This window comes from Vidua chalybeata, chromosome 5 (genome assembly GCF_026979565.1).
Source record: "Vidua chalybeata isolate OUT-0048 chromosome 5, bVidCha1 merged haplotype, whole genome shotgun sequence".
In the NCBI taxonomy this organism is placed as follows: Eukaryota; Metazoa; Chordata; class Aves; order Passeriformes; family Viduidae; genus Vidua; species Vidua chalybeata.
In genome coordinates this window covers 25,715,088-25,833,255 of record NC_071534.1, presented here as the reverse complement: position 1 = coordinate 25,833,255, position 118,168 = coordinate 25,715,088, and the positions used below count along the sequence as shown (strand labels likewise).

Sequence of the window (118,168 nt, the reverse complement as noted above, 5' to 3'; positions counted from 1 at the left end):
GCAAGGAAGTCACTAAGAAATATGATCTTCAAGGAGAAGCAAACTGCTTTGATCTCTGTCCTTCTGGTTGAGCTCCTCTGTGTGAGCTCAGAGCTGATTTCCAGCAAAGCACGAGCACAAGTCAGCCGGCATAGAAAAGCTGCGGTGTGGCTGCTGTCAGTAGTAACTCTCCTGAGCAGCAAATACTGTAAGGAGGTGCGCCGTTCTTGGACATGAGGAATAAGTGGCAGAGAGATGTGGCTGAACCTGTGGATGTAAATGTTTAGATTTTTGCTAAAAGCACTAGTAGGGAAATTGAAACAGACCCTTGATTAGTATGAACTTCTAGATTCAGAACAACACCACTGCAACGATGTGAACACAGAGGACAGAGCAAAGGCAGTCCTTGCTAAATGACATCAAAATTCACAATACATATTCATTGCAGGAAATACTTTTCATCCGTCCTTGATTACATATTGGCTATGGATTCGATGGCTTTGGATTTCTTTAACATGCCCTTGGGCTTTCAAGTATGCTAGGATGCATTGTAATGTAGATGCAGGGTGTCTGGCACTTCTTACTGAATGAGGCTTCAAAGGGAAGTTTGAATCAGACTCTAATTACATTTGTAATAATGCCAAAGGCATTTTGACAAAGGGATTACCTGCTGTTCATGGACAAATTTTGTCCAGAGCACTTGAAACCCGTGGGGTTGGTTTACGCTTCCACTGGTATTGGTAGACATGGGATTACCTGATTTTTGGTAACTGAGATAAAGGCAGGCAATATTTGTGACTAGGCTTTGAACACAACGGTGTTACTCAGGTAGATGTGACAGCTTGAATATCTTCTCTGGAAGCTTTCCCAGTGCCAGAGATCATCTAACTGGGAGCACAGACCACTGACACAGCTGTGCCTGAACCCCTGCCACTGCAGACAATATTGCTGTGGGCATGTGGCCCAAGCAGCTTGCCAGGATCCCCTCATGCCTTTCTCCTTGCCACAATATGTACCTTTGAAGCTCTGGTGCTTTAAAAAGAAGCACACGCCTTTTCCTCATGCTTTATGTGGGCAGCTGTATTATGTTGTAAGACTCTTCTACCTTCTCAGGTCTTCCCCAAACAGACAGTTTGGAAAGGACTGGGGTCCTGGAGCACTGAAAACAGAGGAGTTGGAGTTTAGAGGCAGGGAAACAAAACACCTTCAGCAGAGAGCAGAAATTAGTTTGAAATGAAGAACAGAGGTTTGCTGTCCTCACTGAATGCCTGCCTCATCTCAGGCCTGGTGTGAAAGGCATCTGTCAGCAGAAATGGTGGTGGGACTTTTGGCTGGAGGGACTCAGCATAGGGGCTGCTGCCCTGTAGAGGTGCATCTGCCTCCTGGTGCATCGGGCTGGCCTGGGGAACAATAGAGCTTTGTGCCTGGCAGATGTTCAGGCAGTGTTTGCTTTCTTTTCCTGAGGGCAGTTGAAACACAGTGACCTGATTTGCACAAGGGCTTCTGCAAGTCAGGCTACAAGCAATTTGGCCAAGGTCATGCAGCGAGTGAGTGATGCTGTCAGAGATAGATGGACACCTCAGTGTGCTGTTTTAGCTTGATAGTCCCAGCACAACACTTCCATTAGTGCATGACATGCTAGTGATTTATCCAAGCAGTACTTTGCTCATTAGGTTTTATCTCACTAGCAGTGGGCACAGTCTGTGTGTCTTCTACATCCAAAGAGCAGGAAGTGTACCTTACTCTGAGCAAAATAAGGTCTTTGACCCAAGGATCTGGTTAGCAGTGAACCATACAAAAAGGAATGGTTACATATGATCTTTCTCCTGACTTCATGCAGTGAGGGACTGGAGCAAGCCCTCACCTGCTTGGCAGGAGAAGGTGCTCAGTACAGAATCACAGGCAGAAGTGGAGGAAAATGGCAGGAATCACCACAGATTTTTGTCATACTGTACCACTAAACACAGGGAGAGGAAAGAGCAGGGTGGTGAAGGACACAAACCTCCAGAAACCAGGTTTGGCAACTGCAGGACTTGCCTAGGAGTGGTTTCCAAGGCAGTGTTAAGTCTCACCTCTGTGTGCCCTATGTGCCTGGGGGGTTGCTGTCACGTCCCCCCTCCAAGACTAAACCCTTGAGGGGATTCAGGATGGGGGGAGGTCTGAAAGGCCAGAGAGGCCAGCCCTGAAGCAAAGCTGCCTCCTCAGCAGAGGGATGAGCTGCATGCTGAGAAGCCTGGCTTGCAGCATGATGATGATGTGAATGAAAACGGACAACACAGTTCCATCCCTGCCTGTGTTTTGGGATCTGTTTGCTGATGGTGAACTGGATGCACTCAGGAGAGGCAGATAAGGCTACAGATTTGTTTGTGAAGGAAGCAGTGGGAACACAGAGCCAGTCCCATGAAGGAGAGGGGAAGAAGGTGCAATAAACTATTGCATAATTTCAGTTGCCTCATGAAACCTCTCCCTCAAGGATCCTCTCAGAAAGCAGATAACAGTGGAATGAACCTATATGTGTTTGCAATGCAAAGGCATGTGTATGACAAATGTACATAAAACTAATAAAATGCAGTGGGCTACAATAAGGAATTAGAGATTTAAAACCTTCACATTTTAAATCACCGGAGCTTCAGAGGTCCTATGGCAGAGGTCCTGGAAAGTAATCATCTTTTACTTTATCTGTAAGTCTGCTGGATGAATAATAATTACACAATGTGGCAGAGGAAAACCATGTGCCTTTATTTAAGTTTAATCTTTATAGATATGAGGCAGGTATAGAAAGTGAGTTACTTGCTTTAATGGTATTATAATTTGATTAGATGTTAGAATATGTACCTGCAGTATCTGCTTTCTAAGCAATGATGGATTGGGCTGGAGGAAGTGTTCTTTGCTTTTTGCCTTATGGTTTAATTGGGATTAGACCCTGAGGCAGCCAACACTTCTCCCATGCTCTAAGCAGTCTTCCTGCATAAGCTCAGAGAATGAAAATTGCATTCTTTATGAACCTCTCTATAAAATCTTCTGCTGTTGTTTTTTTCCAACTTCTGCTATAGACTCTTCTGCACTTTGTGCCAGAATGACTTGGATTTCAGTCTTACAGTCCATCCTTAACTGATCCTTATCCCATGACTATTCATATCCAGCTCCTCGTGAAGGGGCTGACAACACTGCTCCACTGAAAGTCAGCCAAGGGTTGAAATTTTCTGAGCATTACAAACGTTCGTTTTGCATCTTAGTGGTTTTCCTTCCTTCCACCCTACAGGATCTCATGACCCAATAGATGCTAGAGCAAAACAGGAGAGGCTTTCAATGGAAAATCAATGTGGCTTGGCAGCTTGTGAAAGATCTTAGAGAGGTAACTGTGGAGCTGTGTGGAGGAGTGAGCAATCCATCACAGCAGCATGATTTCCAATTCATGGAAGAATGATGAAGAAAATAGAAAGTGAAGCAACAATGTCGCAGCAAGGGGAAGGGACATAACCTTTAAATAGCAGGTTTTTCCACCTCTCTGAAGCACTGGGCATTGGCTTCTTGCAGAAGTAGGCCAAAGAGCTTGATGGTCTGATCTTTTATGGCAGATCCTAAGGGCATGGGGAGCTGACACGCTTGTTAGCATTTGACCCAGTTTAAACTAACAAGTTCTGGGGAACAAAGACTAACTGAGAGGTTATGGAGAGGGAAGCCTGAACCAAACTGACATTGAGAGAAATATTCATGGCAACTAGAGATACAAATACCTAAGGAAGAAGAACAAATCTGCCAAGCCAAAAACCTTCCCTTGCTTTGCTGTACCAGTGGCAATTCAGCAGGTGAAGGAACAAAGCTGCTGCCATGAGAGAGCAGATCAAAGTGAAAGGTCACAGGCAGATCTGGTCTATGCCAGTAGTTTTTTTGTGCCTGTCCAGTCTGAAATTCTCACTCCTACCTTATCCCTGTTCTTTGGAGCAATACATAAGAAGTTCTGACACTGCTTTGTGCTCTGCTGTGCCAGGGACAAACCTCATGTCCCTGGGGTAATTGTTAATATGATTTGAATAGAGGACACCCATCCTGTTCAAATCTCTTGTGGAATTTTAACACTTTTTGTTGGTGAAAGGAAAAAATACTCATGATCCCACCCAGTTATCTCTGATCATCTCAGATGTGTCTCATGGCACAATCCTATCAGACACTGCTGCTTCCCAAGCTGTACAAATGTTTTCTCATGGTATTTGCCTGATTAATTAGTATGTGCAGCACTTTGTGATGCTTTTAAGTCTCATCTCTGTTTTTCTCTCACTCTTGCAAGAAGCTCCACAGCATCTTTGTGGATCTGCTGTGACTTCTGTAAAATTTAAGCACTCGATGTTGCAAGTAGAGCAGAAGTACTGAAAGCAGGGCAGCCTTTTTAAGGAGGCACAGGTGATCAGTGCAGGGTGGTTTTGGATGGTGAAAAAACAACCAAAATGCCTAGATTCTGCTCAAATGTCTTAAAAGTTACAGATTCCTTGGCATGAGAGCGAGGATGGAGGGGGGAAAAATCCCATGAGAGTGAAGAAGAGTTACCCAAAGATAGTGTGCAGTATCTAAAGCTAGATCAGCTTGGAGGGAAATATTAGATCAACTTAGATGGAGGGGTTTAGGTGAGAAAATCCAGGCCCAGAGACATAACATGGCTTAACAGAGCCCAGGCAAGCTGGGTCTGCTGGCACAGCTTGCAAAAGATCTGGGTAGCCTCATTAGGATGACTTTTGTGCCCAGAAGATCAGTTGTCATAGGAGAAGAAATCAGTGCCCCACAAAAAAAAGTGTCTGTGGCAGCTGGACGTATAGAAGTGGGATCTCAACCTCACAGGTAACTCAGGAAGAATGAGTTTATTAATTTTACACCTCCAATCCCATGTGTTGTGCTTTTTCCTCTTGTTTAATGCTATATACATTACTGATTTAATTGAGATTGAGGTGTCTGTGCATTGAGTTTAATTCAAGAAAAAAAATGTTGCCCTGTACAGAAAACAGCTAAACCAAAGCAACGTAGAACCAGCTAGCAGCTGTTTTTTACTTCAGGTAAAAAGGTCAGAACCTTGTGTTAATTTTTGGGTTATTTTTAGAAGCAGTCTTAATTCATATATCCTTTAGAGAGGCTGATGAAGCCTCTGTCTTGGACTTCCTGGAGACATCCATGCCATTGGGCCACAAAAAAAAAAAAAAAAAAAAAAAAAAAAAAAAAAAGATAGCTACAATATCTACAATATAAGCACTTGGTTTTGAATGAGAGTCACAGATTGACTTGTCAAGCTCTTACCATCTGACCTAAAGCTGAATAAGCAAATACATACAAGTTAATAAACAAACCAAACTAAATAAAACAACCTAGCTCTGGTGCAAAGTCGAGAATTACTAGTCTCACAGAAAATTTCTCTGCAGCTCCAGAAAGGTTCAGGTTGTTACTGAGTGCTGCAACTACAAGAATTGGGGATTGTGAGAGGATTCATCTTCTTTTAAATTAAAAAAAAAATATTATTGGAGATTGGGGTTATTGGGAAGGGAAAAAATATTAGTTTAGATCTTGTCTGATTTCATTAGAACACTAGAGGAAGCTAAGAAATAAAAGGGCATAAAATCTGTTAATTTGACAGGATGAAGAGAGAGAGAGAGATGCTGACCTAGGTGGCTTCCAGGTCAGACAGTTACTCCATGTACCTCCATAAAATGACACAAGGTGGATGAATTATCAAGTTCCTTGTAGGCATTTTCTTATCATAGGCACTTGTTGAACAAGGACATGTAAACCATAAAAAGAAAAGATGTGATTCACACTGCTAATAAGTAAAATAAAGGGGTCATAGGAGTCCACAGTAAGAAAATTACAATACTGTAATTATTACAGGCAGCATGTTCCAGGACTAATAAACAGATAAAACACAAAAGGATAGAAGTGAAAATACTGAATGATTTGATATCCAGAATACTGGATAATACTTGAATACTGGAAAATACTGAATGATACGATATCCTTATGATATCCAGATGTCAGAATTATCGACATGTGGGGGGGATCTCATCACTTTGGAGCAGAAAAAGTTACAACTTCAAAATAATCATCTCTGCCTCTTTAAAAGTAGGTGCCGCTCCCGGATAGAGCTGCCAGTATTTTGGCATCGGGTGATCCTAACGAGAAGGATTTTAGCAGCGCGGGTAAAATAATGCTGACTTATTTCTGGACACGGTAGAATGGCTAGTAAATCTTAAATAAACTAGAAACGAAGCAACATTTTAGATTTTTGCTTGGAAACGGGATGCGGGTAGCCAAGAAATAGCTCTCCCGTAACGTGGTACGTGTGCCATCCATCACGGCGCGGGGATGGAGACCGCACAAAAGCCATCCGCCGCGGGTGGTGGCTGTTGCTTCCACGTTCGGGGGAGGAGAAGAAGCCGTTTCCCCCGGCAGGATTCCCGCAGGAAGCGCTCAGCGCAGCCCGGGCGCCGGGCGGGGCTCGGCCCGTTCCGGCAGCGAGGCTCCGGGAGCTCCTCCTGGGGCGTGGGGGGGAAGAGACATTCCCGATAGGAAGTGGCACCGTCTCCTGCTTTATTCAAATAAAGCCAACCTCTCCTGCTCACACGCGGGGGAGCTTTAGGCTTCAATCGCGTATCCCAAGGATCGCGGACACAACGGGTGACAAAGCCGCCCGCGGCTCCCCTGACACGCCGGGAACGCCCGACCAAGGCGCGGGGCGGGGGCGGCCGCGCAGGGTTTAAATGCCCCGCGGGGGCGGTCCGGCAGCGCGGCGTGTCCCGCCCGTCCCCGCCCCGCTCAGCTGACAGCGGGGCCGCGGCTGCCGCCCGCCGCTGCCGCTCGGTGCCCGCCTGCGCGGTCCCGCCGGGGATGGGGGGCGGCGCGCCGTGACCGGCCCGCGGGCGCGCCCGAGCCGCGCTGCTGCCGCACGGAGCCGCCGCCGGGAGCCGCCGGCGGGATGAGCGGGAGCGGCAACCCCGGGCCCGGCGCGGCGCCCTGCCGCTTCGCCCACTACTTTGTGCTGTGCGGCATCGACGCGGAGAGCGGGCTGGAGCCCGACGAGCTGGCAGGTGAGCGGCGCCGCCGGAGGCCTTGCCCGCACCGCTGCGGCTCGGCGGGCGTTTGGGATGCGCTGCCTCAAAATGTCTGCTCCCCCCGAGCAGGGGAGGAGGAGGGGTCGCCGCGTCGGTGGGAGCCGCAGGAAGGGAACGACTTTAGAGGATAAAGCATCCTCCGGAGGGGCTGGTGGAGCATCCCCCCGAGAGCAGCTCCTGCCGGGCAGTGGGGAGCGTTTGGCGGCCGGGATGCGCCGTCCCCCGCAGGCCGGGCTCCGCTGACCCCGCTGGCCGGGTCCCTGACGGTGGCGGGAACCGGCAGCCCCCGGCGGGTGGGCGCAGCGGCCCGGCCACGGCCAGCGGGGTGCCACTGGCAGGAGAAGGAACCCAGGGTTACGGAATTGGAGGGAGCCGAATGACCGAGCTTTCTGCCGGGGCAGATGCATTTTCTTCAGTCTCTGCACTGGAAAGGAGGGGGAGGGATCTGGGAAGAACTGAATATATTAATGGACTCGCATCTTTATTATGTTTATTCGCACCTTATGTCTATTCAGAAATAGTCTTCCTGCATCCTTCTTTCCCCCTCCACCCCAAAAACGTTACAGAAAAAAAAGGAACAAAACTATTGCTTAGGCTCTAACACATTTTCTAAAATGTTTATTTTTGGTGGGCTCATGACTGGATATGAGCTGATTACACTGGCTTAAGGCAGCAGTTCTTCCTCAATGTCACTTTTGTTTATGCAAAAAAATCTATTTAACTCCGGTTTTTACATATAAAATTTGATCAGCTTCAGGCTTAATAACAGGGCTTAATTGCATGGAAGCTAAGCATTTCCTCATGGAGTTATGAGTTTGGAAGTGTTTAAGTGCCAATGTTTGCCCATTCCCGTGCCTTCACACTGCAGGCAAAGGAGCTGTGCGTGGCTGAAGTTGAAGTCAGCTGTGAGCCCCTCTGCCTGGCGATGGGATCCTGAGGATGGGATCCTAATGAGGTCTCTGCAGCTATTGCATCAGGAAGTACCTTGCCTTCTGGTTGTGTAAGAGAAAGACATGATGATCTATATCAGTGGTCAATGTGCGCTGGTTGAAGTTCATGTTTTTGTCACCAGTAAAAGGGGTGGATGCACGTATGTTTCCAAGGAACAACTTTCCAAGGAACCGTATCTTAAGGCAGGGTTATTTAGTCTCTATCCTTGGCAGTGAGCACACACTACTATATGGAGGTAGCTCTGGGGTTTCCAAGTTGAAGCATTAGCTAAATGTACTTTCATCTCTTTGTTTATTCACATGTACTTGTGACCACAAAAAACTTTGTTTTCAGTTTTGCTGCTCTTAGTAGAAAACTCCTGACTCCCAGAAGCCACCTCCCAGCTGACGGCATACAGGATTTGATTTGCATGGTGTGACCTATTGGGGTTTCAGCTACCTAAATTTTGAGTCATGAGAAACTATTTTTAAAGCTCTGTTGGCTGGTAGGCTGTGCCTTCCCTGATGTACCCAGACTTTCGAAGTTGTCTTTTGCTGATTTCCCAGGGAGGTGCACAATTGTGTTCTTGCACTGCTCAAGGACAGCCTGAGTGTGGTGGGTTTGTGCAAATGTGGTGCCTCGACTACAGGGCTCCTCTTCCATGGTCATTCAGTAGGTTTGGCTGAATTGCTCCAGCAACACTAAGCAGATTTCAAAGCTAAATTAATCTCCCTCTTCATTTTTCAGTGAAAGAAAGTAATTTTGGCACATATAGGACATATTTATAAAATTCAGTGCAGTTGTGAATAATTTCAAAGAGAAATTAACAAAAGTAGTAATTTTTGAAGCAATGTCTTTGCAACCAGCTTAAACTAGGCAAGGTCCAGCAATATGGTTTGGACATACAAGCACTTCTGGTAATGCCAGTTCAGAAGGCATTCTTAATACCTTAGGAGGGTTGGGATGTGACAGAGGAAGAAGTGGAGTAACAGAAATATGGTGGGACTTAACATTGCCACTGAGCAATGCTATATTTTTAGGGACTCGTGACACGAGCTTTCTGCTATCAGCTGGGAGCTCAGCAGTGGGAAATGCTGGGGAGGAACAGGGAGTGCTGTGAGCCACAAATATAATACAGCCATGGTAAAATTAACTCTGGTTTGAGATGTAGCTGAGAAAACATTTCTGTTAAAGCTTGGGGAGTACTAATGCTGCTGTAGGCAGGCAGTACTGAGAGCCCATCTAGAAATCTGTGTTACAGGTTTCAAAAACCAAGGTACTACAATTGAATTCTCTGCTGTAATGGGTGAAGAGAAAGATGCTTGAGGGAACAGAAAGTCTGTTCTATCACAGCAAACCCACAAATGGCTATTCTTTCTAAAAATGTTCTTAAAATTATTTGTAGAAGTAAATGACCCTGTTCTTTCATGTAATGTAGCTGTGATAGCTACATCTTGCTGTCCTTGTGCTTAAAGAGCTTGTTGAGGTAAGTCACAAGGCATCAATGAAAAGTTGCTGTGACTTAAGCTGCTACACAGATCATCCCCAGTTTAGCAAAAAAAAAAAAAAAAAAAAAAAAAAAAAATCAAAAACCTGCTTATCTCCAAACCCATGAATCCCTTGGCAGCCAGTGTTCACAGAGCACCCTGCTCACCCCAGGTCTGACTGATGGAGATGCCTTGGGGCTGAGCAATGAGCAGGAGAAGGGACAAGAGGAGCTCTGCTGCTGCTCTGGAGGCCCAGGGCCTCTCCTGTGAAGAGAGAAGCAGGAGTTAGAAAACCTTTGAGGATTTGAGATGGACTCGGTGGTGGTGATCTGTAGGCAGCTCACCATGGTGCATGGTGTGCTGAGGAGCTGCCTGTGAGTCAGCTCTGGCAGCATCTGGAGCTCCCTGACCTGTGCTCTGCCTTGGCTGGGACAGCCCAGGACTTTCCCCAGTGTGGGGGCACTTTTGGAGCTCCCTGACATGTGCCCTGCCTTGGCTGGGGATAGCCCAGGACTCTCCCCCGTGTGGAGGCTTTCCTTGCCTTAAGCCCAATATCTCTTTCCACAAAAATTCTCTTCAATTAAAAACAAAAAAAAGCACAAAAAAACCAAAAACAAACAAAAAAAAAAAAGCACAAAACAAAAAACAAAAAACAAACCTCATCTACTGCATAAGGCCTGAAGTGAAATATTTCAGTGTTACTCGTGAAAGCTGGGCAAAGAACTGCTTTTATGATTCTTGTAGTGTTGATAGGTCTGTTCAGAAAATGAAATAAAATCAACATTTATGGTTGTATAACATTTTGACATGCTTTTAGGGATGAGTATTTTGTTTTATAGTTCTTGTTCCACAGAATGGATGCTCAGGGCTTAAAATAAGCTTGGTAGATCAGAATTTTCCACCAAGCAAAGGGTTCATTTTGCTTAGATTATTTTTTGTCTTTTGCATGTATGATGTTTTCTGGTACAGAATTTTTCTTTTTTTTTTTTTTTTTTTTTGAGTGAGTGAGTTGCTCCACAGCTGGCTCTTCAGATGGCTGATTTGGAGTTTTTATGTGAACTAATTTTGAACAGCTAAAAGCTGTTTACCTATTGCTCAACTTGGTAGTGTATCCAGGCACACAACAAAATTGTGTGTAGATTATGATGTTGTCAAAACACTTGTGGCCCTTATCACAAAGCTCTCACTCAAGGATGGAGGGAAAAAAACTTTTTTTTCCCAGGCTCTTTCCAGGGACTTGAAGGAGGAAAGGAAAGTAAGAGTTTCTTGGCGTTTAATATTTGGAGAGATCATAAAAGAAAGGCAGGGTATTTGATGTGAAATATCTTGAAAAGCATGAAAATTTCAGTATTGGTTTCAGTGCCCTGTTGAACTCCACTAAAGTAGGGTGAAAGGAGCTCTTCTGTCATATTTAGGGCTTATGGAAAATAAATTTCAGTTCACTTTCCTCTTCATGCCTGCTTCTTTCAGGTAAAGCCATTTTGAGACTCTCAGCCTTGGAATTGTATGTGCTCAAATGAATTTGTTATAGTAAATATTTAACATTGCTTTAACCAAAAGGACCAAAAGAAAATGAAATATACTTCATTGGGGAAGTCATTTAGTGCTCTGGAGGAAAGTTGGGAGAGAATTAGGGGTGGGTGTTTTGTTCTGAAGTGGAAGGACTGGTCTCCATTGAGGGTGCAGTTTGGGGAAAGAGAAGATGCAGTAAGCCAGTGTGGGAACTGGAACTTGAAGGACCGTCCTGGATGGTGCCTTCCCTGTTTTAGACATGAATATTGGTGGAGTTATGGTAGCCTGCTTGCTGTGTGAAAAGATTTTTAAGGTTTTTATAGAGTTTTTTTTTTCCCACACATGAACTGTAAATGTTACCTTGCACTGTCTAGTTTTGGCCATTGTGTAAAGATTCAATGTCTTACTGTCCTATTCAGTGTATGCTTGAAAATTGTAGAGAGCTTCATTACTCTACTTTTAAGATCAAATTCTTTATTTTAATGGCCAGCAAATCAGAGAGCAGATATTGGTCATGCTCACTGAAAATGCTGAATGTCTTGGGGAAAATGTACATTTCTTCTACCTTATGCTGTTTCCCTACAAATATCCATATACTTGAAATTAATTTCCCTTCAATGAAATGTTAAAATCCAAACAGGGCATGCTGCAGTCTGGCTAACCGTGCTTCTTATCTAGTAGGCTCTTATTTTTAGAAAGCGAAAAGACTTTTTTGTCCTTGTGTGTGCTTGGCACCTGCGTGCTCACGCCTTGCAGAGCCTCCCCACCGCCTGCGCCGCTCTCCTCCGCGCTTCCTCCGTGCCAAGTCTGTGCGCCAAGTGCGCTGCCAGAAAACTTGGTGGCATTACTACAGTCATACAACTTCTTGTGTGCATGGCTTTTCTGAAAATAGGCAATTGGATTTTTTCCTAGTTTGCTGGAAATAGACTAAGTTTTCCTTTACCGAGGAATATCTGATCAGTTGCGATTCCTGTTCATGACTTACGCAACTGACACAAATGAAAAGCAGGCTACAGAAGTTTTGCTTTTCACTTTTAAGTGCAGTCTAGATTTGCACAAAGCATTTTGGAGGCATTGTCCAGATTAAGTAACCTAGATGTGAATGAGAATGGTGCAAGTAGAGGCAGAGATAGCTTATTTTGTTAGCTGTTCAAGTTAACTAAGCTTAACTTGCTCATCAGAAGCAGTTGAGGTCAATTGCTTAGGATTTCTCATCTTTGCAGGGCTTGTGGGAGGAATGGAATTCAAGCATTTCTCCAGCCCCCCTTAAGAAGTGATGCTCAAATGCAGCACTAAATCTTCTGACATTATAGCTGGAAAAAACCAAGTCTCATGGATTAGGGATTGGATGGACTAGCTGGCTTATTGAAGTAACTGTCATTTTTTGTGAGCTGTCATAATAATAGGGAAATACTGTGTATTCATTTGGGAAACCTGTTTGATAAAAATCTGAGCTGGATTAATATTTTGTTCATGTGAAACCAGATCTTATTCTGCATATATAAAGTGTTGCCTTTCTAGTTAAAGGAGTGTGGAGATAATCCCTGCTTTTGGGAAACCAAAATTGGATGCTGAAACAGAAACGTTGGTGGCACGGATAATTGCTGTAATGGTTCTTTTTTGTTGTTGTTTTTTTGCTATTGGAGGAAACCAGAATTCCATTGTATTACCACAAAGATTTTAATTTTATTAAAAAAAAAATCTGAATTATGCATTAAAGACTTAGTTCCTATAGGAGGATTTCTGTAGCCAAAGGAAACAGTGCTTGTTATAAAGAGCTGTCAATATTATTGACAAGTATGATCTCCAGTTACAATAACCTTTAAAAAGGAGTAACTCTCTTGCTGTCTTGGATAACACACCATTTGTGGAACTGCTGATGGCTGTGATGTATTGCTGTGTTTCAGCAAAAGCACTTTATTCTCTATCTCTATATATGCCAGAGAAATACTGGCATTAAATGCTTGCCCAGCCCTGGTGTGATTATTCTGTTATACATTTGCCTTCATCTAAGTTTTTTATACTGTATTCCTTTGAAAATAAGGTACAGATTGGGTGTGAAAAACATCATTATTCCTATCAATAGCACTGACTCACTAATGCTAAACCAAAGAGAATTACTTGTACTTTGCTTGCCAGATAAGCTGCTGTTTTGATTTCCACTTAGAAAGACTAAAACCTCTTGCACTCTTGGAGGCTGCTTGGCTGCCAGTGGCTGCTGCAATAGCAGAGAAGAAGAAGATGTGACAGTGCACATGAGGGGGCTTTTTCAGGGAGGATGCCAGGAACTGCTCTGTTAATATTGCAGGAGGCAGCCCTTTTCCTTCTCACACTGCAATTGCAGTAGTAATCAAAGCAATGCCAGGCAGAATGGCTGAGCTGCTGTCCTTTATAAGAACGACCTAAATCCAGCCCTAATCTTGTTCCTGCGCCTGCAGTCACTGCTGGCCCATCCTGGCAGCTTAGTGGTGCAGTAGCTGTGGAGAGACGGGGTCCCAGGCCCACCGCCGCCTGCCTGGGGCACAGAGCCCTGGCAGACAAGCGTGGCACGTCCCGGGGAGCGCGGCAGTGCCGGGTCGGGCTCGGCATGGCCCTGTGTCGGTGAGGAGGGTATGGATGTGGTGGTGTGAGCCTGAGGTCAAGGTCCTGTTGCCAGGGCAGAGGCTCCACCCTGGTCCTCAGGGTGCTGGAGGATGGTGGCATTGGGGGAAGGCGATGCCCAGCGCTCTGTACATGGAAGAGCAGTAACCATAAATATGTCAGAATTGCTCAGGGCAGTGCGTGACTGTAATATTGATTTCTCTGCTCAGCTGTTTTCCCCATGTCCTCGCCAGAGCCATTTCCCAGTGCTATAGGAGCTGTGCCAGTGCCCTGACACCCTTCCCACAGCTCGCCTGTGCCAATGCAGACCTCCATGTAGGAATAACTCCAAATTGAGCTGCTTCAGGAGAGGCTGCACGTAAGCCAGGAGGGTGAGGGTGGCAGGGCTCTCTTGCCTGCCTTTTTCACCTGCTTGTCATGGACTAATCAAGTTGTCCTTAATTCCAGCTTGTCCCTAAAACATGCTGGCAAGTGTACAGCCCACAAAGCCTCTGCGTGGGCTGGCACTGGATATGTGGCTGGCACACTGCTCCTGCTGCAGTTCTGGTCTGTTGCAATGAGGGCTGGAGTCAAGGAGAAATGTGAATGAAGGGGAAAAAAAACAAACAGTGCGTGCACCTCGATGCAGTTAATGCTGTGATCTTTTGCTGGTGCTGTTTGAGATCATGTAGGACCACTTATATATGTGGAAAGAGTTTCTTCTTGAGCCAGCTCTGGTGTGCATGTAGAGGAACGCTGTGCAATATGTGAATGTCTATATAGATCATGACTGTAAATAGCCTCCCATTTTTTCCTTCTCTTTTTTTTTTTTCCATTGTCTATCTCTTAACCAACAAATAGCAAAAATATATACAGTAGGAAAAATTGCATTGAGGAAAACCAAATTTGATCAGGAAACAGTAGGATTTCACTGTGGTTTTTTTGATCACATTAGCCATATTGATAATCCCAAAAGTAATTAGGGAAGAAATGGTGATGGGTCATCATAGTTAAAGAAACATTCTGGGGAGATGACTAATGTGTGATAGACTGCTGAGGTGTTAGATGTAGGCATGGCTGGAAGAAATTTCTGTTATATTACAAGTATGAAAATATGAACAACTCCATTTGTGCTTCTTGCTTGGAGTCAAAGATCATTTTTAATCAGCTGTCTGATCATTGTATCTCATTTGAAGGTTCTCTCATTGGGTGTCCTAGGCTTGGTGGAAGTGCCTGGTTGAAAACATGAAGCCACTCTCCTTTGGGGTCTGCAGTTCTGCTTCTACCCCCATGACTACTCAAGCCATGAAAAATAACATCAAAACATCCAAGCAAATTCTTGAAGAGTGAAATGGGAAGAGTATTCCATGGGAAAGAGGAATGGGAAGAGTCCTTCTGTGGTTTGAAGTACTTTGCCAGATTTCAGTGACTTGCTTCAAGGGATAGTACAAAAATTAACTTTTAGTAGAATATGATATTGGAGTGAGGGGTCTGTTTTTGGTGAATCTGTAAAGAAATCTGGTTCTCTCACTGGAGAACAGTCTTCACAATTTCATACAAACATGTCAGCTGTTCTTGGTTTGTATTCAGAGGCAATGTTTAAATATGTCAGTCTTGTAGAGTGAGCACCCTCTCACCCTGGAGCATGAATTTGAGTTTGCTTTACAGTTGTTTTAAGCATCAAATTGCAATAATAATTCTGGGATCTAGTAGCACTTAAAAAAAACCTAGCAAGCTTTATATCAAGTTTGATATAGAGTCAAGTCATGCTTTGAATCTGTGTGAGTGGTAAGTTGCACAGCATGAAAGCCAGAAGTATCCTCTGTCCACCGCCTTCTTGGTATTCTCTTGTCATGTTAAAGACTAACATGTGGAAGGGTAAGGGGGCTTAATCTGAAACACCATTCTGTGTAAACAATGACAGGATTAAACAAAAAAAAAAAAAGCCAAGCTCAACCGTCATGGGTGTGTAGTGGCTGCTGCTTTTCACGGATGACTGAAATTATTTGTATAAATTTGCATTTTCCCCTCAGCATCTCTATAAAGCTCTGCTCATTTCCATGCAGAGCTATTTTCACGTACAAGCGGATTGGCATGCGGTGGCACGCGATGCGATGTGATGTCATGTCACCTGTGGGAGCAGGAACTAGAGCTACAAGGGAAAATCAAGCATCACCACGTCTGCTCCTTACACGAGGCTGCCCAGGTGTCAGAGGTGCTTTGAGTCCCTTGTGACTGAAACACAAGAGGGCTGAGCTCTTAGTAATGAAACTATGAAACCCAGAACTCACTTATCTGGTAATTCCTCAATGAAATATTGATCAGATGGGCGAAGCAGCCTGCTTTGGACTGAATGCTTCCAGCATCTGGAATCAGCTGGAGCCTTCTGGACAGCATGCTGCTGTCATGGTCCAAATAGGCATTGCTTACACTGGCTTCAGGTGTCTGACAGGTTCTGCAGAATGTGTTCTCATTGACCTGGAGCCTGCCTAGAGGGTCCAAATCATTTGTTTAGGAGACCCCTCTCCTGCTTTTTCTCCAGATTGCTGCTGAGATTAATCCAGTCAGATGGTGTAAATACCTTCTGCTGGGCTCTCTGGTCTCCCCTGAGATGCTCAGGAAAGAGAATTGAGATTTGTTGTTTTAAATTCAAATTATGAAGTATTTGAGCAAAGAATGCAATATGCAATTGAATAAATATTTGGCTTTTCATTGTTGAGAGAGGGGAGGATTTGCTGATGAGTTAGTTATTCACACAATACTATTTTTTTATCAGCATTCCCACTTGGTATTCTTGTTTGTTTTATGCTGTGCAATACTCTGACATGAATTTAAAATGAAGAACAATTTTATGCTTAAAAACAAAACACTAGCTCTGTTAACACAGACTTTCAGCTGTAAAGCTGGCTGGTGTGGAAAAGATAAAGGGCTGCTGCGCTGTTTCTAAAATGGGAGTTTTTGGAATGTAGATTTTGGGCTTTCTCACTTTTATTCTTCCAGTATAGCTATACAAAAATGCACAGCACCAAGTATTTGAGGACGAATTTCCACTTTTTGTTTGAAAAAACGTGAAAACCAAAGAACCCAAACGAAACTAACAGAAACACTGAAAACACCCAACCCCCTAAAATTTTGTGAGGATATGAAGATTAAATGTTGGTCATGATTCACATTGCTTGAAAACTGCCAGGTGCTTTATAAAATGACTGATGGTAGAAGCTATAAAGGGTGTATTTTGCCATACATGATGCCTTGTAAGCACTGCAGAAATATCAAGGCCAGGAAGAATGGTATTACAGTGTCTTTAATGCACCCCTTTTGGGGTTGTCAGGCTTTGTCTGTGACTACTATTGCTATGAATCTATGAAGGGAGAACATTTATCTCTGGAAATCAGGATAGCAGCTATTCAGCATGGATGGATTAGGTGTTTAGCTGTTTCCCAAGATGATGCTGTTCAAGATAGGTTTCTCTTACAACATATTTGCAAATATATTGACTCTTTCTGGCTTTAATGAGTGTGACAGCAGATGTTGTTTGACTCTCTTAATTCAAACAGGGATGTGTTGTCTAGTGTTTGTGTCTGAAATTGGGGAATGACTAAGAATTAAAGAATCCTGGTGTAGGGAATGCTATTAAGTAATCACTTTTTTCCTGTATAAATATGAACATCTGCATGGGGTGAGGCAGCTGTAACCGTGGTCTGCTATTGCACTTAACAAAAGGGGAATGGTGATGGGAGATGTTAACTTTCACAATAGCAGTTCTGGGCAACAACTTATTGTCAATTCTATGCCCATGTCTTTGTTTCTCTCTACTTGGAGCTGCCCACAGGGTGGTGAGTTGAGTGGGGAAAGAAAGAGCCCTGTTGAAATTTGCTCAGCGTAACACACTGTTAAAAAAAAAACCAACAACCAAAACCAAAAGAAAAAAAATCCCTCCAGCCTTATGTGGGCTGAACTTCCCATGAAAACAGTGCCTTAATGAGCTCAGGCCCCTCAGCCCTGTTTTGTCCCTGTCAGCAGGTGAGAAAGAGCCGAGGTCCCTGGCGCGGGTGCCCTGGCTGTGACCCAGGAGCTCGGGGCCCCGATTAGTTCAGCTCTTGTGCTTTCAGCGGGAATAAGAATGACAAAACATCTTGTCTGGGGGCCTGGATGTATCCATGCTCCTCGCCTTCAGGTCCATGCTGGCACTGGAAGAACCATTTGTCCAGGAACTGGGGAGAAAAGGCACAGATTGAGGTTTGTCCCAGAGCTGGGAGTGCATTGCTCAGAGCAGCCGTTGCAGCGATGTGTCCAAGATACAGATCGTATATGATGGTGATAATTATCTGAAAGCTATCTGCAATTCAAAATCGGTATTGGGTTTCAGTTATTGGTTAATATTTTGTCAGCACTTTGTGACAATGACTTCTGACCCTGTCCCAGTATTTCTTGTGATGCACTGAATAACTCAAAAGGGATGCTGATGCTAACTAAGCAGGAGACCATCTGTGTTGTTAGTAGTTCACTGTTATCACACTCAATACTCAGCTTGAGTGATTGATCACATGATCACACTAGGCTTGTTTCCTTTTTATTAAAAAAAGGTCAAAATACCAACCCCCCCAAGCCAATCTTATCCTCCCCCCAGTCTTATCTACCAACTTCAACTAATTTTGTCAGAGATGGAATGGAAAAGAAAGAGGATTTTTTTGGTGAAGTCCCTGGAGCTAGAGCAGAGATCCTAATTAACCTTCCAATAGTGTAGGCACTCAGTTTGTGGTAACTGGGAGTGGGGCTGCAGCCGAGCCTCATCCCCAGTGGGTACAGCTGTGAAAAGCAGGTGAGCAGTAGTGAAGGTAATGAGCCATGGAGTGCCCAGATGCACTGACCAATCACCAGAGGGAACAGAGGGCACACAGGTGCAGTGCACGAACATGAGGGGTATAAAAGGTTGGGCTAAAGAACAAGAAGGGCAGATGCCTGCAGCCTTCTGAAGTGGCATGATGTTACTCTGTATGGGCTGATGTCTGAAGCCTTCTGATGAGGTATGGTGTTACTCTGTTTGGGCAAATGCTTAAAGCCATCTGAAATTGTGTGTTATGGCCGTCTCAACTGTGACATATGCTGCAACACAATAGCACAAAGGCTGCAGGAAAAGCAACAGCACTTTCTAAAACAAGGGAGGCCCCTCCACGAGGGTATCCTGGAAGGCTAATTGGCAACCCCAGAGCTGGGCTCCAAGCAGAGTGCATGCTGCCTCCTGCCCATCTGGTGGGGTGAAGAGCAAAGGTAACTCCTGGTATTGAGGGGGAAGGAAGGACTATTGGAGCTAGCAGGCCTTTGTGAGCAAAAGGAGCTGCAGATGAGAGAACTGTGATTTCTGTCCTGCCATCCTGTTGCATAATTCCTAGTGCTATTCACCCATACCTGTGAAAACCTACAGCTGTGCTAAAGCTATCATTCTTAGTATTTCTTGCCCAGTCTCAGGTCCTACAGTGTGATAACAGGCAGTGGGAACAAAGCTATGTTTGGCAGTAAATAGCAGTTCTCAGATGGCTGTTTGCAGGGGCCAAGTCCTTCCTCAAGCTTCATGAAAGGATGTAGGAGCTTGACTATGTTGGTACTATTGCATCCAGAGATGTGTCTATGGAAAAATACTAACGTATTTTTTCGAAATATACTGAATGGGAGATACAGAAGCAGAATATACTGGGGAAGAGAGCTCTTTACTATCTGTTTTTGTATCTTCCCCCTTCCTACATTCAAGAACAAACCAGCTCATCCTCATGCTTTATTGTTCTAAAATACTATTCTGACCTTTCTGATGATATTGTTAAGAACAAAAATCTGTAGTCTGATGTATTGAAGTGCTAATGATGCATTAGGAGTCATAAAACTGTATTAAGTGCATTAAATTTTGAGTAACTCCAGTAAAAGACTCTGCAAGGGATGGCTAATCACTTTACATTTATGAGTTGTCTTGGAAGTAAATGACAATATCCAGCTGAATCTGCCTGCTGAAATAGCCTAGAAGGAGATGGCATTGCCTTGCAGTGGAAGGTTGGCAATGTGTGCTTGATTAATCTGCTCACACCAAAGTGGCATGGCTCCATGCTTCCAGCAAGCTTGTAACAGATGAATGCATTAATGAGCCCCTGGGTAACTGAGATGACCCCTGGGGGCCAGGGGATGTGGGGAAGGATAAGCACTGCTGACTCAGTTTCTTGCTCTTATAGTACATATTTTTTTTCCGAACTGTGCCTAAGTGATTCCTTGTTAAAGTGAGACTATTTAAGTGCCTTGCTGCGTCGCTGACAGTAGCAGAGCTATTTGTGTGGGTTTGACTGGCTGAGTTACTTAGGCCTTTTTGTTTCCCTGACTTTTCTTGACTTGAAAAAATGTTATTATCTTCAGATGTGGAACACTGACTCTTGGTTAGTTGCTGCTAGACCATGCTGAGTCTTTGTATGTTAGAGAGAGGCTGGGATCAAACCTCCCTTGGGGCCAGCCAAGTGATCCGCTGAGCCATCATCATCCTCTGTGTGTATTCAATTAACTGGCTGGTAAAAGTGTGTAGAGACCTCTGAGGGCTGATGACAATATGTGTTCTGGAAAGTTTGGAAATTATTCTAGCTAGAAGAGAAACAGTTTCAGGAGGCTACTTAGCTTTTGCAGACTTGATTATCTTTAATTTTCACCATCTGAATAGGTTTAATAAGAAAGGAATTGCAGTTAAATTTAAGCAGGCTTTTGTGTTCAGGAATTAAATTTCTGGTTTTCTTTCTTGTAGTGGCTTACTGACAGTTGTCTTGCTAATGCATTTAAATTTTGCTCCTTAAAAATGTATTAAGTGGTTTATTTGTAGGAGGTCATCAGTTTCACAATATTGTATAAAACTGAAACCAAATCCTCCTGTCTGCAGCTGCAGTGTTAAATAGAGCATCATTGTCATGTGGTGAGCATGGCTGTCAAAACACTTTGGTTGAAGTGGGTAACATGAACAGTTCTTCTACATTAAATATTTATAGAAGAAAATGCAAACTCAGAGGGCTGCCAGCAGACAGACATACTGCTTAAATACATTGTTGTGGTGGCGAGGGCACGAATCTTTGTGCTGCAGCTTTAGGAAGAAGACAGCAACCTGTTTCTCCTTGCTCATGGCCTCGAGGGTGTGCTTTTTCTGCATATGCACATGTATGAAAAGGAACTGGAAATTTAAAACTTTGAAAGGAAAACAGTAGCTCTGCACAAGTGATTTGGCTGCCAGCATTCCCCAAAATGGTTTGTTCTGCTACAACAGCCACAGAAGAGCACAGCACAAGCTTCTCTTGCGTGCCTGGCCTCAAGGGCAGTACCTCCTTATTTTAGGTCCACTGGTGCAAACAGGTGGTGAACTACAAGTGGCGAGATGCTGAGGAGAAAACCACGTAATTAAATCTGGCACTGTAGTATAATAAATCTCCGTTGTGTTCTTTAGCTTTCTAGAGGCCTTTCGAGCAGTACACAATGGCTGTGATTAATGACTGTTGTATTGTCTTAAATAATAAGCTTGAGCCTTTGGATAGGTGACATAATTTAGCCGTAATGAGCGTCAGCTTCATGTGTTTGATCTCAATGCTTTGAATTTCAGTGTCATTGTTGCCATGTCCTTGAGAGATTGTTTTATGCTGAAGAAAACCAGTAAAGCAGGGGGATGGGCAGCAATTTTTATGAGGGTGTGAAGAATCCAACCGAACTGTTGCTCTGAGGATGCTGACTTTCTTGTTGTCTCTCATTTTTTGATATGTGAGATGAAAGTGATTTGAATTGTTTATAAACTGGACCCACTGCTATTGAGAGAGATATTTTCTTTGATAAAAGTACTCCTTGCTGGGAGGTGTCTGCTGAGAGTACCAGTGATGGATGTTTCCTTTTTTGTGTCAAGATGCACCAAATAGCCATAGCAGGGAAAAGGATTTTCGATCCTTTCCACACCATTGCCTCATCCATCACCACCTCGGCAGGCTTCTCTGTTGTTTTCTCTCTTGACTGAAGGCAGCAGTTCTTTGATATGAGCTCGTGTGTCTTCACTTTGCCTGGATTCAGCTGGCAGACGAGAAAAAACATTATATTTTCTTCCCCGCAGTACCTGTGAAGAGCTTTCCCCATCTCTATGCTGTGTATCTGCTCAGCACTTCAGCAGGGCTGGAAAGGGAGGGCTGCGAAACTACAAAGCACATCAGACCTAATTATTCAGCCAGCATAAGGGCCTTTCTTTCCTGCTTGGGCTACTCACTTTTGCTTGTGTGGGTAGTTTGACTGACAGAGCGTGCTGATCCCAAAGCCATTGCACTGTGTCATAGAAATGCTCCAACCCCAAATCCATCCTCCTTGGGGCAACCTGGCCCAAGGGGGCAGCTCTCATAGCAGGGTTCATCAGTGGAGGGTCAATGCAGACTCCCCCCTTTGTCTTTATTTTTGCAGGGATGGTGGGGAAAGGGATTTACAATCCCTCACCCTTTCTTAGTAAGTCTGACTCATTCTGTTTGGTTTAGCGTTGTGGTAGAAAGAAACATAATGGATTTGTTAGGGTCAGTGCTTCACAATGCAACGGTTGACTTTGATGGGCAATAGGGCCTAGTTTGCCACTCCAGACAAAGGATTTGTAGGTCTTGCAGGCTGCCATCTGTTTCTAAAAGCAAGTTTTTGTGGAGAAGTGATGCAGCTTGCATGCTGAAAAAGTTGGGGTCTTTTTCTTGAAAACTGCTGTGCCCTTATATTTGAGCTTTAAATTTCAAAACTAAACACAGTTTATTAATAGTAGGACTTCCTTTTGCCCTCCCTCAGGCAAGCTGAACATCCAAATAACATTAGTGATGTGTTGACATCATCTAAAATATTTGTATTTTAGAATGCACACATTGATCCCTAGAGTGGGTTCTATTCTTTTCTTCAGCCCCCACCCAAACTCTGAAATGTAACATCTGGTTGTATTCAGGTTGTTTGCCTTTATTCTGCTACATAAGCATATAAGGCACAGATTGGAGAAGAAATAATGTGCAGCTTTCATTTGATTTTTCTTTTGTGCTGAAGTTTTGTCCTCCCTTAAAAACAGCTGAAAAACAGTTGATCATATTCTGCCCCTATAATCCAGAGTGGAAATTCCTGCTTTCCTGCAGTGAGTCTGCTGCAGAGTCTCTTAAATAAAGTGGCCAGCTGACCTGCAGGGCTTAGACGTGCTGACAAATACTGTCTATTTATGTGCTGTGCGTTAACCTGTTAATGGATTGTTTCTATGTATAACTACTGGAGGAAGCACGGAGCTGCACAATCCAGGTCTGGATGGCAGGAAGACCTGCTGCAGGACTTAGCAAATGTAACTAGTAAAGCCTCTGCAGTTCTCTTGTTTACAGCTGGAGATGAACAGGACCTCCAGCACTATAAAGAGATCCTGGATTCTGGTCCTGCCCATTTGTTTAGCCCTTTGCTCTCATGGTGCAGTCCTTCCTAACACCCTTACTGTGCTTTTTCCTTTTTTCATTAAGGGCAGTGACTGGTGTGGCTGCTGTAGCTGTGCAGGTACACAGGAGCATCACTAAAAATGGGGCTGAAAGTGCTGTGCTGTGACAAGTGAGCTAATATGCTGCTGCTGCTGAATGTTATATTAAGACTGTGGTGGCAGCCAAAGGAAGCTGGCACCTTCCCTTTGCCCCCAAACACAGCAGCCCAAGGTGTGCCTCCACAGACATCCCAGGCATCTTGTCACTCTCCTGCAAACCACTGTTTGCCAGCCACTAGCAGAGAACTGGCAGGCTGCACTGGGACTCATGCTCTCACTGCTGTGTTTCTGGCTGTTCCTGGAATTAACCTGTTCTCCAGACTTGCTCCCAGCCCTGGCAAGTGGCTCGGTGCTGGGGGCTGGTGTGGGAGAGTGGGCTTGCTGGCTTCCCTGCCCTGCTGGGCAGAAGGAAACCCAGTCATCAGCTGGTGAGCAGCAAGACCAGTTCTGCTTCCCTGCCCTGGGTTTCCTCATAGCACTGTGCCTGAGCCAGTGCTGTGCAGACAGCAGTGAAAAGAGGATTTTTTTTTTTTTTTTTTTTTTTTAGGGAATTAAAGGAGTAAAATGACTGCCTTTTGATGTGGTAGCCTGGTTCTGTACTGAGCTTTCTGCCACAAGAGCTGATAGCCTGTCCCTCTGCCAGATTTTCCTCTGAAGGGTGGACAAGGCTACTGACAAAGACCTGAGGCCCAGAAAAATGGTGTTCCTGGTCAATAGGATTAATTTAAATGAGGGGGTACCCAGCTCTTACATGAAGATGAGAGCAGATCCATAGTAGGCAGTCTAAACACAAGCTGCTTCTACTGATTCAGGCTCCCAGGTCCTCTACCTGGCTATTTTGTGGAATTTAAATAGTTTGCCAAGGAAGGGCTTGTCATGTCTGGGTATGTAATCTAGACAGCTTTGGATAGCTGATGCTGATGATTTTCTTTGGAGATGTGACAAGGATTCAATCATCAAATACATGTCCCAGGAGTGAGCCTATCCAGCTACCTCTAAACTCCTTTCAAGCAGCAGAAAAACTTCTGTCTCCCTTTAGGTGCAGCAGTGCCATGGTGTCAAGTCCCAACGCCTATATGGGACCCTTGGAAATACGCTTGAGGAAGCCCATCATTTTCATGCAGTAAATTTTAAACTTCCAAAGCTGAGACTTTCTTGATTCTCTTTCACTAAAATACAGAGTGACACAGAAGCTTCACAGAAGTGCAGTTATTAGCTTAAGAGGCTCAGATAAAAATTGAAAGGGTTTTGTTTAAGAAAAATTTGCATCAAGTACTTCTAGGTAGCTGTGTTATGATTATGTCTAAAATGAGTATTGAGTTTGAGAAGCCAGCAAGTTCTTCATAGTCCATTTGTGGACTCCAGGTTTTTGGCAATGTGTATATACTGCAGCTTTGGAGCTATCAAATTTATTGAAGTGGTAGGTGTATGACCCTCTGTATCTTTTTTGTGTAGCCTTTGTATTTTCTAGACCTTAAAAAAAAAAAAGATAAAAAGGGAGAGTTACAGAGAATAAACTTCTGAAGAGTGAGGGCAAAAATGGTGAGATTGTCATTTGTAGAAACAGCAGTTGATTTAGTCAGTTTAGCCAAAGAATCTTTGGCTCTATCAGAGAAGAACTTTTTCTGCTGTACTTAATTGAATTTGCCAAGCTGGAACAAGCCCTGGCATAGCAGTTTCAACCCCTGCCTTTGCTAGTCAGCAGCATACAGAGCTGCAGAGAAGTGATGAAAAACGCTGAGCAAATGCTGTGTGAACTGGAAAGTCAGCACTGAAATGCCTTCTTGACCTGGTGGTGATTGTCATGTCCTCCTCCTGAGTCAATTTGGGACATTTGGCATGTGTCCAACACACAAAAATGAATTGTGTTCTACAGGAATTCTCTTCCCTGCAGAGGTCCAGGCGGGTGCCTGTGCAAGACAAGCTGTGCTCTGGAGAATGCATCTGATCAAGCGTCTATGGAGGAGGAAAACTCAGATTAGTTGGGAGCTGCAAGAGGAAAGGAGGAGTTCTTACATATTATTGCAAAGGAGCATTACTTTTGTCTGGAGGCATAAGGGTTATAGTGGAGAAGCCTAAATCCTAAATTTCAGTCCTGATGTGGCATTGACTGTAGGTCCTGAGGAGCTTAATGTTCTGTCATTCCTGCAGTCTACTGGAAAAAAATGTTATTTGAACAGGCAATGAAAGCATTGGCTATGGAAGCTGCAGTCATTTGCACACACAACTGGATGGTTCTGAATCAGTTCAGTGATGAGCAGTCCCAGCCTGCCTAGTGAGATAGTGGGGAGCTAACATCCTACCAAATTAGTTGTTACTTGAGTTGGGAAGGAGAGGAGTGGTGTGCAAATGAATGCCTTCCATTTGAGTTCATTTGGATGTAGGAGCTGCTGTTTTTGTTTGATAAACTTGATAAACCTCATCGGCTGTAACAGTGATTTCAATTGGAGGAAGATAAATTGAGGTGGAGAAGGAAATTGGAGGGCACAGACTCAAGCCTGAGCAGGAAGGTTGTTTTAATAACCTTGTCAAATGTATGCTGCTCTGGTTCAGGGTAAATGCCAATTCTTCAGAGTCCTTAAGGTAAAAAAGGCGGAGAGCTCAGTTTTTCAGGTATATTTGAATATAATATTCAAATATATTTGAGATGCATCTGAAAAGCAAGCTCAGTTTCCACCAAATGAGCAAGACAGAAGACTGTGTCATTTCCTTGAGAAAACAGACAGACTCTCTGCTGGGTTTGTTTTCCCAGTGCTGGAATGAGAGCTTTTTCTTTGTGCTATCCAAAATGCTGATTAGTAAGATGTCCTAACAAAAAGGAGGGAAGAGGAAGAGTGATGTAGTTTATCTGTGGTTGTGGGTGTGCCCCTATGGGTGTGTGGTATTTTTGCCCTGGATTAAGGGTGCTGGTGTGTGCTTCTGTTGGACCTAGAGGAAATGACTTTCAAGTGAATTGAATAGTATTGGGGGTGTGTGTGTGAGAAGAATAGAAGGCAACGAGCAGAAGCCTTTTTCTAACTTAAGGTAAGTTTCACTTCTATTTGGTGCACTGGACTAAAATAGCACAGATACAAAGCTTGAGCTTAAAACACACACTAAAGCTGGAATACGGACTACTGTCTGGAGTAGCTAAGTTGCAGAAATTTGTAGAGAACATGGAGTCTGTAGCTTAGGACATAAGCAAAACCAGTAAGAGATCTGATAGCTTTTTTTTAGGTTATAAGGCAAGAAGGATTATTATGCAGAAGTAGTTAGAGTTAGGGGTGCTGAAAGTCAAAGCAAAGATACACAGTGCCTGGGAAGCTGAGGGTGGTGGTGGCTGGTCTTTCTCCAGATCAGTGGGGGACTCTGTGTGTGTGTGTACAGATGCATGTGCAGACCAAGTTACTCTTTCCCATCACAGAAGAACCCCAGGTAACCTGGTTTGTTAGAAGAGGGAGTTTCTGCAGGCTCACAGCTCTCCGAGACCCTTTTCCACTCACTAATGGCAATTCACTGGATATTTCTGACTGTCCTAAATGAGAGACAATGACCTCGATGACCAATAGGGACAGCTTCAAGAAGAATCCTGGAAACCTGATGGCTTCTTGTGTGCATTTTTTCTGCACCAGATCAGAGAACTGTAGTAATCTTTTGCATAAAGTGTCCAGTCAGTGATCTGAGTGAAGGACCTTGCTTCATTTGGTGCCAGGGCCCTTGCACATGAAGCATATGCAGTGGCACTTTTTTGTTTTTTTTTTTAATAACAACCAATTCTAATGCTTGTTGAAGAGCCTCATTATTCCACAAGTCCTAATGTTCTACCAGGAGTGATCTTATACATCTCTTCAAACTTTTCACTTATGCTAACAGGAGAAATTTTGACATCTTTTTGCCTGACTCTGTCCCTCGATCCACTAACAGAAGGTTGTGGAAATGTGAAACAAGAAATCAGTCTTTTTGTGTGTGTCTGTTTGTTTCTATGTATGTTCATGATAAGTCAAGATAATATTCTTAACTTTCTTAAGGCTCTGAGTATAAAATCCATATTTCAAAATCTATGAGGTAAGAAGTAAAAAGACATAAATGGGGAGTCCTTTGAATAAATGTTTAAGAGGATTTGAGACAGATGACATATAGGGATTACCTCATACATATATATGTATATTTGTACTACAGGATGAACTAATGCTAAACCTCTGACAGACAAAATCACAGTATTTCTTAAATGGGTATAGCATTTATATTTTTCTCAAGATACGGCCCTGATGTGGAGTAATTTCCCCAAGCTTCTTCAGAAAGCTGTGGAAGCATGAGCTTGGTTGCATTCAAGTTCTGTAAAACATTCAGTGAAATTGTGGCTGACAGCAGTGCTTTTTCCTTTCTCTTTGAAGCTTCCAAGCAGGTAGAGTCTTGTCAGCCAAGGTGGTGGTTTTCAGGGCTGCATCATCTTTGTCCTTGCATTGCAGATACCACACAGTTCTGCAGGGTGATGGATGGCTTCTGAAACAGGCTGCACAAGCTGTCCTGCTGCTGGAGCAGGAGTGAGTGAGGACTGAGTTGGCAGTGGTGATGGTTACTGCAGCACTGACAGGCACTGGCTGCAGGAACAGGAGAGCTGCAACTGTTCATGAAAAATTCTAGGGAGATATATGACTTGATTGTGACTGTCCTATCTGGGGATATTTAACTGCAAAAAAAAGACTTAGCCAAACTAGCATGCTGAAAATATCACAGGGAGCATGGAGCAGATTTTGACAGTTTTCAAAATCTTTGTCCATTCATTGGTGTCTGAAATTCTTTCCTTCAAAAACAATTTTCAAAAGAATTTTTCCTGTCCTCCAATCTTTGGCTCTTGTATTGGAGTATTAACAAAAAAGGAGGTGTTTATCTCAGGGTCTCTGAGCCTGTTTTGCAAGGAGAGGTGTGGTGCAAGAGGCTTCCAAGGACTTGCTCTGACAGTAGATACCTTTCAGAAGAGAACTTCTGTGTGAAATTCATCTTCACAATACTTACCTGAGAAAGATCTTGCCAGTCTCTTTGCCTTCTCTTTTACCTTGCTGCATCTCTGAAGAAAAGTACTTTCCTTTTTGAGACATACCAATTTCATACAAGACAACTAATTGTAGTTGTGGCCATATGTTGTATCACTGGGCTAAATTCTGTTGGAAGGCTGAATTAAAAACTAAGATGTCTTATTCAAGCAATCCCACATGTTTATTAAGTAGCTTCAGCTACAGATGCTGTTCTGTGCTGCATATCAGTGTCTGTGTAGAGTGCTTAAAGGGTCAGCCTAATGCCAGAGATGGTTCAAAGTGCTCTCTGTCATCCCCTAATGGTGGTTAACTCCTGTGTGGGAATTCCCGTCCTGGTCAGGTGTGTTGTCCGTCTTGTTTACCAGCTGGTATATGCTGTTGCTGTGGAGTGTGATTCAGGGACTGTGTTATGAAATAACTTTGCTGCAGGGAACACATCTTCATGGCAACCCTTTGGAAAGGTTGATTTCCATACTGAAATAGTTGGGAGTTGATGCGTGTGTGCATGTGCATCCTCCTGCTGAGCTCAGTCTGTGACAGCAGACATGGGCAATGGCTTTTCATTCTCTACTGATACTGGTTAGGTTTTGTTTTGCTGTCCTCTATGAGTTCTTCTCTTTATGATCATCCCCAGCATGTGAAATAATTCAGCTGATGGCTGTATAACTTTGTTCTGTTTGATGGAGGAGATTTAGCCCCATTGCTGTATGACCTCTCTACTGCAACTTGTAACTTTATTTTAGAAAGTGGTTTAGTCAGTTTGGAGGGGGAGGGAAACAACAGAACTTGTGATGATATTTTTGGAAGTGAGAGAGAGGAGAATGTAGTTTATTTAGATTACTTCCTTGAGGCTGCCAGATTAACTTTCTGAAGACTCCCAAAGCAGGCAGATTTGGCATTTTTGAAGAATATGCTTGCTGCTCTTTTACACAATATTAGGAAACTGTTCCAGCTCAGGAAGATGCCAGACCTCTCCAGTAGTCTAATAAACTGCAGCAGCAGTTGTGGATTGCCCCAAAAGGGTGTTGGTGTACCCTGCCCTCTTGGAAACCTGTCTCAAGTGGTACAGCAGTTTCTCAGTGCGTGGTTACTCATGCTTAACAAGCCATGGTCCTTCAAACAGAGGCAAGTGTCGTGGTTTGACATGGAAGTGAATTTTTTTCCAGGAAGTTGGGTCAAACCAATCAGTGGTCAGGTTTGGATATTGGCACCTGGAGTGACCACTGAAAGTATGGACACGCCTCTGAGAACACAGGGGGTTAAAAGCAAGAACTCCCAGGAGAACTGTCTCTTTGGTTCCGGTCGTCAGAGAGTGCAGACTCCCCCCTGCCCAGCCTCAGGCTGGGAGGGGGAGGGGAAGCCACGCGGCCTTGTCCAGGTAGGCCGAGGGGCTGAAGGTCTGGAACTGAGCCAGCTCCTGCGGGCAGAAGGGTGGAGAGAAGCAGAGATGCCTTTGTGTCCCCCCCTCAGAGAGAAAGAGACCGAGAACGTGATGGCACCTGGAGATTTGCCGTCAGAGGAGATGCAGAAAGGGGGGGGATGATGCCCAGCGTGGGAGACGGGAATGCTGAGCAGAGATTTCAGCTGTCCAGGGAGTCTGAACCTTTAACCCTTTCTGGGAAATGAGGGCTTTGTAAAATATTACTCCTTCTCAATTTGTAGTGGAAGAGAGACAGTCCAGGACCTGAGATGTTAGAAGAAGAAATATTTAGGTGGGAGGAGATAATGAAGTAGCTTTTGGCTGGACTTTTCTTGTTAGCCATAGACTGAACCAAATTCTCCTGCAATAGAGACTGCATTCTAGGGGGATGCAGTGGTGACCCAAGGAGACCTGCTTCAGCTGCTAACAGCACAGGAATGGCAAGAACAGAGGAAAGCTGAGGAGAGAATGGTGATGCCCTCTGTCTTCAGGAAGAATATGATCTCTGTTCCTGGACCCTTGGCCCCAGGGGAAAATGGGGGGGACTGTAGTCCCAAGATGAGAAGCTGAACTGTTGTATCTTTGGGTCCGTGGCAAAGCATCCTTAAAGGAGCCCTATGGGCAGTCTGTCCATGCACGGTGGTGAGAGCACTGTGACATGGAAAGGAGAGTGTCACACTGGCAGATTTTTTCCGGGCGGTTGCCATCTGTGACATGGAAACACAGGAGGTGGCAGCTGTGTTTCCTGGGGGGTCTGTGGTGCAAGAGAGACTTCTCTCTCCCTTGATAGACTGAGTATTGATTATCTGAAGGGTGGTAATTTGATCAGGAATCCCAGGTGATGTTTCATGGTGGATGTTTTGGAAATTGGGAGGAGGAAGGGGTGTGTTTTAAAAGGTCTTCATCCTGGATTTAGTCCATGTGTCTTGTGTAGTAGTAGTTTAATAAAGTTTTTTTTTCCTTTTTTATTAAGCTTGGGCCTACTCTGCTCTGTTCCTGATACCATCTCACAGCATTTATTTGGGAAGGTGTATTTTCATGGGGGTGCTGGCATTGCGCCAGTGTCAAACCATGACAGCAAGAATATGAAGAAATAAAATATCAAGCAGATTGAAGTTCAGTGCAATCATTGCTTTAATCAAAGCTGCCCTCCTCCACAAAACCAGCTGAAACAAAGTGGTGGACTCATCAGTATGGATTAATTCATTTCCAGATGAGTCCATCAATATGGTGATCTTTGATGTATTCATTTTATCCAGTTCATTTGTTATGCAGCTTTTCTTACCAGACAGTCTCAGTCTTACAGGAAGCAGCTTGGTATGGCAAAACTTAATTTTTATCCGTGTTTTTTGCATGTCTGCCAATGAAGTATACACGTGGTTGTTTATAGGCCTCTAATTTGGGCTTGTCTATAGAAAATTCCTCATCGGATCCCCAGAATCCTTCTAGGAAGAGCTAAAAGAGCCTCTAGGTCCCATTTTAATTTGTGGGTTTGTGTTATGATTGGCTGAGGGTTCAGCAGATCTTCACCTCTGAGCACCTAGGAAGAGTGGCACAGGCTGACAAAGATTTGGCAGGGCTCCCCTCCAGAGTCCTGTTCCCAGGCTGTGTGCTCTTTCCTGCTCTTCCCTTCTGCTTTCTAGGCAGCATTCCTGAGCTGCCCCTCACGAGGAGTAGTGCTACGTAAAACACTGCCTCCGCATCAGAATTGGTGCGCAGTATCTGTGGGACTGAGGAGGCAGAAAGTCCTCTTGCCAAAATTCTCCTCACAAAGGAGATATGAAGTAATTAGGCTATTTATGGGAAGTTTAAGGTCCCGCTGTTTGTGATGGTTGCCTACAGCAAGTCTCTTGTGGAAGAAAAGAGGTGGGTGGGAAATCTCTGTGGAAGTTGTGTGAGCACGTGGTGTGGCTGGGTCTAGATGCCGTGTATGATTTCTGAGTAGCAGCTACTGATTTCTGGCCCAGTTGTCACTGATTAAAACATTAAATATCCTTACAGTGTAAAACATAAGTTGATGTGTCTTTTCAATGTCATCCTGTAGTTAGTTTTCCAAGGCTTCAGTTTACAAGGACAAATCTTTTGGTTGTAATGTAAGGCCAGTAGTGGCTCTAAGGGGCTGTGTGAAGGAGTGCATTCTCCTAGGGCAGGAGACAGGTCACTGCTTTGCTGTGGCTTGGAGAGCTGCAGTATCTTGCTGAACAGAAGGCTTTTGGAAGTTGTATAAAGTATTTGGTACGGCATAGCACAAGGTAATGCAGCATGTTGTGAAATATTAATGTAGAACTTAAAATCTTGCTTTAAAAACTTGTTAAACTTTAATTACAACAAACACGGCCGAGCCACCACATTAAAATGTTAGAATTTGATGTTCAGTGTGTGAGTTCAGGCAGGCAAAGATCATCCTGAAATATACATGTGAACAGGATTTCCCCTGCCTTTCCTCTTTAGACTAGTAGGGAGGAAGCACCAGAAAGTGAAGTGTGACGTCAGCAGTGCCAGTTACAGCAACACGCATGGATTTAAGTCATTAGGTTCATATCCAGAAAAGGGCTTGCCCCCAGGAAGTAAAAAGCAATTGTTCATTGCCTTCTTAATGGGGCTCATGAATCTGTGTAATCTAAGGAAAGCTGCAGAGTTCGAGAGGAACTTTAATTCTGTAATGCAGGTACAGGTTCAACATGAGATTCAAGTCCCTGTCCACACTTCCAGGATTTGTCCCCATGTTTTACCCAGCTGAGGATTGGGCCAGGTATTTCACCTGGCAATGCTGAGCTCATCCCAGTGAGATGGGTGGTATCACCAGGGGCTTGTGGAGGTACAGTCACCTTACAGGTCTTGTCTGTGGCCATTTTACAAGCTTTCTGGCTTAGCCAGGATGTTTTTCCTTTACTAAAGTGTTGTCAAAGGCATGGCATCATTTGAAGCACTGCTTAATCCTTAATGAAGGACTGTGAGTAGTGGATTGTCTTGGCAACGCTTTGAAGCACCCTGTTTGCAGCTCGGTGATCCATACAGAGAACTCAAGCACTGTTCATTCATCTCCAAGAGGGCCTTTTGCTTTTGGTTGCAGCAATTATTCAATAATGAATGATTAAAAAAAAAAAAAAAGAAAATGTTCCTAGCTTGTCACAGGGATGGCTGCTCTAAAGCAGTGAAGAGCCTCAGGCTCTTCAGGTGCAGGTTTCTCTCCCTGTAGTAGTTGTCTTGGTATAAATTATAAAAGCAGTTATGTCCAATAACAGCATATGACTGGACTGCCTTTGCAGTGTGTGTTGGGGGTGGGGGGGAAATGAGCAGTATGTTCCTAAGAGGGAGTTGCTGGCTACACAATTCCTCCTTCATAAGCCAGCTTTTGGTAAGGTAGCTATGGGAACATTTTTCAAAAAGAGATAATTAAATATTTTTCACCATTCCACATTTCAGGTTGGTTTGCACTTATTTCATTCTTACCTTCCTTTCCTCTGTGTCCTAGCAGTTTTCTTTCACAAGTTTGGGGCTTCAAGTTCTATAGAGCATTAGGTGTCTTTTGTTTCCACTTTTTGAACCAGAACTCATTGAAATCCTTTTTCCTTTAAAGAAAATTTCCATGCTTGAGAAACTTAAAACTTTTTTTTGCCTGCAAAAGCAGAGACAGTTTCCCTGAACTGTTTAAAGCTGGTGTTGCTTTCTTTATTTTCTTTATACCCTCCCTATCCTCCAGGTGTCTTTTTAACAGAAGAGGTTGAAAATACCTCCGAGGCATCACAGTCTCCCATAGAACCCATTGGAGCTTGTGGAAATTTTTATATCGTAATTAACATGCAGATGTTTAACATGAAAATTTTATCTGTGGGTCTGAACATAGCATAATTTATCATGTGTAAATAAAGCAGGCACAGATCTTTGCAATAATAATGAGATTTGTTAATAAAAACTAGAAGTGAAAACCTGGAACAGAAATGTCCAAGTTTTTGTGGCACTCATAACAAAGTGAATTGACTCAGCTGCACAGGTGTTTAGAACAAGGACACAGGAAATAGAAAATGTTGGTTTCTCTCTTAAAATAAAGCCAAAATTAACAAGCACAGCTTGTGGTACCTTTTTATAGCCAATACAAACCTTCTTGGTAGAACACCTGTAGTCTCCTGACTGCAGTCTGGCCAGTAAAGGCTGCTAGCTCTGGGTTAGGTGTGAAAAACTCCCAGTGACATGTGTATGTCTTGTTCAGTTTCTCTAGTGCTACAAAGGTCATAGTTCTGAAGCTCTGATTAGAGATGGCCAATATTATACAAGAGAACATAAAAATACTGGAAGTTTTCCACGTTATTTACCACATCAGCCATACTTTTGCAGGGATCCATGTGATCCCAAACCCTCCTGAAAATCTGATAGGCAAAGCAGAGTGTGGCCTGTAGGAGCACAGTATCAGCATTAGTTAAAAGTGAATATGTGCAAGACAGACTGAAGAGTGTGTTTGAGCAGCAGCAATAGACAGAAAATTGTGAAGAAGCCAGTGAAATGGTAATGAGTAAAGTTATAAGAAAAATTATCTGGATGGGTTTGATCCTCGCTAAATACTTGACAAGAGATGGTAAGACAGCCCTGAGAAGAGAATATTCATCTCTTCCTGCCTCTTCCCCAGTCAGAGCCTGTGGAGCAGGTGCAAGGATAAGAAATTAAGCAGAAGATTGCAGCCACTTTAAGGACAGCACATCTTGTTGCCTCAAATGAAGCTTCAGTACCCTCTACATCTGTTTTGTAACTGCTTGAAAAATGCCAATACTCTAAGTTGAGGCAGTAAATTAAACAGATAAGTACCAAAAGATTAGTTACTTTTTCTTTAAATTATGGACATGATGATAATTTAAAAGTTACTGTATTCACTAGTCTATGAAAAATGGATATTATGCCTTCCCATAATGTACAGGTCTGTCCCTTGTAGTGAATACAACATGAACATGTTCCCATCTGTTTTTTTGTTCAGTTGTTTATTGTGATAGTGTTTTAAACAGCTGTTGCTGAATAATTGAATGTGTCTCCAACTCTGTTTTCAGATGAGTCTTACTGCTAGTGTGTGAAAAGTAACAGATGCTTCAGGATAGTGGCTATCTAAAGTCTGCTAGGAAAAAGATCGAAGTGTATAGATACCAGGTGCCAAGGTAGACTTCTTTGGTTCATAATTTATTTATTTTACCTATGTTCCCTTATTTGTGTTCCATTTAACATTCCTATGTCCTTGGGCTGTGCATTTGGTTGGCTTGGTTCCTGTGGCTTTCTTCTAAGGTAGCTGACTTGTGTTTTTTCATATTTCCCAAAGGAAAGATGATGTGCCAGAACTCTGTAATTTTTTACTTTGAAAGATTAAGTAAAATTTAGAATATTTAATTCACACGTTTGGATGAATGTTGCAATAAAGTTGTCGTGTTACTGAGGACTGCCATTGTTTATCCAGTTGTTTTGCTATGGTCTGTTACACAAAAAAAAAAAAAAAAACAACAAAACCCAGCTACAGGAAACATATGGTGTCAGTTTCAGTGTGTTAATTCATGATTTGTAATCTTAACCTGTTTATTTGGCCTGATTTTTAGTAACCTCCATCAGTAGGGTTGGTTTGTTCTATTTATTGGTGGGGCACTGTGTCTGTTTACAACACAGATGTCTGCCTCCTGCAATAAAATTGAGCTTTTTTTAGAGCCATTTGAATGTTTTTAATACTCAAGCCCACTGCAGTCTCATAACTTAACCCAGCAGCTGAAGTGAAGGCTTTCAAATGAGACTCTTCACTGCTGTTCCTATGGTTACCCTGGAACAGACACCTGCTAAGTAGGAGCCAGAAGGGCAGACAAAATCTACTAGCAGTTGCTGTCATTATTGCAAGCTTATAATTTCCAACTTATTTCATTTTCTGTGCAGCATTTTCTTTTTACGTGGAAGTGTATCTTTCTGAGGATTAGTGACTGGTAGTGTTGGAAAACATTAGCTAGAAGATGGAGACACACCCCTTGGAAACAGGTTTTTGTTCTGCTTGCAAGGGGGTTTATATTTTCCCCCTTTACCAGTTAACTTAAATTGCAGAGCACTCTTTGTGTGCAGTTTTAAAAACAGATCCTGTGTTATTGGTGGATGACTTGCATGGGAACTGTGAGCCAGCATCAATGTACCCCTTCCTATCAGATGCTGGGACTAATAAGTGGTGTGTTAACTGCTATTGTGTGGAAATACTACATATTTAAAGCAAACAACCATCAGCTCCTTGAGTGCTGGAACAAATGGAGCCCAGGTCTCCTGTGGATTTGCTTTGTGCATGATTGATTTTTGCCATCTGAGAATGAGCACAAGCATTTCTTCACAGCTGGGACATTTTGTGGAGTTTCCCTTGTGTCACATCTCCTGGGGGAAAGCACACACAGCACTGCTGGTGGGAGCTATGGTATCGTCCTCCCTCTCTCATCCCCAACCCTACACCCACCTTTGGGCTGCAGCAGAGTGGTCTTCCCAATTTCACTTTCTGTTCAAAAGCTTTGCCCTTGTGAAAACATCCTCAAGCCTGTGGCATGAGTGCAGGCCAAGTCAGCTTTTGTATTACAAAAAAACCCAGGGTAATTAGACATTCATATAAATAGCAGTTGAAGACGCATTAAAACAGAACAATGTTTATTCCAGCTTCTTTCTGGATACCTGAGTTTGCCTTGCTTTTTACATTACTGTAAATGGTGGATAGAAGATCATTGCAAACAAGGAGCAAAAAAATCGGACTATAATCACATAATGCAAGGTTTCCTGCTCTCTTTAATGCTGTTTGTGACTCATGCTACTTGTGAGTAAAGAAACATGGAGATTGTTTAGGAGGGACTGAAGGGAAAGCAGCAGGACTACAAATTGGGAATTGGGGCTCTGCTTCCTGTTCTGAATAATTTCAAGCTGTATCCCACGGTGTGGTGCCTACTGAGGCAATCCATGCTTTTGTATCACTGGTAATGTGTCAGGAACACCTGGGGCTGTGGGGTTATTGGGAGGGAATGCAGCAGAGCCACAGACTGTAGCAATACACACCTATCTGGCAATCAGGCTTTGTGATGCATTAATTGCTTTTGTTGTGGACTCTGCCCTCTGAGTCAGCTGCTTGGCTCTGGCCTGTGTTATTACCTGACACCAGGGTTGGGGTTCTCTCACCCCTGCCCTATGTGTGCCCTCCTGTGTCCTGCCTTGCACAGCCTGGGGACAGCCACCTCAAGGTGTGCTGGTTTCTCCATAATATCCAGAGGATAGAGGGTTTCATATAGTGATGGTGCTCTGGTGCTGTCATTTCTGGGATAACCACCCCAAAGAAAGATGGTATCTTATGTCCAGCATTTGACCTGAAACCTTTTCCAATGGGAAGCAGCTTGAGGTTAACATAGAAGATATTTTGTTTTAAATTTATTTTATTAAACAAATCACGGTGTTGAAATGCAGACAATACAGTTGTAAAGTTGAGAAAAACAGGTGAACAGGGATGAAAGGAAAACTAGCTTGTTGGACACCTTCTGCTTAGCCAAACAGCTGACTATACCTCCCTGCTTTGGATATTCTTGTATCCCTCTAACCCATCTCCCCAAGAACCAGCCAGCTGTGTGCTGCTCTGGTACCTGGCTAAGCCTTATGTCCTAAAGGGCTGATGGCAAATCACTAGTCTTCCATAGCAAATCTTTTAAACCTGGGGTGTAACAGCAGTCAATGCACCTTGCATGCTTTGAGGTTTCACTCAAGACCAGCACAGGCTCTAATATGTCACTTCAGGTGATGGTCCATTTAGAGGTAACTTGTGCAGCTTGGTCACAGGGAATAGTGTAGCAAAGGGATTATTACCACAGACTCACTCTGGTGCCTGCTCTCTGAGGGATGATGGGTGATGGATGAAGGCACTGCTTGTCCTTTGCTGGATCTGAGACTTCTGCAAAGCTTCATCTGTAATAATGCTTTTAGCACAAGTGACTTCTCAACACCTGTGCAGTAAATAACTCTGCCACAGTAAATTTATTGAGCTGTTTATTGACGGTTGCTGACTGCTCAGAGACCTTTCTGCCCGGTCTGCTACTTTCAGGGAATTGAAACTACTGTTCCAGAAACTGGTGGTTTATTGGTGCTCATCTTCAGATGCTTAAAATCTTCAGTCTTTGATACAGTTATATTTATGCAAACACAGCAGGTCTTGGTGGTAAAATGGGGAACTTCAGAAAGACAGTTAAGTGCATGAATAAATTCTGAATTTAAAATAAGTAACGCTTCTGTTATGTTGATATATAGACATACAGAAGTTCGCTTTGTACCTCCCCTCCCTTTTTATGTCCATTTTTCTTTGAAGAAAGTTTCCTTTTTTTCTTTTCAAATCATCAGTAAGACTGGCTTTTGCCTCTGTGTAAAAGCTATTGATCAGCTGGTAAGGAAAGAAAGGTGTTTAGATGGCGACCCAGGGCTGCTTTCTGCATGGCCAGGTCCTTCTGCACAGTTCCCCAAATGCGAGTTCCTTTGGTCTCCACCACCTCTGTTATTTTGTGTTGGCTTTTTTTAAAAATTTTATTAAACAAAAGATAGTGTATTGCTCTTTTGGAGTGTTGTAGGTGACATATGAAGTAAACATAAAATGAGGAATATCTTTCTTTAGATGCCTTTAGTTGCTGGGATCTCCTTTGATGGCCAGACACTACTTGAGAGATACCACACAGAGCCTTCTGTTAAATGAGGACTGGTTAGGAGGATCCCGGTGCATGTGAAGCTGGGCAGGGAGCAGACCCCAAATGTATTCATGGACTAACTGAAAATACAGCTGGGTAATGGCTGGGATTCTTCTTGCATGTCTTCTTTCAATGTACTGAAGATGTGTTTCTTCTGTTGTGCAGTAAGCTGTTTTTTGTTGATATCACCTCTTTTGGGAAGCAGGAGAGGGAAATTTAGATGCAGTCTCTCCTCACTCCAGCAAGCAGAAAATTGAACACATTTTTCATGCCTGAAGGCATGTGTTCTACCTCTTATTTGGTGTTAGAGCAGCCCCTTAGAAAGAAGTTTGTTATGGCTTAGCCCCAGCCAGCAACTCAGCTCTACACAGCTGCTCACTCACTTTCCCCTGGTGGGATGGGGGAGAAAATTGGAAGAGTAAAAATGAGAAAATAAGTGTTGAGATAGACAGTTTAGTGGGTAAACTAAAAACAGCCTGTGCAAGCAAAGCCAAAAAAATGGAATTCATTCACTGCCTCCCATGGGCAGGCAGGTGTTCAGCCATCCCCAGGACAGCAGGGCTCCAGCACGTGTGACGGTGACTTGGGAAGACAAATCCAAGCCATAGCTCGCTACTGTGAGGAAAATTAACTCTACCCCAGGCAAAACCATCACAAAGCTATAGCTGCATTTTGTGAGGATGCTTGTAAAACACTTGAAGCTCTTTTGCTTGCTGGATCAGGCTATGCAGGGACTGGAAACCAGGGAAAGTGGAGCCTCAGCTGTAGCTGACATGGGCAGGAGCCTTGTTTCTGGTGGCTGAGGGAGGAAAAGTGATGGGAAGGAGCATCCTGCAGAGCTGAGGTGCCCAGGCCAAACGAGGAGTTATTTAACAAATCCATAAACCCCCAATCAGTGAGCAGCCAACCCTGCAAGTGCCAAAAGCCAGGGTTTTCTTAAAAATAGAAGGAAAAACCTATGGTGCTGTATCCAATTTTGGATATGGGTTTAAAGACTTTTCAAAGACCAGAAAGCTCAGCAGTGTTACTTTTCTATTTTGTAAAAGCCTGAGTAATACCAGCCTTGCTGACAATAAGTTTGTGCAAGCAGGTCACATGCAGCTTTTGCCTCTGTGCGTGTGCTGGCTCCGGGAAGATGTTGGATTCTGTAACTCATGTCAAGAGATCTGTGTGCAGTTCTGCAAACATGTGATACCCCAGATCAAATCAATAGATCATTCCTGAGCAGGAAACCTTCCTAACAGGATACCCCTCTGCATTTTAGAAACAAGGGCAGTGTGAGGATAGTGGGGTTTGTGAAGGCTGGAGGCTTTTCTCTTAGGGCTAGAGGAAAAAGAGATGGGGGGAAAAATATGCTCCAAGAAAACATGCACTGACTGTTTCTCTGTCTCTGAAAAAAATCTGGGGGCATTCTGCTTGTAATCTTACCCACAAAATACTTTTAAAACTGCAGCTCTTCCCTCGATTAGGGGTTTGCTTAACACAAAGCGGATACTTCCCATGTGTCTTCCTTGAGCCCAAGTGATGGGGCCTGACCAAGTTTCATCTCACACCTTCAGAGCCAGGTTGGCATCGCTGGCTTTTAGGATTTGCTCTGTCCTTCTGTCTCATGCTGGGCTAATTTAGCCTCATCTTGGTAAACAAGAAAAGGGTCCTTATTCAAGAGATTTGAGCTGGAGTGACTGCAGCTGTCGTCTGGTCTGTGTGCAAACCAATTTTGTTCATTCCCTTGCCTGGCAGGAAGCCTGAACCAGAATTGTGTCGGGACTAATCAGCATTAAACCAATGTCAGAGGGGCTGCAGCAGGCTGCTCTGTGGCAAGGCAGGAGCAACAGGGCTGTTTGGGGGGGATTAGCCTAAGTCCTGTTTGGGATGCAGCTGTGCTAAGAAAGGCACTGAAACTGTGCAGTGTATTTTTCTTGGGCTTTCACAACAAGCAGCAAACTGCCAAAAAAAAGTGGCTTCCCAGTGAGAAATCAGCATGATTTACTCTGTGACTGTGGATAAAAAAGCTAGGAGAAGGTGCAGTGTCCACAGAGCTGTAGTATCCAGGAGATACAAATGATGCCTTTGAGCATGCTGGGCTTTCCTCTCCTGGAGAGGCAAGGCAGTAGACAATGAAATGAGTTCAGTGTATGGTCTCCAGCCAAGAGATGACGTTAGTGATGCTGCTGCTGTTATGTTATGCCATAATAGATGTGTTAATACTAAACAACATGAAGACTAGGAGGTGAAATATTTTGAAGAGAAGACCAGAGGTTTGTCAAGGGCTGATTCATAGCTTAAGTGCCTCATGGACTCTGTTTTGCTGCCTGGCATTTAACTTGCAGGTTCACAAGAGCCTCCTGGTTTGCACTGCAAGCATTAAGTTGGAGAACCTGCCTTACACTGTTTTCTCCAAAGATGCTGAAATATTGATGTCTTACTTTGCTCTCTTCTCCTTACAGCTATTGAATTGTCCTTGCAGTTTTTGCAAGACAAATTATTTTTGTCTTGCTCCTGAGCACCGTGATTTGGCTTTGAAGTCAGCCCTGCTTTAAACAGGGACATGGACCAGAAAACTTCTAGATCTGCTTATAACCTTTCTGATCTGGTTATTCTGATCCCCCTGCTTATACCTGTACATATTTTGGGTGATTCTACAGCTGAAATTCTTCAGCTTCCTCTCAGGGGTCTGTTTGTGTAGGTCCTCAGTACTAGTCATCCCTTCTCTGACTGCAGCTATGAGAGTTCCTTGGAAACAACCTGGAGCGGGCTCATGTGTTATCCACAGCAGGCACAGCCATGCTCTGAATACCTTCTAGGCCTCCTGAACCTCTGCTAAATATGAGTCTGCCTGAATTAACATGTCAAAGCAAACAGCCATGAGAGCTGTACAGAGCTAAGCCCAAATGAACTTTGGAACCATATCCCTGCCACATGCTAAGCATGTTTTTGTTGTTTCAAAAGCTCATTTAAGGGGAGCAAGCAGACCTTCTGGTCTGGGGTGCCCCATTTAATTGTAAGCTACACAACATAAGAAATCCTGCTTCTTAGGGAAAAATCTTCAGAGGCAAACCTGTCTGACATGAGTGAACTGAGTGAGGCACAGGAACAGAGCAGCTTTCTGAATGCTTTCATCACTAGAAAACTCCCTCAGGTCTTAGTGAAGAAAAAAGGACCAAAGGCCCAGCCTTGCCTTGTACTTACTAATAGATGGTATGGTCTCCTCCAGCAGTGTCTGATGGCCTGGAACATTTAGTGGGTGTGAGATTATTCATTAGGCAGAAGAGTATTAGCTACCAGCAGTGCCTTCCGACACACCATTTTCCTAGAGGGAGGTGAAATGTTTGGGGCATACTCTTAAGTGGGACTAATAGGTTAAAAAAATACCCAGCTAAACAAAAAGACCACAATTTTTCTGAAAACATACCATCCAGCCATGTCCTAACTGAGCTGGATGGGCTTTGGAAGGAGCCTTCAATGCACATTCTCAAATAGCCACTGAAATGGCTGAAAAATATGTATGAACCTCTCCAATTCTGGTAGTGGTTTGTTTTGTTGGTTTTGGTGTTTTTTTCGTTTGTTTTTTTTTTTTTTTTTTTTTTTTTTTTGTTTTTTTTTTTTTTGTTTTGTTTTTTTGTTGATTTTTGGTTTTGTTGGGTGTTTTGGTTTTGGTTTTTTGCTTTTGTTGGGGTTTTTGTGGGTTTTGGGTTTTTTCTTTGGTTGGGTTGGTTGTGGTTTTTTGTTTTTTTCTTTGGTTGGGTTGGTTGTGGTTCTTTGTGGGTTGGTTGGGTTTTTTTCATAGTTCTGGCTGAGAACATCCTGGCTTGCCTGAGGGCTGGGCTGTGTAAATGAGGTAAGGCCGGTAACAAAAACTAGATTTGCTGTAACCCAAAGCCCTTTCTATCTTCTGTCCTTCAAGACTGGTATTTTTTCCTAAACAACTTATGACTTTGAGTTTCAGAGGATTTCTCTTAGTGTGTGGATATTCAAAAATTACTTTCCCCAATGCAGTTGTTACACTTGGATTCTGCAGGAATGTATTTTTCATGCTTAATTATAGGCAGTGTGCTCTGTGGTGGCCAGCGGCTTCAGGCTGTTATCCTGAAATTGCCACCTCTTGCCGTTTCTAATGTAAGAGGGTTGGTTTTTTTGTTTTGTTTTGTTTTTGGTTTTTTTTTTTTTTTTTGGTTTTTTGTTTTTTTTTTTAATTCAGGGTATTTGACAAGTTTGGGCCCCCTCCTTGTGAGAGCACAGATGGCAGCTAAAGGGATGCTGGAATGATTTCACTCCTACCTTGGTGATGACAAACTGGGTTTCAGGAGAGAGTGGCAAGACTCTGCAAATCTGTTTGAACATATCCTGTGTCTCTGACAAATGTGGAAAGGATTTCATGCTCCTGTGATGGCCAGTGCTGAGGTCAGAGGTCCTACTTGCTTACCTACACTCTCCTAATTGATCATTATGTCCCGGGCTCCCCTCCTGTCCAGACTTCAGTGTTGGGCTTTCTGCCTCTTCTGCCTCAGGGCATCCTTTGAGAAGTGCAGAGCTGTTCTTCTTGTCAGGGAATTTATTCTTCATCTTCACATAGAAGGGCCCTTCAGGAAAACTCATACAATGGTTTGGAAGGGATCCTAAAGACCATCTGATTCCAACCCCCATGCTATGGGCAGGGACACCTTTCACTAGAACAGGTTGCTCAGAGCTCCTTCCAACCTGGCCTTGAACACTTCCAGGGATGGGGCATTCACAGGTTCTCTGGGCAACCTGTGCCAGTGCCTCACCACCCTCACAGTAAATTTGAGCTGGTGCAGCTCCTTTCTCCATCTTAAAGACCACCTGTTGTTTCAAGTTTTGTATGTGCCCAGCCTGCATAGCCCAGGGATTTGAAGAAAAGGACAGCTCAGACTTGAAATGTCTGGCAGTGCAGCAATTTCAGAGTTCATGATCTGACTTCGGAGTTCTGTTTTCTCTTGAGGATCTTTGCAAAGCTTTGTGTTACTTTTTGTTTGGCATACACAGTACTGTAGTTTCCTTACTGAACTTTCTTAAAAGAGCACAATTTCCAAAATATTAAATAAAAGAAAGGTTAGGGAAAGGGAAAAACTGACCTTGGGTCAGAACAGAAGTTGCTTTTGCATCTACAGGTTAACACATGGTTGCAATTAAATGCCTTTTCAAAGCAGAAGACAAAGACTTGGGAAACATCAGTTATTTTAGGTAATATTGATTTCATGGCTGCTTTGACATGCCCTGACAATTCAGGGAGATGCAGCAGTGTTGATGTTTGTCTAAGAAAGTGCAAACCTCTGTCACAGAGTCCACCTGGATGACTGTTGCATGTGAGTGAGTGTGTTATCATTTGGGTAAGGCAATTGCACTTTGATCTAACAGGAGAGGAGCTGTACCTGTGTGGGGCTCGGGTTTTGCTGCCATTAACTCAGCTGCTCAAGATCTCCTCCTGTGGACTGCATCAAAATCCACCAGCTCTTGAGGCAGGGAGAAAGCAGTGGAGAGGTGGAAGGTGGATATGGATTAGTGCCTTCATTGCAGTAATGTTACATCTTCCCCCTTCACTGTAACATCAAAGTGTTCCTGACCTGAATGAAATAGGGCTTGCTGCTTAACCTAAAGCAGCTTTGTTGGGATGCACCAGTGTAAGAAAAGAAGCAGGAATGGTGGGGAAGATCTCTGGATAAACACACCAAAAAGTTGAGATCTCCAGGATAGGAGGCAGAAGGATGTTTCTTTAGGGAGGCAGTAATTTGGGAAGGCGTTAACCAGAAGCACCACCAGAACACTCAGTTCCTCAGGCTGTTTATAAATGGATACTCTGATGCTACAAAATACAGATTCAGGTTGAAGTTTCATATTTCTGCATTAAAATAAGTCACATTCAGGCTGTCATATCAGTACAAACAGAGAATAAACCTTGCTGAATTCAAAGCCTGGGGTGAAGTCCTACTTTAGCAAGCAGCCTTTTTCAGAGGCAAGGAAGCATTTCTGGAAGCTTTGTTGTTTTGCCTCACAAATAAGTTTAGCTAGAAGTTTCAGTGGTTTGAAATTCTTTCATGACCCTTGAATTTGCAGCTGTAGGATGTATGTGAGTGCTCAGATTCCTTTAATCTCATACATACATCATGGTTTTGATTTTAAAGGGGAATTCTTTTCCCCACATGCACTGCCCGTTCTTGTGACAACTTGGAGACTGGCGCCACTGGACGGATTGCCTGTATACATGTGAAATATTCATTATAGTCTGTGGTACTCCAATATTAGTGAATCATCTTACAGTCCTTAACAAGAAAGTATTTTTTCATTCTGGTAGTAAAACTACTGAGTTTATTTTAGAAAATAGTCAGTAATGTGCTCAGGTATCCCCTGCTTAGCTTATTGCAACTGCTGAGATCTGTATCATATGTTGTCACAAATTTTTTTTAGCTTGAATCTTTCCTCTTGTGTGTGCTTCCCATTTAAATATTTTTTTTAATTGTTTCCTTAATGAAAATATTTAATGTAATTCACACAGACCTGTTAACCTTTGCATTGAAGAGGCATCCATCAGGGATGCTCTTGGTGTGTATTCTGCAAGTTGCAGAATAAATCACCACAAACCTGTCAAACCCTGAAGAGGTATGCAAATGCCTGTGTGTCTTTAATCTGACATGTGTGTATGCTGCCTGATTTGAGATGCGAATTTTAATCCCACAGGAGCAAAGCAGGAGCTCCTGATGCTACTGCATCACTGTGTGGAATTAGGAGCCAGCTGGTGTCCAGGTTTGGGGACTGTCTCTATTATTGCTCAGGCCATTTTGTGGAAGACCCCAGGTGCAGGGGCAGCTTTTATCCTGGAGTAGAGTGTTCCTGCCATTCCCCTCCCTTTGAGGGAAGAGGGAGTGTGCACATGTATGTGGCTGTGAATATATTGCATGTGTGCTCTTTCTTACACAGAGATATGATCTTGAGTTGGTGGGCTTGTTTTATAGGGAATATTGAGTGGGGACTATTGAAACCCATCCTTAAACACCCAAAATTACTCTCTTCTGCCTTGATTTGAAGGAATAACAACATTTTCAAAGCAAAATGATAATATTCTTGGTTTTTTTGCAACAAGATATTCAGATTTAGTTCTCCTACATTGTCACGCCAAGACACCAGTTTGTGTTGCTACACCCATACTTTGTGTTTATTCTCTCTCCTTTTGCATGTACTTCTTTGCATTTATTAGCCTTTCCAGACCTTTGTACAGTCACAGAAACCACAGGTACTAAAGTGTGTTCAGCTATGGTCTGTGGCTAATCCAGCCTTGATCTGCTCAGTGTGAAATGCTCCTTTTCTAATGTGTAATGTAGTAACAGCTACCGAGGCTCCAAAACAGCATGGCATGGTTTGCCTCATTAGGTGAAGCATTTTATTTAACTCCATAAAATTCCCCTTTATGCCAAAGGAAGGTGTAAAATACTATAACATATGTCATGTAGAAATAACAGGAATTGTGTGCAATGGCCAGGAGGGTTCTGGTGTCTGATTGAGGTGGCTCTAAAAGCCTTGGTTTTCAAGTAGATCTGTAGTTGGTGACAGCTTATGCTTATGTAAAAATTAGAGCAGCAATTATGTGCCCTCTACCTATGTATTTTAGCATGCTAATCAACCTGGGATCCAGGCACCAAAAGATTAGTGGTGAAGAGGAAACATTTGCTTAAATGCTGAGTAATTTTAGGTTTATTTAGACCTCTGCTGCTTTCATCTCTGCTAAGAGGGCACTGAATAATGGGCAAGACATGCACTTAGGTTGAAAGTGGGCTTGAATTTCTTATTCTCCTTTTCTGTGCATCTCTCCTTGTTCAGAGTCCTACTGGCTCTCTTCAACCCGGTTGCAGGCCAGGAATTGTTCCCCATTCCCTTTTGTGGCTCTCATGAGTCTTTTTACCTTTAGGGTTTAAAAACATTCCTGAAGGATATGCCACTCTTAAATGGATATCTACTGATAGAGGGATCTTCACTGGAGTGGTTGTAGAAATGTGAGGGGAGAACGGAAGAGACACTGGTTTTCATTGCTGGGCTTTGGCAACGGTGGTACCTGTAAGATAAAGAGCCTTTTGCACTTTTCTTTTTTGTTCTTTAAGAGCTCTTGTTGATGGCAGTGAAAGGTGTATAATGGGGTTTAAAGCTGCTTTGCTGGGAGAGCAAGCAACCCCAAAATACCTCTGAGAGAAAATCTGGTAGAAGCATTGAAACTGTTTTTGAGGCACAAGGTCAGGGCTGCACTTGCAGAACTTCCTTCATTTCCAGCTGTCTGTGGGGACAAGTGGGACAAGGGAAGAAAGGATCAGAGGCACATGGGCATTTGTGAACTGTACCCAGAGACAATTACTTTTCTGGCCTTTTCAAGTGAGATCCTTCTTTCCACAGATGCTTTGGCACCTAATGCTCCCCAAGGCATTAAGGGAAGCCAAAGGATTTTGGTTCTGGCAGCCTTTGTAGGGATCTGAGCTAAATCTAGAGGCATGGTAGAAATGATGCTGCACTTTGAGTTTTCCACCTGGAATCTAGTTTGGATCCAGAAAATAATTTTTGTCCAAGCCTTTGGATTTGAATCCTGAAACTTTACAGTGACCTGGTGATTGGGTCCTGGTGTCAGCTTTCTGTATTTTCAAAAAACCTGGAAACTGGCCACAAAGTGGAAGTATCAGCTTTTAAGATGAATATAGCTGTGGGCAGCACATCCTTGTCTCTCTGCAGCTCCATTCCTGCTTGCCACCCTTCTCCATCTGGAAGCTCTGGTAATTTCAAGCCTTGCCTGAGGGTTCTTGTGACTTTTCCGTGTCCAGAAGGTTTTTTTGTCTTCTAAAAGGATTCAGTTGTTGAAAACTGGTGGAAGACTGGCTGTTGGAGACTGTTGTAATGCCAATTCCTTACTGGCAGCAACTTATACAGCAGTTGCTCAAAACTCCCTAAATAAAGTTTGTGCTACACAAGGGAGTGCTTCTACTTTATACTAATGAAAGAGCTTTGTTAGCTGCAAGTAGCAAAGTTCTTTCTTTGCCTGACCCTTTTCTCACCAAGACCACGTATTAACTAAGTTTTCATAAAGCTAGCAGCTGCAGCCTTTGACAGGTGACAGTTGCCTTCTTGTAACTCTGTGCTTGTAAACGGTAAAACCCTGTGCAAAAGAAGTAACTCACTGCAGTGGGGATCCACTTCTGGGCCCACCCTTTCTAAATCCTCCTTTTGCCCCACTAAGGAAACCAGCTGTGTAAACCTCACAGGTGTGGGCCAGCTCTTCAAAGGACTGCAAAGAGGCTGTCCCTTCTGAGGGTGTCTTAAGTATCCATCATGTGTGCCAGTGTTGGGTTGTGGACTGTGCTGTTGGAAGAAGAAGAATCTTCCTCAAACTGGGGATAGCTTCCTTCTGGTGCCAACAGCATGTGGGCAGTGGTGAGTAAAAACCAACCATGAGTCCTTTGCATCCTCTGTGTGGCTCAGCACATCAAGGGATAGCTCTTGGCAACATCAGCAAGGAAGGGCTTCCTTTAATCTGGGGAAATCCCAGTGTAAGGTTGCTAAGTCCAAGGAACTGAGGCCTCAGGCTTGTGTGAAGTGGGTAAAAAGAAGGCTAAACCCCTGGGTTTAACTGGGTATTGTAGCTGCAGTGTGGACATATTCATGTTCTGTTGATGTCAAAGTTGTTTAGTGCTGAAAATGGTCCAGGTCAAATTAAACTTCTTTCTTTTCTTGTACTGATATGCAAGCTGAGCTTAATTTGGATGGCAGGAGTTGTTATATAAATGTAGCTTTGGTGAAACTGCTTCTGACTTCAAATAACAAAACAGCTGAAACTTGCCATCCTGATGAGTGGAGACTAATATGGGTGCATGATGTTATGTGCATTGCAGAGTGGTTTAAAAAAAACCTCTAACTTAACAGCCCAGTTTAAAAGGTAACAGAATGGACTGGAATCATACAAAGAAAACTGTTTGTCCCTGTCTTAAAAAAACCCCAAAGCAAAATTTACTGAAAAACTCCTCTTTCTTTCCTGCATTGCTGCACACAAACCTCAACAGTAGTAGTGTAGGGATTTTCAGGATGACAGGTTCTACTTGTTTGTGGGGTTTGGTAGGTTTTTTCCTTGCCTTTTTCTTCAGAAATGCTAACTGTAACAAAGCAGATCTTGAGGCAAGACTCTGGTACTACCTCTGTAGCGTACCTCTACAGTGGAGCAGAGAACAAAACCTATTTTAAGATTTGAGTCACAAATTATATTGGTGAGACCATTTTCAAAATCAGTCTGAGAATGCAACATCATATTCTAACACAAAAATTAGATGCATTTGAACTTGAACCTGTCCCTGTAAATAAGTAGAAAGCACAAGCATGAAAGATGTGCTATGCAAAAGGCATGACTGGGCACCTGGTTCTGCGTTCTGCCCACAGAAGGAGGCGAACACATGGAACAAGGAGTGGGAAACTGGCATTGCAATGGGTAGGAAGCTGTTCAAACTTCACAGGAATGTGACAGCCTCTAAAATACCTTCATTTTCTTCATGGTTCAGCCAAAGACTGCAGTAGTCAGGTACCTCCAAAGCCAGGGATCCCCTTGCTGGGCAGGCTTTAGCATCCTGCTGTGTTTAAAGACCCAAGACAGTGTCTTATTCCTGCTTGAACATTTATCACACTGCCATCATTAATGTTCTTTTGGGAACTGAGAGCTGCATTTCAAACTCTGCAATTTCATATGGTTATATACCTTGCTCATGTTCTGTGTAACTAAACAAAGACTTAGCAAGCAGTTTAAGAATAATGATGTGTGAAGCTTCAGTTTAAATGAATTTTAATTGTTGCGCAGATTGTTTTCTCTATTAGTAAAAATGCTCATTCATTTCATATCAAGTGTTCAAAAAATACAGCAGATTTGAATATAAAAATGTAACAGAAAAGAAAATATGCCACTTGTGTATGAACAGGATCAGCCAAGGATCCCTGGGGCATGTTTTCCCTAGTTTGGGAGCCCATACTTGTAAAGGCAGTAGGAAAAGTATGAGTGAATTCCACACCTTGATTTCTAGAGAAAATAAAGGCCCAAAGTATAACTAATTCCCTGTACTTATAAGTACAAGTCAGGTCATATACCTGCTCCACTGTTGCCTGCTAATGTCTTCAGCCTTTGGAGACAGACTCCAAGGTAATTGTGTAGGAGCGCCATGCCTTGGGCACCTGTTTATTAAAGTCCACCTGCTCCACTGCAAAAAATCACCCAAACTGGCCTGATTTGATTTTTTGGATTTGACAAGATCATAATGCAGTTCTGGGTAAAAGGGATGGTGTAATTCATAATTACTCGCTAATGTAGTGACATGTCTATGCTCTCTTGGCAGCTGGGACTTGGGCTATTTTAAGACTGACTGTGTTGATGCTGTATAGTGTTATTCAGATGCTGTATAGTGTTATTCAGTAGGCAGATAGTTTAGTATTTTAATCAAGGACCAAAGGAAGAGATTATGGCAAACTAAATTTCTCATTTTAAGAACCTTTTCTTTTTTATTTAGACGTACTTGTTTATGTGAACAAATCTCCTTTGTAATAGAATTTTTAAAATACTGTATCTTTTCCAAGTGTAATTAATTTGTGGCACTAATAGTGTTTCATTACACTGTGTTTTTGTAAAGAATTAGGTGGTACAACACAGGGGAGTGTCCATAGCTCTGTGTTTGTATAATTGTTGGCAATTTGACTTCCTGTGCAGAAGTTTTTATAGAACTTCTGTGACTGCTTAGCCATGTGATTGATGATAATAAATGGTCAAAGTACTGAAATGGGCATCAAACCAGAGCCTGTCTTAGAGCACCTGGTTATGCATTGTTTCACAGGTTGCTCCTTTTCACTCTTCCTGTTGCAGAGGTGCTGGCTACCTCTGTGGAAGCTCAGTGCCAAAATCCCTTGGAATTAAAATCTTTAGGGGAGAGCTGAAAGGACAGCCTGGCAGAGAAATTTGTAAAGGTAGTGTGGATATGGGCCATCTTGTAGGAGGCATCTCTCTAGTTTTGACAATTGTTTTGTTTCCTTTAATTTAATACTTATGCAATTTTTTAGTTCAAACACCTTAAAATTAGAATGAAATTACTTAAGACATATGGGGTGGAGAAACATCATCCTACAGATTTGAATATCTTCAGATGCCTCATAAAGAAAAGACAAAATTATCCTAAAGTACAAATTCACGTCTAAAAATCTCTGTTGAAAGAACTCCTGTGCCCTCTGCTGAGGGTTGCCTTCCCAAAAAAATCTGGCCTTGGCAGAACTATCTATGTTGACTACACTGGTGTCTGGATTAGCACTCAAGTAGGAGGTTGTAGCAGAACTACTCTGAATGTACACCTAGAGAGTGAATCACCAGAGAGGTCACTGGTACTGCAGCTTTAACCTAGGTGCCAGCTCCATAAAAAGATTTAGCTTGAGGAGGATTGTGTGATGCCTTTGTGTAGTATGTGAATGTGATTTTTTTTTTTTTGACACAGAAATGCCAAGGCATCTGTGGAAACATTTTTGTTTGTCTGCAGGAGATGAGCAAACCAGTTAGAAAAAACCTCAGACGTGCTAGCAGGAAGCTCTTCCTTTAGAAGTGGTAGCTGTTGCTACCATTAAATAAACACATTAAAATTGTTCATCCAAGTTCTAAACATAGCTTATTTCTTCAACTTTTAGTCCAAAAACACCCAGTTATGAGACAGAAATGATGACTAGAGCTATTAGATAACTTCAGTAAGTCCTGAAAATGGCATGCAGTACTGAATTGAAGGTGTAACAACATAGCTAACAGTATTATACTAAATAAAACTTCTTGGGTTTAGTTCAACACTAGCTGAAGGACTGGTGTGGTTTTTCTCCTGAGTTTCTCAGGCTCTAGAAGGGCTCAATATGTGAACAAAGGTGTCTTTCATAATAGGGAAGCTGTAAAGCAGTATGTTGTTTGAAGTACTGAGAATTTAATCTTGTTACTAATTTTGACAAGTATTTCTGCCATGTTTGTCATTGCATTCAGCACCTCTGCAGTAATCCAGTCCTGGAAGGTTTTATTTATCATGTGGATTTACCCTTTGCCAGTAGTGGGGGGAAGTGAGATTGTGAGGGGGAATATTTAACATCTGCTTCATGGTTTTTTCCTTCCCCAGTACATTGTATATATTTTCATTTTGTTCATACTTGTTTTTTTTATTTCTGTTTGTTATGTTGTGTAGTCTTGTACCAATATCTGCAAGCAGATCTCCATGGCAAGAGCTCAGACACTGCAGACAAAACCTCAGGTAAAGAGGGGTTAAGGATAAAACAATGATCAGGACCTCTCTATTTCTTTATTTTCAGTCTTCTAACTCCTCTTGAATCAAATTGAAAATCACAGATCCAAATCAAAACCAAACCTCTTGGACTTCTTAATTATTTTACCTAATTTAAATCGATATTTGGAAAATTTTGTTTTCTTTCTTGAAGCTCTCTTGGCAGATGTGGTTCTCCAGCAAAATCCCACTAGTGATGTCAATATATTGTCACTATATTGGTGAAGAGGAGACTGTGCTAGATCTCTGTGCATAATAGACTGAACAATGTCTTGCATGAGGCCATTTTACAGGATACTCACCCAGAAATCTAATGAGGCTTAGTTATGTGGATTTGTGAGTAGAGGGGACTGAAAGGTTCAGCTCCACCAGTTTCTGCTACAGAGAAATAAACTTTCCTGACACCTCAGGGAAGATTATTTTGCAGTCTAGATTTAAATAGCAGTACTGGTGAGGTTCACATAGACACATACCCCCCAAAAATTTCCAAATAATTTAGATATATTGACAGGGTGTGCATCCCCGCTGTGGTTTCCTGCTTAAATATGATCCATCAATTCCTCTACATATTGGCATGCAAAAGGCAGGTTAGACACTGCCCTCCTCCTCAGCCCTCCCAAAATCCACTACCGTCTTAGAGACAACTCAGATTTTAAAACTTTGGAATTAAAACTGGTTGGTCTGCCTTGTCCCAGTCCTCCCTTTCATATAATCTCCATCCTCTGCTGTGAGATTATGAGAATGTGAAGTCAGAAATAAGAACTTTGAGTTAATGTCGTTGAACTCTGATCATCCTCTCACTGCCACCTTGGCATCCTGGGGAGGCATGTAAGAAAAGCAGCAGAGCAGTTCTGCACTACTTAAACTAACCAGTTCCTGGGTCTGACAATTAACAGCTTGCTTGCTCCCCAGCCAAGCACTGTTATTCCTGTGCCCACATTGTTTTCTCACTCACACATTGTGTATTATTTGCTTCTCATGCAGGGTCATCCTGTTATTAAATAAGCTTAACAAAATTCCATCTGCAGGGAGAGGCCATAGCTGGGTGTGCTGAGCACTTTTACTTGGAGGTAGCTGTCACAGAGGTGGTCACCAGGAGCACTGTGCATAGCTGTGCTCCCAGTACATTCCTCTAAAGGAATAAAAGATATTTTTGTTTCTGTAGTCACAGGCATTCCTGTCTGTTCCAGAGCTTGGAAGGAGTGACAGATAGTTGGCATTCCCTGGAGCAGAGGGTGCCTCTGCCTATTTGGTACAAAGCTTTGTGTCCCTATCACTATGACAATTAATTGAAACAGAGCTGTTTAAAACTGAAGATTGCTAAATTTTGATGTAGGATCACTCTTTTGAAAGTCATCATGATTAACAACTTCATGGCTGTAGTTGCATTTCTCTAGTAATTGTATCCTTCATCCAGAACATGGAATAGGCTTGTTTTCTGATTTTTGACCAATCTTTTTGTTTTGAAATTTAATTAGCACAGTTTTTTCTTGATCTAGCATGCATCACTATTTGCTTTTAATTTGAAACTAAATGTCCCTTTAAAAGCCAGCTCCTTAAAGGAAGGCACAAGTTTAAGAGTACCATTAACAGGATGTAGGATCCAAATGAAATGGAAGTTGAATCTGACACATTTTACACAATTTTTAGAAGTACTTGAATTTTTTTTAAATATCCTGAAAGCAAAAGGATTAAATTCAAACCAAATTTTTTAATTTGTGTCAGAATTGTGCTGTTGTCATGGGCAGCATGCATCAAATACAATGTTCCTGTCCATATTTGTAGTACTTTTATCTGGCCATTAGTATTTTAGCAAATGGATTAAATTTGCATTTAATACTTGTTTCACTTTAAATGTGCCTTGCTAATCCTGTTTGGAAAGTTAGCAAAGAAGCACTTAAAAGCATGTGGGGAGGTTTAATGGAAACTCACTGTTCATCTAGAATAACAGCTAAGTAGATTCTCTCTGCCACGTGTGACTCAGCAGTTCAGAACTACCAAGGCTGAGAGCTGATAGTACCAGGTACCTTTCAGTCCAGACCCCTTCCCTCATGTTTGCCAAGAAGATTCTGCTCCCTGTGGTTCTCTTCCAGCTGCTTGTCAGTGTGGAGCTGGCTGTTGTGGTCCGTGCTTTTCATCTGGTTTTGGTGAGAGTTGAGGTTTTTCCTGCTAGTTTGGGCAAATGATGGCATTTCACCCTCACACACAGGCTGCTCCTGTCACATCCTTGTATTGGTTTTTTCCTAGTTTTGTATCTCCTCTAAAAGCTTGCCCTGCTTGTCTTTCCATGAGGCAGCTTTGTATGGAGGGTGCAATGTCATGTCCTTTCAAGCTAATGACAGGTTGATTTACTCCAGTGTGGCGTCTTGGCTCTTTGCTTTTCCCTCATGATCACTGATTGAGAGAATTTTATTTTCTCTATGTGTGTTTTACCTTAAGTTTATATTTTTCTCAAACCACTGGAATGGTAAAATGCAAACACTGCAGAGACTCTACAAAGGTAAGTTGTTTGTGCCATTTTTTTTCCTGTGTAAAATGAATCCATGTTGTCAGCCTACAGGGACATTGTAACTGCTGGCTTTGGGCAGCTGAATTTCTTAAAGCAATGCTTATACTTGATAACCAAAACTTTTTCTATTTTTTTTTTTTTTTGTCATGAGAAAGGAAACCTTCAAAGAAATTTAAACTTCAGCAGTCACTTAACTGCTAGCAGTAGAGAACTTCATTAAGTCATCCAGATATTCCCTTCCTACTTTTAGTAGAAGCAACCAAATAAATTTAGTATCAAATACCTGCCTTTCTGCCAAGTCACACTTGTAAGGTAAACTCTCAGATGTGAGAATGATGGAAGATCTAATTGGGAAATAACCTTGTGCATATTTGTTTGATTATATGAGCATGTTAATTACTGTTTGATTCTGAGAGCTAAAAATGTTGCTGAGTATGTCTAAGTACATACCTGGAGAGAAAATTTTTGCTGCCTTTGCTTGAAGGGATCTTTATTTTGTGACATTTTGGGAATTGGTGGATGACACTGTCTTTAATGGCTCTGCAAAGAACTTTTGGACCAAAATAAGAGGTTATTCTACTGCCATGTTCTGAAATAGAGATATGGTCTCTGTTTTTGGTGTACTTGGTCTGAGCTTGCAACTGAGTTTGAGGAGGATCTTCATAGATTATCAAATCCTACTGTTAAACCTGGCACTGCCTTTTTGCTACTAAAACATATCCCCAAATGCCACATTCACATGTTTTTTGAACACTTCTAAGGGTGATGATTCCACCACTATGATGCTGCAATGTGTCTAAATCCTGTGTTCAAAATAAGTATTGTATAAAAGTAACAATATCTTTAAAATCTTAGAGATTACTTGGGAAGGAAAAGATTTCAAACCCCTCCTCAGAATGTGCATGTGAGTGCTGTTGGAAGAGCTCGTTTTGTGTGATAGTGTAATAGATGGTCATTTAATTAATAGATTTTAAGAACTCCTTGTTTTGATTACTGTTTTGCATACTGTAGACAATCCAGTGAGGGAAACTCCATTAACAACATCACTGTGAAATACAGTATTTGTATGCTGATAACTGGATGCATTTCTGCTTGAAGTCTAATTTCAATCTTCCTCTTTGCACTTGCTGGATTCTTTGTGTGGAGAAAGAATGTCCTTGAAATTTGTTGTAGAAAAAATAAATGTTTAATTGTCACATAGGACTTGCAATATAAAAAATATCATCTATAATGAATGCTTGAATAATTTACAATAGCCAAGAGGTGTTCATATTTTTTATTAACCTTAAAGACAGCTTCTAACAAACTTTGAGGGAAAATGCTCTTTCACTGACTAAGTAAACCATCTCTAGATACTCGAGCTGTAGGAGAAGGTCAAGAATCCAGTTGATTGCAAGGTCTTTTTCTGTAAAATTTCAGCAGTCAGACTGAATAGGAATCTTTTCTGTTTCTCTTTTAAAAGTTGTTCCTCTGAGATTCAAAATATCCATCAGATTTGACCAAAAAAAGGAAAAAAAAAAAAAAAACAAACAAACCAAGTCATCTCTCTCTGAAGCCTCACTGCTGTTTCGAGTCATTATTTCTTCATTTATTGCAGGAGAGAATTTCGACCAGAGCCCCCTAAGAAGAACCTTCAAGTCCAAAGTTTTGGCCCATTATCCTCAGAACATTGAGTGGAACCCCTTTGACCAGGATGCCGTCAACATGGTAGGTAGAGAAAAACTCTCTTCTCAAATTGTTACCAACAGCATCAGCCCTCAAGAGTTCCTGGGCTGTTTACAGCCAGCCCTTGTGATGCTCTTGTGCTGTTGTGGCTGTGGTGCTTCTGCTGGGACTAAGAGCACTCACTGGGCATGCTGCATGAAAAGCTGTAGAGGAAGAGGTGTTGGGAAAACACAGAATACTTTGAGACAGAACAAAAGTGCTGCGTTCCCTCATTAGTTCTAAGTGTGCTGCGTGATGAAACAAGTCCAAGCACCATCCCAGGGACTGAGTGAGGAGGGGTGTGATCACCTAGAATACCTATCCCCAGGTAGGAAGGAGGCAAATCAAGGAATTTTTAAGGTACTGATATCCATGTGGGGTTTTTGAATACAAAACACCTTGATTCTGCAGACAAGGGAAAGCAGAATCTTTATGCAGAAGCTGGAACTTAGCTACAAACCGCAGCTTTTGCTGGGTCATCACTTTTAATGGCACCTCTGCACCAGTACATCTCCTGTACATCTCTTTCCTCTCAGTTATATTTGATGTGAGCATCTGTGTGGCTGAGTCTCGTGGACTGGGAAAGGAGGGGAAAACAGTTCCTGGAGTGGGGGCGGTGACAACTGAAAGACTGATGATCCACTGGGAATTCTTCTGAAAAGCTGGTAATTAAAGGATGATTCCAAAATCATCAAAGCACTTGTTAAGAGCATAACCTGACAAAGACAACAGATTACTGGTATTTGAGCTTCCCAGTACAGAAAATGGCATATATTTCTTAATTTAAAAATAACCAATTGTTGTAGCAGTAACATTGAACAATATTTTAGCTGTTTTCAAAAATGTATATTGGGTCTAAGTCAATACTGGAAAATTAGGGAGGCCCTTCCCCCAGTCTAGGTTAGATGAGCTTTGCATTTGAGAAGGCAGAACAGCACACCACCTGCTTCAAAATAGAACTGACCTCATTGTATGGTGCAAGTCAGAAATCAGAAGAATCTCACCCAGCAGATGGAGAGATGGGGAATATATAAAACCCACATTAAGTTGGCTTTTTCAAATGGAAAAAAAATGCATTTGGAACTTCCCTGCAGTCATGAAGATGTAGAAATCTGGAGTTCATCTCAATTTCCACCAAATTTTATTTTTTGCATTCTGACAAATTTAGCAGGAAAGCAAGGGAGCTGGGAGTAGCAGTGACACAGAGAGCTGACGCTGTGGCACTGCACTTGCACAGAAAGGCAGAGATGAGCCCAGCCACTCCCTCTGCTTGCTGACAGCTGGGGATTTCTGTCTTCTGCTTCCAAATGTGCGCTGCTGGAGTTGGGCTGGTATTTGGGCTGGTCTCCACATCACTGATACAGAAGGCATGAAGGACTCAGAGCAATGCTTCATCAGGAGTTAAGATGGTAACAGCTCAGCTGCCAAGGTTATTTATGCCTTTTAGTTCTGCCTTTGCATTGGGGGTGTTCCAGTATGAAGTGATGAGGGGTGTGCAGCAGGAATACAGCAGCTGGAATTGCTGTGTTATTTGTCTCTCACGTTACAGTGGAGAATGTCTAATATTCATGAAGTTTGATCACCGTAGATGATTGGACAAAAATGGAATGCTAAAACCAGCAAGAGACCTATTAAAATAATTGAGCTGAACTGCATTGAACACATCTTTCATTTGCAATGTGTCTTGGAGAAAAAAAAAGCATTTACTAACAGCAGCAGTATTTAACGATCTTGTAAATTATCTTTTGGAAATTTTTTTTATTGTTTTGATCTGAAACATCATTTAATGTAATATCCACCTCCCTGGAATCTCCCGAGGCAATTATTGGCCTTTCTGATCTTGCCTTGCTGTATTAGTTCTGCTTATGTGTTTGCTTTATGTGAACTTCCAGAAGCAATTTTCCTCAGAGAAGAAAATGCATAAATCCTTGAAGGGTAACTTGTGAGAACTCTGGCTTTGCTGGATGCCTAAGGAATTTCAATTGCCTTCTGGAACCATCCTGTTGTTTTAAAAATAGCCCCCTGAAATCCCAAGCAATCAAGCTGCAAAGGGAGTAATGTTTTCTCTCTGTTTCAAAGCATATGTCAAAGTACAGAGCTCTCTTTAATAGGGAATTGTGTCTTTCCCTCCTCTGCTTTTTGTGATTATCCCTGCCTAACCTCACACACCATCTTCTGTGACCATTCTGGAAGCATTGTACCAAACTAAAGTTCTCAGTAAAGAGATACAGAAATTTTTAGAATATGAGCTTCCTATTTTAGCCCTCTGATTCATCAAGGTATATAAATCTTTGCCTGTATTTCTAAAACTCAAGGAACCATTATCTGTTTAATGTCTCATGTACTAAAATAAAAGAATTAAAGGTTCCCTGGTGGCATTTGAAGAAGCAGGCTTTAACACAAAAGCATCTTTCTCTCCACCCCCTCACCCACAGTGCCATTTGGGTATGGAGCTTGCTGCCACAGCATGTTGTGAACATGAGAAATATGTAGAGGCTTAAAAAGTGAAATAAAGATCTAGTGGAGAAGAGGTGAACCAATGGTGGTGGGCAGTGGTCCAGAGGGGACTTTTGGTTCAGAAATACCTGCAAATGATGATGGCTGGGAGGAGGCAGGGATTATGGTGGGTATGTGTGTCCTGCCTCTGTGCTTGAGGAAAGGGTATCTGCTACTCAGGAGTTCCAGAGACAGGTTATGGATTAGCTGATACCTCTTTATCTATCCTGGTGTAACTTCCTTTTGTTTTTATAAACCATCTTGGTTATAAGCCTTATTGCAAATCTGGTGTGATTCCACGGTTTTCTGCTGATGGATACCTTTAAATAGTAAATAAATTATTAATAGTAAATAGTTAAATAGTAAAGTGCTCAGGAAACCAAAATCCTGTCCTTTGATCAGTAATCTTGGATAGTTTTAGGTGTTTATACAAAGATGCAATGCAGGTGACTGACTGTGTTCTCAGCATTAGTGAGCCAGATTCACACCGGCAGGCTAAAATTTCACCCCCCTTAGCACATCCCAAGCTGCTCTCCAGCACTCTCCTCTGGCATGTGTGACACAGATGAGATGGGAAATGATTGATGTGCGAGGCACGAAGATGAAAGTTTTCATGCATTAACCACAAATTCAAAGCTTTCTCTGTTGCTGGAAAATGATTACAGGCTCTTCCTTTTGATCTTAGCTTCTTAAGTGACTCCTGGTCATTCCTCCTGCCTCGGTTCTTCCCATCTTTTTTTTTTTTTTTCCTTTGCTTTTTCCATGTCCTCTTATAGGTCTAACAACAGCAGAAGTCTCTGGGGCAAGGTTTGCAGCCAGGGTCTTAAAAGGTCAATATTCTGCATGTGTCAAGTTGTGGCTGAAACTTAATAGATGGCCATCCCTTTGTGTGTGCTTACCCAATATATAAAGGACAAGGGAATAATAATTAAGGTTTGGAGGAAATGTATTTAAACAGCCTTCTGAAACAGTCTCAGCTGCTCTGAATTTCCCTGATGCCTATCTGTGTCTGATTGTAATAGTATATCTAATTTGCTTGTCCAGGTATTTTTCTGTAAAGTGAAGAAAATTTAATCACTGATAGCATTGAGATTTAAGCCTATGATTTCAGCCTGGTTGGCTTTGATAAGGCTAACAGCCACCATTGAAAGCCCATATTCTAGAAATAAAATTTTATTAAGCAAGCCTGCCAAAAATGAGGTTGAGGTATTTATTGTGGATAATAAATTTAAATAAAGTGTGAAACAAGGATTTTTACTGCTTCTTTATTGGAGAAGCCTTAACCATAGCCCTGCTCTTAATGCCTCAATAAAAACTATAAAGCTCTTGAATAAAAATGTGGCTGCTCTTCAGAAATAGTTCAAGCTGCAATTTCATGCTTTGTGTCAGCAGAGCCCATCAATTGAATTAAATTCTTCTGCCAACTCCAGGCTACTTATTTCCCTACGTATTACCTTTTTGAGCAATATATGAGAGCTGTCCTAGATAATTTAGGAGCCTGATAGCCTGTTGTGGAGTCTGGACCGCTTGCCTAATTCCCAGCTTTACCAGGCTGTTGAATGGTCTCTGCAAGATGCACTGCTGAAGTTCAGGGCAGGATGTGTCTGAAAATATATAATTATTTCTCCTGACCTCTTCCAGCATCACAGGAATTAACTCTTGGTCAAGATGAGACATTAGGGGACATACTCAGTTGTGCCTAGGTTCACATACTGTGGTAAAAGTTGGCTTCTACTGTTGCCTTTTTTGAAAAGGAATACTTTGAAGATTCTCCTTCTCTTCTTTCCTTTTATTTCTTCAGATGGTACAAATAAAGCTATAGTCCTTTGTTTATAAATATACTTATTAAGCTAGAGCATGAGGAGTTTCCTACTAATGTGCAATTCAAACAAGTTTTTCTGGGTGTTTGTTATTTTGTATTAGATGGTTGATAGCATTCCCAAAGAATGTCTGGAAGAATGCCTTGATTTATCACTAGGGCCATGCTTCAGAGAAACACCCAGTGTAGCAGAATCACTGCAAGGGATTTTGCTGAGTGGTAAATCAAAAATGAGGCTTTCATAGATTTTTGGGTGTTTCCCTCCCTGCCCCTCCTTTTATCCAGCCTAAGCTATTTGGTAGCACTTAGAGAAGAAAGTACATGTAATAGCTGCCAGTCAGCTGGGGTTTGGTTTGTTTGTTGTTTTTTTCCCGCAGAAAATTAGGGAAGATCAAAGAATTCCAAGAAGTCTATGTAATTTAAATCCAGTGGTATAAGATGCTTCCTTCACTCTGATTTTCAAGTACTGATATATGCAAATGAGAGCAAAGCTGGATGCTTTTATATGATACTTAAATAAATGACACAAAGGCTATTCAGTAGTGAAAACAGTTTGAGCAAGTAATGAAAATGAGTCGTAATGACTTAATAGATGGATTATTTTGGAGGGTGCTTTCCTTTCTTCAGTCATGTCTCCTTCTCAAGTAGCATCAGTTGTTTTGTTCTTGTTTTTTTTTTTTTTTTTTTTTTTTTTTTTTTTTTTTTTTGAAGGTAAATGGCTTGTTGTGATGCAGAGGACAAAAAGAATGTGCCTGTATAGCAAGAATAGCAAAATAAAACGGTCTTAGGTAACTCTGTCTATTTCTTTTCTCCTTTCTTAGCTGTGTATGCCCAAGGGGCTGTCTTTCAGGACGCAGGCGGATAACAGAGACCCGCAGCTGCACTCGTTCATCATCACCAGGGAGGATGGCTCCCGCACGTACGGCTTTGTGCTCACCTTCTACGAGGAGGTCACGAGCAAGCAGATCTGCACAGCCATGCAGACGCTCTACCAGATGCACAACGCAGAGCAGTACAGCAGCGTTTGCGCCTCCTCCTCCTGCAGCATGGACTCCCTGGCCAGCAGCATCGATGAGGGCGACGCCACGTCCCTCGCCAAGCTCCAGCGCTACAACTCCTACGACATCAGCAGGGACACGCTCTACGTCTCCAAGTGCATTTGCCTCATCACCCCTCTGCCCTTCATGCAAGCCTGCAAGAAGTTCCTGATCCAGCTCTACAAGGCAGTGACCTCCCAGCAGCCACCACCTCTGCCCCTGGAGAGCTACATCCACAACATCCTGTACGAGGTGCCCCTGCCACCCCCGGGGAGGTCGCTCAAGTTCTATGGGGTTTACGAGCCCATCATTTGCCAGAGACCTGGGCCCAACGAGCTACCGCTCTCTGACTACCCTCTGAGGGAAGTCTTTGAGCTGCTGGGCCTGGAGAACCTGGTCCAGGTCTTCACCTGTGTTCTTCTGGAGATGCAGATCCTTCTGTACTCACAAGGTGGGCACTCATCCAGCAATGTCTGTTTCCAGCAGGCAGTTCCTGGGCATCTGCAGCCACAGGAGCTTATAGAATTTCATCTTATACAGAGCTGAGGTTGATTTCTGAAATGTGAGAAAGCATTGAAAAAATGAGAGAAATGAGGGTGTCCTAATGAAAGCAGCAAATAATTGTTTCCTCCAGGCAGTCTAGGTGCTGCTTAATTATGCATTGTATTTATCATTTGTGGCAGCTAGCAATAGAATACATTTGATTATTATCCTCACACTGCCCTTGATCATGCAAGACAGCATGAAATTAATCCTATCTTTTTCAAAAATACCAGCAGCAAGTAATACATCTTGCAGAAGACGCTCTTGCTGCTACTTTGTTTTTCAAATTCCAGCAGCATATCGATTCCTGCCTCCTATATGATGGATATGTTCTTGTTAAAAAACACTGAGAGTGTTTTAGCACTTGGAGGCTAAAGATTTAATGGTGGGTTTTGAAACTGAGTGGAGCTACTGGTCATTCCTTTTTAGTCCTGCTTGAGGTATTTGGGAATGTTCATGACAAGGATTCTGGTACTTCTTTTTGAGACACTAAGATTGCAGTTGGCCAAACATTGGCAGAAGTTGCTTGCACAGAGCCTGTCCATGTTCCATATTGAAGTGTGCCATCCATCAAGCTTTGGAAGATCTGGTTTTGGTTGATTTTGGAAAATCTCTTATGGTTGTGTCTTTCTGTAATAGTGCAACACTCTACTGCAAGTTTGGGGAATCCTGACTTACTACTGGGCATGCTTTGGGATTTTACACCCCTATTACTGTTTCCTCTAGGATGTTGGTTCCTGTGAGTCTGGCCCTGGTAGTATTCAGATGTACATGTCAAGGTCAAGTTTTCCTGCTGACTTTCAAGGGGATGTTCAGACTTTTTTGGTGTTCCTCTAAGTTTCACTGGAAGTCTGTCCGTGTAATTTGGCTTCCCAAATGGCATCTGTGATTCTGACCCTAAATTAGGAAGATGTGCATCAGGGAAAAATTTTTGGGGTGAGGGGAGTGGTTTCATCAGAGGAGAATAAATCACCTGAATCCAGGAGGTACACATGCCTTTTAGTGAAAAGAGGAAAAGATGCTGACTACCTATGCTTGTCAAGAGAAGTGGTTCGAGCAGCAGACAGCTTGAAATGGAGTGGGGAGAGAGGATGGGAAATGGTCGAAAATGAGTATGGATAATGAACCTTCAGGCTCCAAAAGGGATCGCTTGTGTTTGCCATATAAAAGAAGAGGTCAGGAAGTGTGTAATGGTAATGCTAATAACTAAATGACTGAGAATGGGGAAGAATGTTCAGGGAGGTGGAAAAAGAGTAGTTCTTCTGCAAATGACGGAATTCAAAGGATTGATAGTTCTTTGCAGAGCTCTGCTCCACATGGACTCCAGGGGTTTGCTTTCAAGAACTGAAAATGAAAGGTTTTATCTTCTCTCATTTGAAGTGTGAGCAGAAATCCTGCTGTTAGTTTTGATTAGGCTGCTTTTCCCCTCCCTCCTGCTTCTGTGTGTGTGCAGTTATCCCCTTTCTTCTTTGGTTTGAATCATGCTGCCTTTGCCACTTTGCACTGGGGTTTGATATTAAACAGCAGCACCACTGAAATGCCTCTCACCCATCCCTGCTCATCAGTCCCACCCTGGTCCCTGCTTATGGACTCACTGAGAAGTGTTTTTTTTTCTTTTTTCTTTCTCACTGAAAGATAGTAGCATTAGGAAAAATGTGCTTGTCAGGTTAGATTTTTGTAATATTTTGTGCATGTAGAGAGCAACCTGTATGTGCATTAGTTTTGCAATAGTCATTGAGACAGATACAAAATATCTACTAAATAATTTTGACTCAGCCTTCATATCCACCAGAAGTTAGATAAATGTTGTTCTTCCAATTACTGGTTATAACTTACAGTTTACTTGGCTTGTTTGGTTTCATTGGGTGGGTTTTTTTTAAAGAAAAGTGAGATAGTGAGAAGTAATCCTTTCCACCATTCAAATTTCAGATTTTTTTCTTCCCCCTCTCTTCTCTTCAATTTGTGAATCTAGGGATGTCCTTGACATGACTTTTACTTGCCTATCTAATGTAGACACAATTTGGTGGTGCATGGGGGAAAGTATATAGCTGTCTTAGGGAAAATAGCAGTGTAATGCTGGTTCCCAGAGGTGAGGAATGTGGAGTGGAGGGCAAGTGCAAAGCCTCAGTTTTGGCATACCCTGATAGCTGAGTGCTTGGCTAATTGTGCCTGAGGCTTCTTTTAAATGTCAGTCTTTCAATTCCTGAAAAAGAAAACCGCAGCTATTTTCACATTTGAGATATAACCAACCTGGAAGGTACCAAGATCTGCTCTCTTCAGCTTTGAGATCCATCAGGGAGAAGCACTTTTTTAACTCTCAATTTCTTTCAAGGCAAAGGATGAAAAGGCTTTGGCTGACATCTCTTGTTCCAAAATAACAAATGAGAGAGGGATTTTGCAAGTTCACCCTTCTTTGCCTTCCTGCTTTAAAGAGGGTGGACTCGTTGGACTGTGTTTCCAGAGGCCTGGCCTTGCTGCAACCTTCCCAAACTCAACAAGAGATGAGTAGAAGATCCTCTGGTTGCAATTTCAAGCAAGACAGCATTATTTACACAAAATCACAATTCACTGACATAATCCTGTACTACTCAAGAAATCAGAGCAGGAGCAACACCTACTTCAGTTCACTAAACTATTTCAGTGAGAGCTGCTGTTAACATGTATGGGAAATGTAAGGTGACTTTTTTGTGGTTCTTGTAAACCTGTTGGAAGGAAGCTTTTCATTTAAGCTTGTCAAAAATTTAGTTCTTCTTCTATACAATAAAGGCTTCTTTTGGAAAGTGCAATGAAAATATAAATTGTTGCACAACCCCAACCGTACAAAGAAGCCTAGCTGGTAATAACAGCAGTGAAAGACTGGCACAAAGGTTGCACAGAGACTGTACTGGCTTTTCTGAAGTGGTTTTTCTCAAGGGAGCTAGGAGTTGAGGATGAAAAAGTTTATTTTTAACCCTGTAGCTGGGGCATAATGTTTCCAGCAGCCTGAACAAAGGCATCTAAATCAATGAAGAGGTGAGGGTGTTGGGTGACTTTATCCAGCTTGCCCTGGATGTGTTCCCAGTGTGATAGGAGAGTGTCTGGCACAGCTCTGCCTTGGGGACAGAAGCAATGAGTGGCTGTTTGTACCATGGCTGCTACAGTCATCTTTGGGTATCCAGTTGCACTGCTGATGGTGTCTTAGGGGTGACTGGTACCTCATCACCTGGGAAAATGCAGGGATTGTTGTGGGTTGTATCTTCACTTTACAGCTGTGGTAAGCAGAGACTGGCAGCCAAGAATGATGAGCTCATTTTTTAAGCTGCTTTGTTCCAATGCATGTTGGACTGCACAGCTGGGTGACTGGCAGAGACCTGTGCTTGCACCTCAGTGGCAAGATGAAAAGATCAGCCCTTGCTGTTCCTGGAGACTCTGTGGACTTCCAGGGAGTTAATCACAACCACTGCTGGTGAAAAGTGCCAACTCTGGTCTGCAAAAGTGTATATATATATAAAATATATATATATATATAAAAAAAGGAAATCTGTACCTGAAATCACCTTCACTCTACATTAATTCCTGCAGCTTCAGGTTCCATCCTTCTGCATATAGAGAATATTTTTAAGATTAAATAGGGCAAGTTTTCAACATTTGGGCTTTGAAAACCAAGGGGAGGGATTAGATATGCTTTCACTACAATTCTTTAGGGTGCAATCTTTGCAGTGGTCTTGTAAGTGCCCTTTATTTAGAGCACAGCTCTCTCATGCAGCTGTGCAGATGTAAGGTCTTGTCTATGTCCACTCTTCAATAGCTACCACAATATCCAAAGGATAAGCAACAAAACATCACTGGTGTGAGATTCCTGCTGGAGAGGGATGAATTAAACTGTGAGTTCTGTGGAAACCTCAGCAATCCATTTTGTATGTCTGCCTTTCAAGGGATTTAAGCATGAGAGGGAACGTGTGGATGAGACAGAGATAAACTTCTTAGAGCTTAGGCTGTTTCTGCTCATTATAATTTTGAGTGTTTTCCAAGTTGTTTTTCCAAGGGCTTGAGTAATTGGTTCTCCAAGATTGAAATATTCTTTGCATTATTTTTTTTTTGATCTTATAAATTGTAATACAAATTACTACACATGTATAAAGTCATTGCCTAGAAAGTGTTGTGTCTGAAAGATCTTTATGAGGTCTGTTTTGGGGTAGATTTTTAAAAAATAATGCATGCATAATGTGTTTGCCTTTTAAAGCATTTTTACATCAATAGCTACATAGAAAACCTTTGCTCTTCTACTCATTATTTAAATAGTTACCCTCCACACTAATATTCATCCAAATCAGTGGGAAGTTATTGCAGAGAACAAATTGTATGGGGACAAAAATCTCTGTGCTGTGGAAGAGACCTGGGTTTATGGCCTCAGTAGAACTCCACTCAGAGGCTGCAGTGCATGTTTCCCTGGAAAAAAAGGCAAGTTATTAGGTAGAAAAATCAGAGAATGACATATAGCCTTCCTTTTAAAGTTAGGTGAAATGACAAAATTGGTTTTTAATTAGAAGTTGCTCAGTTTTGTTAGCTGTCAGTATAACCTGAAAAGTGAAGCTTTTAAAGCATCTGGAAAAAAAGAAGGAGCTGGCTCAGGTCTGTGCCACAACCCCACTCCTGTTGGTGTTCACAGTGAGCTGTAAAGGGAGATAGAGCCACTGCTTTTAACACTCTGCTCACACACACCACAACCTCTTCATTTTTTCTTACTTGATTGTTTTTTTTTTTCATGGTGAAGCATCTTTACTTTTTCAGAATGAGGGGAAGAAAGCTAAATTAGGCCTTTACATTGCAGTTATGGCAAATGCCGAGATAAATAACATGGCAGTCTAAAGTGATCATGACCAAAGTTGTTCCCTGTTGGACTCTTGTGTCCTCCCCATCATCGTGCTGCTGGCTGGGGAGCCTGTTCTGCCTCAGCAGCCATGGAAGAGAGCAAGGGGCTCCCTGTGTGTTCAGGAGCACTTTCATGAATCCTGCTGCCACCTTGTCAGTCTTGTCACAGACTTCTGCCCTCTTCTCAGAGACTTAACGATGCTGGTAATGAGAGCTAATTCTTGAGGTGGCTCTTAATCATAAATTAATTCATGCTGAATTTACCACTGATGGCAGGCTGGGACATAGTTAAATTATATAAATGAAAATGTATTGAAGCAGAAGCTTTTTAAATGAAGTGTTGGCCAACATGGAAAAAGGGTAAGAGCTGGCCTCAGTGAATATTTGCTATGGGATGTTTCCCTTGGGGCAGAGTTGACCCCCAGTTTGAGAGGCTAAATCTTCAGGCAGTTAGATGCAGGCTTGTCTTGACCCTTCTATTTAAGAAAATATGTATTTTCATATTTGCATAAATTGTCCCACTGCTTTTATCATATAATTGATGTGCTACATCACTCCCTGGTAAATGCACCTTTCCTTTGGGAATGGAAGGGCATTGAGATGCCAGCGGTCATTTCCTTGGGACAGGCTGCTGGTTACAGCCCCATGTCATGGCACCTGTCCAGGTTCCCTGAATGCAGCTCTGCTGCAAGGTGATTTCTCTAGTGAATAAATATTTTCTGCACCATTTTTGTGTGTTTTATCTGAACAGCTCTTGAAAGTCACCAGGACTGGCTTGTCAGTTGTCACAGCTGTCAGCATGCAAACCAGATGAAAGGTGGAAGCTTCCAGGGCACTTTGATGTCTGCAGCACTTGTGTGTGGTGCTTCTGTAGAGCTGTTGAGATGTGATTTGAAAACCTTTGCTTTCATAAACAATTTCGGTCTCCAATGTGAATTTCAGATTTTTTTTTTTCATCTGCAGTATGCTATATATAAACATTACAGATCTGAAAGTACCCAGACCCAAGACAGGTCTGGTTAGGAAATGTTCTTGACTCATACTCAGAGCTCAAAGCAATTTAATTTTCCATTTTTTTCCAATATATCTGGCTCATCTAATTCATATCTTGTTAAAAAAAAAAAAAAAGAAAAAAAAAGGCAGCTGAATAATAATTGCTTATAATACTTGGACTGAAGTGGTAGCACGTGAAAAAACTATTGGTCACAAGAATGTTTTAAAGCCTGTTCAGGTCTTTTCCTCTGAAGAATTAGCTTTTATTCATTCGGGTTCATTGATGTTTTGGTTTTTTTTTCCTCTTTTGTTGGTTTGGTTTGTTTTGTTTAAAGACACTTGTTTTGTGCATATTGATAAAGTACTCTTTGAGAATACCATCTGATTACCATCTTCCAGGATACATTTTTAAATATGTGGCTTTGCAAAGCTGCAGTTTTCCTTTATGTGTGTCCTGAAAGCAGTAGAGCAAAGGAAGTGGTGTCCAGATAACTCATCTCTTCAAATGCTTCCAGGTGCTTTCAAATTGTATGTAAAGTGAGACTTCAAAAGGAAAATAAAGAAGCAGTCTATTTTTAAAGCCTTGTACTGGATTTAGAGGATCCAGGCTGTGACTCCAGCTCTGTGGTAAGCTTCCTGCCCTACCTTTGGTAGGTTACTGGAACAGAGAGTTGGAAATTGGCCAAGTTGTGTTTTCATTGGGAAGGCTGGAGGTGTTGAAACTGGAGTAACATTGCACTATTCCCAGCAGGAACGCCTTTTCTGGGGTGAATGAGCATGTGTGCTCTTACACATGCTATATACACAAAGTTCCTGTGACTGGGAATTTGCTGAGAAGGTCCCAGGTGAAACTCTTTTCTGTTTATGACCAAAGATTTGAATCTGTTTTGGGGGTAGAACCTGAATGCAGTCTTAGCTCTCTGGAGCAGGGATAACACCGATGTCTTTTTGCCTCCTCAAAGGATCTTGGTTTTGCTTTGATGCAGCATAAGAAGGATTTTGAGATATCAGACTCTTTTGTGGCAGGAAAAAGAATTTTTATGTTGAGCTCTTTGAATTGCTTAACATCTCAGAGCTTCTTTCCCCAGTATGTATAATGAAAAGAAGAATATTTTGTTTTGTTTTTTTCAGTCACTGCCCATGTTTGAACTTTAAGGTCTTTGGAATAGATATTTCTTATTGATTATTGTCCTGTTATTGTGGTATGGAGAATCAACATCAAGAGGAAAAAATTGTCAAATTTTGTCAAATTGTCCAGTTTTGTCCTCTCTCAGAAAAATATTTGTAGGGAATTGATGTTCACGTGCTGAAACCATTTCCATCTCCAGCAGAAAACAGTGATTAGTAATTCTACAGGAATATCTCAGGGTGTGCATTTTAACACCCTGTATCTTGTGAGCCATGTGAATGTTACCGGAGCTGGGTAAAGCTGGCTGAAGATGGTGCTCGAGCAACAGAACTGCCAGCCTGCAGTGGAGCAGGTCCCTGCAGCCATTGCATGTCCTGCACAGGGAATTGAGGTGCTTGGCGAGGGGTTCCCTGGCAGATGGTGCTGGAAAAGGGAGGTGGATCCAGAGGCTTTGAGCTTGACTCTGCTGCACTCTCCTCTTAGTGAAAAGGTTGTGTGAGGGACAGCACTGCACCAAATCCAGCTAAGCTATTAGGAAGCAGTGGTTGCAGTAGAAGCCCCAGGGACCACTTTGCCCTGGGGTTATCCTCCTTGAGCAGTCTCTCTTGGAAAATGTTCTGTGAACAAATTAGAGATGGAGTTTTGAACACAAGAGTCTTAGTATAATTTTGGTTGGAAAAGACCTGGAAGATCAACTCCAGCTGTAAGCCTAACACTGCCAAGCCCACCTCTCAATCATGTCTCTAATTGCCATATTTACATGTCTTTTAGATGCCTCCAGGGATGGTGACTCAACCCCTTCCCTGGACAGCCTGTTGCAATACTCACCAACCTTTTCAGTAAATAAATTTTTTCCTAATATCCAATCTAAACCTCCCCAGGCACAACTTGAGGCCATTTCCTCAATCCACTGTTTCCAGGTTTTCCTCAGTAACCATGTAAGCTTCCCGCAAATGATGATAGGTACAAGAATCTCTCCATCAAAAATTATTTCAGGCTTTATGTGATAGGTGTCTAACCTTGTACAGGCTTGAAAGTATATAAAAAGTAATTAGAGTTTCTGTCTTCTTTAAACAGATAACAAAAAAAATATTTACAGATTTTTGTATATTTTTCTGGATGAAACTGGAACTTCCCTCTCTTCAGTCAATACTGTTGAGTACATAAACATTTTTATATGGTAATCACTGACAAGGATTGCTAGATGATAACAGCCTCATCATTTAGTCATCACTAGTTTGTTTTTTTTTTCTTAAATCAGCTTTTCTCATAGTAAATTGGCTACAAAATTTGGGCTAGTGACCATGTTAATTATCAGTAGTACCACAGAAATGTCATCATGCATTTCCAGAGCTGAATGCCCTTATCCAAAAAGATCCTTGTGATTTTTCTGCCAAGAGCTGTTTCTTCATGTGGCTGTGTAGATCAGGACAGAAGGTGTTTCACATACTAGGATGTGCTGCTTTTTCTATTTGGTTTTTTTGATCTTTAAAGATTTCCGAGTTATGGAACGTTATAAGACTCCTAACTTTCTCCAAGTAGGTATTAGAACTTGAGTATGTGTAAGTGTTCTTCAGCAAGACAGGGATTGCACATGTATAGTTGTAGACCACTGCATGGGCAGGGATTCCAAAGCAACTGCTCTGTAGCTGGGAGTGTTTTGGAGGTGTAACCTTGAGACTGACTTGCATGCATGACAATAATTTTGCAGACTGACTGAATAGCTATTAGTAAGACAAGATGAAAAATGTTTTTGCCCTGCTAACTGACCTTCTGCAAATTGTGGCTGGTTTTCCATAGAGAGGTGCTAGCAAGGAGAATGGGTGATGCAATTTGTTGTTGTAATTTGCATATTTATTCAAGAACATCTTCACAGTGACCTCCTAATAGCTGAGCAGTGTCAGATGACAGCGCTTTTGCTGTTGTTGGTGTCTGCCAAGGCCTCGGGCTGCGATGTTCAGGAAATGGGAAAGGGTCAAGCTGGGCTCCTCTCCAGACAAAAGCAGTCAATGGGGCTGTAGGAAAAAGCCTTCTCACCTGACTCAGAACCAGGGTGTTCATGCATGTATCTTTCATCTCCTGGAGTGGGGCAGAGACGATTAGGAGAGATGGGCAACAACTTAAGTGTTGCCCAGGATCTGGGTCTGGCCTCCATGAGAGGGAAAATCTTTTTGTTGTTCAAGCCAGAGCTTGTGAGACTCGCTTGGGTTTGGGCACTGCCATGGAGCTTACAAACCCAGGGGTCTTCCCCTGTTTCCAGATGGATGGTCTGCAGTTTTGAGATTTGCGGTAAGGATGACCATCTCTTTAAGACCAGTATGTGATTGATTTATTTATATCAAAAATTTGTGCTCAATTTATCCCTTTATTTATATTAATAAATATCTTGTGGTATTGCATCATGCCAGCCAGATATTTGATAAATAATTTGCTGTTACCCAAATTCTGAAACATCCAGATCAACTGGACCAAAAGAAATTTTACTTTAAAAAATAATGCACAATGTGCTTACTAAAATCAAGATATTTCAAAGAAATTAACTAGTGGGTTAAATACAAATTTGGGAAAGTAACGTAATATAAATACACTAACTGCACAGAATATATTTGAGAACTAAATTTATATTAGGCTTCTGTTTGGATTTAACTTAAAAGCACTGCTTTTATATACTTAGGGACTGTAAACTAATGCTGGTATATGGCCAAGACAAGTCTTCTGGAAAGTACACTCAACTTCGGAAATAGTAGCAAGTGAAGCCAGAAGCAGGCAGGCAGGAGCAAGCAAGAAACCACAATGTTTCCTTGAAATTCATTTCTTTCTCCTCTTCTTCCCATGTAAAAATACATGCTTATTATGGAATCAGAGTATTATTATCCTGTACTAGAGACAGAAGTTTTGGTATGTTTTTAATAAATTAATTTATTGACAGAATAGATCTAGATAAGGTATGAATATCTATGCTCAGCTGTTTCTTTATGGGAGGAATGAGTTTTAACAGATTAATTAATGTTTAAGGTTTTTAAGTACTGTTTTATTTTCCAAACAACATCTTATCATGTAAACATGGTTTCTGTCTTGTTTTATCATGGATGTCCTTGCCAAACAGATCTCAAGAGCAGAACACAGGGAGATAATTCAATATCTTTCACCCATATCCAGATTATCAGCGGCTGATGACGGTGGCAGAGGGAATCACAACGCTGCTGTTCCCGTTTCAGTGGCAGCATGTGTATGTCCCCATCCTTCCTGCCTCTCTCCTGCATTTTCTGGATGCTCCTGTTCCCTACCTGATGGGGCTGCAGTCTAAGGAGGGAACTGACCGCTCCAAGCTGGAGCTGCCTCAGGAGGTCAGTGTCTGCCTTTGGGGTTGCTATCCTGAAATGTCTTATTAATACTTGTGTGAATTACTGCTGGGAAAGGATGCCTGGTGTTAGTAGGCTTCTTTGGCACTGTGGAGCCAGCAGGAGTGTGATAGTAGGGAAGCTTCCACTGCCCTTCTTGGTCCATATCTGAATTTAGTGAGTACCACTTACTGTTTTGATTTCCAAATGCATCTCCTTATGTTTGTTGTGACAAAGCTGAAATTTTGCTGGCTTTCCCTACATTACACACTCCACCAGGTTTTGTTACTCCATCAGTGTCACAGTCCTTCTGACAGAGGGCTAAAGAGCATTTCATTCGGGGAGGCTCTTGGTGGGTCTGGGTCTCAGGTGCAGTTGCTAGATGGTGTGAACCTGTCCTTGTCCCCCTGCTGCTGAGGAGTGTGCTGTGTCCTGCCAGCCCCATCCCTTCCGTGGCTGAGCCCATGTGTTCCTGGGCTATTGCTAGACCACCGTCCTGGCCTCAAACAAGCCAGGCTTGCATTAATACTGTGCCTGTGAACCACTTAGAGAGGAAAAAAAAGGAGAGGACATCTTCTTAATCTCAGGGTTAAATCCTTCGTAGTGGAAAGTGAAATGGAGATTTTTCTCATCAAAATTTGATGAAGGTGATTAAAACTGCTTCACATTTTAACCTGGCCATATAGCAAAGTCTTTGGGATATGGCTCACCTGTGTCTGCATTCCAGAGGGTGACTGGAACCCCAGAGCATGCCATGTGCTTTTAAACTGAGGTTTCTTTTTAAAATCAGTGGGAACCCCAAGAGTATCTGTTCATACAGCAGCAACATCTCCTGCCATTGGCTGTGCTAAGGGGACTTTGCTGGAGGCAGAGTCCTTAAGGCTTCCAAATACCTGCTCTGATTGAGAAGACAGACAGGAGCAGCAGCAGAGGAGAATATGCAGAAGTGGGAGTTTTTGTGTGCAAGTGGAGAGATAAACACAGGGCAGGGGTAATAAAATTTTTAATAAAAGTCTATTTTACATATTGCATGAAGGTGATTGAGTCAGCCTCGGTGGCATGGAACTGCAAATCAAGTTTTACCTCATGAATACAGTGACTGAAGCACATGAAATCTGCACTGGTGTGGAAGCAAAGCTGCTATCTAGCTATGCTTCTCAGTAAAACCATGCTAATATTACATAATTACTGCAATTTTTAAAATTATTAGTCACGTGCATCTGCTTAGCAGATTAAGCTGTCATTTTCCTTCAATTAAAATTTTAATGTAACAGTATTTAGTATTCCAGTATCGCTGGAATAGCAAATATCACCAGGGAGAGAAGAGTAAGAGTGGGGTGGAATCTGCCCCCTCTGTGATGTTTAACAAATGAGTGAAAAATACCAGCATTTATGAATACCACAGGTCCAGTGACTGTGTGAGAGGGAAAGAAAGAAGACACATTGAACAGGGAAGATCTTGAATCTCAAATTTCTCTAGACAATAAAAAATAAAAAATCCCTCAGCATGAGAGCAATGATGAACTGTTCACATCAGCATTCCATTATTGTTCGGGCCAGGGGCTAGCTTTTCAAGCTCTTGCTCTAAATATAAACCATTTGTTTGTTAGAGATAAAAATTCTAACAACTGGCCATCATGCTGTCTTAAGGTTACTAATCTCCCTGCATTAACTTTAATCATCAGATGTTTTTGAAGAGGGGAGTGAGACCAATTCCCCAAGGGTTTTCTGAATCTAAATCTCATTTTTCAAATTTTGTAAATGATATGCAAAGCTGAAATTAAAACGCCTTTGAAATGAAATATTGATAGATAAGAAGGCAGTCCCTGAGCTAAAGAACTCTACTGATTCATACCACAACTGTGTAATAGCTACATAGTTAAATAAAGCAAATTGTTTTGTATGAAGAAATGTATTTCTTTGTACAGACTGAATTTAATACGAAAAAGCTGAAAGGACACTCCTTCTTTACCAGGTGAATCCTAATATGCTTTAAAGTATCTATGTGAAAGGCGATTAATGTTAATAAACATGTCCCTGAAATATCCAATATATTATAAACATATTTGCTGTGAAATGTATTGTCCTGCTGAAAATAAACCTCTCAAAAATGAAGGAAAATAAGTTATTTGTCTTCACATAACCTGAAGATTAATCTAGAGTGTTTGGTAAGAAGCAGAGAACACTAGAAGTGCCTGGGAGAAGGCAGAGGAGCTGTGCTAATTGCCAAATCAGGTTAACAAAGACCTGCTGCTGCCCTATGGGTTTTCTGCCTCTCCTGTTCTGCAGTTTTATGCCAGGATAAAACACAACAGAGCTCAGCATCTTGGGAATCTGACCTGGTTTAAGATTTTACTCATCCCAGTGCACTCAGCGAATTTCAGATGTAAGCCGCTGTTCAGAAGATCAATTACTGTTTTTCATTCTGCTGTTACTCCTGAGGGTGCATTTGCAATGTAATTAATTTTTATGTGAGGTTCTTCTATCCCTCCATCGACACTTACCTAGTAAAAGTATCTACTCTACTAGATTAATGTCTTCACTTAACTTTAATCTTACAGGCTGAGATCCATCTCCATTCATAGCAAAGCTAAAAGCACTCTCTTTATATCTCGGGCAGAGGAATTGCCACTATTAAAAGCCTCCATGGAAACAGGGGGTCAAGGGAGTGGAGAGATAAGATTTGGCCACTTGTAGACAAGCTGTACTCAGACATAATCCCAGAGGATTTCTGTGGGACCTTCTTTTGTAGTTTTGCTTGAAGCAGCATCATCTTTCTCACTGAACATCTCATTTCTTGGTAGCACAGCTGCAGAGGCTTCTTGCAGTTGGATCCTGATAAAATAAATGTGCCTGTGAGATGCAGTAATTCACACGAAGGGTATTTGCATGGGCTGAGAAGTGGTGCTGCACTTCCTGCTTGGTGATGTGTCCTTGGCTGCTCTGGGAGGGCATATGAAATCTTTGTAGTGGAAAGTTTGGGGTCTACATGTCCTAGGAAGGGAGGAGAATGCAGGAGCCTTTATTTGTCATCCAGTTGACCCTCAGCTTTACTGAAGTCTGAAATGTCACAGGCTAGACAACACCGCTAAAGTGTCCTGCTGATGTGTGCACTTACCCTTCTGTCTGGAAGCACCCTGGGAGAAAGGGCTACGTGGCAGGGGAACCAGTTCAGTGCTGAGTGTCCATTTTGAAACTTTTTTTTGTATTTCAGGCAAACTTGTGCTTTGTAGACATCGATAACCATTTCATTGAACTGCCGGAGGAATTCCCACAGTTCCCCAACAAGCTGGAGTTTATCCAGGAGATCTCTGAGGTTCTCCTGCAGTTTGGGATCCCTCCAGAAGGCAACCTGCACTGCAGCGACAGCGCCACCAAACTCAAGAACTTGGTTCTTAGTGACCTGGTGAACGACAAGAAGAACGGGAACATCCCCAGCAATGCCCTCAACATGTACGAGCTGCTGAAAGGCAACGAGACGATCGCCCGCCTGCAAGCCCTGGCCAAGAGAACGGGCGTGACCATGGAGAAGATGACCATCACCAACCCCCTCACAGAGGAGAAGGATGGGAAGTTGTCATGTGAGGAGCTGGAGCTGAGGGACTACAAGCTGAACGTGCAGCTCCGCGAGGTTTTCGCCAACCGCTTCACGCAGATGTTCGCAGACTACGAGGCGTTCGTCATCCAGGCTGCCCCCGACATGGAGTCGTGGCTGACAAACAGGGAGCAAATGCAAAACTTTGACAAAGTAAAGATAGCCATGTATTCCTGTCTCCATCTAAAAGGGGGAGGGAGGATAGCTGTATTTGTGTATATATAGCCTAAAGTACCCTTTAATCTGCCATTCCTCATCTGCCTCACTGCAAGATTTGTCCATTTCCATTACACAGGGCCAGATCTCCTGCCAGCGTAAATCGGAGCACATCCACTGAGCTGTTCAGAGCCATCCTGGCTTGTACAAACCAAGCTGGCAGGCTTCTGCCCAGCTCAAGGGGCTGCTCCTGTGGGTTTGGTGGAAGTGTAGCAATGCAAAGTGACTTCTTTTTCTGTCTTTCTTTCCTTTTTTTGATTGTTGTGAGGAGAGGTGCACACTTGAGACAAAAAAACAAATCTAGTCTTTCATTTTTCCTAACCTCATGGTAGTGTTTTTGGTGATGGGTAATGTTGTTCTGAAGAAGGTTATCACTTCAATGGAGTCATAACAACACTCTTTTAGTGTATGCACAAGAGGGAAAAGGAATCCCTTGAGATTAGAAATGGGGATATAAAGAGATGGGAGGATAGCAGAAGGAATGGGAAATGTTGGGAAGCTTGCACAGCTGCTGAGTGATCCTACAAAGCAGATAGTGTTCTTAGCCATCGTCTTTTTTAGGTACAAGTCCTTCTCTAAGGAAAAGGTTAAGAGGATGAACAGTGAGGAACAGACTAAATACTGATCTGAGTCAGTTTTTGATTAAAAAAAATTGCTGCCGTGCCTTTTATTGGTTTGTTTGTTTTGGGGCATTAAACAGTGCAACGTTCAAAAAGATGGGATGGTTTAGGCAATCACTGCTAGTGCTTCTGCAATAAAATGGGCTGTTAAGTTTAGGGTTTTTAAAGCTCAGTTAGAGACTTAGACACACAGTCAATTCTAATTGGAAATTCATGATTAATTGCCCTGTGTAACATCGCAGAGGAGCACTGTGCACCCCTTGATATGTGTGACACCTTAATAAGTGATATGGTCCCAGGCAACGATGCCCAGACCAGAGGTCCCCCCCAGGGGGCACATGTGATGGTCTGCCATGCATTTCACAGGTTTATTCCTGGGGGTGAGAGCTGCTAGGTTGCTTTGAAAAAGCAGGCAGCATGAGGACTACTTTAGTAACTTGATATCCCTTTGTTCTAGCTGTCACAAAGCCTCCCTGACTGCTTATTTCTTACAGTTGTGAACCAAACCCCTTGGTAGATGGGTTCACAGCTCTCTGAGAGGTGTTTCTGTGGTGGGGGACCCCTTGTCCAAGCCTTCCTGCTGGTTGCTGGATCAGTTCTCTGCCAAAGGATGGCTGGGCACATCACTGATGGGTGGGAACATGGCACTAATGAGCTGTTTTGTATTTCAGGCTTCCTTCCTTTCGGACCAACCTGAGCCTTACCTCCCATTCCTTTCACACTTCATTGAAACACAGATGTTTGCAACCTTCATAGACAATAAGATAATGTCCCAGTGGGAAGAGAAGGACCCTTTCCTACGAGTTTTTGACTCCCGAATTGAGAAAATAAGGCTATATAATGTCAGGGCCCCTGCACTGCGGACATCCAACTACCAGAAATGCAGCACTTTGAAAGAAGCAGGTATGTTCAGATGGGCTGGTAAAATATTCAAAAGTACAATGTCAACCACCAAGAAATATAGATCCTTGGTCATCTGAGTGTAGGCAGTCCTAGAGCTACCTGAGGACTCAGCAGTGTACTTATCTCATCTCAGCAGAAACTTTAGCATGCTGTTAAACACCAGACACAACAGGAGCCTTTACCTTCCCTTTGAGCTCTCCTGTGCTGGTGCCTTTAATAAAATCAAGCCAAACCCAAATGGAACTGGCTCACCGTTTCTCATTTCAGGCAGCTCCTCTTCCTTTGCCAGGAGAGCTTTCCTTCACCCTGGTGGTGGGACCAGTGCCAGCCACACTGAGGAGTCAAGCCCCAATGTCTGCTCCACTGGCCTTGTCTCCCCCTTCCCATAAAAAGATGTTGTTTTGCCTTACACCATTTGGTTAGAGCAGCAGGGGATGCTGGGCAGGGATGTAATCCTGTGTGGCATATTTAGTACCTCCAGCAATAGATGTTCAGTGTTAATGAACAATACACTGTACTGAAAGCTTGGATTTTTTTCCATTACTGTCACAGAATGCCTTTTCAAATTACATTTTAATTTCTTACTTAATGTTTTTGCAAGTATTTATTTAATTTTGAAGTAATACAGGGAACTTATACTCCTAAATTTGTTGGGACACGTATTAGTAAGATAGGGCAAACACATTTCCCATGGGGTTTTCTTTTGGTTTAACTCCTTCAGTGTTTTACTTGCTATAAACATTTCAGAAATAGAAATCTGTGTCTGTTTAAATTTTTCTGTCTAAACCAAATTCTAATTTGCAGGTCAGCTGTCTATTCAGCGTCTAGTTTTGGCAGATATTGTGGCACCAGAACCTCATTTTCTGTCTTGTGAAAAGCAGCAAACTGATAGTAATACCAATTTTCCTTCATATTTACCATTCACAGTATATGTGACCCCAGCACTGATCCAGCACCTGTTTATTTAACTATTTTCAGAACCCTTCAAATCCTCTGACCCCACACTACCCCCTCCTTTACTCCAAAACAGTACCATACAAAGTGATTTTTTTTTTTTTTTTGGAGGGGAAAAAATACTTGCTGAATTTCTAATGATAATGTATGTAAATCTTGTGACAGCTTCTTTCCCATCACAGCTTTATAAAATAGGAAATAAGTTCTATGTTGTTATTAACAAATGGAAAACAGATTTAGCGTCCACATTTTGCATATGTATTCACTAGCTGTGATACACCGAAAGAACAGGCCTGCCTGTTAATAGATGGGCTAGAAAGAACTGAATATTTAAGCTGCTAATTAAATGCTGAATTTGCCCATACACCTCCTTTCCCAAGTTCTTCACAAGTTAAGAGGGTGACAGGTTTTATTTTCATCCTGCTCAAGGTTTGAGATTGAAATCCTCAAGTCCTTGAAGCAAAGGATTGAACCGCTTTAGTTCCAGTGGAGCTGAGATTCCTGGGGAGCCCTCTCCCATCTTACCATAGCATTCCCTGTTTCCAAGAATCTGCTCGTCCTCCTGATGCTGCTCCGGTCTTAATACAGTTAGCTATGCAAAAAGCATAGGCCTGTCATCCAGTAAAGGTATATCTAAATTCAGGAGGAGGATATTTATAGTCCCAGATGTTTGCAAAACTCAGGTGTCCCCCTGCAAGCATCTGCCCAGGGAACGTGTCTGGGGCTAAGCAAAGTGCCTGGTCCCACAGGGGTTGCAGCTGGCCTTGGAGGTGTCTGTTCTGCTAAAGAAGCCTTAAAATCAAGCAAGGAATTTCTGGGAAAGATTGCATTGCTCTTGCTAGTTCCTAATGCATCTCATAGGCTCCTGTAAATACCTGCTTGCTTAACAGCTAACCTGCTTGCACCAGTGCTCGTTATGTTGGGTAAAGAAACTAAAAGCAAAATTTAAAAACTTACAGCACAAGTGTCTCCTCACCTCTGTGAGTGGCAGATTTCTGTGTCTAAGGTCACTGTTTAACTCTGTAGTGGGTTTTCAGGGGTCTGAGCATGACCACTGCTGTTGCCACAGCACGTGTCCTCAGGTTGGTCATGACGTGGTTGTTCACCTGTGACTGTCACCTGCAGCCCAGTCCATCGAGCAGCGGCTGGTGAAGATTGACCACACAGCCATCCACCCTCACCTGCTCGACATGAAGATTGGCCAAGGGAAGTATGAACAAGGGTTTTTCCCAAAGCTGCAATCTGATGTCTTGGCAACGGGACCCACCAATAACAAGTAAGCGCAGGTTTTATTTTCTGGATTTAAAAACAGGTTTCTCATACAAATACTTCACATCATTGGACAGAAGTCCTAATTTTGGGTGGCATATAGCCAGTCTAATGAATGGAAACCCAACAGCTGTTTCTATTTCAGGTTTGTGTGGGCTGCAACTTTTGAAAACATAACCATAGTTTGGGTTATGTCAGGAAGCGTTAGCTCTCTTTTGGGGAAGATTCCTCATCGCTGTTTTCTGTTGAGTGGTAACTACTCTGTTTTCTCATACATAGTTTTTGTTTTGTAATTGGTCTTATGAGTTTCAAATGAATTGTTTGGCTGTTTTGCACTACAAATACAGTAATTTGGTAACTCAAGCCAAAATTCAGATTCTGAAGGAAATTTTGGTGTTGAAACCTTCACACGATCTGTGTGGAATGAAATTAGTTCCTTTCTTTTCTTTAGCTGTTATTACACAACCCAGAGATTTTTATAGCTCTCTTTCAGTTGCCACATTGGAATACCCTGGAAGAATAACTTGGTGAGGGTGGAAAGTATGGGTCTGTACCTGGATTTCTTTTTTGAGTCTGATAAGGTTCTGTGGTGCACTTTGATAAGAGGGTAGTAGTACCTATAGCTGTAGAATTGAGCATGCTGTTACATGGTTCATTTAGCTAATGTAAAATAGGAACCTGGAGCACTAATACACTTTACATCTGTAGAGTTATAATACAAAGTAAGTGCTCTGAGTTCCTTTATTTTTAATCTGTCTTACTGCAAAAACTATGAATGAGGTGTTTCTCCCTATTCAAAAATGAAATATTTGTGCATCATTGATTACAAACTCATTAAATTATCAGCTGAAGCCCTTAGTTTCAGTTTCTGGTAGTCAAGACGTGAGAGCACAGGTAAATCCAAGAGCTTCAAAGGTTACAATTGTCCAAATGTTAAAGCTACCTCTTGTTTTAGACATGTGCATGCATACATGCTGCTCTGAGCTTCTGCATGAGGTGCCCACTCAGTTCTATTTAAACACCTTTTGAGCATACTAATGCTAGCTGAGCCCTTTTTAATAACCTGCTAGGAATAAGAGTTGCAAATGATAAGATATCCTTAAGCACTGAATGTTTAAAGAAATGGAGTTCTTTAAAAGAAATTTAAAAAAACCCAGAACCAACCAAAAAGGAGGAACGCATATTTCAAAGTTCCTTTGCTTTCAGGCTTCCTGCAAATGGAGACAGAATTGTATGGGTAATGGTCCTTTGAGGAATGGAGGATTTCTTCATCTTGTGAGATGCTGTATTTAGCAGTCTGCCTCTTATCCTTATGGGTGGGTTTCAGTTTCACAGTGTCAGCAACAGTGTGAGCGTGCCCAGCCTGCTTAAAGTTGCTTAAATCTTTTGTCTCTATTGCAAAATCATAGGGAATCTATGAATAAGCATCACTTAAAAATAGTTTTCCTTATTCTCTTTGAGATTTGCTTCTGTTAGATTGGTACCTGTTCTAAAATGACTTTAACTCCTTGAGTGATGATTTTGATTTAGATCACAGTATGTTTCAGAATTTGTAAGTACCAAAATCCCATTGCTTACCACAAAGCAATGTCTAAGTGACAAATGTTTGGAATTCCTCCAGTTGTATGTTGCCAAAAAGGCTTGTAATTGGAAAATCTCAAGACCATCTGTTTATATCTTTCTTCTCCCTGGTTTTCATGTGAGCAGCTGAGAAGACTCTTTCTCTCCCATTTAGGACATGTAATTCTGCTGATTTTACACCCATGTATAGAACAGCTTTTCCATGCTTTCTGCAAATACAGCGTGACTCTTCTGACCACAAAATCAATTGAAGTATATAGCTTTCCATTAATTTGAATTTCCCAGTGTATGATTCTTGGAGATGTGTTTTACTTACAAGACTGGAGCTTTGCCTATGGGCATGGAGTAAGAGAATGTTCCAGCTACATTTCCAGAGTCTTCAGGTGTAGCTATTGTGTGTTTATATTATAAAATTAATGCAAAGGATAGAATGAATGTGTAGATGAGAATTATTTTTTCAGGCTTCAGTTTTACATTGCAAATTTTGTCCTGAATTTTGTATGGAAGTGTATTTGTGGGAAACGGGGAATAATTCCCATGTTGCAGTCAATTGTTGCTGGACAGTAGCAAACAAACCAATTCAAAGCTGTTTTAAGGAAAATGTGTCTTCAGTGGCCAGCAGTCAGGGATTTATTGCTTCCCCTGTGGGCTGATAAACTAACAAATATATAACCAGAGCTCATAATGTTATCTAGCTGTTCCCTTCCTGTAAGCAGAAGGAGCACTGAAGATACCTCTGTCAGTTACTGGGCTGTTACACATGTAATATATTATATCTAAAACACAAATACAATGCAGACAACAAACACTTCTAGTTTCAGTTCTAGATCGATCCTATATGTCATTTAAACTAAACCCAAACCAAAACAGCACCCCAATTCTGTCCTCCTCCCATCAGGCAGCAGTGTCCCACTTGAGGGACTCCCTTGGTGCTCCTTGCCTTTGATACATCCCCCACATCATGGGAAAACCTTCTGAATCTACAGAGAGCAGCTGCAGCTTTCTCTGGGTACAAAAGTATCCCCTCCACGCTGCTCTAACCATGTAAAGCAGTGGCTTCTGCAGAAGTCCTCCTAGAAAGCATCCCAGGAGCAAACAGGCTGCAGACCCTCAGGCTATTTGTGTGTTATTCTGGAAAAGAGCTGTGGTTTCCAGAGCCCTCATTTCCTTTCTCAAACCCCAGCACCATACTGTGGTTTCTCTGTGTTCCTCCCTTCTTCCCTGTATGCATTTTCTGCCAGGCTTTAAAACTGTAGCTGGAACTCCACTGGCTGATGCATTTGCAGGAGTGAAATTTGAATGACAAAAAGCCAAGCTACATAAACACTTCATGGTTTTTGATTAGCTAATTGTTAAATTAGGGGGAATATGCTTACAGTGCAAAATTTAAACAATGAAACAAGCTGTGTTTTCAATTTAATTGATTACCTTGTAACTTAATTTGTGCTAAGAAGCTTGATAAATGAGATTAAATATTGCAGAGGAAAACAGTGATTCCCAAGCATGAGAATATATTTGCATTCTGGCAATTTGTATTGAATGCTTTCAAAGAACAACTGAAGGGATTTCTTTTCTTGTTTCTTTTGGTTTTCAAATGAAAGGTTTGCTTTGTCACACATTTACAAAATGGCTTTAATTACCCTTTTTTTGCCTTCCTCTCTGTTTAGTCCTGCTTTCCCTCCCACTTCTTTATTGGAGCCCTGCTTTCCTCCTTGCTTACTCTCCTGACCAACCTGTTTCCTCTTTCCTGCCCTGGCCACTTCTATTACCTGAGCCCTCTCATTTGCATCCCAGCTTCCCATGAGCCTTGTGCTTTGGTCGCTCCTCTGTGCCCTGCCTTTCCTGCAGTAGTCCCAAAGGAGGTCACAGTGCAAACCTTCAAGCACAGATCCCACTGTTCTTGGCCTCTAACCTCAGGCTTTTGCTGAGTGATGTGTGGCTCTTATCCATGAAGCAGATTTCAGAAGTTATTTGTTTGCTTTCTGCAGGCATTTGTTCCTGAGCTGTGTTTTGCTGATCTGACCACTGTGTCAGTATTTACTTACAAAATCCGTGCAGTAGGAGTGTGTGGAATTGGTTCATTTTTGTGCTCTGTTTTATGACATGACTTGGTGGGCACTGTCCTGTGGCCTTCATCTTCAGGCCCCTCCTTCAAGGTGGAAACTGCAGGGTTTATCTGCCTGGGGCTATGGTCCTCCTCATTTTTAAACAGGACTCTTGTTTGCTTGTTGCTAGCATTTAACATCAGGTAATGATTTTAAAGGAAATATGATATATATAAAACAAAGGGGTTGATGTGTCTCTGTGTGATGATGGAATTGGTTCTGGTTTCAACTGAATTATTTTTTGTGTGCTAAATGGTCTTTTTCTTTTAATGAGTGCTTCATATTATATGGCCTTTTACTATCCCCCTGTCTGTTTGGTACTGTTTTAAGGCTGTGTTAAATGAAGATATCTTCTTTTTAATCAAGCCAAACAATTGCAAGTAATACAGAGTGACATCTCTGCAGTGCATATAGGTGAGCACGAAATGAGTCAGCAATGAGCCATCCACACACAGCACTGAGGTTATTTAAATTTTGTGAGTAGTAAAAGCTCACCTTTTACATAAGAAAATCTGAAACAAGCAGTTAGTATACTTCAGGTAACCTAATGTAGCAAACCACTGATTGGTGCAATGAAAATATGAACCACTTGTAGTCAAGTAGATTCATTTTCAGGAATAAAGTGTGACTGACAATCTGTGCTTAAAGATGGTTTCTGAGATAGGAAATAGTGTTCTGGTGACTTGGAACCTGATGGGTGAGTCTCCTGAGTTACTGATCCTCTGCTCAACTGGTGCAAGGCAGGAAAAGTGCAGTTAACTTCTTTGAGTTAATATATCATTTTAACATAGCTGTGCAGAATTAAATCTGACAGGGAAAAATGGGCATTGAAATCATTGCATCCACTATTCCATTTGCTCTCCCTTGAATAGCATTCCTGTCTCAAGGGACTTGCAAATTAAATACCTCATAGGACAGTGGTTCCTCAGGGCTTAAGAGGTGATGCTGCCAATTCACTACAGCTCTTCCTTACAGAGGATGACAGTTGTGTGTGCCACCCTTTAAAATCACTTCTTTCCTATGAACTGATGAAAGAGCCTGTCAGTGCAAGGCCACTCTCTTTAAGGCATTTTACTAATTTTTGTCCATCAAGCAGTTTTAGAGCTTTCCCATTCCAGCCTATGGCAGAGATGGAAAAGGTGCCTAAGTCTCCAGCTAAGCCTTCATTCTCCTTACCATGGAGTAGTGTTTGTGGAGCAGATTCACACTGTGGATCCCCTCCCCTGCCAGCCCATCCATGATCAGGTGGAGCTCAGTTTCAACATTCCTTTTCTTGTTTGGTCTGGCCTGTGTCTGACTTGGAATCTCTGTACACAGTCCCACACAAACTACATGTGAGCTCAAGGAGTTTGCATGTGCAGGCTGCGTGTGTTTAATGTGTACATGCTTTAGGGGTGTTTGCTGGAGGCTGTAGCACAGCTGTGTGCTAATTTGTGGATGCAGAAACTCAGATAACTCCTTTGATGGACCTGTATAGGTAGAATTGGTGTTATGATTTGCAGACCTAAATAGCAGCCTGCCTCATGAGATGGTGTATATGAGGATGTCTTTGTTTGGAAAGACAGGTGTCTGCTAAGGAAGGCAGGAGCCTCTCCTGAAATGGAAAAAATGTAGACCCCCTTCCTCGGAATTGTTATAAATTTGAAATTAATGGGGGCTCTCAGGCAAAAATATGGGAGCAGGAATAACAGTTCTTTATTAGGGAAGAAAACAAAAAGATAAAATAAACAATGCTGTGAACCAAAACAACACTGACAGTCAGAATACAACCTGACACCCTGTTGGTCAGGGTGCTGGCAGCAGTCCAATTGGGAATTGTGGCTGCAGTCCTCCTGGAGTGTCAGGTGTGGTTCTGTTGGAGCAGTGATCCTGTAGTCAAGGTGTAGTCTTCCTGCAGTGGAAGAGGCAGCTGTTCCTCTGGGAAATCCAGTGCAGGAAAAGCCGTGCTGCTGTTCCAGAAACTCAAGACTATATCCAGGTAGAAATGCTTAGCTCCTCCCTCTGGGTGGAGCATCTCACAATGGGATGTTATAGCTTTTATCAGTCATGCAGTGACATTCAGTAGCCTGTTATCAGCAGATGTCTCCCCTGAGGGGATTGGTTGTGGAAGAGATAAGGAAAACTGCCCACTTAAGAGAAGACAACTGCCATACAGATGGCAAATGGAATACATCTTGCCTTTCAATCTGGGACAGAGGAGATTTAGGTTCTGTCCTATAGACAAGTGCATTTGTCTCTTTCCTTCTCTCTGTTATCGCTGGAAATGGATTGTAAATTACAGTAGTGATTTTCATGGGGATGGTAATATTGGTTAAATCCATCTGAGAAAGAAGTTCTCTAGCAGCATGTTCATGCTTTGCAGTATAAATATTGCCTGCTACACCCATGTCTGATTTATGAAGACATAATTTCTTCATTTCTCCAGGGAGCTTTAAAAAGGGGGGGCCAGGGAGAAGGTAGGGGAAGAAAGAGATGTGTACACATGATTGCAGTACAGCATGGCCAGTCCCTGGCATGAGGTGCTGTCTTGCTAGATGGCTTCTGACAGTGCAGCTTTGCTCCTGACTGCCTTACCTCTTTTATTATAGAAATGTAAAAGATGATACTTAACATGGGATGCTTCAAATGTCACCATTACATTCCCTCCAACCTCTGCAAACCTATTCCTATGCTTGTTGGGTCTAATTTGATACTAAATGATGCTGACTTGACTGCTTTTATATTACAGAGGTCTTAGTTGGAGGTGCCTTACTTCATTTCCTTATGTTGAACTGAGCACAGTCTTCCCTGGTCCCTGCTCTGAAATATCACTGCTTTTCCACAGTCCCTGGAGGTGAAGAGCATTCATATGGGAGTTAGATACAGACAGACACACTGAAATGAGCCTCTCCTCACCTCTCCATGGAGGCAGCTTGTCCCTGGGCTCCCTGCAGCATGGCACCTGAGCTGTGTCTGCTCCATCCCCAGAGACCTGCTGCACGTAGCAATGCCTCCACTGTGAGGAATAAATGAAACATGCCGTAGTCCATGCTCATGGCCCTGCCAGCAAAAAACTAAAGGGGAGAAGGCATTTTTAGGGTCTTGGGCAGCATCCAGGCTGAGCAGCAGGAGGGCTTCATCTTCTCAGGACAAGGAGAGGAAGGACACAGGCAGCAGTGGTTATCTGAAAAGCCCAAGTCTAAGGGCTGACAACAAAAAAAATGCTGCTGGAGGGAGAACAGCTTTCCGTGCTGCTTTGGCAGCACCTGGGCTGTGGTGTGAATAGAGCAGCAGCTGATGACAGGGCCAGCAGAGGTACCCACATGGGATTTCAGCGGCCTTCGGGAGGTGGTGTGACCACTGGGGCTTTTATTCCCCTTAAAATCACTTCAAGTGGTTGCAGGGAGAAGAAGAGCAATTTAAAATGCACTGTCTGCTGAGGAGAGGGAATGGTTATTGTAATACTGAAGCATTGTTTTGGGAAAATTTTATGTGACCCAGTAAAGAAAAGGCTTTAAAAGATTTAGCTGCTTAATCCTGTTTATCTGCTGTTAGATCTTCACAAAACCCCCTAGAGAGATTCAGAGCAGCATCTGAATGCACAGACCTCACCCAGTGACTCAACAGCTCCTCTTCCTCAACTTAGAGTTTGGAAAAGAGGGAACATGCAGCTCCCTGTGTGTAATTGCTCCAACTAATGAGCAGCAGTCTTTTTTTTCATTAACATCCAACAATCTTCACGTTTGTATGATTAAAATGTTCAAATAGTTCTGGTTAATAATCTGGAAAATGGTCTGTGCCATCTCCCAGATGAAGTACAGCTCTGGAATGAACTGAAAATACTTTAATGGTGGTGTATTATTTTGTAATTATTCTGTGGCTTTCGTTCTGCTTTCACCTTTGGTGCAATGCTTTTCCTCAGAGGACGCTTAAAGCAATTCTTTCATCTTCCAGTAAATGCAGAAATGCAGGTGGAGATGGATCTAAGCTCTGTCTAGAATTCAGAAAATAACCATATAAATTGGAGCAGAAAAACTATGATATGGGGTAATATTTGATCCATAACTTAAATTTCCAATGTGTTATTGGCATTCTGTTGTGTGAAGCAAACATGGTCCTGGCTTGCAATAAATGGAAGGTCTCCAGAGCCACGTGGCTAAAGTCATAATAATATCTGCTATCCTCTCAGAGGATTTTTCAACAGAGTGTTTTTCTGTGGCACTTCTGTTTGTTGAGGTTACTAAAATGTAGGGGTTTATTTTCACACTCTTAGTTATGTAACAAGGCTTTGGCTGTTGCTTCTGGAAAAAAAATTTTAAATGGTGACTTGCTAAACTCAGGAGCTGTACATTTTTAGGACTTCTGTGGAGGTGCAAAGACACCTTTGTCAGTGATGTGTTCCTCTGAGAAAGTATCGGCATTTGCTGTGCAGACACCTATTAGGCTGTTCCATTTTGTTAGCAGAGACTTGAGGCCACAAAAAAAATTGCTTTAAAAATAAATGTGTTGTTGTATGGGATAGTGAGGTGATGAACCATAATTACATGCAGACCCAGATTTCTTCCTTTATACTTGTTTTCTTGATGTTGTGTGTGAGGTATGATGAGACTCCAGTCTGACTTTTTAAACAACAGCTCCTGTGGCTTTTTTTCCCTTTGTATCTGTGTGGTGAGCCAAAATTCAGTCTTTGGTTGACTCTCTGAAGGAACTGATGAAGATAGTTATGTACACATTTGCAAAGTCATTCCCTCTGGAAACAGAGGCCTTTTTTTGGTCACCAGGCACCACATCCTTGCACTACTCTTGGCTCAGATTCCCCTCCCTACACATCCCCAGTGTTTTGCCCAACATATCAGAACCCAAGTCCAGCTCTGTGCAAGAGTTTCCTCCCCAGGCATTCATCTGCCTGTGTCGCCTGCTGAAATTCCTTGCCCAGACAGTTAGATCCCAAATTTTATTTGTATATGCTTCTCTTTGGGGTGCACACAGAAATATGTGGGGTTGGGATCTGGAGACTGCTGTCCTCACCAATACAACCTGTGTGGAGAGAGGAAAAATTCAACTGGGCGTACATGAACAGGTGGAAAAAAAACCCAGGGTTTCTGTGGTACTTAGAAACCAAATGCAAAAAAAAAGATAAGGTGAAAATAGCAACATGACTAATCCCAGGAACATCAGTATTGTTTATAACCTTTAGACATAGGTGCACCCAGTAACAGTTGTTAAAATTGCGAAGGGAAGTTTGTCTCAAATACTTCCTGGAAGTACCACAGAAAGTAGAGAAAGGAGAAGTAGCACTTCTCACAAAAGAGCAAAATTGTACAAATTGCTACTCAAAATAAATAATTGTACTTTTTTTTTTTGCTCAAGATGCTGTTCTTGTCAAACCTCATCAAATGCAGCAGTGGTGTTGGGTAACTAAGTACAGTGACTTACCTAATGATGGCATCAATGCTGTGGCATGACCTGCATTTCAGGTCCCAGGAACTCTCACTGGAGACCCTGGCAGGCAGCTGGGCACATTTCCATGGGTATTTTTGTCCCTTGGGTGGGTGCTGGTCTGTCATCTCCCGCGTGGTTTCCCATGGGGACACCCGGCACCAGCTCGCACCCACATTTACTGCAAGGTCTGAGCTTGGGATTTCCCTTCTTTTGCTGCAGACCCCTTGGATGTCCTTCAGCTCCTGACCCAGGCTTTCCCTCGTGCTTTTCTTGTGCTCACACGTGTGTCCCCTCTCTGTGTTCCCAGCCGCTGGGCCAGCCGCAGCGCCACCACGCAGCGGAGGAAGGACCGCCTGCGGCAGCACTCGGAGCACATCGGGCTGGACAACGACATGAGGGAGGTGGGTAGCCTCATCTGAGGGCAGCACGAGCTGTGATCCACGAGGTGGAGGTTTGGACAACAATGTGCCTATTACTTGGGGCAGTTTTGGTGGCTACTCTGTGGTTTGGTTGGGTCTCTGTAGCCGTTTGGATGCTGCTCCACTTGTCACAGATGCTGTACAACTTCAAAGCACACAACATAAATAAAGTGCTTTTATTATTTTGGAACAAGACAGCCCCATTGTCATCAGGGAAATGATTTGCTGATTAAAACCTGGCTGTGTTATTGCACACAGATAGCAGAGCCTAGCAGTGCAGCTGCCAAACTTTGGCCAGGGTGGAAGTCTCTGGAAAAGTCAAGTCCTTGAATAAACGTCAGCCATGTAGAAGTGAGGCAGGATTCTTCCTTTTTTTTTTTTTTTTTTTTTAAAGGAACTTTTTTCCATTCTCTTATGCAGATTTCTGACATGAGATTGCCTATTCGAAAGGTTAAGACTTTGGGGCCTTTTTATGCCTAAAGCTTGGAAACTCCCATGCATCTTGTAAATGTCAGTCGCATACATGTGTTTCTTTCCCATCTTTTCAGTTCCTCATCTTTCATCAAATATTTTCTGCCACATTTTCCCATTGATGTCCATATGCTTCTATTGTATGTCACTAGCAAAAAATATAACACTCATGCTGTTTTGTGGTAAAACTCACTGAATAATGCTGGTCAGTGTTGGAGTTTGCTCTCCAAAAGAACCTGAGTGGATGAAAGGACTCTTCAACCATAGCTTTGAACAATGTTTCATGAATGTTTCATGGAAACACAGCAAAACAGCACTTGTACATATTTGTTGCTAGTTTTGCTAACAGGGCTTTGCAAGTGTATTTTAAGCAGTGCCTTGTGTGTGTATATCGCAGCAGAGCCTTCTCAGTACTTGGTCATGTATTTACTTCCTTCTTTTTTTTGGCTGTGGATCATATGCATGCTTCTTTTGCTTTGTCTCCTCTTTCTTTCTGGCTGTTCTGCCATTGGGGCATCTGCCTCCTCTTAGCCATCGGAGGAGCTTTTGCTTCGTCAGAACTCAATGGCCTTCTGGGAGTGGGATCAGGGACCACCCCCTCCTGCACGGCCTCCTAAAAAATCCTTCTCTGAATGCTGCCTGGTATGTTTTAGTTTTTCTTGTTGAAAGGTGCTTTTGAGATGTTGTTAGCATGAGGAACCGCTGTCTTTGCTGCGTCTCAAACCTTCTCCTTTCTTGTAGAGTATGAGCACGTCCCTGTAGCGCTTGGAAGTGTGGTTATAATCGGAAAAGTAGCTGGAAAGGAGCTTCCATACCAGCTCCCTGGAAAACACAGCAGCTCCAAGGCTAAAAGACAAGAATTTTGTTTAGCTTTGGGGCTTTTTTCCCCCAAGCTGCTCACCTGGCAATTCAGTTTAGGGTGCCACATGCCAAGAGCATTGCTTTCTGGCTGCTGGATCATTGCATCCCAGTGTGCAAGAGAGTGGTGGTGCATGGATGCTGGAACAGGCAAAGGGCAATCAACTGATTCTCTCAGCCCACCCTTATTCTTCTCTGAAACCTTTTATTTATTTTGTTTTGGTTTTTTTTCTTTAATTTTAATATACTAAGGAGCTATGCAATGAATGAGGTTTGTCTGTGTTTTGTACTCTTCAGACTATAACCACACTTTTTATCCCTTCACATTTAAAAAGAAATACTAGTTTTCCTAGTTATATATTCCCTGTATTACTTTTCACTGATTTTGCTGTTAATTTTGGTAGTGAGATGGAAGTCACTTGTGAGGTTGCTTGCTGAACTACATGCTTTCATCATCTGTAATGTTTTTTCTTTTATTCCCACCTGTAGTTTTTGAATGATTTTAAAATCCTTACAGTATTTTTGAAACTGTAGTTACCTAACTGAGAACTTCGGTGGAACACAGCTTTTTCATGGCAGAACCCTACATTCTTGTCTGGCTGTTACGGTGATGCTAAGTGGTTCTTGTCCGAATTTCTGTGTTGAGAAAATCCGATTGCACCAGAAAAATTGTACTCCCAGTAAAAAAAAAGGCGGGGGGAGGGGAAGCTATTTCAGTTAACTTCAATGTGTTAAGATTTTGCTTTTGCTTTTCCTGATCTACTGGAAAGTGTCCATGCCCACAGCAGAAGGTTTGGAACTATGTGATCTTTAAGGTTCCTTCCAACCCAAGCCATTCTATGGAATAAATTTTCTGCCCAGACAGAAAGCTCCAAGGATGCAGCAGCCATAGTGACCTCTCAGTTCCCCAGAAAACCCAGCCAGCAGCAGCAAGAATTCCCTGGAGGGATGTGATCTGCTCCTTCCAGGAAAGACTGGTCATTGTCACATACCATCCCCCAGAGAGGCATCCTTAACAGGACAAAAACCCACTATGGAAACACAGCATTCCCACACCAGGCTATGAGCGCTGTTTTCCAAGACTTTTATTGGCAATATTCTATTATCTTGTTCTTTTTAAGACAAAATACGAGTAATGCTTACAACATTTTGATAGTTGTGGCCAACTTGTCCACCTTGCTCAGCATGTAGCTCTCTCACTGATGTTGGGGTCAGAGGTAACGTGCTGATTGGTTTGCTGATTGGATTTTGACTTAACAAAAAAAAAAAAAAAAAAAACCAAACAAACCCAGAACAAAGCAAAAAATACCCTACCCCTGAAGACAAGGCAGTGGAGCAGGAAAGTTTGAAATTCTTCAATTATAACTTGGGTCTTTTTTTAAAGAGTATACTGATTTTTGTCCATACTTAACAGTTACCATAGTAAGAACATGAATGATCCCAAGTGTCAATTCTGTTTAAAATGAGCTTCACTTGTAATCAAGAAGTTATTTGAGAATAAGATTGTCTCATTTTTGCTGCATAAACTAGCTAGATGAAAAGTAATGGATGAAATCTTTCTCTTTCACTAAGTGTATTTCTGCTTCTTATAATTTATTTTCAAGAGATTTTTTTTTCTATTCATGCATAGTGTGGTCACAAATTAGACAATTAAAAAAAATTTAAGTGAGAAATAACAGTGGAAAGAAACTTGGTGTTTTGACTTTATATTTCTGAATGAAGGTATTACACTTTATGCACTTGTACCTAACTTCATGCTAGTGACTAACAGCACAGTTCACTGGCTAATATTGACTGATTCTGTACCAATGCTGGGAAATACCTTGCTTTTTTTGTTATCAAAAGGGATCACTCCACTTTTCCAGCCTGACACCTAAACATCAGACAAATCAAGACTGTGTTTCTAGATTAACACTAGTTCATTTGTTTTCATCACCTTGCTTGCCTAGGATGAGCAGAGTCACTCTGACCTGTAATATCTAAAATTATTCTCTTTATTTTTAGAAATACATGCAGGAGGCAAGGAGTTTAGGTAAAAATTTAAGGCAGCCCAAACTGTCAGACCTCTCTCCAGCTGTGATTGCACAGACCAACTGGAAATTTGTGGAAGGGTTGCTGAAGGAATGTCGCATGAAGGTAGGTCAGCCCCTGTGTGCTCTCCCCTGGATTGCCATGAGCTCAAGTAGCACCTGCAGGTGTTCTCCTGGTTCACAGCTGGAATGGCATGGTTCTGTTGGAATACCTGGTTATTGCAGGATGGATAGCCCTGTAGTGTTTTTCAACAGCTAGAAGAGAAAGGAATGTGTTTTGAAAGGCATGTGTTTTCACTCTTCTGTTTATGCAGTTGAAGTTAGTGGAAGTAGAAAGGACAGGAAGGAGAATCAGCATGATCAGACATCTTCTGGAGGATTTCCTTTAATTGTTCTTATTTACATGTAGCCTAAACAGAATGGCCTGGAAACCCGTGGTCAAAAAGGAAGAATTCAGCACGTGGGGCTTGTGCATGTTGTTTATGCAGAAAAATGAAGTATAACAGTTCCCGGTATTAAAGAAGCTTTCATAGCCATGGACATACAACTTCCTTGTGTCTGTTGCAGTTGGTAGTATACTGCTTTACCTGAGTGTTAAACTTTGTTAGCTGTGACAAGAATTAAAACAGAAGCTAAGTAAGAGTGAACACATATTCTGTACTCTGCTTGGTAATAAATCACCAGCATAGAAATAGGACAACAGATAAAGGGTATAGAAGTAGGACAGCTGGAACAGGCTCCCCAGGGAAGGGGTCACAGCACCAAGTCTGCCAGAGTACAAGGAGTGTTTGGACAATGCTCTCAGACACATGTTGTGACTCTTGGGGCTGTCCTATGCATGCACAGGAGCTGGACGTGGTCTTTCTGTGCCCCTTCCAACTCAGGGTATTCTGTGATTCAAAGTAATTAAGCAAATTTTTTTTATATAATTAGTTTTGTTAATTTACAATCTCTGCAAATATATTTGAAGCTTCTTTCTATTTGCCATGGTCTCTAGATTAAGCATGTGTAAGTAAACACATCTGTAAATTCTGTTCCTTGTTGGATAACATTCTTAAAAACTGTTGGGATTTTTTTTTTTAATAGACTAAACGCATGTTGGTAGAGAAAATGGGCCATGAAGCAGTTGAGCTGGGACATGGAGAAGCCAACATAACAGGTCTGGAGGAAAATACACTGATTGCCAGTCTGTGTGATCTGCTAGAAAGAATCTGGAGCCATGGTCTGCAGGTCAAGCAGGTTGGTAAATACTGAATGTCATCTCTGCTTTCTAAGCTGCTACTCAATGGTATAACTCCAAGATAAAGCAAGAGGTGTGTTTGGGATCAGTGTCCCTGATTCATATTTTGCAAAGGTTTGAGGAATTTTGGGTGTTTGGGTTTTTTGAGGGGGGATTGTTTTGGGGTTTTCCCCTCTGGAAATTGCAGTAATGTTGTCAAGTACGTGTTTGGTTTATTCCCTTTCAACCTTCACAAAGGAAACCCAGAGGGAGGACAAAGAAACAAGGTGGGTGGCGTGACTGCTGAATCAGTGGGGTGGTGCTCTCTTCCTGAGTTTTCATGGCCCAAAAGAGAAGGATTGGTTTTCATTACTGAACATTTTACCCATCAAGTGCCATTACATTATTCTGCCATGTTTATTGGCCATTATTTCTTTGCCTGGTTTATTTATTTATTCCATTTTCAGGGGAAATCTGCGTTGTGGTCCCATTTGCTTCAGTACCAGGAGAGAGAAGAGAAGCAAGAGCACAGTGCAGAGTCCCCAGGTGAGTACTTGGCAGGTGACTCCATGAGAAGTCCATCACAGCAAGTGAACTTGGCCATGGGAGGAACAGTGCAACCACATGAAACCTGTGCAGGATTTTCTGTGTATTTGGTTGCTAATACCACATTTATGTTTTGAGACTTCTCGTAATCATTGTGGGGATGTCTTGATGTCTGGACAAAATGGATTGAAATCACTGGAGGCAAAAGAACATAGTTTCCATCCTTGTCTGGAAAATCACTTGATGTATGTGCACTAACTTCATTCCCTTTTAATGAGCATTGAGTGAGGTATGAGAAGCAGTGTCTCCATGAGAGAGAATTTCTGAAGAAGCTGAAAGTGTGGAGCTGGGAATAAGACAGGAGACGTTTTTCTTTCATTGAGCATTATCTGTCTCTAATCCCAATATGAATAACTCCATGTTCAGTAAATCTTTATACTGCTGGGTGGTACTGTTCAGAAATTGTGTAATTGATCTCCGTCCATCAATCTGGGTGTTCAATTTATGCTTTGGTTTGGCCCCTTACAATCACTAAATTCTGTGTTTTAAGAGAGGTTTTCTGATAACCTTGAGATGTCCCTGCCCAGGTGCTGGGGTATTGTAGTAAAAGTCTCTGAACTTCAGTGGGTCATCTTGCAAGGACTCTCCAATTCAGATCCTGCAGATGGAAACTTGTATGATCAGTCCTCAAAGAGGCATTTATGGACAAACTAGTCTCTTCCATGAAAGGACTTTTCAAGAAGCTCCAATGAGTAATGCACTAAACAATCTGGCTGGCAGGCACAAATTCCTGAGAGCAAAATGTGTCACCACAAAGTGGTTTGATCAGAGCAGAGCACAGAAATGCATAGCATTCTTTGTATTGAATATATTACTGTAATTTAATTTTATTTGAGTTGTTCTCTCAGTTGTGAGCTTTCCACAGAAACTTCTTACTGATAAAACTCAGTGCTGTACAGATTTAAGTTAAGGTATTTCACATACAAAAAAAGGAAGCTAGGTCTCCCAAGTTCAGTGCTGGGTTAAGGAAGGAATAGGTAATATATTCAGAATTTTAATTTTGTCTACTTCTACATTTCCAGGGTAGAGTTAATGACAATGCACAGAAACAGTGCAGTTACCAGCCACTTGAGATTGTTTTCAGCTGTATGTAGAACAAATGCATTGCAGACTATTACTGTAGTGTTGTGTTAACTATGTGTATTTTCTCCACTGTAGTTGGTGGTGGAACAGAAAGACGAAAGTCTGATACAGGAATTACTCTGCCTACATTGAGGGTTTCCCTGATACAAGATATGAGGTATGCAGTTTGGTTCCTAAAGCATTAATTGTGGGTTTAATTGTGTAGCATAAGGTGAAGATCCTCACTAGCTTTGGGTCTACAAAGGCTAAGGAGAATTAAACCTTCTCTTCAGCCCACATTCAAATCTACAATGTGTTGCCTTTCTGTTTTGAAAAACTTTTTTGTGTGTTCACTTGATTTTTTTTTAGCATACGGAGAATGAAAACCACACATATGTTACTGCAATTTCTCTTTTCGCAGGGGAGTTCTTCCAGTAATAAAGCCAGCTTCCACAAATAAAAGCAAATTAGTTAAATTCCTTATTATTTACAGTTTGTTTCTCTTAGTTAATTTTTTAATTACTGACCCAACAAGTACAGTTGATAGGCAAAGCAAAGGAACATAAAAACCTGCTCACAATGCCTGAGAAATACTCTTTCTTTTCAACTAGCGTTTCATGGCAGAAAGTAATAAATGTACAAGTTTAGAAGTTTGATCAGATCTAGAATTTGGGTGAGATTGAAGCTGGGATGTGACGTTAGGGCAGGTTCTCTCCAGCGCACCACAGCCTGGCTCTGGAGAGCTTTTCAAGCAGTGTTTGTTTGGAACCAGAAGGATTAGAGAGTCAGAAGAGGTGGAGGCTGGTGTGACACCAGCAAGCAGAAGGTCTTCAGGGCATCTCCTTGATTAAGCCACTGCCAGGTCAGGCCACTTTTTGACACTTGTCTTGCCAGGGCTAAGGACTGCAGTGGGATAAACATGCCATGAAAAGAGAGGAGGAGTAATACAATAATGCTCATCTGTAAAGAGCTGAGAGAAAATAAACGTGTAAGACAACATGAGTACTGCTGCTTACCTTCTTACACCTAAAAATATGGCAAAAGAACCTTAGGGTAAAAATAAGATTTATCATAGTTAGTTCGCAAAGCCCTGATTACAGTGATGTGATTTTTGCTACGTGAGTTGATAGATTAGTGAGATTTTTCTGGGGGAAAAAAAACAAAACACTGTACTCCCCACCTGCAGTGTGCAACCTTTTAGTTTGATGCTTTGTAGTTTGAGTCTTTTGTTCTGATTTCAAAGAGCATGACATGCCATGTAGGGCTAAAACAACATGTAAAAGAGGGAGAGAGAATACATATAGTGTAACTAGAGGTGTTGTGCCAAGAGGTCATTCTGAACATGTGTCTGCCATTTTAGCATCCCTCTCGTGGGATGTGGCAGCTCTCTCCTTAATTCAGTCCTGGGAGACTGACAGGCATGTAGAGGGTCAGTCTGAGGGAAGGATGAAGGAGGATCTGGAGCGGAAACTCCTGTGGGGGGTTTGCTGACAGAGGAGGCTGTGTGTGCTCACTGCTGCGTGCATGGGTTCTGTCTTCCACGGGCTTCCACTGGAGTAATGAAAGCCCAGCATGGATCTGAGCTCTCTTGTTTGAATCGCAAAAGTCTGTCTTACTGCTCTTCAAAGTATAGAAGCAGAACATTACCTTTCTTAATATCTTGGGTATTTGTGATTGTCCTCGAACATGTCTGGTCGCAGCAAAATGCTGGGCAGATGGTGAGTTGAATTTGTCATCTGTAATCTCGAGGCATACTTTCTCATGCTTGGAAGGAATGCTGCCTAATATTCCTTTGCACACCAGGCTGAAGTTGAAGGATGGGTAATTGTTAAATTGCAGGGCTTGTGGTGCTGACTGAACTAATGGCTAGAGGATTAAGCATTGCCTTAAGCAGGGCTTGTTTCCGATGGCTCATGCAAGGTTATGTAAACAACTTAAAAGCAGGGCTGAGTCACTGGCATGCTCTGAGTGTGCCATGTGCTACAGGTACTGTGGTGTGTCCTCTGCCCCCCCTTAAAAGCCAGGCATCACAGATGTGGTCAGGAAGATGCTCAGGTGTTTGTTTTGGTTCTGTGCATGGAATCTCAATGGCACAAGCCAGCTTGGGGGTTCTCCCTCCAGCCTTTCCCCTGGCACAGATCTGTCTCATCTCTCCATCCCCTCTTCCAGCTACAGCCTGCTTCCAGCATGGTCTCACCTTTCAGGTATTGCTGAGCATCCAAACCAAGTAGTCAACATCAAGGCCGCCCCAAACCTTTGGTCCAGCTGGGTTCAGGTTTCTGATCCTTCCCCTTTGGGCAAGCTCTCCCTTGCTATCAGCACTTGCTCTCATGCCCGTGTTGTGCCTCCCTCCTCAGGGAGCTTGCACTGGAGGATGTGAGCTGGCCACTGGGCCCTCAGCAGTGATCCTTAACCTGCTGTGTTCAAAAAGAAGGCTGAGCAAAGACCTGCTGCCTGCCTAGGTTAAGCTATAGGCTCCTTCCTGACTGTGCTGCTGTGGGAGCGTGCACAGCATCCCCAGGGCATGGCGGTGCTGGGCAGCTGTAACCTCTGCTGTCAGCACAGCTGTTTGCAGAGGGTTTGTCTCACCATACCCCAGGCTTACATTTGACAGGGCAAATAGATTTTTCTTTATTACTAATGTGGTTGAAAGCAAGTCCAAGCCAGGGGAGTTGCATTGAAAAGGCTGTTCAGTGCTATGACAAGAAGAATTTTCTGTGCCGTGGTGAGCATACGGTGCTTACACTTAGGTCACCGATAAAAATAGAGCTGTTCTGACTCTCACAACTGACAGTGAAACAAATTTGGGTTCCTGCATGCTCTGTTCTGTTACACTCTGCTTTTGCTGACACCAAGACTGATTACTGAATCTTTTTAATATCTCTGGCAAGCTGCATGCTTGCAGATACTTCTTTTTTTCCCCAAATGCACAATTAATGCTTATCTAGTCTGAACCAGACACAGGTAATGAAGAGGCACAGAGCGTGCATGGAATAAGGTTGAGTCCATCTGTACTTGAATCTTCTCACAGTGAAATAACATATTCTGCTCAGTGTTTCATATTAGATGTAATTCAAGCTGAGCACTCAGGGGAAGGGGAGGAGATGATAGTCTGTGCTTTGATCTTCCCATCTCAAAAGGCTTGAAATGTCTGAGGAGAGTGTCTCGACATGCTGTAGTTGACTGTAGCATGCATCCTGTTTCTCAAGGACTGCAGGTCACGTGTCCAGCTTTCTGCTGGAAGGTCAAATGCTGGCTGCCATGCTCTGAGCCAGGAAGGGATTTCCCGTGCCAGGAGCAAGGCTTCAGCCTTGCAGGTCAGCCTGGCACAGAGCAGGGCTGCTGGGCTGTGTGTGCTCTTCATTTGTGCAGAGAAAACTCATACTTCTCCACAGCTCCAAGTTGTTCTTTGCAAATTTGCCCTAAAGGTCCTGGGCCTGCTCCGTTAGAGGCTATATAAACAAGAGAGTAGTTTTCTCAAGTAATGTAGGGACTAAATATAACACAAAGCACACACTTGGGTGTAACAGATGGGGGAAAGCACAAGACTATAGTAGTCAATGTAAAAAGCATCAGTCACAGCACGACTTCGTTGGATTTCCTTTGGAGTAAATATTGCCACATTCCCCAACACTCAGCAATGCGTGGAGAGCTGTCAAGGAAGTTGCAGGAGTTGGACAGTAAATTGCAATTGGGATTAGTTCAGACCTCAGCTGATGGTACTTGGAGCCTGCCATGGAGATTTGGAGGGCTGAATTGCCTGTGTACTTAACATGCAGACTGCATGAAAATTAAGAAATTTGAGCCTTTTCTTTCCCCTGCTGAAAACTGTTGCTCATTTTTCTTGTTTTTTATTTAACCAAGTAGGGAGTTTTTGGAAGCAACTTTGTCCTGCCGTGGCAGTTCTCTTCCTCTTCTAAAACTCCCTGTGCTCTAAAGCTAGAGTTTTTGGCATTCTCCAAACTGAAATGTGGGAATCTTAAAAAGAAAAAAGAAAAGCGTAACTGTAGAAGAAAGCCCCTGTGGAACAGTTCTGCTTTCCTACAGATGAAACATGTGGAGGGCTGTTCAAATGATCACTTACAGGAAGACCTCTTATATCCCTAAAAATGTGATTCTGCTTGCAGCTTCCTGCTGCTGTTTTTGCCTCAGCAGTCCTGCTTTTCTCATTGCTGCTGCCCTCAAGGGGTTTGTTAGAACCTTCAGAGCCACTGTGGCTTGGAGAAACTCTCAGGACACATGTTTGTCCTCTGCCCTCCCAGACACACCCGTTCTAGTCAGCAGCTTGAGGTGGCAGCTGAGATGTAACTGGGTCTCGCAAGGTGCCTGCTTTTTTTAAGTGTTAGCAGTGTCCCTGAGAACACCTACCTCAGGCAATGCAGGGGTAAACAAGTTTACCCCTCCTCACCTTGGCCAGGCAACCACAGAGCAGCTCCTATGGGCTGCCACATGTCCTCCTGCCAGCCTGGGGCTGCCAGGGATCTCATTGCCACAGTGCAGGGTTCTGGGGGCCCTGCTGGGGATCTCTCCAGAAATTATGTCAGAAGACATTTTCCAGTTCACCTGCTGTGTCATCACGCTGGATGTTGCTATTTGAAGCATGCAGAATTTTTATGATTCATCTGTTTATTTTCTTCCCCACACATTTCAGGCACGTTCAGAACATGAGTGAGATAAAGACTGATGTGGGGCGAGCCCGAGCCTGGATAAGACTTTCTCTGGAGAAGAAACTTTTGTCTCAGCACCTGAAGCAGCTGCTTTCCAACCAGGCACTTGCAAAGTAAGCCACCTCTTTTCTTCAAACCTTCACTTTCACATTGTGAAGGTGGTATCTCAAGGTGCTGCTGCATGGAGTGCGGCCAGGCACCCTGTGTGGGTACTGTGGTTTCCAGCTAGAAGTGATTGAAGGGCAGGGGGAGCTGGGAGAGGTGGTACTGCCCACCCAGCAGGGCAAAAGTCTGCTCATCTACATGGAAAGCACATCACAGGTTTCAGGAAGGAGGCATTAATTCTTGGTCAGATCCCTGCACTGACCCAAGCCCCACTGCAGCCCCACAGATCCTTGAACTGACAAGTGGTGGGAGGACCCCAGCTGCTGCTTGGTGAGTTCTGCTGGGTTTTCTGTCGCAGTAGGGAGCAGAAGGAAGATGAGGTTATTAGATGAGACCATTCCACAGTGGGAAGGTATGGGGAAGAAATGAGATTGCTGTGTGTTGGTTCAGATCTGCTGCTGTGAGTAATGTTAGTTTTTACCTGTGCTTTGCAGCAAACCCCAAACAGAAAGGAACTCCGTAGACTTGCTGTGGGAGCATGGAGGCAAGAGTGCTCTGTAAAACATCTGTGGCACATTTACATGCCCTCTGTGGGTTTCTAACAGCGTCTGTTGTTGGGGAGTCTCATACCTTCCATTAAGAGCTACTCTTCATTTGGTGTTTTGAGATTCAAGCACTTTTTAAGATACGTGGTGCTTTTTCAACAGCAACAACAAAAATGCCATGTGCTTGTTTCTCCCAGGAAACTTTACAAGCGTTACGCTTTCCTGCGCTGTGAAGAAGAACGGGAACAGTTTCTGTACCACCTGCTCTCACTCAATGCTGTGGATTACTTCTGCTTCACAAGCGTCTTCACTACAATCAGTGAGTTGGAGAATCAATTTTTTTCCCCCGACTAAAAATTAGTTGCTGTCATGGTTTGTAAGAGATGATGTTGCTGGTGCCTGAGTAGCTGAGCCCTTATCTGAGAGCCTTGGTTGTTGCTGTAGGGCTCCTGGGTGCTGGGTGTTGCTCTGGGAAACCAGCTGGAGAGCCAAGGTTGTGTGGGAGTGCTCTGGATAAGAGCATTGCACAAAGGAGAGTAATCAGCAGGGAGTGCTTCTTTCTGGCCTTTGTTAAGTGTGCATCCTAGCAGTCTGCTCTCCTCAGACTGAGGAGGAGATGGAAGATTGGAGGATGAAATACTTCATCCTCTTTGTATCTTAAATCTCTTTTTGTCTCTTCTTAAATGCCAGAAAGATTCCCTTTCTCAGTCTCACTTAAAAGAAGAGGAGCAGAGATTGGATTGATAACTGGAAATGAATCTTTGTCTCTCCAGTACTGGACAATGCAGAAAAAGCAAGATCCCCTAAGATGACCTAATTATTTGGATTCACCTGGGCAGCCATTATTTTCAGTTTTCCTGCCTGTTCACAGTGAAGTGAAGCAAATTTTACATGGCTGTGAAAACAGGCACTCATTCTATTTTTTCTCCTCTTAAAGCAATAAATCCCTCAGAACTAGTGCAGCACAAAGAGATTTATTCATCCTTGGTTACCTTATTTCTGTGAGGCATCCAGCTTAACAGCCTTCTCCTGTAAGACAAGTGCTTGGAATTTGAGGGTATTTTTTTGAGTGCAGTATGATTGGCTGGCACAAAAGTAAAAAGTACAAAAGTAAAAGAGGCTGGCTTAGCTTCCCCAGTCAAAAAGGCAGCTTGTGAAACATATGGGGAGAGTGGGTCTTGCAGTGCTGGAGGTGCAGTGTCAGAGTCAAATCCAAATTGGGGTGGGTGGCAGTCCTTGTCTTTCAGCATGTATGGGTGGTACGGATTTAAAAGCAGAAGAGTAAGAGAATAAGAACAGGAATAAGAATAAGGAGGGGCATGTCCACAGAGACACACCAGACCTAAGAGTCTGGCTGTGGTGTTGGCAGTCATGCCAGCATTTCCTGTCGCAGCCTTTCAGTACTTGAAGGGGGCCCATACAAAAGATGGGAACAAATATTTTATAATTTACCTGTTGCAGTAGGACATGGAGTGATGCTTTTAAACTAAAAGGGGGTCAGTTTAGGTTAGCTATAAGGAAGAAGTTTTTTTTACATTTTGGGTAGTGAGACCCTGGCACAGGGGATGGGATGCCCCCTCCCTGGGAGTGTTCAAGGTCATCTTGGACGGGGCTGTGAGCAGTCTGGTCTGGTTGAAGATGGCCCTGCTCACTGCAGCGGGGTTGGACTAGATGTCTTCTGAAGGTTGTTGAATGACCGTGACACTCCTTTCCGCCGTGCCCTGCCGTGTGCCCCATCCTCCTGCAGGCGGGTCCGTCCCGTTCCCTGCGCGGTCCCGGCTCTGCCGCGGGGCTGCAGCTCCACCGTGCGGCACCGCTGCCCTTCACCCCCGCCCGCAGCGGGAGGGGTCTGCTTCGCTTCTGAGACAGGCAACAGAGCTTGCCTTCAAGGGAAAGGCGTGGTTCGCCCCAGAAATTGCGTTTACTGTAAGGGAAAAAGAAAATAGATCAAGACTAACGTACTTCCCCCCCTCTGCCTGTTCTCAGTGATCCCTTACAGGTCAGTGATCATTCCCATCAAAAAACTAAGCAATGCAATAACCACATCAAACCCGTGGATATGTGTCTCAGGAGAACTGGGAGATAGTGGTGTCATGCAGATTCCTAAAAACCACCTAGAAATGACGTTTGAGGTGAGTACATGCTCTCCATGTTTTCCGTACAATTTGAAACATGCTTCCGAATCAATATTAATTTGTTAAGGGGTTTTTAAGAGCACAGCATTTCAGATTCTGTCCTGATTTTCAGCATCACTGTAGGTTTAAATATGTACAGAAAAATAGCCTGCCCCTCTTGTGTGAGATGAGGGTTATCTGTGAGCACACACCACTTTTAAGCACAGGCCTTGCTGCTGTCCCTGTCCAGCCCAGAATTCCTCACCTTACCTATTTCCATGTCTCATTCCCTTCTACACTGCCTTGCCTAATTTTCCCTTTCAGTGCTTATTTGCAACTTCTCATCTTCCAAGTTTCTTTTCCTTTCTTTCACTCTGTCTTTTCACTAACCACCACCCAGGTCCCTTTTGACGTCTGGCCAGTCCCAAATCTCTTCTGAGCCTGTTGTCTGGCATTGCTTTTCAACATCCCAGCCTCAGGTGCTGTCTGTGGCACACCAGGAGCTGCCATCCTCACTGGGCTCTCTCCCCTAGGCTTGCTGGGGTTTTCTCTTTGCTTTCCCCACTGCTTTCCCACCCAGCAATTACAGGTTGGCTCGGTGCCATGCCAAAGCAGCTGGTAGTGGGAATTGCAGGGAAAGCCCCATCAGGCTTCTCTAGCTCTGGGCTGTACCATATCCATTAAGGAGTGATTTTGTAGGAAAATCTGCTACTGAAATTGAGGTTGCATCCACTGAGCATATGTAGAGTGATCTTCAACAACAATAGCAAAAAAAGCCTCTTGCCAAATGTGGGTTGATTTTGACAAAGAGAGGATATTTTTAAGATAAATGCTCACATCTCATTCAGATGTTACTGTTCTGTAGAAAAGATCTCCAGGCTTCTAACAGGCAAAATGACATATTTAGGTATTTCTAAGGACTGTATTGATTCTGTTCTGAATTATTCCTCTGGCTGAAGCTTTCCAAAATATCGACTTGGGTAGCCACCCACTTGTAGAAAATATCAGCCCAAGCTGCTTGTTTGGCAGCATCAGAAGCAGTGAAAACTAAGGTCTTACAAGGGAAGTGTTTAGGTGACGTTAACAGATGTTGTTGCCAGCCCCACCTACAATTACATCTTGCACTGGAATTCACAGTGCCTTGTTTTCCTTCTTCTGTGTCTTTGTGATGCTGAGTCTCATGTTTGTGGTTTTTGTTTGGGTCAACAATAAGCAAATCAATCTTAGAAATTAATAAAGGATCTAGGGACTGCTGCATAGTGTGGGGTGAGTCACCCGAAGGTCAGTATGCTCAAATGTATTTTTGAAAAGCTGTTTGTACTGAAGATCTATTTCTTCTGCAAAAGCACACCTTTTTATCACCTTACTCAGAAATGTGTAATTAATACTTCTCAGAAATATTCAGAGTGAGTGCTCCCAACAAAGAATGTAATCTCTCCACAAGCTTTTAACAGTTTTATTTCTTTTCTCCTGTCTAAAAATAATTATGCTGCTTTTGAAAATGCTCTGCATGTTTGGTCGAAAATACTTGTTCTATAAATCAAAGAAAACTAGAAAACTGAATAAAAGCCTATATTTGACCATATGCTTGCATGGGGTGGGGGTGTGTGTTGTCTGTTCTTTTTTAAATTAAGCAAAAACTGTTACTCATTTCAGTGCCAGAACTTGGGGAAGCTGACGACCGTTCAGATTGGTCATGACAACTCAGGGCTACTGGCCAAGTGGCTAGTTGATTGTGTCATGGTCAGGAATGAAATAACAGGACACACGTACAAGTAAGCAACAAGTCATAATTTTCCTTGTCTGAAATTCTTGTTGAATTTAGAGAAAGCAAGAAGGCATTCACCTTCTCCTTAACTCTGGCTGCGGCTGATTTGGGTCCCTGATAGGGTTGGGTTGGTCTCCCCCACCCATGGTTCTCTCATTTCAGTAGCCCTAGTTGAAATCAGATAATCTGATAAATGTTAAATAAGATTTGAGTGCAGGATTTTCTTTGCATCTTTCTGAGACAGGACAGACAGTATGTATACTTTTGGAAGTGATTTGTATGTTTGTGTCTAATAATGGATCTCTTGATTTGAAGTAGTGTGGTGAAATTGTGCACAAATTAACTCTAAACTCCAAGAGCAGAAATGACGCTCTGGGGGAAATAGCAAGAAAATAAAAAGCTTTGATTTCTTAATCTTATATTGAGCACATACCTCTGTGTCAAAATGGTCTCCTAATTCACCATTGCTTTTACAAAACGTGGCTGAGCAGACAAAATTTTCTTTAAAAATGTGAACTTGGGAAGCTGCAATGCAGAGAGGTGAGCTCCAGATCTCAGAGTTGGCCACAGTGTATAGGGGAAAGTAGGAGAACATGGGATGAAGTGACTGGGTATGGACATGTGCATGGCTTTCATTAGGGCTGTGTGTGGGATCCAAAGCTACAGCAGTAAAATGTGAGGTGAGGTCTGAGTATGAGATGTCACAGCCTCAGCTGGGTGGAAATTCTATGGGGATTTGGTTGTTAATCATCACAGCGCTGTTAAAGGCTGCATATCAGTTGTGGCTGCAAGTGCAAAATAACTTGGCAGAAAACAAGATGTGGATCATAAAATGTTTGTGTGACCCAAGCTTTGCATATTTCCCTGTTTCGAAGGATGATCAGCTGTGGTGCAGGGGCTGCTCCTGCAAAGCTCTGCTTGGCAAGCAAAGTATTCCCTGCCTGTTAGCTGTGTTTGTTGGGTGCCAGCTGTCCCCCAGCTTTGAGACCAGGCTGCACTGTGTGTGTGGCTGACCTGTGCTTGTCCTGGGCACGCTGCAGGTTCCCCTGTGGGCGGTGGCTGGGAAAAGGCGTTGATGATGGCAGTCTGGAGCGAATCCTCATTGGAGAGCTGGTGTCCTCCACATCTGATGAAGAGCTGGGAAGGCAGTGCCGCACCCCGCCCCAGCAGAAGTCTCCCACTGTGACTCGGCGGCTGAGCATCACTTCCCTCACAGGGAGGAACACCAGTAAGTCCTTGCCTTCCTCTCCAGGATCATAGGGAAGGGGTCTGCTGCCAACTGCTGGGGAAAAAAGCTTCTGTGAACAGGAGGGTTCATCCTGAAGCAAGGTTTGGTGCAGAGCAGCAGCTGTAAGCTGATGAGCTTTTCCTGCCTTCCATGATTGGTGTTTGCTCTTTGACGTACATGTTGCCTCTTTCAATGCCCCCTTTTGACTGTTGAGAGATAATAATCTCTTTCTTTGGAGCATAGAGATATGAGATGAGGGAGGAGGAGGCAGCAGAATTTGCAGTAGCTGATGCTGCTCAGCTTCCCAGCTCACTTTGCAGTCTGTGGAAGATAGGCCTCTGAGGGCAGCTCAGAGCTTGATGTGGCTGCTGTGAGCTGCCTTCTGGCAAAGCTTATCTCTGCAGGGACCCTAGGGGACACCGACCTCACATCCCTAAAATTAGCTTTTATGAGTAACTGCACTTGGCTGCAACAGGACACGGGACTGTGAGGGTCACAAGAGGCATTCTCTGCTAAAGCACAGAGATGGGACAGTGTAGATCCTGTTCATACATTGTCCAGCTCCTGTAAAGTTAAAGGACATGAGTGCTGAAATATCAAGCAAGCAAAGATTAACGTTCAGCTAGTCTGCTCTCCATCATTTCACAGAGCCTAATACGGGGCAGATCCAAGAGGGAATCGGGGAAGCTGTGAACAACATTGTAAAACACTTCCACAAGCCAGAGAAAGAGGTAATTCCTGCTTTTCATTACTTGCCTGCAAATTTTTATAAACAGAAATGGCACTGAAGTACCAGTAGATGTACTTACCTTTAGCTCTGAAGTTTCTGTCATCCAAACAAGGCGAGTTGTACTTACCTGCTCTCCCTTTTCCACAGAGAGGGAGCCTTACCATTCTCTTGTGTGGAGAAAATGGTCTGGTTGCAGCACTGGAGCATGTCTTCCACCATGGATTCAAATCAGCTCGCATTTTCCATAAGAATGTCTTCATCTGGGATTTTATAGGTAAGCTGGTATATGATTTGGAGGAAAAGGTTTAGGGCAAAATGACTTCTCACACACAGACCTTGGATTCTTATCAGCTAGGGTGCTATTTATCCTGCCAAGCATCTGCTCCAGGTTGCTTAAAGTCAATGAGAAACCTGATGGCAGAGGAGAAGTACTAAACTCTGTGCAAGAGAAGAGTGTGAATCTGCACAGAAATTTAAGAGTGCCTAGTTCAAACAGCTGCTTTTCTGAGAGAAATAAGGTAGGCTGGAGGTTGGGGTAGAGGAGCTATCAGTGTTAGGGGGAGAGCTAGGAAAGGGCAGGGAGTGAAAGGTTTGGATTCCTGATTTATGAGAACTCTCCTCATCATTGCAATGGTGATCCTTACCTGTAGGCCTATGTAGGGGTAATTTAAGATGTACTTCCTCCCTTAGAACAGGTCTAAAGGCAGAGATGCTCAGCCTGAGGGTAAGTGCTTACTCAGAAAAAGTGAGAAATCAATGCTGATGGTATAACTTAAAGTGAAACCATTGAGGGGTGCTCTGGTGCTTGGTGTTACCTGTGTTAGACATCAACCAGACTGACCAGTGCTATGCCATGGCAAAGGTGGAGGTGACCACCTACCTGTGATCTTCAGAGTCAGGAATTCATAGATAAACTGTGGAATAGCTCTCAGCAGGCTGTTTTTTTAAGGATTCCCTTGTGTGATTCTGTGTCACAAAGTGCTTCTTCTCACTGGGTTCTGATGTTCTCTCTACCACAGAGAAAGCTGTTGCTTACTTTGAAACCAGTGATCAGATTGGAGACAATGAGGAGGCCCTTTTGCTTCAGAGATCTTCATGCAAAACCTTCTGTCATTATGTCAATGCCATCAATACAGCTCCAAGGAACATTGGAAAGGATGGCAAATTCCAAATCCTGGTTTGCCTGGGGACGAGGTACCAAACTGCTTTCATTATGTGTGTCCTCTGGCATTAGACTAGAAGAATATTTTCCCACCATTGTTATTACCTTTAGTTTTCCATTTCAAGCCATCTCACACCTATTATCCAGTGCCTATTTTAGGCAGCTTTAGTACTACGTCAAAAATTGGAGCAAAGGAGCACTACTAATACACGGCTAGTGTCTAAACTGCTAAAAATGTTTTGAGCTTTTTTTATAGCTGTTAGCTTGACAGTCACGTGTATGAAATCTGTCTTGAAATGCTATTTTTGATGAAGTACTGACTTTGGGAATGCAGAGTTCCTTTTCAGGAGCTGGTGAATTTCTAAACCCTCATTCAATTGCTTGTGAAAATGGGATGCCTGTTATAATTTTGCCAGAACTGTTCTAGAGGAACCTTTCTTTCCTAATAGGGCACTTTCTGTCTTGCACTTGGAGAGGGGCAGGAGGGTGGGACTTACTTGTATTTTGGAGGGTAGAAATTAGTATATCTATAAATAAGTGCCATTTTTGTCGTACCTGTCTGGATACTTGGAAAACCAGCTGGCAGTCTGTCAGATTTTCCTCAAGTTTTACTTTCACTGTTCCTGATCTGAAAATGTTCCTGAATTCTTACAAATGTCCAATTCTGCTAATACCTCTCAATTTCTTTTCTACAGTAAGGTAGTATTTTACTAATCAAATCAAGGGTTGCGATTACATGGCAAACTTGTACGTGCAAACAACACCCACCGCTCACCAAAAGGGGCTGCATGTTTTGGGTTGTGCTCTTGGAGAAGAATTCCAGTGTGATATCTGTGGTAATTGCTAAAACGATTCCTGTCCTCCCCTTTTCAGGGACCACTTGCTGTCTCAGTGGATCCCGCTGCTGGCAGAGTGCCCGCCCATCACGAGGATGTACGAGGAGAACGCTCTCCTCCGGGACCGCATGACTGTCAACTCCCTTATCCGAGTCCTACAGACATTGCAAGATTTCAACATCATCCTAGAAGGATCGCTCATTAAAGGAGTGGATGTTTAGCATGGCTTTGCTGAGAACTTCATTACTCCTTTCCCAAACAAGCAAACCACAATTGGAGACCTGTCAGGACTTGAATGCCATGGTAGTGCACCACTGTAAGGCAAAGCTGCTGGTGGAAGCAGGATTGGGAAGCCCAGTTTGTGCCTGATGGGGACTGGCCTCTAAAGCTGCAGAAAGCTAAGATGCAGTATTGTAGTTTATTTGAAACAGAAATTTAGTACAAAAAAATAGAGTATTTTCATGTGTTAGATGTGTGTAAATATGCTATCTTTCTTTAAGAAATTATATTACTCTAAGAAATTTTTCTTAGAGTGAATGTTCCTGTTCTGACTATGAGTAGCTTAAACCCAGGGGAAGGACTTGGGGGAGGGAGGGAAGGACCAAGGTGGGAAGGGATGCCACTACTTGCTTGCGAGGAAGAAGCCAATCAACGTGTAAATACAGCGCAAACTCAGCAGGGCTTTTTTCAGGTATTGCAAATTAATACAGCAAATATCCCTATGTAGCCATTGTGATTGTGTCACTCTTGGAAATGCTGTAAGCATATGCTGGTTTACCCTACTGTACATGGTCTCTCTTAGTTTGTTGTTTGTTCAAAGACTCACCTTCCCGTGCATGGAAGTAGTGAGTTGTTATTTTTTTTTTTCTGTAAGGTGTTTTGTGTCACTCCTGTTGATCTCCAAAAGGGGAAATAAGTGCTGGAATGCTTAAACACTGGAGAGAAGGACTGCAGTCAGTCTCAGAGCCTGAGAGGATGAAATACCTGTTGAAGCCTTTGTGCTGCAGCCTGAGATGGGGAATGGTGCTTGCTTGACTCACTCAGTGTGTCCCTTCCCTGTCTAGATGTTCTCATGATTGACCCTCACCCTCAGCCAGTTTGTGTTGTGGGTGACCTTTTTTTTTTCCCCATGATGAGGAATTTGGTTTATGCCAAATTCTTGCTGTACTTGAGAAGAATCATTGCTGCAGAGCCACAAACACTGCTGTTGCTCTGCTACCAAACTGTATTAGCTGGCTTTGATATGCTGACAGGTTATGAGTCTTCCTTTATCCTGCAGAATGAATGTTCCTAGGGGAGTACAGGATCTTGGATGATTTTCTTTTTTTAATTATTCAGCTACAGAAAGAAAAGAAATTAAGCAAAGGAGGAAAAAAAAAACATTCTCAAGTTGGTGTTTTGAGGCTTCTCTCCTACACTCATTCCAGTTAATATGTTACTAATACAGTGCATATATGGAGATACAGCTCTTGGTGAGGAGATGGGAGCAACTGTATGATACAAATTGAACAAGAGATTATATCAACATTACCTTGTGAATACCACGCAGTAAATAGAGTGTATTTTCCATTCTTGTGGATGGGAGTTGGAAGGGTCTGAGGACACAGCTTCACCTGGTTTTAGTTTTTGGATGTTAGTTCAAGGTTTTTGTTTTCACTTGTTTATTCCCACAATCTTGGGTATTTGGTCAGTGGATTCTTTCGCAGTCTCACTGTCAGCTGAGACTTGGGAAAGGCCCCTGACTGGTTCTGGCATAGTGCACATGGTGGAAAGAGGGATGGGAGATAAGGAAAAGGAAGGAGGATGAAAATTAGGGTTTGCTTTCTCACCTGCCTTTTGTCAAGCTTCTCTACTTTCCTGTGCTCCTTCTGCTGCTCAATTCGTAGAACAGCACTCACTTCAGTGTCAAAGTTTCATGTCAGATTCCCAACCAGAAGAAAACTCTTCATGTAACTTTGTTTCATTGGAGAGTTTTATGTTATAGAAGTCTTTTTGTTTCTAAGAAGTAAAATAACACTGTCAAGGAGCCTTCCACTTTAATGAGGGTTCCAGCTTTCAATAACCATTCTTTCCTCCTGAGCTTGTGCTTCCTTAAACTGACTGAACTCATCCCAAATAATGCAGGCAGCACTGCCATGTCACTGCTGTGGGTGTGAGTAACTAATGTAAAGGCTGTGAATGGTGTCTCGAGTTAGTAGCCAGAGCCCAGAGCCGTGTGACGTCTCTCTTACATTTCCAGAAATGTGAAAATTGGGGTGTTAGGATTTTCTGTGTGGCCAGCCATGTCTGCTTAGAGTCAGCAGACTCTAATGATGATGCATGACAACTAATCAGCAGCAATTGAAAATGTGTCCCTGTACTTAACTCTATCAATGAATTATACATTTAGCACCAGAAACCATGTGGCAGCATTATTTGGTAATGACTGCTTAGGATGTTTTGATTTCTATTACAACTCAGGCCTTTCATGTCTAATGACTGCTGTACAGGATTTTTTCACGCCCAGCCCAGTCTGAGTGACTTTCATTTTGCTGAAATAACCACCTCTTTAGTCCTTGGATTTCTTCACAGCATCATCTGCATTTGCAGGCTGGATGCTTCCCAAAGTACACCGCTGCAGACTTCTCCAAAGGCTATGTCTGACTGGAACAGTCGTAACATTCATCTGACATGACAAGAGTTAAGTGCAAGCAGGATAAAGGAGAAATGTAGGCACCTCTAAAGGTCATTCATTTAAATGAATAAACCACACACAGAGAAAAAAGGCAATAACTACATTAAGTCTTTCTTAAGTTAAATCAAAACCTGAGAATTTTTAAAATTCAGATCAGGGCCTTTCCCCATTCCAGGCTACATTAAGAAACCTTTAGCACTTAACATAACTTCACCTCAGCTTTTTCAGCAAGTGTTGACTTGTTTGGTTTTGTCAGGTTTTGCATCATATTAATAATAATACAATAAAAACTATGTATGTTTCATGTTTCCTTGTAGGCAATAAATCACCCCAAAAGGGGCACAGCTGAGTGTCTCAGATTCCTGGAGTAGTTATTTGACAACCTTGGGAGAATGGTTCTTCATAGTGAATTTTTATTCTACCATGTATGGGGTTTTTTTAGTGGACTACTTGTTGATTGGAAACAGTGAGTTTTTTTCTGTAAGGTCTACAGAAATCATTCTACCCACTAGAATGGTGAGAAATCCATCAGGATTCTTCTAAGCTAACACAGTTTTTACTTCAGTGTTAAAGCACCTTCTTTGGTTGAGAAAGGGAATCTTGGAAAAGACCAAAGCTCTCTGGTATCTGCTTTGTAAAAAAAACAAAAAAAAAATCCTATCCAATGCCCATCTGCAGATGTCTGAGTTTGCATAGTCCAGTTGTACTAACAGCCAGCATGGTAACTTGAGGGAGTCAGAGAATCTAATGCCTCACTATGTACAAAATGTGTATTTATAATTCTCTGAAACAAATGAAGTTGTACTGTTTAGTGAAAAAAATCTACTCATGTTTATTCCAAGTTGGTTTGTGTATTTAGATATCATTGTTCAAAAACATGTTTTTAGGGTAGTTGCGCAGCAGCGTGTTGGAGAGAATTCCTTCTTTCAATCAAATGAAGGTGCGCATCGTGAGAGGAAATCTTGTGTGTTACACTTGAAATGTACAAATGTGCCCTGTATAGCTTAAAATGATCCCTAAATGTCTCCATTAAGTATATTTTGTCTTTACATCATTACTAATGGAATAAGAACTGGATTATTTTCAAGACAACATTAATAAAAGTATTGTTATATCAAGCACTTTAACATACACACCACAAACTGACATGGGTTTTTCAGGTTTTGAAGTACATCGAAATACAGCTTTTCATGCTATGTCCTTTACAAATAAAACTGTGAGAATAATGGTTGGTGTCACTTTCTCCTTGCAGAGGAATCAAGAGATATGGGTCTCAAGCTGAGAAGCTGATCTGAACCTGGAGGGAACAAACTGAACAGAATGATCCAGCTGGTGGTGACTCTGGTGCTGGGAACTTGCAGGAGCCAGAGTTGGGGAGAAGGGGGCGTGAGGGACTGTTTCCAAAACTAGCCCTTCTGCCTCTCCTGACACAAAGGGGAGGCAGAGACCGTGCTGAGCCCAAGCAAGTCTTTATTCCAAGGCTTGGGTGGAAAATGTGGCTGATTACAGGGAAGAAATGGGATCACAGCAAAGCTGAGCTCTTTCCAGGGTGGCATTTGCTTGGCAAATGGGATTGCTTTGCCCTTGGTATCTGGAGGAGTGGGGAGAAGGAGGGTGGGATTAACTTGTAGCAAAGGATCTCTTTCCTCTCTTGATACGAGTAGCTCTGATACTTGAACTCAGGATTAGAATGCTAGGATGAAGCTCATGCTCTCTGGTCTGTCAGGTAGCATGTTGTGGAAGAAGTAGGGTTAATGGACGAAAGAGAGATGGATGCCTACAACAAAAGAGGTGCAAAAAAAAAAAAAGAAAAGATAATGAAATGTCCTCTATTCTAAGTTGGAATGAATTTTCAGAAATTTCCCTCCCAGCTTCAGATATGCTGGAATTGGCAAAAATAAGAGAATTTTTGGAAACTTGGACAGTTTGAAAGGCAGAGCCCTGCATGTGTGTGTGCATGGCATGTGTGAGGTGTGGCGTGTCTGTTCATTTATTTTAACTCTCTGTTTTGAAGAGGCAGAGAATCTCAGGAGAGGACCGAAAGTCTTAGAGCTGGGGACCCTATATGTGGGAATCCTGAAATACATTGTGTGATGATACTGGTGCTTATCAACATTATAGATGTGAACAAAATCTATAGAGCTGCTTCTTGTTAAATGTCAGTGGGTGGGGTAGCCACAGGTTTACACTTCCTTACTAAATGTATGTAAATTAGAGATAGTGAGGTCTGACATCTTAAAGGCAGTAGGGCAGAACTAAGCTTTCCAGGTGAGCAAGTGCAAATAAGTTCCTCTCCACTCTGCTGTCGTGTATGCAGTTTGGGAGCACTGCAGTGTTTTCTGAAAGGAGGAATAGAAGAGAACTGAGAACTGGCATGGGTAGGAGTTGAAATAGCTCACCAATCTACTTTGTTCCTTTCCAGAATTTCAGGTAAGCTCGTTCAATAAAAAAAAGTTGTGTTCAGTGAAATGGTGAGTGAAACTGCTTCCCTGGCTGTCACCCCATGAACTCGGAGGCTGGGGCTCCTGTTGCTGCAGTCAGGAAGCATTTCATTGCTAACATTCCTGATTTCTCTCCTGCTATTCCATCAGCCATGTATCATAAGCTGTTTTGAGCCCAGCACAGGGTGTGAAGGGAATGGGAAAATTCCTGTACGGGTCTGCTATCTGGTGGCTGCTTATGGTAAACTCTCTGTGGCTCTGCTGAAGCCACTGCAGAGCTGATTGTCAGTGCAGAGCTCTGGTTCTGCAGGAAGGCTTGACACTTCACAGGGCCCATCTGCATTCCCTGCAAACCTCACAGGGCATCTCAGAGCCTCTGAATGAACTTCCTCTGTCAGGCCAATTATTTTCACCTTGAACCAAGCCCACCTTTGTCCTGAGGGGAGGGAGGGAAAAGACTTAGGAGGAAACACAGCCAACCCCCCTGATCCTTACCCGCAGCATATATTTCATGCTGAAAAGGAGGTCACTGCTAGGTGATCTAATGACTACCTTGTTACCATTCAGTAATGGATTCAGTGGGGTCCACAAATGTAAAGTAGTTGTGGTTTGCATAAGAGATACTCAGGTGTTCACACCAGTCACTGAGTGGTAGAATAATCTGTAAGAGATATCCCCATCTTCACACAGGACATGTAGTGACAGATTTTCCTCTGCTCCCATGGCCAGCTTATACAAGTCTAAACTAAAATTAAGCTCAATACCAGCCAGATGTTGAGTTTGGTGCCCTGCAATCCTTGTATTCTGCTTTCAAGGAGAGGTTTCCACAAAGGCTGGTGCTAGCCTAGGAAAGCCATTTCCCTTACCCTGTTGCTGCAGCCAGTGGGAAGAGATGGGCTCCTTCAGTAGGCCTTGCAAGGAGAAACCTCACTTAGCTGCTTTTAATTATGCCTAAAGAAGTCCAACAGGGGCAGCTTGCCCTTGGAGGCTGTGCAAGCATTAATCTTTATGAATAGCACTGTCCTCCCATACAGAGTTTGTTCCTTCAAAGGCACCGAAGTGATACATTGTGATACATTTACACATCAAAAAAAATGACATTTACTAGAGTAAAATCTAAACATGATGGACTCGGGCAGTTATTTTTTTACAATATATTGATAATTTAGATATCAATTTTAGAAGACAAATTCCTTATTTTTCTTACAGAGGCATGCAGTAGAGACCAGAAAATGTGTCTTCAATTTCTAAGTCTCCCTGACTTGCCCCAAGAGCTATAAGCAATTTGCTTGTGTCATATGCCATCTTGCAGGTAGGGAGCTGATGTAGAGTGGGGGGACTTTGCTGCAGCCCGTTCTGCCTCACCAAGGAAGATTGTTCATCCGTGGGGTCAGCAACTCTCCCTCCAGCATCCACTGGTGTGTGACTGAGAGCTGCTTTTCAGTGCTGCTGTGACAGAAGTGCCGTGAGGTCTCATCTGTGGTTAAATCCAGTTTAAAAGTGTTGGTAAAACCTTTTGATTTGTGGTGTTCTGGGCTTGCAAGTCTGTCAGGCTGTGTGTGGTTGGAGAGTTTTGTAATTGTCCAGACAGAAGAACAGGCTTTCTTCCTACTTAGCTACAATACAGGAATTATGGTTGCTATCAGCAATGTGATTAAGCACAGCAGAAATGCATAAAAATCCTTGTTTGGCTGTTGTGTGAGGATGGCAGTGATTCCCTATCAAAAGGAAAGGAGAGGAAACAGATATTTTGCAAAAGCATCTTTTGATGGCTTTTCATCTTGATTCCATAGCTCTTCTAGGAGGTACAGACATTCCTTAACATGGAGTTAATCTTGTCCTCCCCCTGCCCCACAGCCTGTCCCTGCTCATTGCATGCCCAAATAGATCATACCAGATCCACCACACCCACAGAAAATATATGGTGGAGGACCTGTGTAGTGCTAGGGAGAGATTTCCAATAGTAATCAGAAGTGGTCAGTACAACTGAGAACCATCTTTGGTGCTGTTGTTTGGTTACAGGATTTTTTTAAAAGGCATGGATTCAATTTCAAATGAACTGGGAAGTCATCCCAAAGACTCTGTGCTTCTGTGAGCTAGTGTGAGCTCTTCCATGAAGTCTCCTTAGCCTGTTTCTTGGGCTCAGTGCTCTCACCTAAGTTCATCTGCTTGCACACATGCAGCTTTTGAACTGTCATTACCCCATGAGATAAACAGAATGTGCTCTAGGTTGGACTGTGAAATATGAGCCCTGCAGCTCAGAATCAGCGTGGCTACTGGCTTGCCTGATATCTGAACTTCTTGCAGATGGTTTCTGGTTCCTGACTGTGTAAATTGTGTGAAGCTGGCTAGAAGTGGGTGTGGTACACAGGATATTCTCCCCCAACCCATAAAATGGCTTGAAGAAAAACTACATTCAGGGAATGAAGTTCAGTGGAAACACCACCCTATGGCTCTGCCCAGCTTTCATGTTCCTAAAGCTGTGGAAAAAGCTTCCATTCGTGGTAACAGGAATACAGGAGAACTAGGAAAAACTTACAGACCAGAGAAGCTATTTCATTCATCCTTGGGACGGACTTAGTTAGAAGAGAATTTCACATGTCAGCAGGAATTTGTGCTAGACAGGGGTAGTGTGGGTAACTGTGTTCAGTGAGAAATAGGATAGCTGCTCTGGGCTTAGTCATTTGTGTTTAACTGGCACAATGCTAAAAAGTGAGGAATGAACTAGCTGCTCTTCAATTCAAATGTGTGTCCTGGGAAGTGCAAATACAAGTTGATCCACCATGGCTTGCTGAAGTCAGTGAAAGTTCCTAAATCTGATGAGTTTAGACAGGCATTCATGAATGATGTAGTCTGCAAAACCTATTCGTTTGTGCATAGAAGAGAAGCAACCCTGTTTTGGGAAAATAATAAAATTACTGTTGTTGCTGCTGCTTTCAACACACGGTTTTGGGACTGTTTATTAGGACAGTCCCAGTCTTCCACATAAGAGTTGAGTTCTGGATGATCTCAGCATTTTAAGTACAAATAGCTATCTCTGTGAAGGGCCAGGCTTGTGCTAGGGAAGATATTGTACAGCCTCGTGTTAATCTCGTCAGTTAAGATAGCTGGGAGAGAACAGTGGCAGGATAGGGTGTGACAAGCAGGACACTGACTGTGAAGGCTGCTGGTGTTGACTCTGAGTAGAGCTGTGAGCAGCATGGTTTGTCTTATCACAAAGTGCAGGGTGTTCTGGATAGATCCCCCTCAGCAAGTGGGGCAAATCTGAGCCCTCATTCCCCACGGCAGAGCAGGAACTGGCAGTAGAGGACAGGCATGTCCCTTTTGTCCCCTCCACAGCCACTCCAGGCTCTCATTATCAGAAGCATTTTTCAGCAGGATGCACACATCCATCTTTCACTTGCACTTGGCCTGTAACCAAATTAAGTTTTCCTTTGACATTGGAAATTAAATCTGTTTGCAACGGGACCAGCTCCTGCCAGCATCCAAAGTGTTGGAAAGTTTTCACGCAAAAATTGGTGCAGGGCTACCAGTGCGTTTTGCCAAGCACTGTAAGCCTCATGCCTTATCTGGTTCATCATCCAAGCTGGCCATGTTCCTGGAGATATCATAAGCTGAGCTGCTGAGCAAGGTCCTCCTCACAGAGCTCCCTGGGCTCCCCCTCTGTCCCTTGGACCTTGCTCCTTCCAAGTTTCATAAGCAGGGGGATTCTGAGAGACTTTTGTGCTGAGGATAAGGGTTAAAAAGGGAAGGAGATAGGGAAGGATAAGGGTTAGGAAGGGAAGGAGAAGGAAACAGCAGCAAGAGGGGGGAGGAGGGGGTCCATAATTAACTTGAAGTGGTTCTCAGCAGGCAGTGTTTCCATGCAAGCACTTCTCTGACTTCCCCCCAGCAAAGCACAGCTTATGGGGGAGGATGGCAGGAGGGCTTGCACTCCTTTTGCTCCTCCCAAATGTTGAAGTGACTTTCTACCTCTGGCTTAGGCCAGGTAAGGAAAAACCACTGAGGACTCCAGGCACAATACACACTGTAACATCTTAATCAATTTCCCCTTCCCCCTCTTTCAAAAAGAAATACTTGCCTGCAAGGGCCTGTACTATTTTCTTCTTTGTTGGCACAGGAGCCATGGGTAAGGAGATGATGGTAGCAGCTCTTTTTGTGTCTGTATAATAACTCATGACTCTCTTACTCAGCTAATTAAAACCAAAACCCCTCTAGCTACCCTGAAAAATGTAAATAACATTTATTAAAACATTGTTCTGTGGTATAACCAGCACCCAAGTTACAGAAAGGCTGTTATGAAACAGGACTTTGCTTGTGAAGAAGTGGATGGCTGCAAATCAAGTGAGTACCAGGCTTTCTTCATGAAAGCATTAAGCCGGAGACAGACAGAAGTGTGTATGATTAAAAATGCATGAAATTCAGAGGGCAAACAGCTGGCAGGGACCTAAGCACCCTGAACACCTTTACATTGTGCTTTGCCCATCTCTGGAGTTAGCACAGATATATAGGGTGTGGAATATGCAGTGAAACAAGATTTCTCCAAGGGCATTGTGTTCTTAGCACAAGTAGCAAGGTAACAGGAAGACAAAACACATCAAAGCAAG

The 118,168-nt window shown here is 42.7% G+C and overlaps 1 protein-coding gene across 1 annotated transcript; it reads left to right on the top strand.

Annotated features, from left to right (window-relative positions):
* The first annotated feature begins 6,931 nt into the window (after positions 1-6,931).
* On the top strand, positions 6,932-112,346 carry DENND5B (DENN domain containing 5B). The gene is made up of 21 exons (XM_053943765.1): positions 6,932-7,043; positions 55,647-55,756; positions 60,890-61,556; positions 71,781-71,968; positions 75,177-75,710; positions 77,065-77,296; positions 79,376-79,526; positions 88,934-89,027; positions 92,379-92,510; positions 93,491-93,643; positions 94,091-94,169; positions 95,388-95,469; positions 99,943-100,071; positions 100,806-100,927; positions 102,595-102,740; positions 104,379-104,497; positions 105,531-105,718; positions 106,367-106,449; positions 106,596-106,722; positions 107,468-107,642; positions 108,484-112,346. The coding sequence occupies exons 1-21, from the start codon at positions 6,932-6,934 to the stop codon at positions 108,665-108,667; spliced, it is 3,807 nt and encodes a 1,268-aa protein (XP_053799740.1). The 3' UTR covers positions 108,668-112,346.
* Positions 112,347-118,168: the final 5,822 nt, after the last annotated feature.

Bases quoted from the DNA above. Each gene is read 5' to 3' on its own strand.
- DENND5B (XM_053943765.1), top strand. From the start codon at position 6,932: ATGAGCGGGAGCGGCAACCCCGGGCCCGGCGCGGCGCCCTGCCGCTTC. The intron at 71,969-75,176 runs GTCAGTGTCTGC...TTTGTATTTCAG, and splicing joins AGCTGGAGCTGCCTCAGGAG to GCAAACTTGTGCTTTGTAGA. The intron at 92,511-93,490 runs GTAGGTCAGCCC...TTTTTTTAATAG, and splicing joins TGAAGGAATGTCGCATGAAG to ACTAAACGCATGTTGGTAGA.